The following is a 144,179-nucleotide window of genomic DNA, read 5'->3' as shown; positions in this document are numbered from 1 at the left end:
AGCATCTCCATGAGAACAGTTTAACTGATAGGCAACCCTTTGTAGTTGAGTGCCTCTCTCCTCCAGTCCTCCTGAAGGAATGGGGGGGAGGAAAACTTTAGGCCAGACATCCCGTCTATCTGCATTAGCACCTTTGTGCAGACAGATTAAATGATAAACAACACTTTGCAGCTGGAACAGCTCTCCTGAAGGAATGCAAGGGAGAAGGGTCAGTTAGAGGTCTTGTTCATCCTACATTCCTTTAATAGGAGACGGACTTTACTGTTCATCCAAGGTTTCTGGTTGGAGAAAGTTCTTATCTGTTTGTGGGTGGTGACGTTGTCAACACATGTGTTAATGTAATCCAGAAAGGAGGAGGCATATGAGTCCATGTCAATGGATCCTGACTCCAGCGTGGCCCAGGTGGTGAACAAACTCCAGTCTGTGTCTTGGAACTGGTGCTGGAGTGTGGCATCCACTCCCTCTGGCCATACTTTAGCAGTCCTCACTGATGACTTCACACATTTGATGATTGGTGTGTACTTGGGGAGTAGGAACAATGAGAGTTGATCAGACTGTCCTAGGTGGGGGGGTGGGGGGTGGCTTTGTAAGCCTCAGGAATGTTTGTATCGACATGGGCCAGGGTTTTGTCTCCTCTGGTGGGGCAGGAGACATTCTGGTGAAATTTGGGGAGAACAGTTCCCAGGCTGGAGTGGTTGAAGTCTCCAGCAACAATAAAGGCTCCATCAGGGTGTGCAGTTTGTTGTTTTTGGATAGCAGCATACAGTTCCTTCATTGCTAGTTTAGCATTAGCATCCGGGAGGATATAAGCTGCAGTTATCACATTGGGTGTGAACTCTCGAGGCAGATAAAAAGGCCTGCACTTGATCATCAGATATTCCAGATTATCAGAACAGTGGCTCCCATTGATAACAGAGTTTGTACACCAATTTCTGTTCATGCGGATCAACAGTCCTCCGCCCCTGGTCTTATGGAGTGCTCTGTCGTCCGTCCATTCTGAAGACACAGCGTCCGTGCAGCTCTATCAGGTTGTCTGGGATGCTGTTGTTAAGCCAAGTTTCAGTGAAAATCATGACCCTGCAGTCCATAAACTTTCTCTGTGAGGTGATCCAAAGTCATCGCTTGTGCATTTTGTTCACCAAAGATCTAACACTGGCGAGGAAGATAGTTGGCAGCGGTAGCTGGTGCAGTGTTGGCCGTAGCTTAGTCCGTAGACCTCCGTGCTTCCCTCTCCTTTGTTTATGGTCTCAACACCACCGACCATCGTTTCCAGTCGGCGTAGCTGAGTCGCTTGGTCTCGCTGTCCTGGTGATCTCTTGGGGGAGCTGAAGTTTGTCGAATACACTGCTTGTACATCGAAATCTTAAATCCAAAACTTGCTGTCTGGTGTAGGAAGTGTTTGCAAAGCTGTAATGAGCGAACAGGCTCGAAAGCCTGCAGGAAAATAACAACTATATTGCAAATTCTATTGAGCCTTGCATTGTGCATGCGCCGCCATCTTCAATTGTACATGAAAATAAAACTGTCCCAGTCAATCACCCTAGTTAAATTGAATTGAAAATCTATGGAACGAGCTGAAGATCAGAGTTCATAGAAAAGGCCCCAAGAACCTTCAACACTTGAAGAGAGTTTTTTGTGGAAGAATGGGACAAAATCACACCTGAGCAATGCATGCGCCTAGTTTCTTCATACAGGAGGCGTCTTGAAGCTGTCATTACCAAAAAAGGCTTTTCTACCAAGCATTAAATCATTTTCAGTTTGTGTGTTCAATACTTCTTGCCTGAGTCATTCCACTTTATTTCACATAACCTAATTTATGGACTAATTTGTTTGGATTTCTTTTTATTTGTGGATTACTTGGGTTGTTACTGACATCTGGTGAAAAATTCATTTCAATAGCCCCATAAGAAATATTTTTACTGCCAAAATGTTGACAGGTTCATTACTTTTTTCCCCGCTGTAAGTGTGGAAACTGTGGGAGATGATCAGAATTTCGTAAGACTTTACTTATGACTTATTTGACATGACCAATGACTTGACTTACTTGACTCAAAAGAGGGACTTGACTTGACTTTCTTCTCATTACAATAACTTGGAATTTGCTTGAGACTTGAGACTTGGACATGTAACTTGTTCCCGCCACTGGCCATCATGTCCTGCCATGAGCAGCATCAAGACACCATCTACAACCAGATGGTCAAGATGATTAATTTGCCATCCATCTGTCAGACATTGACCCAAGATAGAGACTGCATGAAAATCAAATTTTAAATCAACACTTTTCATCTCTAAGCTAGAATGAAATTATTTTGTCTACCCCCTGCGTCTTTCTCTTTCTATGTATACCCAATTGTACTTTCATACTTATATACTTTGATTGGTAAATTCCTCTGTTCTTCCCCTTCCTTATCAGAGCTTTGTGTGCGTATGTGTGTGATCTGATGAATTGATATGATTTCCCACCCCTTGTACTCACTGTGCTCTGCTCAGTTAGCTACCCACTGTACACCCCCCCACCCCCACCCCCCGTGCCTGCCATCTGCCACTTTTACCTTACTGCATCCCACCATGACAATTTTTTTGGATTGTCATCTCTAGCCCAGTGATGTTACTGTACCAGTTGTTGTGCTGAAGTTTTCACAGCCTCAGTCCTCCCGTTGTTCATATTTTGCCTTGATGCATGGATGTCTTTTTGTTGTATTTGTCATTGCTTTTGAACTTCACTCTCCATTTGTACTTCACTCAGCATTTGCCCTAAAATTGAATTTGCCTTCATTTAAATTAATCCACAGAGTTTTTGGTAGATTGTCCTTATGGTCAACCAAACCTTTGTGATGAGATTCATCATTTGTGCTATGCCAGTAGATTGTTGGCTCTGGTCCTCAATCCTAACACCTTAGTATACCCAAGCTGGGTCCCATTTCAGGTGTGCAGTCCTTCAGAGATAACATTTCAAGATAGACTATGTTCAGATTGGTCTCTCCAATACCAAAGGCTCTGCTAAATGTAATTAAGAAATGAAGGCTTGTTTTGCTTGAATTTGGAGGAGATGACCACTCACCTGTCACTTCTTTTTGCTACATTGGGTCAGTCTTCATCAACTTGCAAATCAGAAAATCATGTAACACCATTTTGTTGTTTTGATGGCTATTACTAGTAAATGCTCACAAAAAATGGACCAATTGCAATTTGCACCTGCAAATAATGGAAGTCAAGCATATATCATTGACTGTTCCTTGTAGTTTGGACATGCCTAATTTGTCACTGCCTTCCAAAAAAAAATCCACAGGCTTCAATAATCATTCATATGAGAGTGACCACTTTAATGGTTGCAGTTTGATGAAGTTGATCAGCCAACTAAAACTATATGAATGAACTTGTAATTGTGGTCATGGTGAAAAGAAACCAATGTTGACTGTTAGTAGCAGACTGGATGTGAACTGCAGTCATTGGTCTCAAAGGGAGATGCTCAGCTATCAACCACAACCTCCTAGCTCTGAGGGTTTTGTGGTGTTTTATCTATAAAAGACTACTTCTGCGTCTGAGAGTTAACAATCGTTATCTGCAACACCACACCAGGTCACTTCTCAGGAAAATCTAAGCAGGAAAACCAATGTCATTTGTCAGACTTTATTATACTAAGATGATTAATTATATGTTTAATCATTCTATTCATACTACATATATAAGTATCGCCATGGAGTGTAAGCAGAATTGTAACAGGGTGCATCAGAGCCAACAACCCACTGAAAATGCGTAGACGTTTTGTATCACTTTGCAACATTGACCAATAGGAAAATGTACCAGATATTTGATGTATCCCTCTAACATCCAGAATCAAATGTTTGTGATTTTTTTCAGCCTGTCAACATGGCTTCAATGCTGCAATTCTCCATTAAGCTCAGCATGCTGTGACTCCTGTGACCCTGGCCCTAAAAGGCTCCTGTTGTGCATGTCAAAGACCTAACATGTTTTCTGTACAGGTTGTGCTTTAGCCTGTACCTGACCTTGAAGATCTGTGTGTGTGGTTGATGTTGAGTCTTCATGTTGTGGTGATTAGTTTGTTGGCTTAGCCATATGGAGGGGTGTTGATTTTCACAGTCCAAATTGTTACTAATAATCTCCCCCTTCACTGTCCAGCATATCATTGGGACACATCAGACTGGATGCCGAGCACCAGGCTGTCAGACATTGAAGAGGTGGCAGGTTATGAAGCAGGTCCTGGGAGCGATGTAGCAGGCTCAGTCCCCCATCTTGGAGGAAGCACCCGTGCACTGGAGTCAGACTACTACCTGGGAGGCTATGACATCGACAGCGACTATGCCCCTCCCCACGAAGAAGAGTTCCTGAGTCAAGACCAACTGCCACCTCCACTGCCCACCAGTGAGGACTTTCCTGAGCCCTATACACCGATTCCCTCCAACTTGCCAGTCTCTAAGGAGAGCACCCTCAGCTCTGGCAGCACTGGGGATCAGCATGCCAGGCCACATTTCCACCCAAGCCAATACCTGCCCCCACACCAGCTGCCCCTCGGGGACTTCAGTACTGCTATGAGTGGGGTAACCCCAGGAAATGGGGACACTGATGACTCTCTGTCGCTAAATATGCGACTGTCTGTTGGTGCATCTTCAGCCTCTGACATGTCAGCCCCTTGTGGGCTCGATGACTCTGAACATAGCAGTGACTTTGACAGCATGGACGAGCTTCGTCGAGGGGTGACCATCATCACTGACTCACAGCAACAGACTGAGGTGTGACTGATTGATCAGTAGATCAGTACAGGGATGCTATGGAATGAAAACGGGCAGGAGGAGAATAACAGTAATGCAGATGACAGGAGATGCATAAGGGGATGTTATCACAAGGGAAGAAATACTGTCAGCAATAGGTATTGCGACAACCATAGACTATAACAGTGTCCTCAAAAACACAAATTTAAAACCCCATTTGTTCTAAGTACTATCCTTCCATGCGACAATGTCCAGAAATGGGAGGGTTAAGTTAATGAGTTAGTTCAGCTATGCTGAACAATTAGAAGTGGCCTTCCGGTTCCAAAAGGGAGTCATTTGTAATGTGAAAAGATTGGGTTAGAGAATGTGAATGAGAAAGACTAATTCAAAAGAAATTGAAATTTACAGGTGTGGTAAAGAAAATATGACAAAAGAGAAGGGACAATCATGTCAGTGAAAAGGTTGTTTGGTTCCCTGCTCCTTCACAAAAGCCCATCAGGCTACTTCTGTCGAAAAAAATAAATTCACATTTTCCTTTTTCCTCCTTGATTTGTAAACTCTGTAGTGCTCTGAGCTTGTAAAGATTTTGTAAAATAGTACGACCTTACTGATGGATAAGTATGAAACAGTGTTGTGGCCACATTAAAAAAAGCTCTTTTTTTTGTCTTAATGTGGAATGTGCTTTCCCCCCCTGCCCCCCCTCAAAATGAAGTCCCCCGATCAAACCATAACATTTCAGTCATCCTCTCTCATTTGCCCAAAGTGTTGAATGTGTCACTGATCTTCAAGCCTCACTTTTTGTATAAAGTTTGGTGTGGAGGCCGAGAGATGTTGTAGTTGCTAATGTATTAAAGGCCTATTATCACAAGATCACAAATTTATTATTGTATTTACTGATAAGACACAGTATTTACATTTACACACACACACACACACACACACACACAGACACACAGTTGAATGTGTGTCTGTGTACTTACATATACACTATTAGGAGAGCTAATGAATAAGCCAGTTACTGTTAAGCATGAATGTAGCAGCTGATAACAGTGACTACTAAAGCAAGTGTGACTTAAGTGCTCATCCTGAATTAATGCTATGCTCCATTTTGCTGGACTTTACGTTGGAATGGAGCATTTTTTAGTGTTATATTTTTACTGAAGTAAAGGATATGAATATTTGATCCACAAATGGATAATAATTTGTTATCTTGTAAAAAGGAATAATTAAGACATGTTTATGAGGAATAGTTTATCTTCAGGTAAAAAGATAGTAGGGTTCAGACAGATCTCCTAAAAATGTGTATTAGCAACCACATCCACTCTTGGCATCAGTCATTTTGTTTTGTGGAATTGTATTAGTGATTTGGTGTTGGCTTTCCATGATGTTGATGACTTTTTGTGTCATGTTCAGAAATATTACAGGCCTTGCTGGCAGTATGTCATTGCAATTGGTCAATCAAAGTCAAAAGTCATTTTAAAGGACAGAATGCTGGGACGCCCTGGTGGTACACCTGGTAGAGTGTGAGCCCCAAGTATCAAGGCTGCATCCTTAAGGTAGCGGACCCGGCTCAATTCCAACCTCTGGCTTCCCTGCTGCATGTCGTCCTCTCCCTCCACCCTGTCATTCTCCCCTCTGTAAATAAAGGTGGAACCCAAAAAACAAAAATTAAAATCTGCGTGAGAAATCATTGGCGAAAAGAACTGCATTTGATGATGTCCACATCTGGTTTTCCCTCACAGCATTGTTCTCAAAACACATTTTTAGCATTGCATTCCAGTTTTTTCTGTTACTTTGGACAGAAGTCAAACCCTTATCCAGGTCACTAATGGTTTAATTTCCATCTGGCCACCAGGACAGGTAGCACATCCAACTGCTTCCTATTGTCATTGTATTATAAGGTACTATAATCTGCCTGATCTACTCAGGCATACAGCTCCTTTTTTTCTTTATAAAAGGTGTATGTTTGTGTTTAAATCTCTGTACAGTGTACATAGCTAGGTTGTTAAAATGCAGATTTTGTAGATATGGAACTGCCTTTGTTTTTTTCTTTTCTTTTTTTTCTTTTTTTTTTGACTGTTTGATGTTAACAATGATTGGATAAGAGATTGGGATATCAATTATTTTTGCATAATTCCTCCTCTGCCACTGACTGAATGAATGCTATTTCAATATTGTAGATGAATTTTGCACAGTGTCAAATTCAGACATTAGAAATGTACAATTTTTTTGTTGCTGTTTTTTTTTGTTAAAAGATGTGTATGGTTATGGAGCAATGTTTTTGTACATTTATTTCATCTGAAATGTTTGATGAATTCCCATTGTTCAAGGACATTGGGCAAAGTCATCAATATGTCCCTTATCTACAGACATTGAGTGTACAAAGTAAATGAGTTAGCTTTTGTTAGCTTTTTTTTATTTCAGTGCAGAAAATAAAAAGGTTCTTGCGCATTATGAGACCTGTCCTCAGTTCTGAGATGAATCCACCCTGACAGATCATCACAGCATGTCATGTTAAATACCCTTTGATAATACTTTGCATTGTGCTGTGTCACACATCTGACATGCTGTTGTACTTAGTATAACTCACAGCTTATCCTTCACCCACTCCTGTCAGGATTTCCCAAATATCAATCAAGTAAATGTTTCCTTGTGCCCTCACTTGAAATGTCAAGCTGCAGAACTGCATAGAGAAGAGATTTGATATTTTACATAAATTTTGTTCATTGTGACAATGAACTGTTGGACAATGAACACGCGATTCAAAATGCAAAAGCCCTCACAGTTGAGTTGCTGCAGACTCACAGATGGTAGGTACATCTGTAAAATGATTTGACAAAGTGAAATGAACTTAACATTTTTCATTTAACTCACAGTGATCAGTGATGATAATGTTTTACAGTCAATTTATCAATCCACCACTTTGGTCCAGATTGTAAGATAAGATAAGATAAGATAAGATAATTGTAAACTACACACATAACAGGTGAGAAGAGATGTGACAAGGGGTTGAATGGACAAAGTTGACAGCAACATAAAAACAACAAAAAAAGTGAAGATTTAAACTGAATTGAAACTGATGTGAAGGTGCTGTAGTTCTTATGAGACGGGATGTGTGTATAAGAGAGGGTGCAAGGCAGCCTCAGATATCTCCAAGTCAAGAGTCAATTTAAAGTAATAGCTACAAGCAACACAACTAACACTTGTTATAATGGGGTTAGCAGTTTCACAAAAGACAGGTTAACATAAATAACTTACCCTGCCAAGCAATTGCAATGAACTCCAATGACTTCTCTGTCTTGTTTCATGACAATCCATGTCTTTAATGGCCTTTCGCTGGACCTTTGTGTGTGATTAACCTAGCAAACAACCATAATATAAATGCCAACACTCAGCACCAGGACACTGAATGTTTGTTACTAGTTTAATGAACAGGAAAATAAAAGCTACTCACCCTCGCAAAAACTAAATCCGAGTCATCCTGGGACACCTTGGTAACAAGGTCGTGGATCCAACCACTCACAAAAAAGTTGTACTTTTGTATGCTTTCATTTGATTTCTAGAGTAGAAGAACAAAGAGCTTAATATACAATGAATCTGTTAATGAAAATTATACAGTTATTCAGAGACATTCCCATGGCTGTTGTCTATGTGCACTGATTTCAGGGATTTTTTCAAACATGTACAGTACAGAGTCAGGTTGAGTGAGAACCGCCGCTAAGTTGATAGAAGTAAGATTTTAGTGTGCTAGTGTAAATGAAATTACATTGAAAGGTATGAGCAGAAAATCAGGACATTTGTGGGACGTGACCCTTATGTTATGGAGAGTAGCAATTTTTCAACTGAACCGAAAGATCTGCCTTGTGATGCAGTAGATATAACCAACTACCTGGTCATGTGCAGTACCAGTCAAAAGTTTGGACACACCTTCTGATTCAATTTCTTTATTTTACTTTTTTTTCTTCATTGTAGATAAATACTGAAGACATATATCCTCTTGTAGTTTTCTCTTCTGGCACTCAAGCTGAATTTAATGTGTAATTGGCATCATTTGACTGCAATCAACCTATTCCAGAAGGGGAAGAAATAGGAAGAGGAGTAATCTTTAGTAAAAGAGAAAAAAAATGATACAAAGAAAGATCCCCTCTTGCCTAAAAGAGAGAGTACAAAACGACTGTTGGAGAACAAGCTGTTTGTAAAAGCAGAGAAATGTGAATTTCATGCTTGATCTGTGTCCTTTTTGAGCAAGTGGACCCTGTCAAGGCCTCAGCAGTAACCAAGCACCCAGCATCCACTGACCTGAGGCAACTACAAGGTTTATTTGGGTTTGACAGTTTTTTACAGACATTCACAACTACAGCTGTCTGGCAGCATCCCTCACTGCTCTCACCTCCACTTTGTCCCCATTCCATTGGACCCTTTAAGCAGAGTCAGCATTTCTGAAGCTCAAGAGCACTTCAACTTCGTGGCAGTTCTAACTCAACCTGACTCAAGCTCCCCCTCATTGTAGAGGTGGATGCTTCTTATACAAAAAAAAGTGCGGTGCTTTCACAACATTCTCCCTCAGATCAAAAACTGCACTCCAATATACTACATCTATGTGCATTCTTTTCTCAAAAACTGTCATCTGTACACTGTACAACAGCATTATGACATTAGTATTAACTCCTGGCTGTTAAGTTGGCTACTTAGGCATGCCACCACTGGGTGGAAGGTGCTGCGCCTTTATTCATTGTGGGGACAGATCACAACAACCTCTCCCACATCGACACCACCAACTATCTAAACCAGGTGGGCCTTGTTTTTTTTGACTGATTGAATTTTACATTTACCTGTTGTCCAGGTCCTAGGAACATCAAGCCCGACACCCTTGCGATGTTTGTGAAGAACACATGGTGTAACCCAGGGCACATCAGAGCAGTGCTGCACCAGAGACTTTGAGCTGTTAGCCATTAGCTTTCAGCCATATTATCTTCCAAGGGAGTTCTTGCATGTCATCGCGATAACTGTACATCCCCCTGTTGGCTAATGCAGCAGCAGCATGGGAGCTCCTGCACTCTGTGGTTTCACAGCTGAGGACATCACACCACCAGGAGCTCCTCCTGATCTCTGCTGACTTCAATCACATTTCCCTGTCCTCCACTCTCCCCACCTTCACCCAATATGTTAAATGCCACACCAGAGACATCAGGTTCCACATAGGCTGAAGCCCAGTTACCAGGTGGACTCCTCATTAAACCTTCTGTCCTCCTCTGGCTACAGTCATTGGTGCAGGCCTGTTTGGTGCTCTCACAGCCTTGGAGGGAGAGCCTGCTAAAGCAGAGGTCTCCGGGGAATACTGAGTATAGGAAAGGAATTCCCTTTCTCGCTGGTAGCCATTTTTGGATTGGATGATGTAGGGCGAAGGTGGTAAAGGAGGCAACTCACTCACGCTCTGTGGCATCTCTTCATCAGAACCCCAGACATTCAGGTTGGAAAGAGCATATGGCAAGAGCAGGTCATCCTGCACATCTTCAACACGAGTCTCAGTTTGAAGAGAGTTCTAGCTCTTTGGAAAACTTCCTGTGTGGTTTCAGTCCCAAGGGAACCCAGCCACTTCAGGCCGGTAGTCTTAACTTCCCACCTGATGAAGACCTTGGAGAGGATCATGCGGAACCATCTCCATCACCAGCAGCGAGCTGGACCCCCTACAGTTTGAATATGGACCAGGCATTGGTGCAGAGGATGCCGTCATCTACCTGCTCCATCGATCTCTTTCTCATCTGGAGAATAGTGGAAGCAGGGTCACGTTTTTTGACTTCTCCAGTGCTTTCAACACAATCCAACCATCACTGCTCTGGGGGAAGGTAGAAGGAGCTGGAGTAGACTGCCGCCTGACTGCATGGACCATCAACTACCTCACCAAGAGACCACAGTGTGTGAGGCTTCACGACTGTGTGGTAGTTTGCAACATGGGGGCTCCGCAGGGGACAGTGCTCTCTCCTTTCTTTTTCACCCTCTACACATCAGACTTCAGACACAACACTAACAGTTGTCACATCCAGAAGTTATCCGATGATACAGCCATCATTGGACATGTAACATAGTGGAACGAACTGGAATAGAGGGAAGTCATAACCAACTTTGTAGACTGATGTGGACTGAACCATCTACACATAAATGCAAGCAGGACAAAGAAGATGATGAATGATTTCCAAAGGAAGGTACCACAGACATCTGGCCCTTGGACATTGAGATAGTGGGGGATTACAAATACCTGGGTGTTCAACTCAACAACAAACTGGACTGGACTAACAGCACAGATGTCCTGTACGAAAATCTGAGGCTAAATGCCTCTCCCGCCTCTTTCTCTGTACCTGATATCCCTATTAAGATGGTGCTCTCGAATGTGAGATCTCTCTCAAATAGGATATTTCTTTCAAATGATTTTATCTCCATTGCGCAGTTAGACTTCTTGCTTTTAACTAAGACCTGGTTGAAACATGGTAATCAGGCCCAGATAATGAGACTATGTCCTCCCTCTCTATGAATTTTTTTCCTCCTAGAATTGCTGGCTGTGGTAGACATTTTGCTGCCATTTTTAAAATCCGCTTTGGATGTTGACCAATTCCTTTAAATATTTATATTCATTTTAGACCTTTATGTTGAAAATTTGTTGTTCAGAGCCAATCCTATGTGTAGTTGTTTACCACCCACCTTATCCAAATCCTGAATTTTCTGTTTTTATATCCAACTCGTAAACATCACACCTTCCATTTAGTTTTTACTCTCTGCCTATATGTCATCTCTCTTATCCATGCGGATGCTGTAAAGTCTGATCAACCCGTTAACCCATGTGACCCATTCTTCCTGCCCTATCAACGCCTGACCCATCAAAAGATTTTCTAATCCTTATGCAGCTACACCCTGTATCTGCTCCTTAGAATCTCCTCTTTCTCACCACCAGAGTGCTGAGGAAATTGTATTATTATTTAATCCTCCTGTGCTAATATTCTTCATACTGTTGCTCCCCTTAAGACGAGATAAACTAAACGTAAACCTCAACCCAAGCTTGAGACAGTACCAGCACTCTTAAACAGAGCTTCAGGAAGGCTGAAAGAAAATGAAAAAGAGATATGCCACAAATCTCCTATGATATATTTCTAAACCACCTCATTCAATACCAGGACACTGTGAAAGCTGCAAGGGTGAAATACTTTGACTTAATGTCAACTGACTAGACCCTATGACTACATTCTGACACTTGTTAAAAATGAACTGCTTGATATCATTAGCCCCAGCATTATAAATTGTTGCCTTTCCACAGGTTGTTTTCTTTCTTGTTTAAACATGCAGTGGTTCAGCTGCTTACACACACACACACACACACACACACACACACATATATATATATATATATATATTTTATTTGTAGTGATTGTCACTAGCAGCATATGATAGGTACTGTGTTGCTTTAATAGTCCGTAGCATGGCATTTGATACAGTCCATCATAAGCTGCTTATCACCGGACTTGAGCATTGGGTTTGGATCCAAGAAACAGTCATGGCTGGAAAATCAAAGTTTTTCTGTCAGTGAGGAGAATGCTACTCCCTCCTTGGCCCTTTTTACCTGTGGGGTTCCTCGGGGCTGTTTTCTTGTGCTCCACTACTCTCTGTGTATGCTCTACTCACTGTGTATGTATGCTTACCCTAACCTCTCATTAAGAAGCATGGCATCTCTTTCCATTGTTATGCAGTTGAAACTCAGCTATATCTCTCTCTAAAATACTATAGCCCTCACAAATTTCAGTCTCTATTTGACTAAACACAATGAATAATATGGTAGCTGAAGTTATTTTCTGTTACCAGGCACTTTCAGAGATGTTAGTGTGATGGGGTGGCCACATGCATGGCGTGGTGCTTTGCTCAAGGGCACATTGGCAGTGCTCAGGAGGTGAAAAAATACCTGTTCTAGTACTCGTACTCATCTCGTCTAGTACTCGTCAGCAGATTCCTTGGTCACTGCTGGACTTAAACTGGTCATCATCATCCAGTTCCCAAGCCAAGTCCCCGAAGAGTGACCTACCGCTGCCCCACTGAGCTACTGCCTCTCCAAATTGTCAATTGCAATATTCACACAGTTAAACTCAACCTGAAACATCTGAACCATAAACGCATTTTGCAGAATGCAATGCAGAAAGTTGTAAATATGTAAAGGATAAACAATGGGACGATGTCCATGAAAAGCTTGTGTCTGATTGGCTGTTCCTCTCTCAGCAGTATGTAATCTTGCAGATTCTGAAAGTGTAGATTCTAAGCTTTCCAATGATGTCTAACACATGGAAATCTGAAAATATTTCAAGAAGGTGTGGCCATTTGAATGTAGACACTTCTCAAACTAGTTTAGTGAGAAATCCAGCCTGAAAGATTCTCACCTACCGGGGAGCCAGGTAACACAGTGCTGCTCATTGCATCTCATTTAGATAAGTCCAACCCCCTACTGGTCTAGCTATCAGTGACATCTGGTATCTGTTAGCCCGCAGGACAGAAACTATTGTAGTTTGAACAATGGTTGTCAAATGGAAATGGAAATTCTTCTGTTATAAAAAGTCCCTGAATAAAAATGAAAAACAAGAAAGGTAATATACTTAAGAATTAGAAGGAGCAAATGTAGATACTTATTTCTAATGTTAAATAAAATAAAATAAATTCTGTCACTCTGTGGTGCAGTGGGATGGATCAGTCTGTGTTAGATTATGTCAGTCAGAGTGTTTTTGCCAAATCTGAAAAAGGAAACAAACAAACAAACAAAGAAAACCCTTGTTTCAGATCATGGGTCATGCTAACAGGCACATTAGCATCACAGTCAATACTTTATTCATGCACCCAAAGGTGTGTTATTCACACGTGGATGTGTTATTCACACATTATTCAAGCAGGTTCATCAGGTTGGTGTGTTATTCAAATTAATAGCAGATGCTCACATTACCCTATCTAAACCTCCCATTACAGCTTATAATATGATCATCTGATCTCACATGAGTTTCGATGTGCATATCATTTGCATTTTAAAACAACAATACTGAGCTAGCTAAAAACAATGTAAGGTATAGCCATAGCATCTTGCATGAAAAAACAGTTTGTAATCTCTGTATGTGACTTTGAATGAACACTAACGTAACGTTCAACAGTGTATTAATCAACCAGTGAGCAATATACAGGCATATGTGTGTGGCAATAGTATTCAGTGCAATCCCTCAAAGTGACATTCCATTCCGGTTTTCCCCACAGTGCGTTCAACCCAGTGTTCTCCTTATCAACAAAAAGTACATTCAAAAATCCGCTCCATCTTCCCAACGAAAATCAAAACAGGAAATCAAAATGTTGCATACCAGGATAGCGTCTCTTAGCGCAGTACAACGAGTGAATAAGGCGAATATGTACAGTACTGACAATACTCGTCAGTCAGTCAGAGACGGTCAAGATTGGCGTCAGTTGGACCGCGTCGTTCTTCACTCCACAGACGCCGGCCACTCCGGGAAACTCTACGGAAGTATTTGATCCTCCTTGAGTCCGGCTGCTGACGTTCCTGACAAAGGAGATCCTTCTGCTACCGACGGACTTCAAGTCGCGGGTTTTATTTCACTATCGGTAATTTGCTGCAGTAAGGTGGCGTGCTCTCGCTCCACTCTCCCACTGGCGTCTCTCTGCTCTGCTCATATGTTTTTTCTATCAGCCTGGCAGTTTTGAAAAAGACCATGTGGAGAAAGGGGATTGGATTATTATGCGGCTGTATGAGTAGCCACATGGTTCCCTTTCGGGTGGCACGGTGGCACAGTGGCAACACTGTCGCCTCACAGCGGGTTCGAATCTCGCTGCGGGCACTGGGTGTGTCCTCCACCATGCTTCGGTGCCTGCTGCTCGAGGAGGGCCTTTCTGTGTGGAGTTTGCATGTTCTCCCCGTGTTCACCTGGGGTATCCTCCGTAAAAATATACCCCCACTAAAAACATGCAAGAAGATCACCACCTGACCAATGGTGACAGAAGAATGGGTCCCCGGGCGCCGGTCTGGCTGCCCACCGCTCCTGGTCTGCCACGGAGGAAGGACGACCAGGATGGGTCAAAAGCGGAAGACAAATTTCACCTCCGTGTGCTGTGCGCGTGTGTGTGACAATAAAGGGGAATGTCTCCCCCTGATTCTTCTTCTTCTTCTTTAACGTGTAGCTGATTGGCCGAAAAAAGAACAGAAGCGTGTGAATTGCCAAAGAAAGCCAGCATGCTAATTAAATCGCCACACCCCCAACTAGGACCAAGAACGTTCCAAATTTAAATACAAAGCTTTTGGTTTTAAGGCCCCAATACTGTTATTTGAAACATGGAGTGGCTTCATGATTTCAACTTACATATTCTGCAAAAAAAACAAAAATCACTAATTAAAAAAAAAAAAAAAAAAAAAAAAATCATTTTTCGTTGTTTACAGAACTTGTGCCGGGCCAACTTGCTGCTGGTTTTCTCGTGGTGGGTCACAAATGTATTGAAGAATATGTTCAGGTCATTTTTGGTCCCCTGCAGCTTGGGAGTCAGGTGCCTTGTGGCCAGAGATGGTTTTTAGGCCTCTCCAGACTGCACTGACATTTTTTGCTGCAGCTGATCCTCCATCTTCCTCCTGTAGGTGTTTTTCCCCTCTCTGATCTTCTTTCTCCGCTTCTTCTGCACAGCCTTCAGCTCATCCATATTTCCTGACTTAAAGACCCTCTTCTTCTCCTTAAGGACAGCCTTTGTTGTTGGAAAAACACCGTACAGTCATGGTGGGTACGGTGTTTTCCACACAGAAGTTAATATAGTCAGTTATGCAGTGTGTGAGACTATCGATGTCCTCTCCGTGAGAATCACAAAATTCCTCCCACACAGTTGTCTCGAAACAGTCCTTCAGAGCCTGTCAGCCTTGTTGGACCATCTCTTCACTGTGCGGGACACAGCTGGTTGTCTGTGCATGAGAGGTTTGTACACAGGCAGGAGATGAACCAGGTTGTGGTCAGATCTTCCCAGGGGAGGGAGGGGTGATGAAGTGTATGCCTCCTTGGTGTTGGCATAACACAAATCCAGTATCTTATTGTCTCTAGTGCAACATGTAACGTACTGGGTGAAAGTGGGCAGAGTGGAGGATGAAGAGGCATAATTAAAGTCCGCAGAAATAAGAAGAAGGGCCTCTGTCTGCAGCCTGCTTGTGATAGTGGAGAACATCACAGGCTGCATCAGCATTAGCAGAGGGGGGAATAAACGCAACTATCGCAATAACATGCGAGAATTCCCGCGGCAGGTAATATGGCCTCATGCTAACGGCTAACAGTTCATTGTCCTTGCAGCAGAGTTGTTCTTTAATAGTGGTGTGGACAGAGTTACACCACCTGTAATTCACAAACACTACCAGCCCTCCTCCTTTCCTCTTACCACTCCTCCTTGTCCTGTCTGCCCGCAGTAGCTTAAAGCTGTCCAGCGCTGCATCCGTGTCTGGAGTCAGTGCAGTCAGCCATGTTTCTGAAAACATCATGATGCTGCATGTCCGGTAGTCCCTCTGGTGCCGGGTCAGCGCCGCTAACTCTTCCATCTTATTGGGAAGAGATCTCACATTCCCCATGATGATGGACAGGAGGGCGGGTCTGTATCTCCTCCTTCTGGTGCGGCCATCAGCTCTGGCACGGCTCCCCCGTCTCCTCCTCTTCAGCTCCTGTGGAACATCGGGTCTCTCGTGGGGCAGCACTGCGGTGCTACAGAGCGCCAACAGCTGATCCCTACTGTAAACAATAGGGCCATGGCTGCATACGGGGTCCCCAGACATGGTTGAAAACAGTGAAAAAAACAAGAGAAAGACCAGAGCAAACACAGCAACTTTGGTCTCCATAGTGCACCGATCAGTAAAGAGCACAAACACTTGAGAATATATTAAAAAATAATAAAAAAGACAAAACTAAAACGGATAAAAAGCTCAGAGTGAGTGGGAGCTGCTGTAACAAGCTGCCACTAGTGTGGCGCCATCTTGAGTGCCATAAAGGTCCCATATTGTGAAAAATTCACCTTTTCTGGGATTTGCGGTGTTATTTTGGGTCTCGGTTCTGCCGCACGCATGTACGCAAGTGTGAAATTAGACCATCCATTCTTTTTTGAGTGAAATACGGATCTCTGAAAGCACCATACCTGCAGCTTCCAAATGAGCCGATTGAATTCGGCGCCTACTCTTACGTAAGAAGTGGGCCATTTGCATATTCCCCTCCTCATCTCCCCGGTGTCTCTCCACCCACCAGGTACAGCGCTGCCTTCTCACAGATCCACCATATCATTATCGAAAGCACTGTGTTAGGAATCAATATGGAGGCGCCACACGCAGTGTTCTGTTGTTGGTGGTAAAGACGAGCACAAATTGCTCCATCGACTCCCAGCTGCAGAGGACAGAAGAGCAGCGTGGATTGAATTCATTTTAGAAGGCAAGGTCCCCACTACAGTTGGCAAAAACCTGTTGGTGTGTGCTAACCACTTCAAGACTGACTGTTTCTCCAACCTCGGTCAGTATGAGGCAGGATTAGCTGGGAGGCTTTTTCTAAAGGAGGGCTCACTTCCAACCTTCTGTGGAATACCTGCAGACGATGGACATGTAAGTATACAAATAATTAGCTGTGTGTTTCTTTTGTAGATTAGCGTGAATTCTTGTGTGTTGTAGTGTGTGTTTTGCCATTGAGAATGATGTAAGGCTAACCGCTAGACTGGACTACAACTTCAGCTGTTAAAGGTTAGCTAGCTGCTACCTGCTACTTTTGGTACATAACACCATGTTTCTGAGCTTGCAAATTATTTAATGCATGTTTGAGGGAGATGCCAACATTTACAAATCTTTAGCTGTGTTCATTTTGCAGTTTTACACAAACTAACCAAGAAGTGTTTTGCAGTGCATCCGGCATAAAAATGTTTTCCAGCTTTTCTGCGACATAAACACGATGATGCTGACCGAAGAGTTCAAACTTGGACTCATCCGTCCAGAGTACCTTCTTCCAGTCATCAACAGTCCAGTGTTTGTGCTCCCTGGCAAATCTGAGGCTTTTCTGGATGTTTGTAGGCCTCAATAATGGTTTCTTACCAGCTATTCTTCCCTTTAAGCTTTGTTCCGTCAGTTGTCTGCTTATGGTCATTCTGGAGACTTTCTCAGACTCTGATCTAGAAGCATTCATCTCTGCCTGAAGATCAGCAGTGGTCTTCCTTCTGTCTCTAGTACATAAAATCTTGAGGTGTCTGACATCTGCTTCAGTTAACTTTCGTTTTCCTGCCTCCTCCTTGGCGCATTTTGTAAGTACCAATCTCTGCAATTGACTCCAAAGCATTCTTGACCACACAGTGAGAACACTTTATGTCTTTCCCTATTTGTCTCAGAGACCATCCAGCATCATGAAGTACTTTAATGCGGACTCTTTCATTTTCAGTGAGCTCTCAAGGTTTTACCATTTTGAACAGGAATGAGGAATTTCAAACTGAATTCACCTTTTTATACCCAAATTTGAGCTGGCTCACTGGGCTTCAGTCAGAAATTAATCAAGCATAGCATTCAACCACTAAAACTTTTTTTTTTTTTTTTTTAGGAATGCAAATAAATAACTGTAATTTCACATATTAATCAAGAAATAATAATGTGCTTTACTTTTTTTTTCATTTTTTTTGTAAATCAGTAAATTTGAAAATTCAACAATTTAACATTCAACAATAATAATTATATTTTAGCATTAAAAATATCATTTCGGTTAAAGAGCTTCTACATACTGGTGTATTAACCATTACAGAAACATAAAAAATGATTTTGGTAATTACCAATGGTGTTCATTTAGGGCAGCTGTGGCATAAACCTTACTTTGGGTGGTGGTCTAATAAATTTGTTAAGCACTGTATATTGTACATGACACAAAGTACTGTAACTCAATACTTTCAACACAATAAATAAACCAAAAAAATACAAACTTAAATACCTGAGAAACTCCAAAATTCAATGTGCAAAATGTCACTAAATTAACAGTTGTTGAATAATCTAATAAATGATATTAGTGATTCACTTTTGTGTGTGTGTGTGTGTGTGTGTGTGTGTGTGTGTGTGTGTGTGTCTGTGTCTGTGTCTGTGTATTGCACAGGGTATATTGGTGATTTGATGTACATGATCATGGAGAAGGTCTTTCTCGACTGATCACCGTACAGAGCTGAGATTCTGAAGATAAACATCCTGCCGGACGGGTCTTCACAATGTGAGCATCCAGACAAGGAGGAGGTCATCGCCAGCTACATGTCAAGATTCAATTGAAGCCTCTGTATCTTCCCTGGGAAACTCTCGATGTATCCAAAGTACAACACATGATGGGATGACTATACATATCTTCTGCTCAAGGAAGCCACAGCAACAGGTCACAAAACTCCTATAAACTAAATGCCTGTAACAACTGAGAAAATTGAATATTTTGTTAGTCAACAGGTTCTATAATGTCAACATCTGTATTCACATTTTTCTCGTTTGGATTCAGTGAATCCTTCGCTTGTACTGTATTTCCATCTACAAATATTAATGACTGTGCTCAATTAATTTTTATTGAATATCTGTAAAATGTTTTATGAGAATAAATGTGTAATATACAGTATTTGCTAAGGAAAACTTGGCTATATGTTCAAGAAAAAATATGTTCTGAATTTGTGGCATCGGCTGACTATATTAATTTATTATGGTGTAGGTTATTATAGATAAAACTCACTGCTCTAGCCTCTGTAGGTGTAAAGGATCGTAGTCAGCCCTGTAAGTGTTGTATGTGCTCTGCAGCCATCATGGTCAATCATGAATGGTGGCCTTTCATCCAGCTGCTGCAGCCATCTTGTAACCTATTATGCATAACATAAGGTGAGTATCTGCAGTGGCATGTTATCTGCAATCATACACTGTGATCATAAATGAAGGTAAATATAATGTGACCTGTGGCACCTCCTGGCAGCATATGTTCTCAGGCTCTAACTGCATTGTTGCACAATTTCCACATGTGCACTGAAGAAACCTTGCATACCAGCATTTTCAACCAATAATAGCACCCACGTTTTGGATTTGAATGTGCATGCTCTAGCTAGCTACTTTTTCTCAGCCTGGGGTGGTCAGCAGTGTCCTCTGTGTGTGCCCATTCATGTGTAAATGAGAAGGAGCGCTGATACTAACATCGCAGTTAGACAGTCAATGTCTCAGCAACCTAGTGGTCAAATTTGATGATCGACACCTCTATCGACCAGTCAAAAGAATCAAGGGACCCAAGTTCACCATAGAAACACCAATGACGACCCAGAAGTAGGTAACCCATCTATCTATCTATCTATCCCCAGATACAGTGTACTGCATGAAGATCCCTCCCTCCCACTCTAGAAAGGCCCTCCTGTTTATGTAAACAACCAGGACCTTCAGACTCGTTGCTTTCATATGATACCAGGTTTGTGTAGTTTGCGTGACGTGGTGAAATCAGCAGACGCACTAAAGTGGACATACACTATTTTTGTGTTTTTGTTACATGCCCATATAATTTCTTGGGGTATGAATTATGTTTCGTTTGGGTGGCAATGCTTGGTAGAGGCTTTTAGCTGAGTTTCTCCCCATCATTCTGGTATGCTACAAGTTAGGATTGGTGCTTCCTAATGTGAGCATAAACCGTCTGAACTGCGGGCATCTCATGCTGTCCTCTGTACAGGCTGAAGGCTGTAGAGTCTGAGTCTCCCCTCTCTTCAGAATCCGATTCAGGTTTGAACACGTACGGTTGAACTACTGAGGCACTCGGTCTGTTCATTGCCGCCATGTCCGCTACTTTCACACGGGTAGTGCTATGTGAGTCTACGCTCTCCCTGTTACCAGTAACATGGGTGGGGCAGCAACAGCTCATTTGCATTTAAAGCAGACAGACACCAGAAACAGCACATTCTGCAAGGGACTGAAATAGAGGGAAATAGAGGGGGGCGAGAATCTTTTCCTAAAAGCTATTTCCAGCATACAGCTTCAAAAACATGTTTTACGGAAATCATAGACCTATGGAACTTATTGAAAATGCTTCACAATATGGCACCTTTAAATTATTTCATTGAAAAATGGCCTTTGTTGAAGCTTCAGTTACTCCTGCTGGATCACTTCTACCTTCATCTGTGCCCTCACCCTTCACCACATTGTTATATCAAGTTTACCACTATCACCCGTCAGTTTGGTCAACATTGTATCCAATATTAATCTCACCAGTCCTTACTTGATACTCTTCTTTCAAAGTTACTCAAAGAGGTTTTTGGAGTCATCACTCCTTGGCTTCTTAGTATTGTGAATGAGTCTCTTCTATCTGGCCTGGTCCTAGAGTATATTAAACAGACCTGTATCCAGCCTCTTCTTAAGAAACCTGATTTAGAGCCAACTCGTCCACCTCATGTGTTGATCATGTACCTACAACATTTTTAAAGCGGTTGTTCAACAGTGTTTCAAGTCATGTCCTGAAGATCATGAATACATTTCTGCAAACAGGCATCTTCCCAGATGCCTTTAAAACAGCTGTTGTAAAACTCAAAAGAAACTCAACCCAGATGGAAATGCACTCATCAATATTAGGCCAATATCCAACCTTCCATTCAGGAGCAAGATACTGGAAGAGATAGTTTCAGTGCACATTAATTCCTTTCTTAAAGACAATATTATTCTGGAGGAATTTCAATCAGACTTTAGAACACACAACAGCACTGAAACATGAAACTAAGGTTTCAATTCTTGACTTGTTAGACTGCATTTGATGTGATGGGCTATAATATCTTAATTAGCCACCTTGAAAGGTTGGGCTTTCTGACTGTGTGTTAAACTGGTGTAAAACATTGATTAAGAGGGGAAGTTTTACATCAGTCTTGGAGATCATGTGTCTCAGAAACATGTCATCTTATTGCTACTGCAACAAAATAATTTCCCAAATTGGGATCAATGAAGAAGCAGTCTAAAGTCAGTCTGTTTTGAGGTTGCACAAGGGATTAGGGGCAGGAAGAGGCTGGACAAACTTATCAAGAAGGCCAGCTCTGTCCTGGGATGCCCTCTGGAACTGGTGGAGGAGGTGGGGGGGAGGAGGATGACTGCCAAGCTGTCCTCCATGACAGACAATGACTCCCACCCCCTCCAAAACACACTCACTGCACTGAGGAGCTCCATCAGTGACAGGATGCTACATCCAAAGTGTGTGAAAGAGCGGTATCGCAGGTCATTCCTCCCTGCAGCTGTCAGATTGTACAATAAAAACAACCCCAAGTAATCAGTGCAATAGTCTGGACAATAAGTTGTGCAATAATACATGTACATAACAATCTGTAAATACGATCTGCAATTTCTTACAATTTTTTTTACAATTTCTTTCTTTTTATTTTTATTTAAATCCTCACTCTTTTGTATATACTGTTTTGTTTCTAATCTGCATTGCACTTCTTATATTAATCTTAACTAATCTTTACTGATGCTGCTGTATTCTGAAATTTCCCCTCGCGGGACAAATAAAGGAATATTGATTGATTGATTAGCACATTACTATTCTAACAACACAGCTCCTCTCAGATGCTTAGACTATTTTAGAGAGGCGTGTAAATATCACTGTGAAAATAAACCAGTTAAGAAATCTCGTTTTTTTTTTTTCGTTTTTTTTTTTTTAAATTTCTTTTTTTTTGTTTTAAGCTTTGTGTTTCTAACACAGGTTGTCAGGCATCAGGCATCACTGATACTCAACTTAGATACACCAGAGGCAGTAATTTTATCATCTCTGTTAGAGAGGATTAAAGCTATTTGAGCTGATTCTGTATGACTTTTCAGATTTGGCCTTGTGGGATCAATGATTAATTTTGTTAAGTAATGGTTACTGCACACATCTTTCAGTTGGTTGGGCACAGTGACCAGTCAGTTTAACCCTTTAAGTCCATGATTAGCAGCTCTGATTTACAGAAATTAGAAATTAGTTGAGTAAATTTATCTGTGGTACAGCAGATAGGCATCTGTGCACACCCAAGACACGACTGAATCATTCAACCCTATATTGATTTTTAGAGCACAGATTTCAAAACAGTTTGAAAAACTAGCATGTATTACCTTGTCTGAGAACTGGGATTTTACATAAATCATTACCTCACCTCCCCTTCCGGATCTGTTCACCCTGTACAAATTGAAACGATTCAGAGATACGTCAGAGTCAATAATAGTCTTCTTTTCAGTTAACACTAGCATATCAGGGTCTGCCTGTTAAAAAAGCATATTCAAATGATCTAGTTCAAAAGCCTGGAATAAGCTTCTAATATTTAGATAAAGGAATACCAAACCATTCCTGAGTTTAAGCAAATCAGGGTTATTGAGTTAAGTATGGGTGATGTACTCCTAGTTGTTTGTCTTTTTTAACTGTGAAAATCATAATAATCATAACAAATCAGTGAATTCTTTGCACTGTTGTTGGATGGGTTTCAACTTCCTGCAAGTGAACACAGATAAAAATGAAATCCTTGTTTTTGGTCCTTACAATATTTCCACAAGTTTGTCCCCCCATCTCAGACCACTAAAAACAAATACAAAACACTGCTGGTTCTGATCAGTGCCCAAACCTCAATCAGGTCATTAAGAGTCTTCTTCAATCCTTAATTAATCGACCCACTAATTAATCAGTCCATCATAATTCTAAGGGCTGGATGGGAGGCTTTGGCAGGCCAGATGTGCCCATGGCTCTCCTCTTCTATTACACTGAATGCTTTGCATTACAAACTATAGTGAGTCTCACTTGGAAAATGCTTTTTTTTTTTTTATTTTTATTTTTATTTTTTTTAAAGGGACAGGAAACTTGTACTTAATTTATGAGCTTTTGATCACAACACAACTTATAGTCTAAGTGAAATGTTCTCTGCAATCAATTTTTTTCTCCATGCTTGATAAAAAAGATTTATCTTTTTTTGCACTGTTTGTAGATGTTGCCATTACTACTTATTTAAGATGATGTTGGAGTAAACTATAACTGTTCCCTGCAACACCTCACTTCCATACCGACCCACCAGAGACAAACCATGAGGATCAATTGTTCAACCATGTCATTTAAAGAGCAGTCATAGCTGTGTAACTCAAATGATCTTATAATATTATAGAGCGTTGCTTCAGCCTTGAAATCTAGGAATCTCTTTTCAACACAAATTCCCTTTTAGGTCCCTTTTAGTCTTTCTTAAGATTACGTTGGCATCAAAAAAATAAGGTGGTGAGAAATAGGTAATTCTAATACTGAAACATGGTCAATGTTTAACCCTGTTGTTATTACTATGTCCAGAATGTGGCCATGCGGGCTGTATTTGCATACATTTACATTATATTCATAATTTTTGGGGGTGATGCAAAGCACAGAGTCAGGTGAGGGTGGAGATATGGACTGTCTGCCTGTCTGTGCTGTCCTTTGTGCTTATCTCTGCATTCTTGATTTGATACAGCAGAAGAGTATGACGCAAACTGGTGCCGAACAGTCTGCAACCAGTGACGTTTGGATGTGTCCCACCAGGCTTACAGTGGCCTTTACAGTCCCAATAAATATTGAACTTGTCCAGCATGTATTCAGGGCAAGGAGTCTTTCAAGAGACATATACTCTAAACCCTCCCCAGACTAACAGATGAAGTTCATAGCATCTGGACCTGTGGTGTACGAGGGAAGTAGAAGACAACAGGTAAACTACTTTTTATGGTTTGGGGAAGTAAGTAAGCTGAGGTGTGGAGTTTCAGAGGCGTGTACATTTATCAGTCAAGAGGGTCTAATGAAAAATGTTCTTTACTAGCATTGAGCAAAGTGTGGTATCCAGTGTCTTCAGTCTTTCACAATTCCCCCTGATTTATGGAAATGCAAGAGTTCTGCTTTAAAGATACTAACATTCAAACTTTGGCCATTAAAATGTTCACCATAGAGGAAATATAAAGATTGTATAATGGCACTGTAGCAGTTATGTTTCGTAACACATGCCCCGCTCGCCTGCAAACCTCAGCCCTCAAGGAACCCAACCGAATGTTCTCAAAGATGAGACATAGATTTTGAGAAAATCAGACTGGAGCCATACTTTAATTTTCAGGGTATCTATAAAGGTTGTGTCTAGCATGTATATACATTACAGTATGTTTGGAAAACTGATATAAACAAACTTAAATTTAACTACACATATTTATGACTTGGAATTTTCATTCAGTTCACAATGTTAATTTGTACTCTACAGATCCATGTCATGACTTCTTGAGATTTGACACAATTTTGTCACAAACCTATCATGGCAGCCCTCATATGATAAAATGTTATTGCAGTGTTAACAAAGGATATCATTACTAAGTGAATTAACTATGTCAAAACATTTGTTAAATACGGTCTTGTGTCAGACCTTATTTAAAACCTTAAGATGAAGTCTTAAAATTTAAGTGGCCCCACAAAGAGTTTTTCTTAGTATGTAGAGACTAGGATTGTGTGATATGGTAGTATATAGTGTGTGACAGTAGGAATGTGTCCACCAGTAGAGATTTGGCTGTACCATTTCCACCGTGGGAGTTATCCCTTAATGTGTATTTCCCCTTGTTTACCCTGCTACACAGCAAACAAGTTAGTATGTTGATAACATTGCACAGAGTGTAGGTGCTTCATACTCTTTTCTGCTTGCTTGTATATTGTTTTCCAGTCTTTCATTAACATTGCAGACACATCTGAATATATCTAGTGTTGATATCAACACAAAACAGTCACCATTATGGGTTAGTCCTTCTCCTCCTAGAGTCTACCCAGACACCACCCCTCACATCAACCAAACAGTGTATTTCTAGTAAAAGAGAACACACCTGACACGGACAAATTGTAAGGTCTCATGATTTGGGCAGCACGATTGCTTACCATGTTCTCATGTGGCCTCAGAGCAACAGTTGGTGGCGATAATGCACCTCTATTGCATCTCTATTGTTCCTATTTGCAAGCTTACATTTTAAAATAACGTTAGTTTTACTGTTGAGTCTTTTTTCGTTTTTTTTCCTCATACAGAAGCTCAAGGGTACCTTGTGTGTCTGTATGAAATGCAGAGGGGTGTGACAAAACGTTGGTATTTGATGCTCTGGGAATGAGACCAGGCCAAGGAAATGGTAACCCATATGTCTGTTTAAAGATGGCCTCTTGTCATCTGCTGATTCCTGCTCAATGACCTTTGACCTCTTCCCAGTGGATGGTTTGTGTTTTGGTCTTGTTAGGCTGAGCCTTAAATTTAGTAGTACTTGGACTCAATGAACAGACCAGAGACAAGAGTTAAAGATAACTTTATTTTAATACAATACGGTGAGCAACAAACAATGCACTCATAAGGAGCAGAGAGAAAAAACAAAAGGCACACTCATAAAGAGTGGAATGACAAACTGAAGGCGCTCTCAAGCAAATGGAACAAACAATTCTCCACTTGGTGGGTTAAGGCTGAGCAAGGGCTGAATGTGGCAGGTAGGCAGTGGAGAAAGACAAGCATACGCGAGGGCAGAGGAAAAAACAACCACTAGAAAGCGTGCGTAACAAGACAGCAACTGACAAAGACTGGAAGTACTCACAAGGCATTGGCTCTGGAAACTCATGGGAGAGTGTTTCTCTAACATGGTGGTTGTAATAATGGATGTGCCCCTCCCTAGCCCACATATGAAATAACCAACCTTCTGTTCTTGATGATGCACTTCAACTGATGACAAGTAAACAACATTATAACAAATAAGCAAACTCTATTTGCTGATCTATCTAGTAAGAGGATCTTGAGTTGTGATTTCTTTTCTCTTTTTTTTGGTCAAAACTCTATACATCAGTTTATAAAAACACCCCCATCTGTGAATAATCTTATTTATCCTATTGAGTGATTTGTAAATCAGGTATGAATGATATTGCTCTGTGGTGCATGAAGTTGTTTTTCTCCCCAGATCACAAGTAAAACTCTCCTTTACACTGGATAAGATAGAAGTCACCTGTGTTACTTTTTTTGATTAGACCAGACCTTACAACATAATAAACTTCATTTATTTAGCACTCTCAAAGATTTAGTGCTCTGGCAATAATAAGAGTTACCATCAAACTTGTGGAATAGTTTATACCAAATAGAACAAATGCAAATCAGTGCAGGTGGAAATGAACAGCAACTGCTTGTGAATATTTGACAGCATATTGATCCCACAGTATTTAGTTGATATATGCACCTGTTTGTTTACGTAAAGGTGGTTGCTGCACGGAAATAAAGAAGCACTCTCTAAACCACATTAACACATTGCTTTTATATTCCAACCTTAAAATACCATTATTATGGTCATTTAACTGGACGAATGTACAGGTTTCAGCTGGCAGCTCACACACCAACGGTGTGATTAAATATTGTTTAGACTCCAAGATTGCCAACTCTCACACCTTTGCTGTGAGACCTCTTTATACTAGAGCTACTGTGACAATTATTACATCTATAATTGATATGAAACATCCTTACGATGAGACAAACAGATTATGCCAAGATCCACTGAATATAACTTAATGAATGTGTGTGTGTATATATATGTGTGTGTGTGTGTGTGTGTGTGTGTGTGTGTGTGTGTGTCTGTGTGTGTGTGTGTGTGTGTGTGGAGATATCCTTTATTTACCTGACCTTATTTATATTTAATTAGCAACAAAAGACCACTAAGTGGAACAAACTAGTGACGCTGACAACTAAAACACATTCTTTGTTTTTGTGACTAGTGAAACAGCTGGATGAAACGTTCAAATGGCCTGCAGCATCGCCACAGTGAACAAAAGCCATCTAGTGTTCATTACAGTACGGCACAGTCGCTGTAGAGACCGTAACGGAATGCTAGAGGAGGTTCGGAGAGTCGCCTCGTGTCCCGTAGACAACAGAGATCGAGGGCGGGGGATGAGGAGCATGAAGTCTGGAGAGATAGGGCAGGGGAAATAAAAGGAGGAGGAGGAGGAGGAGGAGGAGGAGTACTCATGTTGCGCATCTCTGCACTCAGCATCCAAAGTCTCGGCCACCGCCACCCGCTCCAGGTGGACTGGCAGCGGGCGGCGGAACGGCATCGGACTCTGGCGCAGGTTACGCGGCTGTACGCAGTGACAAGGCAGAGGAAACCCGCAGCCACTGACGGACACAACTGGCATTTTTGGCCGTCACAGTGAAGCAACATTTCACCGATCACTCACACCGAACACAGGGTGTGAGGGAGGGGAGAAAGGGGCAATGGACATTCCGCAGGATGAGTCGCTGTTGAAGAACCGGACGGAACACGGGCCAGAGCCGGGCCAAGGTGCAGCGCGCCCGGCATGGGCAATCACAGCGCTGGCCAGCGTGCTGATCTTCACCACTGTGGTAGATGTCCTGGGAAATCTGCTGGTCATCACGTCTGTACTTCGGAACCGTAAACTACGAAATGCGGGTAAGAAGCTGAAAGCTATTGTTATATAGCCTACCGGTGTGTGTACGTGTAAATACGAAAGAGAGATGCAGACAGAGAGCATGGAGCTCAGGGTATTTCATATGTGAGGTCTGCAGTTAAATGTCATTCAGAGGTGATCTGGGCTTTATTGTTATGGACAACAAATCAGGACGATCGAGTGAATCAGTGCGTTCATACTAAAGTGTCTTACAATATAAACAGGGTAACCTGAGTCACATGGTGTTTGATTAAAATATGATTGTTGCCATCAGCAGAGAATGGATGAATGAATGAAATTACACATTTGTATAGCTCCTGTAGACATGAATTAATTTTAATTCATTCATTCGTTCATTCACTGTTTTACTGAATTAGTTGTTTTCAGCAGCCTGTCTCATTCTTAATGGTTTACCTAAACTTGTCAGTCAGATTGTCAATTTCCATTCCATCCATTGCTTGAAGGTACAGCAGAACAAAGCCTCTTGCAGGTTGGAGGTTTTGCATGAATATGTCAAATCGATTCAGTTTTATATAAATAAAACGTTTGTTTAATTGACCTTTGTTGGTTAATTTCATTGTATATAAATAAAACCGAACTGACAAAAGTTGTCTCATTACACTTCTGTATGATATCATATAGTCATATAGGACCAAACCATTTACCAATGGCAATGAGGAAGAAATTCCTTTTAGCAGACAGAAACTTCAAACAGAGCCAGGCTGTGGGTCGGCAGCTATCTGCCTTGACCCATTGAGTTTAGAGCCGGCCGGCTCACACAGGGTGGCCAGCAATTGTATCGACCTGACGGGCGGCTGTGGCTCAGGAGCTAAAGGGGGTCATCCATCACTACTCAGAGGGTCGATGGTATATATATATATACATGTATATATATATATGTGTATGTATATATATATATATATATATATACACACACACACACACACACACACACACGCACACACACACACATTACAGTTCTTAAATTTATTAGACCACCTGTCATAAAAACGAGAAAACATAAATTTTAGAAATCTTTCAAAAACTTGTTTAAAACTAAAAATGTTATTGTTATTTATTTGACAAATAATGAAGTGAAACGACTAAATAGTCCTTTTTCACACATAATAACCAAAAAACCTAATACTTTGTATGGCCTCCTTTGGTCTTGATTACAGCTTGCATCCTTGCTGGCATTGTTTTTATGTACTTTTCAACAGTCTCCTTTGTTATGAGTTCCAAATAGTTTCTAGCTGTTCCCACAGACTTGCTTTAGATAAAACTTTTGTGCAATCAATCTTTGAATCTACTAAATCTCACATTTGTTCAATAGGATTCAAATCCGGACTTTGACTTGACCATTTCATCAGTTCCAGATTCCTTTTTCTTGGTCAAATAGTCTCTGCACAGCTTTGAAGTATGCTTGGGGTCATTGTCTTGTTGGTATATGAACCCCCGCCCAATCAGTTTCAGTCCAGAAGGGATTCCATGATGCACTAAGATGTTGTGGTAGATGGTCTTGTTCATGACATGGTCGATTTTCACTAATTTGCCCACGCCGTTTCCACAAATGGAACCCCATACAATAATGGAATCTCTACCGTGTTTTACTGTGGGTGCAGTGCATCTGGCATCAAATTGTTTTCCAGCTTTTCTGCGACATAAACACGATGATGCTGACCGAAGAGTTCAAGCTTGGACTCGTCCATCCAGAGTACCTTCTTCCAGTTATCAACAGTCCAGTGTTTGTGCTCCCTGGCAAATCTGAGGCCTTTCTGGATGTTTGCAGGCCTCAATAATGGCTTCTTAGCAACTATTCTTCCCTTTAAGCCTTGTTCTGTCAGTTGCCTGCTTATGGTCATTCTCGAGACTTTCTCAGACTCTGATCTAGAAGATCTAGATCTAGAAGCATTCATTCATTCAAAGCATACTTGACCACACGGTGAGAACACCTTATGTCTTTCCCTATTTGTCTCAGAGACCATCCAGCATCATGAAGTACTTTAATGCGGACTCTTTCATTTTCAGTGAGCTCTCGAAGTTTTACCATTTTGAACGGGAATGAGGAATTTCAAACTGAATTCACCTTTTTATACCCAAATTTGAGCTGGCTCACCGGGCTTCTCTGAGAAGTCAGAAATTAATCAATCATAACGTTCAACCACTAAAACTATTTTTTCTGTTCAGGAATGCAAGTAAATAACTATAATTTGACATATTAATCAAGAAATAATAATGTGCTTTACTATTTTTTCATTTTTTTTTGTAAATCAGTAAATTTGAAAATTCATGGATAACAATAATATATTTTAGCATTAAAAATATCATTTCAGTTAAAGAGCTTAACATATTGGTGTATTCACCATTACAGAAACATAAAAAATGATTTTGGTAATTACCAATGCTGTTAATTTAGGGCAGCTGTGGCATAAATCTTACTTTGGGTGGTGGTCTAATAAATTTGTTAGGCACCTTATATGTATATATACAGTACATGTACATACATGCATGCAGACCACACATGAGCCCAGCCAACACCTGAAGTCATGCTTCACTTTACTCCAATCATACCAGGGATCTCTGATCTGTCATCTGTATGTGACAGCAGGGTCAATTAGGGCTTGCAGGTAGGGCATAGGGAGACAAATAATTTTAGAGGCATTGTGTGTGATTTCATGGAGTTTGTTCCTGCTGGTGACAGTGAGCATAGTGAAGTAGCATATGGAGCAGTCCAAGAGGATGGGTTCTATAAGGCTCAGGTACAAATGTACAAGAGGAGCAGAAAGTGGGGTGTGTCTGAGTTCCATGAGTTTCCAAGTGAGGGAGGACCTCTGTTGTCAGCATTAACTGATGTTGGTAGTGTGATGATAAAAGCTGAATTTACTGTCAAGGGTGCAAGGTACTTGAGGCTCTCCACCATCTCACTGCTCACTGTTGATGGACAATGTGGCATACTAGGTTTGTTGCAGGTTTCAATGAGGAGTTCCTTGGTCTGGCAACATTCAGGGGTAGACGATTCTTTGTGCACCACTGAGTGAAATGGGACATAAAGTACTGACAGGCCATGGCTGAGTTAAGGTCTTTGAGAAGTGTAAGTATGATTGTGTCATCTGAATATTTGAAATACTGTGTAATTGCTTAGGAACTGTGATAGTTATCTGTTGGTGATGATGATGGGTGATGTTGTGGTATCCACCCTAATGTACTGGACTAGAGATGCAATGATTATTGATTTTGATTGTACAATTATAGTCTGAGGAATAATCACGGTTTCACGATTATCACGATTATCATACATTAATTAATTTCACAACACTACTAATGAACTAATGTATAAAATCACATGGACATTCTTTAGAGATTTTAATGTGCTATTTATTGCTGTCAGAAATAACATAGTAATCAAATAATACAGTACAAAAATAATAAATAAAGATAAACAAAAACTCCCTTTGGAATTAAATAAAGTGACCTCTGCTCTGTAAACATCCATGTCAGTATTTCCCTTTTGAAAAAAATAAACAAAAATCTGTGCCTGTTTGGAATTAAATAGAAGCTACATATTATTATAACTTTTATATATAACTTATATTATAACTTTATTGATAGTGTTTTACACCTGGTATATTAACCTACAAAGCCCAGAGTTTACTCAACACAAATGGGAAGAAGCAAACTGTGATGTTAAACGGTCACTGACAGAAGCCCTTGAGAGGAGCAATTTTGTCTTCCATAGGCAAACATGCCGCTTTGCTGCTGTTTGTTAACATTGAACTAAAAGCTCAACTCTCACCGCTATGCCACTGATTGTAAGTGACACGTTTATATTTAACTCCCTACAAACTCAATGTTTCATTAAATAACTTGCCGTAAACGTAATTTAACTCAGTTATTATGTGTTACCTTTACTTTGCCGTGTAAAGTTGGGTGGTGATCCTGCAAATGCTTCATTAAGTTCGATGTGTTTGACCCTTTAGCTGGAACTTTCTTTCGGCAGGTTTTGCAGACAGGTGATCCGTCGTCTCGAATGACTCCCTGGTCATTCTTATTGTATCCGAAATGCTCCCACACTGCCGACTTCACTCTTTTCTTCGGTGGAAACAAAGTTTCGCTGCCCGGTCCTTCTGCCATTGCTAAGCTACTGTAGCGTAGCCTCCATATCTCTTGATATGCACGGCACTATAGCAGGTGCACTGCTGTTGTAACTTTGTTTTCATTCCGTGCAGGTTGCGCCGAAAATAATGTACCAGCATAATGTCCATTTTTTGCGATTGAGAACAGAAACACTCGGTGTAGCGGAGCCTTTGGGATTAAATAACCGTGACGTTTTAAAGCGCGGTTAATAGTAAAATCGGTTAATCACTGCATCCCTAGTTTGGACTCTGTTACTGAGGAAACTGTGCAGTGGATGAGGGGAGGGAGGACATTGACAAAGGAGCTAAAATCAGTGAATGGAACCCAGGCATGCTAGCAAGGGGAGTCCAGGTGCTGAATGATGGTATGGAGAAGACATGCCACATCATTCTTCATCCCTTGGCTATATGCTATATGCTTGGCTGCATATGCAAACTGGTGGGGATCTAGTGTATAATGAAAGTAAAAACATTCAGAGAAAGTAGGAGAAAATTTTAAGAACAAAAGCAAAAAAAAAAAAGTGCATTTGCATCGGTTTCCTAATAATGTGACTAAAAACAAAAAGGAGAAATCACTCACTCACTCTGTAAATATAAGGATGTACGTTTTTCATTGACTGAAATATTTTGCTCTAGGCTAGGCATCATAAAAAACATCAAAAAAGTAAAAAAAAGAAAAAATCATGCAGATTCACAGCAGAGACAGAGAGAAAGAGATAAGATTTTTTTTTTTTGCCATTTATGTTCAACCTCCTTTATTCTCTTCTTTGATGTATGATGTCATTGTTGATCCAAGGGGTTGTATTAATAACTGGGATTGCATATCTGGAAGTGGCGCAGGAGCATCAAGGGCTGATGTACACAAATCATTAAACCAACTAACGTGGTCGTCAATGTTAGTGACATAAATTGGGCAGTTGGCCAGATTAGAAAAGTATGTACACGTAAATGTGGCTGCAGACAGCTCATTAAAGATGTGAGAGCGGATTTCACATTTCTGCGTTATTGCAGAAGGTAGTAAAGGTGCATCATAGATGATACATTTGTGGAGAGACAAAGTCAGTCTTGTTCAGGGAATTTAGAGACATGCCTAGAGTAAAAACTAAGTCAAGGATGTGTCCGCAGTTATGTGTGGGGCCAGAGACATGCTGCACAAGAATGAAGGGGTTCAGAAATGTTTAAAAATATGTGCAAATGAGTTAAAGGGGTTGTCAGTGAGAATGTTAAAGTCACTGGCTATAATGGCCTGATCAAATTTAAGCACGAGAGGATAGTAACTCAGAGAATTCATTGAGAAAACCCATATTTCAGTTGGGAGGTCAGTAAATGATTACACAATGAATTGAATTATATAGAATACTTTCATAGAATTTTAAAAGATAAAAGTTTAAAACTGATTAAAGAACCAAAACTAAAAGGAATACAAGTGAGATGATTCTTAAAAACAGTTACACCAACACCATGGCCAGTTAACCCAGGTGCATTCAGTGATGCACATGCTTGATGAACTGGCTGGCACTTCTGTTGCCAGGATAAGCTCATCCTTGTTTTTGAGATCCCGCTTCAGCCATCTGATGTCATCTTGTAACTGTAAGTATGCCAGCAGGCAGTATCCACAAACAGCCATGATGAAGTTCAGTTGTTTTAGAGACCAGCTGGCAATAGCACTAGCAACTAGGCTAAAAACAAACCTAGCACTAGCTGAGCTAGTGAAGGAGCAGTGACTCCCAGGCCAGGGAGTATAAGTGTAAAGGCAAAGGCAACAGTCCACAAGCAGCAATAAAAGTTGGTAAATCCAGTATAGAAGTCAAAAGCTAGGCAAGACAAACAGAAGAAGCAATTTTGAGCGGTTTCCTGGGTGTGACGTATGTCCACCTAATAGTTAGAGCTAACCAGGAAATGATCAGTTACTGTCAGACTCCATTTCTCCACTTGAAAAACAGGATGTCTGATGGAGCTTTTACACGAGAAGTACATTTATGGTCCTTTGAGAGAGTCACCCTGTGGGTAATTGTGTTCTAGCTGGCTAGCTGGTCTAATGTGTGTCTGTGGGGGAGTGTCACAGTACATAGCCATAGCCTTGCAGTTTGTCATGGTTAATGTCAGTGTTTGCCAGCCCAAAAAAAAAACTTTGTTAAACTCATATATGCAGCACAGTTTCAGTGGGCCATTAATGCCATTGAAGACAAATAAATTTTGTTCATGTAAAACGTGTCACATTTGTGTAAGCAGGGGCCCAGGGAAGCAAGGAGCTGAAACCAAATGTAGGACTCCAGACAGGCAGGTTGAAAAAACTAAACTGAGCCTTAGTAATGTACTGCTGACACAAACATTAAAAAAATAAAAAAAAATAAAAAAAATAGGCGGGTGAAAAATTGAGGAAACCGGCTAAAGCAGATCCAAGAAAAAAATGTAATACCAAAAAACTAAACTAATGAGAGCAAACCAAACATCTTGAAACTGTATCATGGAGGAACAGGAACATGAACCCGAATGCAGTCCAAACATGGCAGAGCTGGTGCTGGTGCAACCAGCAGCTATGTGTCAGAGGCAAGCTGGGGCTCCAATTAGCCAGTGTTCTGCTTCATGGGCTGACACCACCAGGGCCTGGAGCTTTGTTTGAGTGGAGTCTCATCAGCTGTCTTCTCACCTGGTCAACATTGAAGCACACTGTGGAGGTGACAGGTGGGGGAGGGTTGCCAATCTGATTTTGAGTGATCAGGCCTGATTTGCAGTCAGCCTCCTAGTTATTCCCAAAAGTGTTGGATAGGGTTGAGGTACAGCTCAATGTCAAGGTCTTCCATTCCAAACTGGGAAAACCATTTCTTTATGGAGCTGACTTGTGTACTGGGACATTGTCATGTTGAAACAGGAAAGGGCCAAACACACACTATTTCCACAAAGTTGTAAGCACACTGTTGAGCATACTGCCTCCACCAAACCAGGAAAAATAGAAACATACCGAAAGTTCACTTACACTAAGTGCGACAGGAGAGTCCACACATTTCTGGGCAGGTAGTGTACTGTATCTTTTAAGTCTGTTGAGAATGTTGTGCAAAAATATTCTGATGCTGATACCTAAAATTAGCAGTTTTGCAGGAGGTAAATGGCCAAAACTGGGGCTTTCAGCACAGTACTGCATTCAATATTTCTAGGGTGTTTTCCCCCCAGTTTAAAAAGAAATTGAGACTGTCTGCAGTTCACTGCTTCTAGCTACACAAAACCCAGGGGTCAGTAGTTTGAGGGGTTGTAAATTGGTGCAGTTGGCTTATAACTACTCCGGGATTTTTTTGTTCTCTTAATTTCACTGAGATGGTAGCAAAATCTAATGTCATTACTTACTTTACCTATTACTATTATATCATATTAAAATATTAAAATACAGTATGTCACTGTGAAGTCACTAAACTCTATGAAACACTTTAAATATTGGTATATTATGCAGGATTTAAAATGATAAAGTGACCCAGTATCCTACAAAAAGACAGTACACCCCCCAGTAAACTGCTTGTCTCTAACACACGCTGAACCAGTTGAATGTGATGTAAGTATAGTAGTACAGTATTTAAATTCTTAACTTATCTTAAAGTGAGGACTTCCGGTTGTGGCATGCAACTGAGTGGATGTGTGGGGCTAGGTTCTGACGAAATTAATATATTTCTACCATATCTTCGTATCCAAATCGAGCAACTTGTGACCCAAAATATTTGCCAATATAGGCTGCATTTCGGATGATGTCTAAAAATCGAGGGAGAAGTCGACCACCTCCTAATGATGAGAAAAAGACAGACGTTGAAACTCTACACGAGGGCGACACGGAAGACCAGACATCTAGCAAGATTTTAACCCAATTGGAGACTAACTTCATCTTCATCTTATTATAAGGTATGGTTAATAAGGTGGTTGCATAAGCTTAGCTTACTGACTTCATCATGAGTGGTCATACTAAAATAAATAGAATTTCATGGAATGTTAGGAGTCTTAGGAAGATAGTGAAATTGGAACAAGTGTCTAGGTTGAAGGAGCTTCAAAAACAGATAGCTTTTAATTCAAGAAACCCATTTACTTTCCAGTGAATACATCCCATTAAAAAGAAGGTGGCAAGGTCAAGTATCTATATCTGCCTCATTCTCCTCTCATGCCAGAGGGGTGGTGTTAAGTATTTTGATCTTACGTGGCCTCCGTCGGAGAAACCCAAAAGGGGTTATGGGTAATCCCCCAGACTTCTATGTTGGTTACTGTTGCTATGCACGCTGAGCCTGATCTGCGGTTGCAGAATAAAAAGTTAACGTGACGTCGTAGTCTGAGTCATATGTTTATGATAAGGTATTGTAACAGTTAAGACATAACAAAAGTGGCGACGAGGACATCTGAACCAGCACATGTTGTCCACGATGAACAAAGAAGTTTATTTGTTTTCATCTCTGCCTTCCCGCCGGTGCTTCGCTCAGACTCAGGTGATAGACAGAGCTGCTGCACGGAGTGTCCGCCATGTGTGCTCACGACGGCTATTCCGGCGCAGACAGCTAAGGGGTGTTCTGGCAATTTTGTACTAAAAAGCACAGAGTCGTTCGTTGTCTTTCTGTGAGTTTATTCTGACGCCTGCAGACGGACTCCCTTCTTGTTGTCTCGAGTGTGAGATGGCAAGAAAGAGCCCGGAGCAAAGAAGTTGATAGATTATATACAATATATTATCTTTGTAGACAGGATGACTCTGTTCTATCATCAGAACAATGTCAGCACAATAGGCACGTCATAATGTGTTGTACAATCAGGACACAAGGTTCACTTAATCAGTGCATAATAACATACTGTACGTGGTTACATGGTCAGCAGATTATGACATACGCACGCACCTAATCATATGATATGGTTGTTCATTTGGCTTTAAGACAGTGAATACTTATGATTAAGTACAGAGAAGATGAATAAGAAGAATTCCCATTACAGGGGAAAGGAGCAGAGGACAGCAGACAGTTTTTAGTAAGTAACGCTGTGAGTAGCGCTGTGAATTTTGAATCAAGAGTACTGAAAGGAGCCTGCTGTGAGGGGACACAGCGTCACATAACCAGGAGCTTAAAATCACTGGAGTTATCGGCTCAATCGGACCTTTTGACGAGAGCATAGAGCAATGTTTTGACTACTTTTTTTGACTACTTCGTCGTGGCTAATGGAATAAGTGATGACAAGATAGTGCCCACTTTTTTAAGTGTGATAGGCCCAAAGACTTTTAACTTGCTACGCAACCTGCGACAACCAGCAAAGCCAGGCAACAAAACATACAAGGATATTGTGGACACACTGACAGGACATTTGTCACACAAGCCTTGGTGATTGCAGAAAGATTCAGATTTGACGAACGCAACCAGGATGAGGCTGAGTCTGTCACAATGTTTTTTGCAGCACTACGCAAGTTAGCCGAGCATTGTGAATTCAAGGATGCTTTGAATGACACCTTGAGAGACAGGCTTGTGTGTGGATTAATCACAGAAAGTGACTTGACTCTTGAGAAAACCATTAATATTAGTGTAACAATGGAAATGGCATCAAGAGAAGCCCAGCAGCTAAATGCTACAGGAAGAGTGCATAAAATTAGCAGTGGAACAACCAGTGGTAAACAAAATGTAAAATGATCATGTCTTCGCTGTGGTAAATCTGGCCACCTGGCCTCAGCATGCTGGTGTAAGGACATGGATTGTCACCACTGTGGAAAGAAAGGACATGTAGAACGGGCATGCAGGAACAAAAAGAGCACTGACAAAAGCTCAAAGACTGAAAATAAAAAATACTTTCTGAAACACAAAAAGAAAACACATGTTCATACAGTTAAGCTTGACAGTGAGAGGAGAAGTGATTCTTCAGAGGAAGAACTGCCTGCATCAGTATGTACTGTATGGATAATGAGTGCGGATGAGAGCTCAGATGCTTACTGGGCCAAACCCAAGTTGGAGGGACATTCAGTGAAAATGCAGATAGACACTGGATCAAAGGCATCGCTAGTGTCACACAAAATCTATAGAAAATGCATGAGCCACCTTCCTCTACATCCCTCAGACACAGTTTTTAGGGCATATACTGGACATCCAGTACACATGAGGGGGATGTCTGATGTGACTGTTCAATGCAATGGCCAAACGGCAAGGCTTCCAGTGTAGATCACTACGGGGAATTATCTTGCCATAATGGGCCGGGCATGGCTAAAGGAAATGTGGCTCGATTGGCAAGCTGTAAGGAAATTGTCCCAAGGGACCAGTCATTTGCAGGCAATATTGGAAAAACACGAAGAGGTTTTCCGTGACAAATTAGGCAGCATGAAAAACATGACAGTGAAGCTTCATGTTAAACCTGATAGCAAACCTGTGTTCATGAAAGCCAGGCCAATGCCATACACTATCAGACCCAAAGTGGACGCTGACCTCGACACTCTGGTCAAGACTTGAGTCTTGGAGCCTGTGACGATCAGTGAGTGGGCCACACCCATCGTTCCGGTACCCAAGAAGGACGGGGGAATTCAGACCTGTGGAGACTTCAAGGTAACCCTGAACCCAGTGCTAGCAGCAGAGCAATATCCACTACCCCTGATCGACGACTTAATTGCTGGACTGAGTGGGGGACAGAAATTCAGCAAAATCGATCTCAGTCAGGCTTATCTACAAATGCATGTGGACGAAAAGTCAAGGGAGCTGCTGACGATCGACACACACAAGGGACTTTTCAGGTACTGCAGACTGCCTTTTGGCATCACTTCAGCCCCCACACTGTTTCAGCGAGCTATGGACCAAATCCTAAGCGGGCTACCTAGAGTGCAGTGCTATCTGGATGATATCCTATGTGCTGGAGCAAATGATGAAGAGCATCTGCGCAACTTGGATGCTACTCTCCAAAGACTGAAAGAATATGGCTTGAGAGTCCGTAAGGGAAAATGTGAGTTCTTCCAACCATCAGTGGAATATCTTGGACATGTGATTGATGCAAAAGGACTGCACATTGCACCATAGAGCTATTGTCAATGCTCCCCCCCCCCCCCCGTCAGCCAGTTACGATCCTTTTTTGGGTTGTTGAACTATTATTGACTTTTCATTCCCAACTTGGCATCGTTGCTACAACCGCTGCATGAACTGCTACGCCAAGATAAAACATGGAAGTGGACAACCAGCTGTCAGGATGCTTTTAAAAAGATAAAAGATGTGCTGACTACATCAGAGGTCCTGACGCACTTCAATCCTGCACTTCATCTTCAACTCGCCTGCGATGCCTCTCGCTATGGGGTGGGGGCAGTTATCTCCCACATACTGCCAAGTGGTGAGGAAAAGCCAATTGCTTTTGCATCAAGGACATTGAACAAGGCAGAGTCTAAGTATGCCCAACTTGAGCGAGAGGCATTGAGCATTGTTTTTGGAGTCAGAAAATTCCATCAGTACCTATATGGAAGGAAGTTTACGCTTCTATCCGACCACCGACCACTCATAACCATCCTCGGCCCACACACCGAAATAAACCATCCCTCACTGCATCCCGACTACAGAGGTGGGCTTTACTGTTGTCGCCGCATTCATATGACATTAAGTATCGCAAGTCTGATGCTCACTGCAATGCGGATGGTTTATCCAGACTGCCACTCCCAGCCTCAAAGCCAGAGTCAAACACAGTGGACATTGTCTACTTCAGGGAGGTGAGAAAAGCACCCGTTTCAGCTGCACAGGTCAAAAGGGAGACGCGCAATGACCCCGAGATGTCTACAGTCATGGACATCATCATCAAGGGTCAGCCTGCTGGTGATAACCCAAACCTGAAGCCCTACCTCGGGAGGAGATTGGAGCCGTCAGTCCAGTCTGGGTGTTTGCTGTGGGGTAGGAGAGTGGTTATTCCACAGTCACTTCGCACAAAAGTGTTGCAGCAACTTCATTCAGGACACAGTGGAATAGTACGGATGAAGGAATAGCAAGAAGCTACTTTTGGTGGCCAGGCATGGATAAACAGATTGAGAATATGACCAAAAGTTGTCCATCTTGCCACAAAGTCAGAAACAACCCGCCACCGGCTCCCTTCACCCCTGGGAGTACCCACAGGAGCCATGGTATTGTGTGCACATTGATTTTGCAGGACCACTTAAAGACAAGATGTTCCTTGTAGCTGTTGATGCACATAGTAAATGACCTGAGGTGGCGATCATGAGATCAACCACCACTGAAAAGACAATTGAGAAGCTAGGAGAAATGTTTAGTGCTTTGGATCTCCAGCACAGCTAGTCTCTGACAATGGACCCCAACTTGTCTCACAAGAGATGACTGCATTTCTACAAGCTAATGGAGTACGACACATTAAGTCAGCACCCTATCACCTTGCAACAAATGGCTTTGCTGAGACGTTTGTTCAGACCCTGAAACATGCACTTAAAACATCACAAGGGCAAGGAACACTATATCAGAGACTGCACAATTTCCTGCTAAACTACCGCAACAGTCCGCATGCCACCACAAAGACACCTCCTGCCAGCCTAATCCTAAAGAGAGACCTGTGCACCACCTTTGACCTCCTAAATCCCTCATCAGTAAAGGACATTGTTCATCATCAACAAGAGAAACAGATTATGTGCAGAGAACAGGCCAAAGACAGAGTTTTCACTTCAGGAGAATCTGTGCTGGCGAGAAACTGCCGTGGTAAAGTGGGTCCCTGCCACTGTTATTGCCCAAACTGGACCCATGTCCTACACAGTCCAAACTACTGATAGTGTCTGGAGAAGACACGTGGATCAACTCCTCCATATTCCCTCTGTGCCTGCGGAGCTGTCTCTGGGAGAATCTTCAAGTCCACCCACACCAGTTCACCTACCAGCACTAGTGCAGAACCCAGCCATGCCCGAGACCAAGGATCCAGCTGTAGATGTGCCTGTAGAAGGGACAGAGACATCCCCCTGTGCATCAGCACCTGTAACAAGTTCACCACTACAGGACACCAATGTTCCCTCAGACCGCAGATATCCTGCAAGAGAGCGGCGACCTCCCATCCGCCTGACTTTGTAGATGAAATACTACAGTCTCATGCCAGGGAATTCCTCATAGATTATTCATAGTTATTGTTCTTTTAAAAAAAAAAAAAAGAAAGAAAGAAAGAAAAAAAAGTTAAGCTTGATGTAATAAGAACAATTAGTTAATTGTTTAAAAACTGTTAGATAGTATGAAAGGAGGGAAAGCACCAGGACCGGACAGTATTCCTATTGAAATCTACAAAAAGACATGCTGTTGGTTCCTTTATTGAACATGTGTAAAGAATCATTTAAGAGGGGGAGCTGCCGCCATCATTACGGAATGCACTTATTACTTTAATATTAAAGCCAGGAAAGCTGTCCATGAAGTGTGAATCCTATCGTCCCATTTCTTTGATTAACAATGATATGAAAATAATAGCCAAAGTTCTTGCCAGAAGGTTAGAGAAACACCTACCAGCTGTTATTGCACTGGATCAAAATGGCTTTTATTAAAGGAAGACAAGGCTCTCACAATATTCGTAGGTTGCTGAATATTATACATGCCAAGAAAGAAAAACCTGATATGGCTGTGATAGGACTTGATGCAGAAAAAGCCTTTGATAGGGTCGAGCACAAATACCAATTTGAGGTGCTAAACCGTTTTGGAATAGGCAGCTATTTTCACAAGTGGATTAAAATGTTATATCATGACTCAACGGTTTCAATGACCAACTACAGTGTTTCCTCTACATTCATTTAGGAGTGGCGGGCCGCCATTCCTAAATCCTAGCCGCCGCTCCTTCAAATTTCTTTTTTTTTTCTTTGTCGCAAATACACCACTGCCACATGTCAGAGTCCGACGTTAATTACTCGCGAGCCTTGAAAGTGACATCACGTCAAGCACCCAGGCAACAGGTCAGAGAGTCAGAGGAGTGTCGTCTTGGAAAATAGGGCAGCGACTTACTGGAGAAAAAGTTGACTTATTAGCTTAAGATAACTCATAATAGATTTTACAAGTTAAATAGACATTCGCAAAATATTCATGGCCAGCTAACGTTACGTAACATATCGGTAGCTTAAGTTAATTTGGCCCGGTGGCAACTCAGTGTCGCTAACATGAGTAAACTAATTGATAGCACTAAGCTAGTATCTACACGCCATGATGTAACTGCTGACTGCATTTTCAGATGAGCTTGATGAAAATGACGCTAGTCAGGTATCGTTAGCCTTTTACTGACTCATAAATGATGATGGTTAGGTAAAAAATTGTGTCCACACTTGTAATCAGATGTGATGTTAGTGTAAATTATCTAACGTTAATGCTTTATGTAATCGTATAAGACAAGTAACATTAGACAGGGAGGAGCAGTGGAACAAAGTGAAGGAGAGCACATCACAGCAGGGGGAGAGCCGAGTGAAGGAGCAAGAAGGAAGGAGCAGGAGAGCAAAGTGATGGTGCAGCCTCTGAGCCTTAGAGCTCTTCTGTAAAAACCCAGAAAAATGAATTGTTCTGAGCCTGGGTGCAAACTTTGCATTATTTAAATTATTATTTATTGTTTTTATATTTATTTATTTAATTTTATTGTTTTATTTATTTTTTATTTTTACATTCAGCCTTTAAAAAGCAATTTTCAACTGGCCATTCAATAAATAGCTTGTAAAAGAAAAATCTGCAATCAAGTGTCATTTGTTTACACTGCCACGGCTCCCTGGAGAGCCTGCCCCCACTGCTGAAAAAAATCCTAGAGGAAACACTGAACTAGATGGTATCCAAACAGTTCTCTCTTTCCAGAGGCACAAAACAGGGATGTCCTCTGTCTCCCCTTATTTTTGTTATGGCCATTGAACCTTTAGCGATGGCAATTAGAAGCAACACTGAGATAGCTGGTATCAAAATTAATAATATTGAGAATAAAAAAGGATGGTTTGCTGATGATGTTGTTATATTTTTGACAGACTTGAAACAATCTATACCTACTTTATTAACTTTAATAGGAACATATGGCAGCATCTTAGGTCACAAGGTTAATGCATCTAAATCTACAATCCTCTTTTTGAAAAGATCTGAGAGATTGAATCCACCACTAAGTACTCCTTTTAGGAATATTATGGACAGCTTTACATACCTTGGAGGAAAAATCACACCTACAATAGAATCCATTATACCAACTAATTATAACCTGGTGATTGAGTCAGTAGCAGAATCTATTGACAGATGGAAATCTTTGCCACTCTCCATGATATTAATGTTCTGAAGATGAATATTTTTCCTAAGTTTCTTTACCTTTTTCAATCCACCCCACTTGCTCCCCCTTGAATTTCTTTGTTAAAATGAAAAAACTTTTTTGTAATTACATTTGGAACAGTAGACGCTCAAGTCTGCGCATGACCCAGTTGTACTGACCCTGTTGCAACTTCTGAAACCCCCTTATACCTCTACCTTTACTCGGCAAATTTAGCCACTCTGAAAAAGCACTTTGTTAGAAAGACACTGATAGTATGGCACAAGGTGTTATCTTTAGACAGGGGTATCAGTAAGATTTCAGATCTGTGTGAGAATGATCATCTTTTGAGTTTTACTGAGATCAAGCGAAAGTTTAGCATTGAGTCTTAACATTTTTTCAAGTATCTTCAGATAAGAAGCTTCATAACAAAGACACAGAGCTCTGTAAATCCTCCCTCATAAAATTCTTCGGAAAGGACAGTTCTGAACTGTGATGGAGCGGCTGGATTGATCTCAATGTTTTATCAGATTATCATAGATGCAGCAAAAGAATTTCCAGAGGATAAAAGATTAGCATGGTGTTCAGACCTTAATGAAGATATCACTGTAGAAGAGTGGCAGGATAAATGTTTCCAATGCCAAGTACAAACAATAAATACAAGGTTCAAACTCCTCCAGTACAAATGGTTGATGAGAACATACTTCACTCCAGAATTACTGCATCGTATTTAGTAGGGTTGAGCCGGATACTCAGATGAGTATGCGGTACGGATAAAGCATTTTTGACGAGTACGAGCATGATATGAGTAAAACTCGTCAATATCCGTGCTCGTGCTGAAGGAAAATCCTCACTGGGTTACTGACTGTCTTCACACTCTGTGACAGTGACTGATCTGTCTGTGCTTGGCTTGACTCTAGCTCACGTTGCTCTCTTCAGTACACCTTAGGTTTTCTTCAGCTCGCCTCTATTTCGGTTTGTATGATATTTAAACTTACTTGGTGAACTTGTTTCATAACTTACTCGGTGCATTTGACAAGACAGAGCTGCCTCCAGAATGTTTTTTTTTTTTTTTTTTTTTTTAACCGTCTGCTTGCTCTTAGTTTGGCTGGTGATATAAAGTCAGTTGGAAAACTTTGCTCGTACTGAACGCGGTGCTTTTGAGAAGAATACAGTGAACAAGGCTGACATTATTTCCCTGTTTGCCATCACTGGATGTTTGCATGAATCACCAAGTTCACACAGATCATTAAAAAATAAACAGTCTTACAGACCACTTACACACTTACACACATACAGCTGAACACACAAAGTAGCCCATATTAATATTTTTATTGTATATCAATTTCAGACTTAAAATAATGTACTGATTTAAGCCCCACCCATTTCCATTAGGCCCCGCCCACTACAAGTACAGATATGGTTACAGATAATTTAGATGGTTGAACAGATATAGATACAGATACAGATAGTGGTGTACTCGCTCATCCCTAGTATTTACCCTAATACACCAGATACTTGTGTCAAATGTGGTATACATAAAGGTAGTTTGTTGCACTGCCTCTGGGAATGCACTCTCATTCAAGATTTTTGGAAAGATGTTATTACAGTTGTATCTATCTTTGTTAAGGAGCAACTTCCACTCTGTCCCAAGCTTTGTATTTTTGGATGTTTCCCAGCAGGCTGTACACTTAGCAATAGCAGGAAGAAGATGGTCATATTTTCTCTTCTTGAAGCTAAACATAAAATTGTTTATTATCATTATTTATTGTCGTGGAAGTCTGTTCACAGACCAAGCAAGCAAATCTAGGGGCTACTGCAGTGCCTTGTCTTAGAAAAAATTACATATGTCATTAAAGGGAAATATGACACATTTGTAAAGATTTGGGGCTCATTTATGGAGTTTCTGGAGGGGGACAATTTCATGACAGCTTTGTAGTCTACTGTTTTTGTTTGTTGCTTGTTTTGTTGTTTTGTTGTTGTTTTTTTATTTTGTTTTTGTTATCATTTTTTTTTAATCAATCCTGCTGTCATGAAATTTAATTTACAAAAATATTTACATCAATAAGATGGATTTTATGTGAGCCACAGGTCTTAAAGATGGGTTTTTGCCACCAATTGTGTCTTTGTGTCAGAGGTTTATTTTCCTCATCAAAATCAGCTAGTAACTAATAGGATCAATGTAAATTTTGAGAAACAGAACATTACAGCATATAGTTATTTTTCACAACCCCACAGCAGCTCCTACCTTTATGCTGCATCGGCCTCAAAATTGTACTTAAGCACAGTACTTCACTAACTGTTTATTTCCACCACTGCCAGCAGTTCATTTTAGCCTCTTTATTTTGTTTGTCTCTGTATCCTGGTTCTATTATGTAATCCAAATAATAAGTCAAATAAATCCTGTGGTTAATAACACTGAGTGAAATTAAATTTTAGTGTATCCCAGAATGCATCTCCTAGCACATTTAAAAAGACAGTAAAAGAAAGCCAAAGGGCTGATAGCAGCTTCTCTCATCTACTGGAGTTCCTAGAAATCACGGCCCACCACTGAAGTGACTGGTTAAATCAGTAAATAAATAAGTGTAAGAAGAATATAATACAAACATATAAGCAACAGTTGCTTATAAAGAATTCACTGCTATGTACAGCATTGACACAAAGTGGAATTATGAGATAAAATGATGCCAAATAAACAATAACTTATTTAACAAAAAAGACAGAATTCAACAATAAATTCCAGTTATGTGCCTTACACGCGATATCAAGTACTTCAAACTTCAAACTTTATTTATTTATATGGCACTTCTCATACTTAAAAAGCAACACAAAGTGCCTTACAGAGGCTAAAAACAACAAAGAAGAAAACCCAGCCCTCCCGCCCCCATAAATACATACAGAAACACACACACAGACACGTACACACGCGCACACACACCCACACACACCCACACACACACCCGCACACACACCCATACAGACAAGATAAGGGGTAAGCCACCTTTGGGGGCCATCCACACTGAGAGGGCCCCCGGCTCATGACCAGGGGGCGCCGCTCGAGACCACCCCGACCCAGGCAGACAGGAGACCCCACACCAAGGTGCAGAGGCCTCCAGCCATCCAGGCCAGAGCCGTCCCCTCAGCAGCGCCCCCATCAGTAGGCCAGGAGCAGTTCCCAGTGAGGGGGGCCCCCATGAGGAAACGCTTGACCTAAAAACCAAGGACCCCCATGAGGAAACGCTGGAGCGTGAAGGGACTAAGACATAAACATAAAATGAAATAAAATGTGTAAATGAAATAAATAGCAATTAAACATGTTGTTAAGATATGCAACTAAAATAAGATACGAACAAAGATGAACATGCTAAGAAGCGTGAATAAGATAAATCAAACAAATCAATTGAAAGCCTGATTTAAAAAGGTGGGTTTTGAGCCTCTTTTTAAAAACATCAACAGTCTCTGCGGCGCTGAGGCTCTCCGGCAGGCTGTTCCACAATTGGGGTCCATAATAACTAAAGGCCGCCTCCCCGTGTGTTTTAGTTCTTACTTTTGGAATGGTTAAGAGGCCAGTACCGGAGGACCTCAGGGTCCGCGAGGGTTGGTAGGGTAAAAGTAGGTCAGATAAATAAGAAGGAGCAAGACCATTAAGACATTTAAAAACTAATAAAAGAACCTTAAAATCAATCCTGAAACGCACGGGGAGCCAATGCAGCGATCTTAAAACTGGCGTAATGTGCTCCCGCCCTCTGGTCCTCGTCAGCACTCGTGCGGTTGAATTCTGTAGTAATTGAAGGTTGGAGATACTCTTTTTGGGAAGACCAGAGAGCAGGGCATTACAGTAATCTAAGCGACAGGAGATAAAAGCATGCATCAGCACCTCCGTGCTGGCCTGAGAGAGAAACGGGCGGACTCTGGCTATGTTCTTGAGATGGTAAAAAACTATCTTTGTTATGTTTTTGATGTGTGGAATAAAAGTAAGCTCAGAGTCAAAAACCACGCCCAGATTTTTTACAGCATGTGTTGGTTTAAGATCTTGTAGTTTTGGTAAAAGTTTCTCTCTCTGGCCTTCAGGACCAATGACTAAGACCTCTGTTTTGTCCTGGTTGAGCTGAAGGAAATTTTCTGCCATCCATGACTTTATGTCTAAAATGCCCTTTTTAAGGGCATCAATTGGCCCTGTGTCATCAGGAGACGCGGCAATGTACAGTTGTGTATCGTCAGCATAACTATTGAAGCTGATGCCGTGCCTCCTGATGACGTCCCCGAGGGGTAGCATGTACAGATTAAAAAGAGTTGGACCTAAAATTGACCCCTGGGGAACCCCACACTTGATCTCATGGGTTCCTGAGGAACATGCATCCCAACTTACAAAGAAGTGTCGGTCAGTGAGGTATGAGATGAACCAGTTAAAAGCAGTACCTGAGAGGCCGACCAGGTGCCTCAGCCTGTCTAATAAAATGGGATGGTCTACTGTATCGAAGGCGGCGGTTAGATCCAGCAGTACCAAGACTGTGACCTTGTGGTTATCCAAGTTGGACCTGATATCATTTAAAATCTGACTGATGCCTTTCTAAAATGTTATTTTTGTTTAAAAAGTCATTTACTTGGTTAAAAACTAGTTTTTCTAAAATTTTACTTAAAAAAGGTAAGTTCGATACAGGTCGGTAGTTATTTAAAATGTTGGGGTCTAAATTGCTCTTCTTCAGAAGGGGCTTCACCACCGCCGTTTTAAAGGAGGCGGGGAAGACACCTGTCTGAAGAGAGCAATTCACCATGTATAACAGCTGTTCCTCAAAGAATCCGTAGAGTGTTTTAAAAAACGGTGTGGGAATTGGATCTAAAAGGCAGGTTGTAGGGTTTACCTGGGAGAAAACTCGACCAAGTGTCCTTGCATCAACCAGGGCAAAACTCTCCAGTGTTTCCTCAGGTAGAACCTGTGATCCAGACTTGTTGGTAGTTAAAACCTGTTGAGATAAAAGACTGGATCTGATGTTAGCAATTTTGTACCTGAAGTGGTCTGCAAAGTCTTCGCACAGGGTATTTGTTATTGTCATATGAGATCTGTTAAAATTACTGTTTGTTAAAAGATCAATGGTGGAGAAGAGAAATTTGGGATTATTTTTGTGGTCAGAGATTAGTTTTTTGAAGTGAGAAATTCTTGCCTGTTTAATAGTGCTATTGTAAGATTTGAGGTGTTGACGTAAAACTTCATAGTGGACTGTTTGTTTTGATTTTCTCCATTTCCTTTCGGCACTCCTGCAGTTTCTTTTCAGTTGCTTAATTTCCTCATTTCTCCACGGAGGTATAGGTTTTTTCTTAATTGTTTTTGTTAAAAGAGGAGCCACTGAGTCCAGCGTTGACTTCAAATTGCTGTTAAAACTGTCAACGATAAAATCACAGGGTGCTGGTAAAATCTCTGCAGGAGTGCTCTGTAAAATCTGGATAAAATTTGCAGCCACTTCAGGAGTTATGTAGCGTTTCCTCACTGTTCTCACTGGAGCCTCCCGCTGATTAAAACTGGTGATGTTAAAAAACACACAATAGTGGTCAGACACAGCCAGATCCACAACAGAGGACACATCCACGGACAGGCCATAAGTTATGACCAGGTCCAGGGTGTGTCCCCTGTTGTGGGTCGGCTGCGTAACGTGCTGTTTAAAATCCAGACAGTTTAAGAGGTTTAAAAATTCTCTGGATACTGGGTCCGAGCTGTTGTCTACGTGTATATTAAAATCACCAGTTATCAAAATCCTGTTGTAGGTGGTGTGAATGACTGATAAGAATTCAGAGAATTCGCTGATAAAAGAGGATGAATACTTGAGTGGTCTGTAGACGGTTATGCAAAGAATAGGAGGGCTGCTAAAAACAAAGGCATGGTGCTCCAATGATGTAAAACTGTTAAAAGAGACTGCATTTGCAGACGTTGTAATTCTTGTGATGGATGCAGTTCCGCCTCCTTTCTTGCCCCCCCTAGTAGAGAATAAAAAGTTAAAATTTGGTGGGGAGGCCTCAGTGAGAACAGGTGCATCGGTGCCAAGCCATGTCTCTGTAAGGAGAATGCCATCTAGCTTTTTGTCTAAAATCAAATCATTTATGATAAAGGATTTGTTTAAAAGAGAGCGCACATTCAGCACAGCTAATTTGATATCTGTGCTGAACGTGCGCTTAACATGGTGTTTTAAAGGAATGTTAAGAACAGTACTGGGTCTAAAAACATTCCTGGATTTTAACTGTCTGTGTGAAGTGATGGTTCTAATGGAGTGAATGTCCTGAGTTTTTGGTGGCTGAGAGGAGGTTACTGATGTAAAGGTGTGTATGGTGTGGGTGAAACATGTGGTGGACGAGGATGCGGGTGAGTGTGGGGCAGAGGGCCCGTGTGCGTGAGTCATACCATTTAGTCAGGAGGTGGCTGAAGTGCAGGACCGGACAGTGAGATCAATGTTGACTGATAAAAGCCGTGAACCCTCCTGGTTGGGGTGGGGACTGTCCCGTTTAAAAAGGCAAGGTCTGTTTAAAAACACTGTAAAATTGTCCACACACGGAATGCTTTTATTCAGGCAGTATCCCTTCAGCTACAGGTGCAGCTGGCGAAGCCGGCTGGTGATGACGTCACCGTAGCGTGGTGATAATTAGGCGCTTCCCCGTGTCCAACAGGCGGTTGATCAGCGACACGAAGTCCTTCTTCAGGACCTCAGACTGCTGGTTTTTCACGTCATTGATGCCGGCCTCCCTTGAATAAACTAGAAACTCACTCACTTGAACTATTTCTAGTTTATTCAACTCACTTGAATAAACTAGAAATACAGCCAGTGCAAACGGTGTGCAGTGTGCTTAGATGTGAACATATTACTACAACAAGCTTTCACATATGAAAAGACTAAAAAGAGCACACTGCATGTGTTGTGATTTGCTTATCACTGTAGTTGAGTAGGAAAGCGTAGAAATGAAGGGAGCTGTTTAAACACAAATGGTTTATTTACAAGAACAAACAAAATACTAATACAAAATGAAACAAGGGGAACAAGACTCTATTAATCTGTGACATAAAGTACTTACAGTTCAATGGACACAAACAAAGTAAAGACAAGGCAATAACACCCATATTATGGATGAACTAGTCACTGGGACTAAGTAAACAAAGAAGACATTCCTTTATTAGTCACAACACAACGTGCAGAGTTACAGGGGAAACTGCACACGCCATGCTTAAGTGAAATTCTTTTCTCCGCTTTCAACCCATCCCGGCAAGTCCTTCCTCCACAGCAGACCAGGAGCGGTGGGCTGCCAGCCGACAGCGGCGCCTGGGGACCCAGTTCCTTTATGTCACCATTGGTCAGGTGGTGATCTTCTTGCATGTTTTTAGTGTTTTTTTTTTTTTTTTATGGAGGATACCTCAGGTGAACACGGGGAGAAAATGCAAACTCCACACAGAAAGGCCCCTTTCCTCGAGCAGGAGTCACCAACAGCATGGTGGAGGACACGCCCCCGGCGCCCACAGTGGGAATCGAACCCGGGACCTTCTAGCTGTGAGGCAACAGTGTTACCACTGTCTACCATGCCACAAAACTCTGCTGAATAGGATGCCTATCTTCACGCACTACGTTGGGGAGATGGAACATACCATTCTGAGAGGGGTGGGGTGGAACAGTCCAAGTAGTACCTTATTTTTTATCGTCCAGCAGTTAGCTGTGGCACCATTGTCATTTATTGAAGAGTTCTGACTGGGTACACCACATGGGTAGAGAGACATCAGGCCACCCCATCAGCAGGATGTTGGGGGTGACAAGATCGAGGTCTGCCACATCAGAGGAAACATAGCCCAGTGACTTGGAATTAAGAAAGCCCTCAATTTGTACAAGCACAGTTTGAAGAACCTATTCACTGATAGACTGCCAATGGTGACTCGTAGTGCTTGCTTCAGTGACCTTATCTCTCTTTCCTTACAGCCACTGAGATGGGGACCACTTGGCAGGTTGAACTTGATTTGTTGGCAGATGAGCTGGGCTTGTAGGTCTGGTTGAAGTGCAGAGAATACCTCTTGTAGTTCCTGGTCTCCACCCTTGAAGTTTGTACCCTGGTCAGAGAGTATTTTAAAAGGCTTGCCACAACGGGCCACAAATCTTCTCAAAGCCATCAAGAAAGAGTCTGTCTCAATCATGGAGAGATCCAAGTGCACTGCCCGAGTGGTCATACACTTGAAGATGATCTACCACCTGTTCTCCGTTCTTCAATCTTTATGGCGTAGGGACCAAACAGTCAACATCTGTTGAATAAAAGGCAGGCTTATAGAGGCAGAGCCTGGCCAGGGTAAGATCCGCCATGCGTGGGATGTGCATGCCACTTCCTGCATTCAGGGCAATGATGCCAAAGACGTTGAACAGCTTCCCTTCCTCTAAGAATCCAGTATTTCTTCCTGATTTCGGCTGTCCTTGAGTTGATGATAGTCATTTGGCAAACACTCCTGTTGCACTCGCTGGGGCAGGATATTTTCTGCTTCTTTGTGTTTGTCAGCAGTGAGCATAGGGTTAGCCATCCCTTGCAGTGACTGGGAGTGGCAGCGACCAGCTGGCTCCAGGTCTGGAACTGATCAACATCTTGAATAACCAGAAGGGCCGATATAGCAGTAGCACTTAACTCCTGGAGGCATTTGCCATCAGCAGGGTTATTTGCAGAATCCACATATCGGCATGACTTTGTTCCTACACACTTTGAATCTGCAGGAGTCTGAGTGCAGCTAAGAAGGTACAGTAGTTGAATAAGTCGAGAAAGCGATTTGGTGGATAGGAAGAGTAAGCTCTTCCTTTAATACCTTAGCCATCTGTGCTCCTGTTAGTGCTGTGCACAGTTCAAGGCAAGGGACAGACTGTTGCCTCCTAGGGGCAACATGGTATCTGGCAGTGAGAAAAGCTGTTTCTACTCGACCTTCCGAAGGTATGACAGAACAATAAGCACATTCTGAAGCATCCCAAAATATGTGGACCTTTCTGTGGCTGCTGTCAGAATCCATCTCCTCACTGCTGTAGCACCTTGGTAGGACAATGTTTTGCAGAGCAGGGAGCTCACTCTCCCTCTCATGCCAGGCATGGAGTAAATCTTCTGTGGGTGATGGATCATCAGTCCCTCTTCTTATCCTATATTCGCTGCTCCACCTTGGCTCGAGTGGTATAAGGCACAATAAACTCCAGTCGTATTGATTGGTGAGAACTTGGTGGTATATAGTGCGGAGGGTAACAGCTGGGTACACAAGCAGGCGTTGCTTGTAAGACAGTGTGTCTGACGAGCAGTGCCAACTGAGTCCAAGTGCTGATTCGGGTGCATTTGGCTCACCTTATGTTATCCACAAATCTGCACTATCTGATCTGATCTCTGGTGAGAGGTGGGAAATAACAGAACGCCTCACCCACTGTCTCAGTTCGAAGCTCCCACTGGCCAGTGCATCCTGCAGCTTATCTATAAGGACTTTGGCTTCATTTTCTGATGTCAGACTTTTTAGACAGTTGTCAACATAGAATGACTTCAGCACAGCTTCTCTGATATCCTCACCCTTGCTGCTGTGATCGATATGTTTTTGCAGGGTGAAGGTGGCTTGTGGTGGAACTTGTGGTGCCAAATAGAAGCACCCTCCACTCATAAATGCTGGGTGGCTCCTCATGTTTCACATCTCTCCACAAGAACCTGAGAAGGGGCTGGTCATCTGGGAGCAGTCTGACTTGATAAAACATGCTGTGAATGTCACCACGGATGAAAAGAGTGCAACACTCTGAGTCAGGTGAGGTACTGGGACAGTGTAGAAAGAGACGGGGAACAGGCAAACCACGGTCAGATGGTTGGGAATTGGAAGCAAGACACAGGCAAATTGAAGTTAGCTGCAAATGGACATTTATTGATACTTCTCTTCTTTTCCAAGTTTCTTTTCTTGTACAGGAAATTCATTTGCAGGTATGTGTGTGTGTATGTGTGTGTGCTGTAACAACAAAGGAACCAAAACTTTCTATCAGAAATAATATACATATACATAATCCAGCACTTAACCTGCAGTTAATCACATCTCATTCACAAATAACCTCAATATTTTTTTCATTGATCAAACACCACAATACATCACTAACTACCATGGCAGCATTAACATAAATTAATTTACCAAGATGAAATCAATATAATGCAAATTAAGTATTTACATATTTACATATTAACCACTTCCGGTTACCGGCATAGATCCCACGGTATTGCTGTTTGCAACACAAACAATGCTTGTGGTAGCGCTGCACTCACGGCTACTTCAAACCGCATGCAGATGTCGGATATACAGCCTATTGATGATGTCAAAGGCAGGAGGAGAGGGAACCACACTCACGTTTTGAAGACGCACACAGGATTATTTCGCAGGGCCAGGAGATAGGAGAAGTGTTGGGGTCTCAGGCAAACAATCCGGATGCAAACGTTAGCACACTGCACCCAGGTATGTTGTATTGCATGTCTAATCAGCTGATCGTCATCAGGTGTGTGCGCTGCGCGGGTGGTGGTCTGGTTGCGTGAGTGTGTTTGGGGCAGGGAAGGTGAGAGCAGCGTGATGCCGTGGGCTGGTTAACCAGGAAGTGAGTGAGGATTTTGTACAACAGATGGGATGCCTTGAGTTGCTGTAGGAGTCAGAATCTTCTGTCTTGAGGTGGTCAACAAGTATTTGGTACTTAAATCTCTCGGAGGCACCGTGAGGAAGGAGGTTGTCTAGTGCAATCCTCGAACAATTGAACTCTCTAGGGTTCGGGTGACTCATGTCAGGAATTGTGGGCACTGGGGCCCGATAGAGCTGCTCCTCCTGGAATAACTTAGATGATTCTTCGCCTTTAGTTGTTAAGTGAGCAGCTCTGGTTCCAGGGTTGCAGAGGGAAGCTTGACCTGGTTATAGAGGGATGGTGTTTGCTGATCAGTAGTGACAACACTGGGTCACCTGGGCTGTGCAGGTAGGCTACTTGCATGAAGCTGCAGGACTAGAACAATTACAATTAGTCATTTGGCAGACACTTTCATCCAAAGCGACAAGCATATGAATTCACACACTGATGACACAGCATCGGGGGCAGTTTTGGGGGTTCAGTATGTTGCCCAAGGATACTTTGGCATGTCGACTTCTGAGGCCAGGGATCAAACTACCGACCTCCTGATTGGTGGATGACCAATCTACCTCCTGAGCCACAGCCGCCACCTACAGTTATGTCTGGAAATATTTCGACAGTGACACAATTTTCATAATTTTGGCCGTGTACTCTACCACAATGGATTTGAAATGAAATAATCAAGATGAAACTGAAGTGCAGACTTTCAGTTTTAATTTGAGGGTATTTACATCAAAATTGGAGGAAGAGTTTAGGAATTGCAAACATTTTCATACATAGTCCCCTCATTTCAAGGGACCTAAAGTAATTGGACATTTAAGTCAAAAGCTGTTTCATGAGCAGGTGTGGGCTATTCCCTCTGTATTTCATCATCAGTTAAGCAGGTTCAAAAGTCTGGAGTTGATTTCTCGTGTGGTATTAACATTTGGAAGCTGTTGCTGTGAATCAACAACATGCGGTCAAAGGAGCTCTCAATGAACATGAAACAGGCCATCCTTAGCCTGTGAAAGAAGAAAAAATCCACCGGAGAGATAGCAGAAATACTATTATTACTGCTAAAATGGAGGTACCAATGTGTACCTAAAAAGGTACAAATCCTTGTTGCTGGGGATTATGCATACTTTGACAACGCATATTTAGACAGAATACCTTGATGAAACAAACAGCCTGTCATCAACAAAATATGAGTCCAGAGCTTGATGGTCCAGCTCCTTCCCTGGATTGAACAGAACCCAGTCTCTGTCAACAGTCACATGGTAAGGATGTAAATGAGAATAAGAACAAGGAAACAAAAGTTTTCCACACAACACCCAACAAGTCTCAATGTTAAGAATATGCTTGATTTTACAAAATACTGGGATGGCTTCAATGTGAACATGACCTACAGTATTACAAAAACATCCTCAAGTGCATATTTCACACTATTGACAGACAGATGACACATGCTGAACCACTTTGTCCTCAAACTTGTAAAACAAACAAGTTTGTAAAACTTTGGTTTAACTTCAGAACATTCTGTAAATCACCTGGCAGAGATGAAAATGGCACAGAAATGCTTTTGCTGAGTGCATTTTCAAAGTCACCTAACCAATCAGAGGAAAACTCACAACATTGCTTCATTTGGTGACGGTTACTTAGCTTTGCAGTTATGTTTTCAAAGTTTCTGCATTTGCTGGCAATATTTTTGAAATATTGGTGCTTACTCTCATACCTCATGCACCACAAATGATGAAGAGGACCATACATCAACAGAAGTCTTGGGTAGTGTATCAGATAGTGACATTTTGGTGTTACAACATTTCCAAAAACTTCAGTAGTTTTGCCAAGGAATTCTTGAATGAGCAGTTTAAATGAGCAAGCTCATCTTTTCTCAGTTTTGTAGCCATTACAATATCCACTATTTCTGAGCATAGCAGGAAGACATGCCAGTACAGACATTCACGTGGGATACGATGAGCCATTAAAAAAGGTAACAGCCTGAACAGGCACCATTTCTGACTGGCTGATCCAACAATGTTAGAATTTCCTAGGATTTTTTCAGTCAGTGGTACTGGTTGGTTTGGTCTGTCATTCTTCCCGATGTTCAAATTTTTCAGCTCATTATTGATTTCACGTATGGTTATGTGCTTTTTATTATGAGCTTTACAGATGACCAACTTCATTACCAGAGGCAAAACTCCCTCAAGTAAATCATGCACTTTTGTGGTTGTGGCGCCGTACAAGCGGCAGCCTGTTACAACAGCTCTCTAGTTTTTCTTCTCTTTTATTATTTTCTTGTGCGTCTTTTTTATTCCATTCAGTTCTGCGTGTTTGTAAATCTGTGGTGCATCAGAGACATCAAGCACGGTAACTCTGGTGCTACTTTTTCATCACTTTTTACAACTCGTGTAACTTTGTCCGCGTCTGTGGGTCCGTGAGACAATGGCCCCCATTGTTTACAGTAGGGATCAGCTGCTGGCCCTGTGTAACACAGCTGTGCGGCCGGAGGAGCAACTGAATGAATGAAAGTAAGGCAGCGCATCAAATGTACAATTGCCATAGACACCATACAAAGCAGCATGTCCTTTGTCATTTTTCACTCACTCTATGTAATATTTATGTACTTCAGTTGTTCTAAGAACAAAACTGTCCTCACAAAACTTTTGCTTTATCTCTGAATGTGAGGCCATATTGAAGGACATAGCAAGTATTGAAGGACATAGAAAACCGCCCAATCATATGAGCAGAGAGGTTGTCACATTTGAAGAGTACCTTGAATTGTGTGCTCTTCTTCACTAAGACTGAAAGTGAAGCCCTCTGTGGCAAGTATCTTGAGGTCAGCTATGAGGGGCTGAAGTATAGTTTCAAGCCTGGACTCTTTCACATGTGAATGGCGAACCATTAAGGCCAAATGAATGTGACTCAACTTTGAGCGGTATTTTGCATTTGTGTTCCCAACTGTGTAATAAAAAGCTCAGACTTTGTGTTTATTTCTTTTAGCTCCCAATGGGTTCACAATTTCAAACTCATCTTCATAAAAATGAAGTCTTAGAGCTTGAGGATGATTTTTGAAAAATGAATGCTCTTTAAAGTGCATCCCATCAGTGCAGTTGGTCAGAACATCATCATCTCGCTTTCTATGGTTATCTTCAACAATGAAATGATTTTATAATAATTTTCTTGTTGCGTTCATGTTCTTCAAAATGTTCTTCAAAATGTTCTTCAGTTACCCGAGAGCAATTAGAAATGGTCTTTCTGTGTTTTCGATAAACATGCTGCCTAAAAGAAGATGATGTAGTCCAGGCATGTTCAGTAAAGAAGGTTAACCACGCGGGTTACAGTTACCGGGAGGGGTTTGTAAACCCCTCCCGGTAACTGCGTGTGTGTGTGTGTGTGTATACACACACACACACACACACATATATATATATACATGTTTTTCTCCTTGAAAACAGGATGATATTTGGTAAGAAATACTTACATAGTATAACGTGACAGCATTTCATACAGAATTCCAATTATTCTGTTGCGGTACTTTTGTTCCTTGTGGACTGGTTCTTTGGCATCTAAGCGTCTCTGAACATCTTGTGGGAATTGTGGAATGGAAATGACAGTGGGCAGTCTGTGGGAAGTAGGTTCCAAACTGCAATACAACTGGAGATGAACATTATCTCTGCCATTTTGTAACCACTTTTAAAAGGATTAAATAATAACATCTCAATGCATAAAAAACAGCACATTTAATACATAATACCTCCGGATTGCTGGGGACACAGGAGCTTCACATGTTTGTTGTTCTGGGTTGACTGGTTCTACAGTAAAGATGACCTCCGTGTAGCGGTATGTGAAGTCTCTGAATTTTAGCTGCTTTTTGAAAGACTTGTCAAAGAGAAATGCAATCATACTATCTGTGAGTCTGCAGTCTACTGTCTCTCCATCCACATTGTTGTCTGAAATGTAAATGAAAAGGGTATTAATGACATTTAAGTACTGAAACTCTGGACTTTCTCTAATCTTGCTGTACATCAGCAAGATTATTAGAGAATGTCTGACACAATTAATAAATAAGTTTCCATTCACAACCAAATGAAAATTATGTATTGTCACTTAAAAAGTATAAGTATTTGGACTCATGGACTCATTTTCTCTCCTTACTGAACAAAACATGTTTTTATCTAAGTCTCTAACTATATATTTGTATGAACTAGCAAAAATATCTTTACTTACTATCTTTACAAGCTTTAAATGCTACCATAATCTACGTCAGCCAGTAAAAGAAAAAATTAAAATTCTTGTTACTTCCCTATTCACAAGTGACCAGGTTTATTCATCTTCATTTAGAGCTGCAACAATTAATTGAATAATCCATTAATTGATCAATAGAAAAGTAATCGCCAAGTATTTTGATAGTCAATTAATCGTTTAAGTCATTTTAAGTTAAATAAAAAAAGTTAAGAATTCCTAGTTTAGCCCTTTTAGATGAGGATTTAACTCCCCCTTTCTCAAACAAACAGAAGCACATGGCTAATTATTATGCAAAATTACATGATCTAATCAGTTGGACCATGCTTGCTTGTAGGTGCATTTAACTAGACCGTTGAAATATAAAACTGTATGGGCTAACAGGAGACAAGCTAACAGTTGTGTTACAGTGCAATGTAAAATATGTTAGCTGTAACGCTAAATTATAGATTTTATGCTCTGCTGCTCTTATGTTCACATAACAAACATTTACACACCTTGTTTTCCTGGCTCAGCATGTTTGTGCCACTGCTTCACTTTATTTATCGGTTAAAAAAAAAAAAAAAAACACTCTTGGTATATCCATGACTGACTGACTGTATGAGCTCAGCTCAATTAGCTAGCCTTTGTTGTAGTAACCCATCAATTAAAGAACTGACAGACCAGTCAGCCAATGAGACACAAGTATTTCCACGTATTTTCCTGTAATCCCTCTTTGATTGGTCTTGTAATGCCTCCGTTCAGTTGCAAAATTACAACACTGCTGTCTTTACTGACAAATAACCACACAAAGTGGATAGGCCAGGCGACGTGGGGTACAGATTTGTTCCCTTCGTTTAAATTCACTTTGTGGTGGAAATTGTGTCTTTGCTAACTTAAACTTGGCAGCACTGACATGAATAAACGTTAAAAATATGAGCTAACTTTTACTAAATTATATATTTGATAACTAAATTTCTTTTTCAGACACACAGAGATTATGGGTATGGGTGCTGTATCACGATATAAGTGTTTATATCGGTCGATATCAATAATTATTGATATAAATATTTTTTTGACCTGTTTAAAATAAGGACCAGGAGATAAATATATTAAATTTAAACATTTTTATTTTAAATTTAACCTTCCTCTTATTATAATCCCCTCAGCTATCAAGGCAGAAAGGAAAGGGAATGTCAACACAACCATGGAAAACACTCACATACTAATAAAAGTCTAAAATCACAATGAACACTAAACAATAAACAAACAATATATTAACATTAAGGTGCAAAAATAAAGAATATGTAACAAATGCTTAATAAAGTGTAACAAAATAGTGCAAAGTATAAAAATGTAAACAGAGAGAAACCTGAGACCTTTTTTTCTGCAGGTTTAGTGCCAGGATGTTCACAAACTGATTAATCTTCTGGTGAATAAAGTGTTATAAAATATGTGCAGTATTTTATAGACATAGGAGAAATTAAAATAAACTGAGGTAGACTTTACATTTGTAACATAAAAAACAAATGGCAGTCTTAGAAACGTACTTTCAGCCAGGTATAACATAACGTGATTCAAGCACGTGTAAGAGATTTTTTATAACCTGGCTTCTCCACAGTGCTCAGCGGAAGCATGTCTTTAGCTATATGATGCCACTGCCTCCGTTATGTCTTTGTGCCTTTTAGATGATTTGTCATAAGGCACTGAAGCAGAGCACCTCTGCATGGTGGTTACAGACCCCATTGGTCTCACTACGGTCCGACTTACAAAATCCAAAAAACTGCCATACTGGCGAGCTGACTTTCCCTGTTTTATCGACAATTTCTTCACTTGCTGCAGCGCTCACTTTCTATTTCTCATTTCACTCCTTGCGAAGAATCAAACACATGACAACGAGATAGTGCAACCGAACTTGATACTGTTCATTGATGGCTGTTAGCGTGTCACTCCCACTGATCAGTGATTACTCCCTACGTTGCTCGGTTACCAGAGAGCGAATGCCTTTGTTCATGCAACCAACCTTGCTTCGCAACTTCTGGTTTCTTCCGACGAAGAAAAAAATTATCGAATGTTTTATCGAACGCATTTTTTATTGATATTGATTACGTGTCTATCGCGAGAAATATCATTATCGTTTTATCGCCCAGCCCTAATCCACATGCTGAAGTATCCTTGGGCGAGATACTAAACCCCAAAACTGCCCCCGATGTTGTGCCATTGGTGTGTGAGTGGATAACGCTCATAATGAGCGGGTGACCCAGCTGCTGTATGAATGCGTGCATGAAAGGGTGAATGCAGACTTGAGTAACAACACTTTGAGTGGTCTTCAGACTAGAGAAGAGCTATACAAATAAAGTCCATTTACCATTACTTGTCCATGTGTGTTGTGATCCAGCAGCCCACTTTGCTTGCTGAAATTAACATCCTGAGTTTCCTCCTAATTTGAGTCATAAGTAGAGTTGCCAACTGCTGCAGAGTCGGGACTAAAATTAATAAATTAGCTTAGGGTCATCACCAGTTCCTGTAATTCCTGTTCATCCTCTGTGACTCTTGCAGGCCTGTTTCTTGTGATCAGGAGGGTTAAGCAAAGTTCAATCAGTTTTCTGTGGATGAAGGAGAAATCCTTCTCATTACACTAGAACTGTAAGTCAAACTCAAAACATTCGCACAAGGAAAATCGAAATTAAACTAAGTTTGCCCCCATAGGTTTTACCCTCCTTGCCATCCTTGGACATGCAACTTGAAGAACTTAATTAAGATTGTGCACCAGCAACAAAGTACCCCTAAGTCTGTCACTCCTGCTCTCCTTCCCTCTGCCCTCACTCTGAGAGAACTAGCACAGTCTGTATCGAGCATCAGAAGGAATTGTTACAGCTGTAACAGGAGTGTCTTTCTTTTAACATCTGCGAGGCTGTTGGCAAGCATTTATAATTGATACTTCTGCTGGTGGTGCTTTTGAGAGTCTGCTGTGCTCAGATCAGTATTTTCTACAGGTCATACACTAGCACTGAAACAAGAAGGAAACACAAGTCTGTGAGCATTCAATCTGCTCTTCTTCAGATAAGATTTATCTGCCTTTACACTGGCCTCTGAGGATGTGTTTCTGTGAGAGAGAGCAAACCTCCTTTCAGTGTTGCTCCCTAGAAAGAGATCTGTCTCATTTGACCTGTGAATCTATCTCTCTCATTCTACCTCTTGTGCCATATATCCTGTCTCTGCTATTCCTTCCCTGCTCTTGGCTGTTTCTCCTTCTCTCCTGTCCCCCTGTCCACTTGTTTTTTTTATTTTCTTCGCAACTCTCCCTCCTCCTAAGTTATACTCTTTTCTCTCCATCCACATAGTATTATTCGGCTGATTGTAATATGTAGTTGTTTAATTGCTGTTTCCTGTTTCTGTGTTATACAGAGCTGCAGTCAGGAAGTTGTTAGTCCGTAAAGACTAGAAGGAGGGAGGAGAAACAGGTAACAAAATAACCCTACCAAAACCTCTAAAGCTCACTAATTAACATGCTGTGTCTCATTTTGGTTCTTTTTGTGCTTCATCCATTTGTTTTTTTGCCTTCCCTTCACTGACTATCATAAAACAAATCTACTTTTCATCCATTAGCTATACCCAGTTATCATTAAGTCCTCAACTACATTTGCCCAAGGGCCAGAATTAGTATTTAATATTTTCACTTCTGAACAGACTCCCATGAAGCAAACAAAAATACTCAGTTTGAGACTCAATACAACTGTTGGGTGATACGTCAAATAGAAACACTTCCTCCAACAACTGTGGAGTTACCACCAGTAGTCCAGCCACTGTACTGCTGGACCTCCAGGGAATGGCCAGTCTGGCAGCCAAGTGGTTTGATGGTGGGTCCAGAAATAGACATAATAGACATAATTTCAAAGACATAGCCTGCTCCAAAGTGGACAATATTCAAATTAAATGAGGGAAACAGCATCCCCAGTCTATTGTTTTACGTTTACATATAATCCCGTTCTAAAGTGGACAAAATTAAAATAAAAAGGCATTTTTCTAACAACCTGAAAATGAAGATGAAAACACATCATTATCAAACACATAATCTGCTGAATCTGGGTGTTCTGCAAAAAAGGTAATTTATAACATATTTATCTCCATAAATATCTATATTTATATTAATGAAATAAAGGTTTTGGCTATGTATATTCATATTTATGGTATCTATACCTGTATTTTGGCTATATATCTTTTATATTGAGGCCATTTACTGTATTTATCACTTTGAATTGTGTTTAATATCCCTATTATCAATGAAATCCTTGATCTGAGGTGTCCGGAGCTGTAAAGAACCCACTGAAGTTATATGCCATGCTCAAAATTTCATTGGCTATTCTAAGCATCAGTCATCTGCAAAATCAACTGTGATTGGCTCAGTCTTCACACAGAACAAAAGAAGGAGGACATTCTGTTCAACTCAGACTGTCATTGGGTTCTCTGTTTGCTAGGCTTCATATGGCAGATCGTGATTGGTCAAGTAAGGTGCCATTTGAAACCTGAGACTCCAGAGAGTGACAGGAGACAAAATAGTGCTAGTTTGTGTAGGTTTCCAGAAATTGTAGTGGGGAAAACACAGACATCAAGCTGAAGAAGAGCACATCACCTCCAAAACTGAAAGGATGAAACATCTTTCTGTTGATTATTATCATGTTTTGGAGAAAATATTTTTACTGCAGTGAACTGTCTGAATCTTTGTCTGGTGTCAAACACTTCAGTTCGCATTTATTATGCCTCCTGTTGTGATTGTAAACATGTATAATGTATAATATAAACCTGAATCTGTCAATAGATGGAAATGCTCTTTGGAACAGTAAGCTGTAAAGGGTTAATATTTATCCAAACCATGATGTTTTCTTCATCTTAACTAAGTATTTTGTTGCCTAACCATGACCAAACTGTAACAAAAAACTGAAAACAAAATTACTGAAAATGAGAAGTGAATTACTCCTAAAAATAACAAATCAACAATATATTATATATAGACATGGGACATAAACCCCAGTCTCCATGTAAAGGTCCTGTGTTTGATCCATTCATCCTCTGTGACCTGCTCCCTATATGGACTTGCTTTTTGGTCAGTTGCAATGAATGTCCTGGAACAACATTAATTATGATTATGTAGGAACAACACTAACTACACTGGTATTAGACAAACCTCAAATAGGCATTCATTCCTTCTGTCAACTTTTTTTTTTATTTAGAAACGTTAAAAGTATGGCAGATTTAATTGAAATATTTAAACAGGAAAACAGCTGTAGAGAAGGGAAAAATATGGGAGAATCCTCAGAAAAAAGGGAGGGTTGACAGATCTAGGTTTTATATTGGCTCTACCATGTCAGAAATTAGGAACACAGTTAACCAAACAGTATTAAACATAGTAACAAATCATAAAGCTGCTTTCTTGATATCAATGGCTACATGATGTCATCAGGACAAGTTTTTAGTGCCTCTTCTGCCAAGACTCAGATATTTAACTGTGCCACTATGAACAGAAAAACGGGAACTAACACACCAGGCACAAATTGCAGCAATATTTAAGCAAACTTGGCACTTAATCAATACAGACAGGTTAAAAATTAAAGTTAAAAACTTCAGTGAATAAGTGAGGAAATATATAAGGTGTACTGCATGATGAAACAACCCATCATGTTCTTCCACCATTGGAGATGGGCGACAGGAGCTTCAGTCACAGAGATAGCTCAATAGGTTGTTTGCAGTCACGTGATATTAAACTCAGACGGAGGGATGGAAGTGAAAACTGCAATAGATGGTGATGAAGGAAAGTTCTAACTGCACTAGTTTAGATGAAATTATGAGAGAAAGATACAAACAGACAATCAGAACATATGTTAGATGCGACCCTTACGTTATGAAGAGGAGCAATTTTTCAACTGTACTGAAAGATTTGCCTGCTATTGAGGCAGTAGATATAACCATATCACATATAACCTGGTCATTCAGACGCAGTTCTGATAAAAATTACAAAGAAAAGAAAAGAAAAGAAAAGAAAAAGCATACAAAAGTATAGAAGCATTCAACTTTTATGTGAGCAGTTGGGTCCACGACCTCAGTGCCAAAGTGCTCCAGGATGACGTGGTTTTGTTTTTGCTAGGGTGTGTAGATTTTATTTTCCTGTGGATTAACCGAGCAACAAATTTTCAGCATCGTAGTGCTGAATGTTGACATTTAGTTATGGTTATTTGCTAGGTTAACCACTCACAGAGGTCCACTGAAATGTCACTAAAGATGTGGATTGTCTCATAACAAGAAGGACGTATTTTTATTTTTTTTTTTTTATTTGCTGATGGACACTGTTATGACCCTGTGGGTCATTTGTGAGTGTGTATGTGTTTTTTTTTTCCTTTGCGGCAGTGTCTCCTCCCCCGGTGTGTCTCTTTCTCTCTCTCTCCAGCGTGAATGGAGCATGATGATGGCTGCTGCAGCGCGATTGGTAAGGGGGTGGATCCCCGGTCTATTTGAACACTGGCAGCCTACACTCTGGCCTCTCTCCAGCATTTCCACCACAAGGAAATGCCAGCATGATGTTTGGATTGTTTGAGCTAGCAGATTCTGAGTGTGTGAAAATCAAGTTTGAACTTTTGTAAATAGTGTAAATAGTTGTAAATAATTAGGGCAGTTAAGTAGGGGGGAGAAACCTTTTGTTTTGAACCCGTTTTCTCCTATGTTTTTATGTCAGGAGCTTTGGTTATAAAGTTGTCATTTATTTTCCTTTTGTTTATTAGGAAAGTGTAGGGTGATTTTAGTTTGTTCTGTTTGTTATGTTGGCCTGTTCTTCCCCTGAAGCTAAATAAAACTACACCTTGTTTGAATTTGGCTTATCTAGTTGCTGACCTTCTTTGGAGTGGGAAGACTGGAGGGAGCGCATCCGTTATGTCAAGGGTTCCCCTAGACCGGGGCATAACAACACGTATTAGTTGTGTAGCTTGTAGCTATTACATTAAATCTATCACAATAGATTTAAAACAATAGCTAATATTACATTTGTTTTTCAGTCACTTTCTTGAGTTTTTCACGCCGATGAACAACAGCATTTGGTACTCAATAAAGGCTGCTCGTGGTTTGTTGGTTTGATTGATCTGAAAACTGTAAACAATGCAAAACATAGGCATTTTGAGTATGTGTTCTAGTGCTTCTTTTGCAGAAAATCACTCCTGGCCCTCCATCTGCAGTTCGCGGCACAACAACAGAGCGACGTGATGTCATGTGCAAACAACCTATTGCCAAGAGTATCAATAGGGACAGTAACTAAAGTGACATCTGTATTTAGATGTAAAAAACATCTGTGTTTCCAAGATGTGTGAAAGCAGTGCGCTCCACTGCCATCGACAAAACATTAAATGATAGAACATCTTTTGGAAGAATGCTGCTCATTCCTCCAGCAGAGTTCCCCACACTTGGAGAATCTATGACAAGGAACACTGTAGCTCGCATGTTTCAAACTCAAGGTCTACGGGCCTAATCCAGCTCGCCACATCATTTTATGTGGCCTGCCGGAGCTTAAAGGGCATATGATTGTCTTAAAGCAGAAGTCTGTGCTGCTTTACAGCGTGCAGTGACCATAAACTACATTTTCCACCATGCATTAATTTTGTGACCCACGAAATGATGACATCCTGCCACTAGAGTGCAGTATTTCCATATAGGCATTTCACTTAAAGAGTTATTTAACAAGTGATGGAGTTGATTGAGATCTACAAATAATCCCAAAATATCCAGGAAGAGAATAATTGATGCAAAGGGAAGACTGTTTAATGAAAGAAGGGAAAGCGAATGCATGTTTGTGCTTCAAGGAGAAAAAATGGTTACGAGGCAGTTGGTGATGAAGGAATGCAGTTTATGTGGGTTTCTTAACATTATAAATTATAGGGATTTATGTCATAATAACCCAGAGCAATACGCTTACATATATTTTTACATAAATATAAATCCATGTACAATATATGTACACTTCAATAAATAATAATCAAATGCAGAGACAGTTATTTAACAATATGTTAAGGAGTAGTTACATTTATACTGTCTTACAGTTACAACTGGCTTTTTGAGGGCAACATAACGCTGATGTGGCCCGGGGTGAAAATGAGTTTGACACCGCTGCTGTAGCTGTTCTCGAGGCTCATTGCAGAACAACACTTCGCTAACACATTTTATGTTAGTTTTTGCTTTGTTTTGTCACCCATCTGTACTTTTTGAAAGGTGCTGAAGTGCTTTTTGATGTGACTTATATTTGCACTGACTTACTGGCTGAATTATCTGGCCACTACTCAAAATGGTGAAAAAGATCTGGTCCAGACATCACCTCCGTCAGAAGGAAGTGCTCTGTAACAGTGCATTCGAACACTTTTATTTTACCAACAAATACAGGCAAATGACCTACATTTGTCATAAACCACCTTAAGTTTTTCAATAGGTAAAACAAGTCATTAAGAATTATAGTGGACGCTGTCCAGTGTTACAAATGTGGGGGATTAGGTCATTAAACCTTTGGGTTTAATGTTTGCACTCATTAATATAGAAAGGGGCACCAACCTTCCCCAGCTCAGAAGTATTTAATTTATTCTCTTCTTTTAATGCTGATTTAATAATAATTAATGAATTAATGGTAGATCAGTCTCATCATCTGAAGCATAAGGTCTCATACAGTGATCGTCTATTTCCAGCTCAAAAGGACACTGACAACGACTTAAATGAAAAGTATTATTTATTCGGCACAATAATGAGAATGGATATGAATAATGAATGATATGACAAACAATATGGATTATAAGATAAGATAAGATAGACTTTATTTATCCCACAATGGGGGAAAAAAGAAGAAAAGAATATAAGAATATATTGCACAAGTGTTATATACCCTATGGTAATTTACAATATATACAATACGTACACACTTAGGTAATTTAAAAATGACGATTGCACATGAAAACAGCTGTGGGCAGGAAGGACCTGCAGTAGCACTCCTTCCTGCACTGGGGATGTGAAAGTCTTGTGCTGAAGGTGCTGCTCAGGGTCCTCACAGTGTGGTGCAGGGGGTGGGAGGAGTTGTCCATGATGGATGTCAGCTTGGCTAACATCCTTCTGTCCGCAAACTCCTCGATGGAGTCCAGTGGGCAGCCCAGGACAGAGCTGGCTCTCTTAACCAGTTTGTTCAGTTTCTTCCTGTCTCTGTCCGTGCTGCCCCCTCCCCAGCACAGTATGACATAAAACACTACAGAGGCCACCACAGTGTCATAGAAAGTCTGGAGTAGAGCCCTGCACACAACAAAGGACCTCAGTCTCCTCAGCAGGTGTAGGCGACTCTGGCCCTTCCTGTATGGGTGTTAGGATTGTCTGTCCAGTCCAGTTTATTGTTGAGGTGAACACCCAGGTACTTAAATGAGTCCACCATGTCAATGACCAAGCCCTTCGGAAATAAATAATCATCTCCTTGGTCTTGCTGGTGTTTAGGATCAGGTGGTTCTGCTGACACCAGTCCACGAAGTCCATGATGACCCCCCATACTCCTGCTCATTCTCCTCTGACACACAGCCAACAATGGCACTGTCATCAGAGAATTTCTGCAGATGACAAAGGCTGGACTTGTACATGAAGTCTGAGGTGTAGAGGGTGAAAAGGAACGGTGACAGCACCATTCCCTGGGGGGCCCCTGTGCTGCTGACTACCACATCAGACACACAGCTGTGTAGCCTCACATACTGTGGTCTGTCAGTGAGGTAGTCGATGGTCCATGCAGCCACCTGTTGGTCCACACCAGCCGCCTCCATTTTCCCCCGCAGCATCGAAGGCTGGATGGTGTTGAAAGCACTTGAGAGGTCAAAAAACATGACTCTCACAGTGCTCCCGGGGGACTCCAGGTGAGACAGGGCCCAGTGTAGCAGGTAGGTGACGGCATCATCCACCCCAGTGCCAGGTCGATATGCGAACTGCAGCGGGTCCATCACAGAGCTCACCTGGGCGTGGAGGTGGCTGAGGACGATCCTCTCCATGGTCTTCATGAGGTGGGAGGTCAGGGCTACCGATCTGTAGTGGCTTGGTTCCCTGGGATGGGCTGTTTTTGGAACCGGCACCACGCACGAGGTCTTCCACAGGGCTGGGACTCTCTCCAGACTGAGGCTCAGGTTGAACATGTACAGAACCACCTGACTGAGCTGGTCTGCATACTCCCTGAGCAACCTGGAGCTGATGGTGTCTGGGCCTGTGGCTTTCCTGGCCTTTGTCTTCCTGAGCTCCCTCCTCACCTGGTCCATAGTGATGGAGAGGGGGGAGGGGGGTGACTATGGAGGGTAGTCCAGAGCTGTAGGTGGTGGCAGTGGTGGTGGTGGTGGGACCTTGATGACAATGGGGGTTGGAGCAGAGTGGTCTGAGGGGAGCTGAGGTGTTAAGGACTGCAGCTGAAGGGAGACGACTGGCCTGGAGAGGTGTGAAGAAGTGGGGCCCCAATGAGAGGGGGCTGGAGTGGGGGCAGAGTCAAATCTATTAAAAAACAAGTTTAACTCATTTGCCCAGGCCTGATCTCCAGTGGTGGCTTGTCCAACCCCACATTTGCCATGGCCCAAGATATGTTTCAGACCTCTCCACACATCTCGGACATTGTTCTTCTCCAGGCGCTGCTCCAGTTTCTCTCTGTAGTTTTTCTTACACCTCCTGATGTTATACTTCAGCTCCCGCTGTACTCTCTGCAGCTCCTCCTTGTCCCCTGAGATAAAGGCCCTCTTTTTCTCATTTAGCAGAGCCTTCAGTTCAGGGGTCACCCAGGGCTTGTTGTTGGGAAAACACCTACTCTCTTGGATGGCACAGTGTTTTAGACACAGAAGTTGATATAGTCCATGATGCAGTGAGTCAGACTGTCAATGCCATCCCCATGAGAGATGCACAGTATGTCCCAGTCAGTGGTGTTAAAACAGTCCCTCAGTTGCTCACGTGCCTCCTCAGTCCAGGTCTTCACAGCTTTACTCTGTGGAGACTGTCTTTTCAGCACTGGTGTGTATTCTGGCTGCAGATGAATGAGGTTGTGATCAGAGTGACTGAGAGGGGGGATTGGGGTGGAGGTGCATGCGTCCCTGACATTAGCATACAGAAGGCCCAGAGTTTTATTGTCCCTTGTGTGGCAGTTTACATACTGTGTGAAATTGGGGAGAGTGGCCTGTGGGTGTCTTGTCTGCAGCGTAGAAAATGTGTTGTTTATGCGCTCACAGGCAGCAGCAGCATCAGCCGACAGGGGGATGTACACAGTTAGCACAATAACATGTGAGAACTAACGAGGAATGTAATACGGCCGAACGCTGACTGCAAGAAGCTTAATGTCCCTGCATCAGAGTTTCTCTTTAACAGTGATGAGGCCAGGGTTACACCATCTGTTGTTAAGAAACACACACAGTCCACCGCTTTTCTTCTTACCGCTCTCTGCCACTTTCCGGTCCTCACGGACTAGGGTAAATCCATCTAAGGAGAGAGAGAGAGTGGACATTTCCCATGATAATGGCCAGCAAACATGGTTTATATCTCTGTCTTCTCTCCCGGCGTTTGAGACCCCCTCTACAGCCTCTGCGTTTCCTCCTTATCTCCACTGGAATCTCTGGTTTCCCAGTGTGGAGCAGTCCAGTTTGTCTGAGGGCTAACAGCTGGTCCCGTGTGTAGACAATAGAGCCATGGCTGAAAGGGTCTCCCAAGGCAGACTCAAAAAGTCCAAAAAATAACAGAAAAAAGAGTGCAAAAATTACAAACGTGGAACCCCTACTTGCACATATTCACAGGGGTTTTAGAAAACAAGAAAGAACACAGGAAAAACACACAGAAATACAAACAGGGGTGAACCAGTTGTACCACGGTGTTGAGAGCCAATATTGGAGATGCTTCAGGGGCTGATCCTTGGCATCGGTAACAGACAAGAAGCAGCTCTTTTGCCGGTTATGTGACCCAGACAGATGGGTTTAGGCTGGCTGCAGGACTTCGGTCCAAAGAGGTTGACAGCCGTATGGCAACACTTTTCGGTTTATAAAAAAGTTGAGAATACTTTCGATGGCCAGTCGAAAATATCTACAAAAATATTATTACGTGATTACCTTAATGGTTAAAGAAAAGAGTTTGGCTTTAACATTGAAAAAGTTATGCGGTTTAATGTGGCGAGCAAAAGTAGACAAAAGATTACCATAACGCGCCAATAGGCGGGCAAAAGACAAGCAAAAATTGAAGTTACAGAAAGTAAAGAAGAAGAAGAAGTGAAGTGAGTAAAGAACAAGTAAAGGGAAGAGAAGAAGTAGTGAGTGTTTGCCGCGGCTGTGGGGAATATACCCTCCGGCGCTCCAGGGCGTGTCTGTGACAAACAGGCCTTCACTTGCTTTAGAATGATTTACAGGTGTGTTACAATTGGCTTTGTCTAGTGATTTTATGTGTTCTTATTCTGTACTTTCCTACTACACTTGTGTAACCTAATGAATGCCCTTGTACTATGCAGAGCTGTGAGATAGCATGACTGGTGAAAACCAGTTTGGATAACAAGAGGCAGATGATGCTTCTCTTTTCTGTCAGTAAGGTCTGTTGTATTAGATACACACCCAAACACACACAACACTCACACACAGGCTGCTTGTCACATTCCAAGGACAAGATGCGGACAGTGGTTGGGCTGTCCAGGTCTTGGTAACTGGCCAATTACATTCGGTGGCATAAGTCCAACTTCTATACAGAGCTGGCTCAGCCCAAGAAGGTATATGTGAACTTTTATCAGAGATCTGGGCTCACTCTGACAGAATTCCTGCAAGAGCTCTGTCATCCCGAGCCCAGCGCCTCTATACTTCACCTGTGACCTCAATAAATACTTTGGCTGTGAACTGAAGATTTCTCCGGTCTGTTCTTGGGTTTCCAATAAAAGAACAGGGCTAACAATTTGGTGCCATGACCCAGATTGGCTGACTCTGAGACCGTGTCTGATTGATGACCACCGGAGAACTTTTTTCAGACAATTTCAGGCGCCTAAATCAAAGGTAAGCAGAAACCTCTTTTCTATCAGGAATTTCTGCACATTCGACTCACTAAATTAAAACTGTCTGATTAGTGCCATCCTCTGATTGCTAAAATCTTAGTAGTTTGATATCAAAAAGTGAACTCATTAACTCATTAATTAACTCAATGAATTAACTCATTAGTTAATTCATTAACTGAATGTTCACATGTAAAGTATAAACACAGTCTCATGTCAGGGAAAGGAATTAAGTGTCCTACCTATGCTTAAAGAATATCCAGTTGAGCTGTTGAGATAAGAATCTCCAGTTGAGCTGCTGAGATAAGATTCTCCGGTTGAGCTGTTGAGAATAAAAAATAAAAAATACACCTCCAATTGAGCTGTTTAGAAGGAAAAAAAAAAAACTGATTATCTCCGGTTGAGCTGTGAGCTGTAGAGTTAAAGTGTTCATGAGGATTTTCATACAAATGTGAGGTGGTTTTGTTAGGCCGGTTCTTTGTTGGAAGCCCAAGAACAGTCTGAAGCAATCTTCAGTTCACAGTCAAAGTATTTATTGAGGTCACATATAAAGTAATGCAGCGCTGGTCTCAAAAAGTCAGAGTTCCCTGAGGATCTCAGCCAGAATGAGCCCAGTTGTCATACAAAAGTTCACATTTATCATGTTGGGTTTGACCAACCCAGTACAATAATCAGATATACGTTACAGAATATAATTGGTCAAGGCGTGACTGACGGATCTAAATGCAATAGACATCACAAAAAGAGAAGAGGAGACGAGACTGTCAACAACCAGTGTGCCACCTGCCTTTTTGTTATGAGAAGTGGCTCTCACCAGCCATGTTATCCTTACGGCTCTAGGCTATGAAGGACATCCACGTAGGCTAAAGATCAGAGCATGAGAACACATGAAATGACCAAAAAGGGCCTGATCATTACAGTTTCCTACATAATTGATATTTTTACTGTGTGAGTGACTGTATCGAACAGTTTAGACTGATTGAGAACTCCTGCACTGACACAGATCTCAAGTAGTTCTGTAAAAGGGGGGCATTGGAATAGTTTCTAGGGGATTTTCAGTTAAGATGTTATGGAGGTTGGTGAATTAAAACGAGTGAATAGACTGGGAGAACCCCCAGCGATCAAGCGCACAGAGTACTAGGCTCCGTGTAGGAGCGTCTTGATCAGGTCCTCACTCGGGCACTGCGCCATTCACCCTTTCTGAATAACACATGTAAAAACATTTAAAGAATGTCACAGAAAGTTATTGATAACTGGAAGGAATGTAAACCCGGCTCCTTGGGGTCAGTATTATTTGAAACAGTGGTTAGATGGCAGAAGAAAGTTACGAAAGAGGAAGAAGAGAAAGGAATGGATAGATTCGTAAATTGGAGTGGGGAAACGCAAATGAGGGGACTGTTTGGAGAATGTGAAAGCGCTCCACCAAAACTGAGCGCTTTCAGTATGTTTGTGAAGCAGGCAACAGGAAGTATGGACCAGGTGACAGCAAAGCTACAGGAGGCAGGAATGCTGCAGAAAGGCAAGGCAGAAAAAGAAGCAAAAAAGGCAGAAATATTTTTGACAAATTGTCAGTGTTTTGTGGGAGAAGTCAAATTCTCCATTCAGACACTGTCCTCTGCACAACCAAAACATCAAATGCCAGTTAAGACCTTGACTCCTCCAGAGACACAATGTACTGAGCCAAAAGATAACACACCCTCACCAAAACATCAAATGACAGTGTTTTTGTTGATTTTAAAACTGCTCTGTCCACAGCCTGCTCCCTCCAGAGCATTTTCATTTGGATGTTGATGAACAGAACGGTTTTGTAAATGCCGTTTTTTTTCAAAAGGGTGAAATAGGAGTATAACAGACAGGAAAGTGTTGATGTACCATAGCTCTAAGTTAGATAACGTGGAAATACATGTGTCAGACATGTAGCAGCTATAGGGAAAGCAGTACAAAAAACATCTCACATCACCATGAGTAATCAGACTATAGTGCACACACACACCTCACATTCATTTCACCAGTGCGGGAGCTAATATGGCCCTACAGATGAATACCAAACAAGATCATGACTGTGCAGCAGAAACTAATAAGGAAATGCAGCTACACTCCACTCTACACAAAGAACCAATCTAAAATGCTCAAATGATATTATATTGTGACGAACACAGTCATCATACACCGACTGGCACGTTAGTGACATCATATGTTGTTGTAGAGGAAACATCAGCTGGATTAGAGACAAGACAAGCACAGATAGTCCCTCAACCAACATCAGCTCAAATGGCAGAATTAGTTGCGATAACGGAAGCATGCAAATTAGCAAAAGGAAAGACTATAACCACCAAATGTCCAAGCTGTACACGTGGACATGTGTCACTGGAGAAGAAATGCAATGCTGGTCTCCCCTGGTTGATAAAGCAGGTGAAGAGAGGAACACTGGTGTTCAGGGTCTGGGTGGCAGAGGTGTGTTTGCCTAACCTAACAGACTGGGTCTGTTGGTCAGAAAGTCCAGGGTCCAGTTGCAGTTTGTTGTTTGTTGACCAGCTTGGAGGGGATGACTCTGTTGAATGCTGAGCTGAAGTCAATGAACGGCATTCTTGCGTAGGTGCTGTTGTTGTCCAAATGCATCAGGGTGGTGGTCGGTAGGCAAAGTGATGGGGGTCCAGTGTGGGGAGAAGACAGCATTTGAGGTGGACCAAGATCTGCCTCTCGAAGCACTTGGTAATGAGGGGGTGAGTGTGATGGGGTGCCAGCCAGCTGTTCTGCACAGGCAGACAAGAAATGCGCTCTATAAATACAGTCCATTTACCATTTACTGCAACTTTCTACAGTGGCTTAAAATACACAAAACTTTTGAATGTGTGTGCTCACATCATAACATGACACACAAAAATGAAGCTGATCTTGGCCAGCTCATGAGATCAGCTTCATTTTTGAACGAAATATGTAATATTTCAGCTTCATTTTTGAATGAAGCTGATCTCGTGAGCTGGCCAATTACAACTGTAATCTCTCAGTTGCTCAAAGAATGCAAAAATACATTAAAATGTGTGCAGTTTTAATTTGATTCATATTTTCCCCAGGGACCCAATTTCCTGCTGTAGGTTTACCAAGTTAAGAATTAAGAATGGTGACAATTTTGCTTCCCTCTGTCCACTCCTCACGGACCCACTCTTTATAGTTCTAGCATTACAACCACACTTCACTCTTTAATGAAAAACAGTCCTCCCCCCAAACATGGCATTTGGCATTCCAATTCTCACAGGTTACTGTTGTTTGCTTTGTCTTTTGGAGCTTGGAACTGCATGGTGCAACTTGATTTTCTTTCTCCTCTTCCAAGCCTTGTTTTTTGGTGTGTCTGTTAGCTGTTGTTCTCTTCCTTCCCTTGGTGGTGGCTTTTCTTGGTTCCAGCCTTCAGGTAAGGGTGAACAGCAATGGGGATGAACCTCCTGTACTTCCTGTTGCTGTGGCTCAGCTGCCCACTCTGAAATGCCAGAACCCTGAACCCCAAGAGAGACAGGAGAGCCAGTTGGACAAGCAGTACTTTGGCCATCATATCGTGGAGAGACAGCACTGACAGTGGTGGAGCAGCTGGCTCCAGTGAGTTGGAGGGATCAGGCTTCACTTCTCTGTGACAGTGAGTGTGTTGAAGGAATAAACTTTGTTACCACAGCAGCTGGGACATCAGCTGGGTGGCTGTGGCTCAGGAGGTACAACGTCCACTGAGCAGAAGGTCACAGGTTTGATCCTTGTCCCCTGAAGTCTCCATGTTGAAGTATCAATGGGCAAGATACTGAACCCCCAATTGTTCCCCATGGCTGTGCCATCCATGTGTGAGTGTGCATGAATAGCTTTCCTGTTGATGCCACCTTGCATGGAAGCCTGTGCCACCAGTGTATAAATGTGTGTATAAATGGATGAATGCTGGCTATATGTATAATGCATTATCTATGTGGGCATTGTCAGTGAGTTGCTAACAGTTAGAACGTATTATAATAGCTGACCTTATAAGTCACGATAAAATGCTTTATAATGTGTTATGATTATTGTTATAAAGCATTATGATCATTTATGAGTGTTTATAACTATAGTTATACAGTGCTATAACATCATTATAACTCATTATAGGTATAGGTATAATGCATTATGGAGATAGGCGTCAAAGTGTTATTGTAAGATCTTATATCTTGTTGCCATTTTGCAAAGACAGCACTTTATAATTTCAGATGAGAAAAGTCTGGATATTTGCAGCCATATTGGTTTGCCAGCTGGTATGCTAGTCTGTGGACATGAAAAGTTTATGTTGCAAATAGCATTTGTATTTATTGAGATATCCTTTTAAATTATCATTTAATTACAGACTACTGTTCTTTTTCCACACAACTTTGTGCAAACCATTTTTTAAATCAAATTTCTTCTTTTTTTTTAATTACTAATTTGAGACAGCAAATTTCTTATGTTACTTACCATACAAAAACAGTCTTAATTTCAATGTATGGTCATCAAGTTACTGGGCTCTTATACCCTGACTACCCTGAAAGCGTCTGACTTCCCTTCTCCTCCAGGTTCCTCCTTGTCTTATAATACCTGTATAGAGTGACATAGCATATATAATATGTTTTTGAAACACTTCGTATAGACAGACCCTGTCTGATACCTTCCTGTGACACTTTGTAGCACACTGCAAGGCAGAGTATTGAGTTGCAACTAACTCCTGCAAGGAATCAAGGATGCTCTCGCACTGCGCTCCGGCAGCCAGCATAGCTAGTGCAACTGGCAATTCAGAGCCAGCTATGTGAAGGGGTTTTATGAACAAATCAGTCCAGATATTAACAGAATAAATTTCACATTTTTATGCAAGTTGTGCAAATGGCAGCCTCATCTGCAGCGAATTTCATACAGCACATCAAGTTGAATCATGCAACCAGTCTTGGGAAATATCTGTGAGTGAAATGATCACGAGAAATGAACAAACGGTAAGATCACAAGCCAACAGCTGCAAAGTATCCTCCAAGTCAAATGACAAATAGACAGACCTGTCACTTACTAAAGTACACTGTAGGAGATCTGCAGCCTTTGTACCCCATTTAAAGAGAAACAGAAGAAACTTACATGAAATAGTATTTTTTTTGGGACTGAAATTAGTTTGAAATTCCAAATTGTGAGCTGAATGTGAAAGAGTGAAAGTTCAATATTCTCTCTGCTGTTAGTTCAGGTTTGCTAAATGCACTACAATGTTTACTAGCTACTTGTCAACTGTTTCCCTGTGTTCTTTAGTGCTAGACAGGTAGTATACACTGAGCAGAGGAGGGTAGCAAGTTTGGTGTATTTAAAAATGTTTTTTTGGGGAAAAAAAAATCATCCTTTGTTATATTTACATACATTTATTGCATTACTTTTAGTTATTATTTTATGCATTCATGCACATTCCATTATGAGATGATTATTTCTTATGTAACAAGGAAGTACTGTCCTGTAAATGAGCCAGTCATACACCAGGCAATTCAAAGTGCTTTACAGAAGCATAAAAATACATTAAAATCATACAATTCAAAGAAAGAGAGAAAGAGATTAGAGGAGAATAGAAAAATAAAAATAAAATACAATCAAAGGAAAATTAAAAACAGAAGCCAGTAAAAGACAATAATTTAGCATTTAGAATGATTAAAGTCATTGAGCAAATATATTTACTTTAAGTAAAAGCTGTAGCAAATAATAATGTTTTCAACCCTGATTTAAATGAGCTGACAGTTGGTGCAGACCTCAGGTGTGCAGGGGGAATGTTCCACAGGTGAGGAGCATAATTATTAAGAAGATACAGGTTGATGGTCTACCTGCTGGGCATTACTGCCTGATGCACCTCCACCGCTGCCTTTTATGCGAGTGTGTACACCTGAACACCTCTCTGGGCATGAACGGGTCATCAGCTGGGGACCACCAGTCATGAATGTTTCGCTTCTTTAACCCCAGTACACCTCCTGGTGGCGGAGTGATGGCAGGGATCACTCCCTGCCACCCCCGCTGATGCCCTGGGTGTTATTTGGCCCCCAACTTCTATGCTTCCTCCTTAGCCACAGCCGGAAGCTGCCCTTCTCTGCCTCCTCCGCCAGTTCTTTGATTGGTTTCCGACACCCTGATGCTGTGAATCCCATGTCACGGAGCAAGTGCACCATTGAGGACCCGACAAAGCCCCTGCATCCCACTTCGACGGGGCACGTGATGGCTTTCCAGCCAGCCTCCCTGCACTCATCTGCCAGGTCTGCATGTTTGGCACGCTTCCGCTCGTTGGCAGCCTCCATACCCTCCTCCCACGGGACAGTGAGCTCCACCAACAGGATGGTCTTACGTGGCTCTGACCACATGACCAGGTCTGGCCGGAGTGAAGTTTGAACGATCTCTCTGGGGAAATGGAGCTGTCTTCCCAGGTCGAACCTCATGGTCCACTCACTGCCGGGTGAGAGGAGTCTTGCAGTTTCTCTCTGGCGAGGGCGGCTGATATTCTCTCCGGCCCTTGCAAACAGGATGGAACGTCTCGCTGGAGCGGAAGGTCTGCTGTTGGCCTCCTGTCTGCATGATTCTGCCACCTCTGCCAGCTTCCTCATCACCAGATAATAACTGAAAGCTGCTTCACTTTGTTTGGTTCTCATTCTGGGAACACACAATAGACCTGTTCCTGATGACCTGAGAGGTCTGGATACTTCATATGGAGTTAACAAATCTAGAATATATTTTGGAACTAGACCATTTAATGCTTTGTAGACCAACAGTAAGATTTTAAAGTCTATTCTTTGACTCACAGGAAGCCAATGTAGTGATCTGAGGACTGGTGTGATATGGTCCATTTTTCTGGTGTTTGTAAGGACTTGTGCAGCAGCATTTTGAATCAGCTGTAGTTGCCTAATTGATTTTTTGTTTAGGCCAGTAAAGACTCCATTGCAATAGTCCAACCTACTGAAAATAAATGCATGAACCAGTTTTTCCATGTCTTCTTTGGACAGACATCCCTTAATTCTGGTTATATTTTTCAGGTGGTAGTAGGCTGATTTGGTATGAGCTTTGAACGGTTGTTAAAATTCAGGTCAGAATCAATAATTACACCAAGATTTCTGGCTTTATCTGTTGTTGTCAGTGACATGGAATTAAGGTGAGCACTGATCTTTGACCTTTCATTTTTGGGGCCAAATACAATCACTTCTGTCTTATCTGCATTAAGCTGAAGAAAATTCTGGCACATCCACTCATTGATTTGATGAATACACTCACTCAGTGAAAGTAAGGGACTGTAGTCATGTGATGACACAGAAATATAAAGTTGTGCATCATCTGCGTAAGTATGATAAGAAATATTATGATGGTCCATAATCTGAGCTAGGGGCAACATGTAGATATGGAAAAGAAGTGGTCCAAGAATTGACCCTTGGGGCACCCTACACATCATCTTTTTTCGTTCAGACACATGCTCACCAATTGACACAAAGTAGTCTCTATCTTGTAAATAAGATTTGAACCAGTGTAGTACAGTGCCAGTAAGTCCCACCCACTTTTCCAGTCTGTCAAGAAGTATGTCATCATCAACTGTATCAAAGGCAGCACTGAGATCTAATAATACTAAGACTGAGGTTTTGGAAGCATCATTATTCAGATGTATGTCATTTAAAACTTTGATAAGTACAGTCTCAGTGCTGTGGTGTGGACGAAATCCAGACTGAAATGCATTTAAAAGATTGTTCTGCATCATGAAGGCATGTGTTTGTTGAAAAACAACCCTTTCAATATTTTTTCCTAGAAAGGGAAGATTTGATATTGGCCTGTAGTTACTTATTACTGAAGCATCCAGATTAGTCTTTTTTAGGAGAGGTTTTATTACTGCAGTTTTCAAGGCCTGGGGAAAGTGACCAGACTGAAGAGAATTATTTATTATCTGCAACACATCTGGAGCTATGCAATTAAAGACTTTTTTTAAAAAAAAGTTTGTTGGCAGAGTATCAAGGCAGCATGTTGTGGATTTTAACTGTGACACAGTTTCTGTCAGCCTTGTATGATCTAGAAGGTTAAAATGTGCTAGATTAACTGGAGAACAAGAAGGCACAGATGGACTTATCATTTCGCCTGAGCTGGAGCTGCACACTGTTTGTCTTATCCTTGAAATTTTATCTGTAAAAAAGGCTGCAAAATCATTGCATGAGTTGTTGGATAGCAGCTCAGGAGGGACTGATGCTGTGGGGTTTGTCAGTCTATCCACAACAGAAAACAAAGTACGGGCATTATTACAGTTTCTGTTGATAATCTCTGAGAAATATGCTTACCTTGCCTTCTTTAGTTCATGGTTATAGGTGTGGAGACTGTTTTTATAAATCTCATAATGAACCTGGAGTTTAATTTTTCGCCACCTGCGCTCTGCCTGTCTGCAGACTCTTTTCTGGACTTTGACCAGTGTGGTGTTTCTCCAAGGTGCCTTTTTCCTTCCTGATAAAACTTTTGTCTTAACTGGGGCGATGGAGTCAATAATAGTCATAACTTTGGAACTGAAACTATTTACAAGGTCATCAGTTGAAGCTGAGGGCAGTGTTGGTGATGGTGTAAAAGACTGAGTGAAGACTTCACAGGTGTTACCATTAATATAACGCTTTTTGATTACCTCTGTTCCACTTTTGTTAAGAATGGCAGGTGTGGCCATTTTAAATGACACACAGTAATGATCAGAAAAAGCAACATCCGTCACCACAACCTCAGAGATATTAAGCCCTTTGGAAATAACCAAATCTAATATATGCCCTTTGTTATGTGTTGAATATGTTACATGCTGAGATTGGCCAAAATGATCCAGGATGTTTAAAAGTTCTTTAGCACATCCATCTTTAAGATTATCAACATGAATGTTGAAGTCACCCACTAACACAACACAGTCAAAATCAATACAAACAACAGGCAGTAGATTGGTTACGAAGACTGATCGACAGGGAGACTTTGATTGAATGGCAACATATTCAAAAGATTCAAAGTGACCATAAGAGACTCTATTGAATTGAATGCTATCATTAAACAAAATGGCGACTCCACCTCCTCTCTTATGCATTCTTACTTCACTTATGGAACTGAAATTCGGAGGGGCTGACTCATTGAGAACTGCTGCGCTGTTATCTTGTCCTAACCAAGTTTCAGTTAAAAACATAAAATCAAGCTTGTGCTTGATGATAGAGTCATTGATTAAGAATGATCTGCCTGCCAAAGACCTAACATTTAAAAGAGCTAACTTAAATGTGCTAAAAAGTCCAACATCCCCATGTTTTAGAACATACTGTGGCTGACATGGAATACATGTTAAATTCGATGATGTGATGTTTCTGGAGAGATGGGCCGATCTTCTCCTCCTACCTATTGAGACATGAATCAATGAAGCTTCCGGCACAATGGGCCCTGGCTTTTCCTTGGAAAAGTTAGGCATAACATTTGCCTTAAAAGCTGGACCCAGAACACATCAGTTACCAACACAAATAGGTGGCTGTGCTGGGCTCTTACTAGGGGACTGGAGTAGGTTCAGATCAAGCGGTGGAGGGGGTGGAGGTGGTGCCCGTCAGCACTGTGGTGGTGGAGGGGGACAGGGTGGTTGTAGGGGGCGGGGTGGAATTTGGGGGGACAGGATCCCAGATGGGCAAGGAGTAAAGCTTGGTTTACGCTTCTGCGTCGCGGCGACGCTGAACCTACGCCGTCGACGCAGACCCCTACGCGGACCCTACGCCGTAGCCTGACGCGCACCTCCAAAAAATCCTGACTACGCATCGCGTTGACGCGTAGTGACGTGAACGTCGAGGACTGTGATTGGTCCGTTCAGAACGTAATTTTCGGTTCAGTCGCAGCCCTATGGTCGCAGCACAACAACACCGCCATTTTCAAAGTTTCTGTGGTGAGAGCTACAAGAAAAACTGGACCAAGCCGAAGAAAGAATTATCGAGGAGGTACGCAAGTACGACCACCTCTACAACTCCTCTTCGCGGCAGCAAGAGCCCCCCGAAACCATACAAAGACACAGCCACACCCCCCTAGCGGCTTGGTGGTGAATTGCGGAGCAACGCGTTCCCTCGACACAGAACTATGAATGCTCAGTGACGGCGTAGGGTGTACGCCGTAGGTACGGCGTCGCCGCGACGCCGAAGTGTAAACCAAGCTTAAGTCTGATACCAGCGCTGACAAGTTTGTTCATGTGGTCAGTAAACTCCAGCTGGGGGGAGGAGGGTGATGGGATACCCAGTGAAGACGATGAGCTAGATGGAGCTTGGGCAGTTGGAGATGGTGACCTAGGTGGAGTTTTAGTGGTTAGAGATGGTGACCTAGGTGGAGTTTTAGATGTTGGAGTCGGTGAATCCTCACGAGCAGTGGCCCTGGTGGAGGACATGAGGCATCCCCTTTTTTGCTCTGGCATCCCTCATAGTTAGAGCATGCAGGCGGGGGTAGAGTTGGTTCTCCTTCATGTTTTGGCGTTTGCTGCTTTTGTTTGGATTCCTCTTGTCTCTTGTCCTTGGGAGTGGGAACAGTGTTACGCAGGAAGAAAGATAGGTTGGAAGCAAAAAGTTTTACTCCTGACTTGTTTAGGGAAAGTCCGTCTCCTTTGAAAAAATGTCTGCGGTCCCAGAAAAAGTTGAAATTGTCAATAAAATGCACTGAGTGGACATCACATGCAGTTGAAAGCCATCTGTTTGCTGCCAACAATCTGCTGAATCTATCTCCTCCTCCTCTGACTGGTGGTAAAGGCCCACTGAAGAAGACTTCAGCATTCAGAGAGCTCACTGCATTTAGCAGTTTACCTAAATCTCGTTTGAGCACTTCAGATTGTCGTTTCGCAATACCATTTGCTCCTGTATGCAGTACAAGGTATTTCAAAGTTGGAATTTCTGCAACAATACTGAGGATTCTGTCGGTCATGTTGGAGACTGTATCATCAGGAAAGCACAACACTTTTGTGTTTCTGCTGTACATGCTTCCCACATCTTTAATAGCACAATCACCAACAACCAGAGTCTCAGGAACAGTCAGTAGCTTTCCTTATAGCTTTCTAGCTTCTGACTTCCTGGAGGAGGAGGAGGAGACAAAGAAAAAGTAGAAAAGCAATCCATCAATTAAATGTTATTTATTTTTCTGGATATACACAGACAAGAAAAGCAGTTCATTATTTAAAATCAGTCCCATCTTTTCTGTCTCTTACTGCACACAACAGCCGTTTGTACTCCCAATAACATTTAACAGCACCACAAAGAACTGCAAGCCTTAATGTTTTAGGACACTTTTTATAACATTATAAGCAGTTATTAAATAAGGGTTTGCCACAGCCCCTCACACTTGCCAACAGTGTTTGTGACTCTGTGTGTATAGTGTGTGTGTGTGTGTGTGTGTGTGTGTGTGTGTGTGTGTGTGTAGCCATGTATTTTTCATCTTGTGGGGACATACATCTGTCACATTGTGGAGACTCGCTTTACTTGGGACAAAATGCAGGTCCCACAATGTAAACCATTCAGGTTTAGGTTGTAGACTTGGTTAGGTTAAGGTTAGGTTTGGGTGAAAGCAAGGTTAGGCAGGTAGTGGTTATGGTTATAGTTAGAGCAAATCTCCAGGAAATGAATGTAAGTCTATGTAATGTCCCCATAAATTGTGGAAACATGACTGTGTGTGCATGTGTGTGAAGAACTCTGTCTCTCACATGCCCCAACAGTGTTTTTGAGTGCATATTTACAGCGTGTGTGTGTGTGTTTGGATTCACTGAATGTGCACATTTTTATCAGTTTGAGTCAAGTCAGCAGCCCTGATGTCTCCTGTCCTCCCTTTGCTTCCCTCTGTCACTCTGTTTTTTTGCTTTGCTTTTCACTAATGTAACTTGATTTGGTGTGTTCCCTGACATTCTTATCTGAAAGTACAGACTGCCATCTTTTAACAGTCTTTTGCTTTGTCAGTTCAAACGGATAAATCAGGTTTCAAAACTAGTGTGGTTCAAAGAAAATGTATGCCCTTTCCTAGTTCCTCAGCAAACATTTTTTCCCTGCCCATTTACTATTTCCTGTCTATCTACCTGACACACCTGAACATAGACCCTCCCTTCCTCATGCAATTCTCAACACAAAGGCCAGGTGGGGTACTACATTGATAGCAGTGACGTGCGGTCAGGGGAGGCAGGGGAGGCAGTGCCTCACCTGTTAAAATCTAATTTAAAAAAAACTTGCTGTGGTTTATAAATTCGGTAAGAGGAGGAAATTTGGACTTAAGCTCATGACTGTTCTATAAATTTGTTTTCTGTATGATTTCAACATTTCTATGGTCAAAATTGCTAAATTTATGCATTTCCTGTTCAAATACGTGGGAGAAGGGCAAGGTGAGGCAGAGATGAGCTGTGCCTCACTTCTGATGGTGCTGTGCCACTGTTGAGTCAAAACTCAGAAAATATATTAAAAATAAAATATTGGCACTGTGAAAGAGGACAAGGCTGGCTAGAAGTTCCACTTTCAGTTTCTGGTGGGGATGGTTCATCAGAGCACTGCTGTGGGAGTGAAAACACTTCCTTCACAGACAGCCTTCTGCTCATCATCTCACCTGTTCTGCCTCTCAGCAAACAAAGGAAGACACTGGAGAAGGACTGTTCTGCTCTCGGTTCAACCAAAGACGCTACTGGTATGGAATCAAAATGTTTAAATTACTGAAAAAAACAGATTTTGAATTTGTGAGTTTGTGTTTCCTTTGAAAAATGTCTGACTTGATGTGCAAGAAGTGACAGTCATAATTATCTCTGAGTTAAGTTGAGAGTGTTTGTTGCTTAATATTATTTAAATATATTGATTGTTTATTTACATTTGGTATTTGCATATTTATGTTTTATACTGGTGACTCATAAACATAATTTGATGTTGGATTTGGTAGTAATTTAATGTTGATGGGCAGTATAAGGAACATTAAATTTTGAGAAAATAGGAATTGGTATCAGTATTGTTATGTCGCTGGTCCAGGGGAGGACCAGGCATAACATGGTGTGTGACCACCCCGCCTTCCCACTCCCAAGAAAGATCAGCGGCACAGAATAAGTCCAGAGTAAAGGCAGCTTTTATTGTATTCAGAGCTGAGCTATGCCCAAAATAACAAACAAAACCTCACTTTTGAGACCTGACCTTCCCTAATCAAATAAATAAACAACAAGAAAACTATCCTAGGCTCCTAACTCATAAACAAGAGAAAAAAGGGAATAAAACAAAAAGGGCTTCTCGCTCTTACTTGCTACTGCTTCATTGAGTCACAACAAATTTACAACAGGCCGGACTGCTGGTTCATTGTCTTTGGAGTGGGAAAGGAGAGAAGGGGCAATTGCTGTCAGCCGGAGTTTAAGTAGCTTCTGCTGATTGGCCGTCCAATCTGCTGGCTTCAGTCAGATTCGAACCCTCCAATCCCAGGACTCCACCTGCAACACACATTCACTGAAGGGGAAGAGAGAAAGGACCAAGATGAACACACACACACACACACACACACACACACACACACACACACACACAGACAGACAGACAGACAGACAGACAACAAACCACCTGACTCAGGGTCATAACAGTATGGCATGATTTGGTTTTATAGTTTTTACTGTGTCCTCATTTGTTAAAGCCCCTATGATATTGTTTAAGATGATATGGTACCATAGATGGGTTTTGGAAAATATTCTACTTTAAAGTGATGATGTTTAGCTTGTGAAATAATATATGTATTTTTCTTTGTTCCTTTAAAGGTTATCATCCTAATTACTCTTACTTAACTGGAATGTAATGAAGAAGTGAATGTGAATTGACACTGAATGTGGATTAAAATAAGAGAAAGGAAGAGTGAGTTGTCCCGTGCGTCCTTTAAAGTTGACCAGGCTGTTTCAAGTTTGGGCAGGAGCTGAACAATCCATACATAACTTGATAGCCACACACACTGACTGGCAGGCAGTTGGCGCATGCCAATTTCTGTCTCTCTTTATATCGGCCATAAATGTGCAGTGAAAATGCTCCGGGTGAGGCAGAAAGTACCGTGCCGCACTGATAGGTGGCAGTGCTGAGCTCCATCGGCGCAATGCACATTGCTGCATGCTCTACTACGCCGAGGGCGATAGTGAGTGTTCAATTTTAATTAAAAAAGAGAGATCAGACAAAAAATAAACCATTTAAAAAATCGAATTTGACCTTAATTAAATGTTCTTTTGTTTTTCTTGCTATCGTGTTGTTGAACAGTGTGGAATTGATTAAAGCATAATTAAAAGCTTTTAAAACAACTAAATGTTTCAATTAAGGTCAAAATTGAAACATAAGCTTCTATTTTGGGTTCATATATTTTTACATCTGACTCCAGAGGAGTCAGTGCCTCACCAGTCATGAACCTCACTGCACGTCACCGATAGATAGATAAATGAATACAAATGTAACATTAAACAATCCAAAGTAGCTATAGTAGAATAATAGAATAAGGAGAATAAAGTGAATATTCCGAGGGCATAATGACTGCAACATAATGGTTCCAACACTCTGTGCCATGATGCAGATCTAACCTAGTCAGGCTGTCTTTGCCTTCTGTAAACATAGCTTGTTACTTAAGAGGTATCCTATAAAATTAACCTTCAATATTATTACAAGATAAGGGGTGCTTTCACACCTGGTTCTGTTAACTGGGCCAGGGTTGGCCCGGTTAATCTCCCGGACAGGCTGGGGGTCCAAAATAAGGCGCTGAGGAACACAAGAATGAAACCTCCCAATCCACCAAATCAGTCCACCAATTACTGGAGCCCTCTGCCCCTCCGCTGGACATCCACCAGACGCCACACCCTGAAAGCCAGGTGGTCATTGATGATCCAGGCAGGAGAAGGGGGCTCTGATGGTGGGCACAACCGACTGGAGGCAACAGGCTTCAGCTGGGAGACATGGAAGGTGGGGTGGATTTTCGTAGAAACAGGGAGTTTCAAACAAACAGTGGAGGGTGAAATATGTCAATGGGGAATGGACCAATATAACAGGGAGCCAATTTTCTGGACTTTACCCTGGAGAGGGATATTCTTTGAGGAAAGCCAAACCTGTTGCCCAGCGTGGTACTCGGGCACCAGAGTGCGCCATCATCTGCTACCCTCTTGTTGAGGTCGGTGGTGCATAGCAAGGCCGCCCGTGTATCCCTCCAGACCTTGCGCCACAGGCGAACGTGCTCCTGGACCGAAGGCACTGCAATCTTCCCCTCCTGATCAGGAAACAGTGACAGCTGAAAACCTAACGAGGCCGCAAAGGGAGAGAGGTTGGTTGCTGATGTGATCAGGGCATTATGCACATTCTCAATCCACAGGAGGTGCTCCGCCCAGTTGAAGGGGTTTCACACATCGTAACGTGGCTTCCAGGTCCTGGTTGGCCCGCTCCATCTGTCCGTTCGTTAGTGGATGGTAGCCTGAGGTAAGACTAGTAGAGGCACCAAGAGCAGAGCAAAAAACTTTTCCACACTTGAGAAATAAATTGTGGGCTTCTGTCAGACATGATCAACAGGAATTCCATGTATGCGGAAAATCTGTTTGACTAAATGGCCAGCAGTTTCTCTAGCCGACAGTAACCCAGATAAAGCCACAAAATGGTTGTTACCTTTAGACCGCGGCAGCCAGTGACAAAGTCCACAGCGATATGAGACCACAGGCAGTGGGGAACCAGGAGGGGCTGAAGGAGACCGGAGGGAGCCCGATGCGATGGCTTGGCCCGGGCACAAACTGCGCACGCAGCAACGAATTCCCGGACATCCATCTCCATGGCAGGCCACCAAAAATTCCTCCTGAGGAAAGACAGTTTCCGGGCCGTGCCTGAATGGCAGGCTAGTCTTGATGAACGCCCCCAACTGCAGCACCTGGGAGCGTACTCCAACAGGGAAGAAGAGAGAGTGAGGAGGGCCACCACCGGGGTCCGGCTCCATGCACAGGACATCGCAAACTAAAGTCTCCACATCCCAGGAAACTGCGGCCAACACACAGGTCATGGGAAGGATGGTCTCAGACTCCTCATCTGCCTCGACCTGCGACTGTGTAAACTGCCAAGACAAGGCATCGGGTTTAGTGTTGCGTGAACTGGGTCTGAAAGTCACGGTGAAGTTGACCTCATTGAAAAACATGGACCATCTGACCTGGCAGGAATTCAGTTGTTTAGCAGTTTGAATGTATGCAAGGTTCTTGTGGTCGGTCCAAACCACAAAAGGTTGCTTGGCCCCCTCCAGCCATTGATGCCACTCCTCGAGCGCTATCTTGACCGCCGGCAGCTCCCGGTTCCCCACATTGTAGTTTCACTCCACGAGGCACAGTTTTTGGGAGAAGAATGCCCAGGGATGCAGACACTGATCTGGGTCTGAATGCTGGGACAGCACCGCACGGATTCCAGTGTCCGAGGCATCGACCTCCACAACGAACTGTTTGGTGGGATCTGGTTGGATGAGAACAGGGTCTTAAAGCTGCAGTATGTAAGATCAAGAAGAGAGCTGACTTTAAACCAACACAATTTCCGCGTCACTCCCCCTCCCTCTCTGCTGCACTCATGCCCTGCCTCCAAGCCCCTCCTCCCTTCGGCGTCTGCACAGCTGCCGTGACAACCAGTAACATTAGCTTTTGCATTGGAAACAAGCTAACTCTGCCCAGCCGCTACATCACAGTCACTAACATACCGTACGCGCTGTGGAGTGTTACTGTAACAATCACCATATTAGCTTTATGGTTATTTGTTGTCTTAGCTGTATATAGCTGTTGTTGGCAGCGGCGGTATGGGCAATTTCTCCTTTGCGGGTGGCTGTTGCTCCACCATACTTTTCACTAGCCTCCTGACGCCGCTCACAGAGCTGTTTGATTGGCAGGCAGGCGGCAGCATGAGCGGAGGGAGGGGGCGGTTTGCAGCATGTGTGAATAGTGATTGACAGATGTCAGACATTCCCTCAAACACTCCTCTGGCTCTGATTCGTTGTTTTGTGTCGGGCACAGTGGATTCTTGCAGATCGCAGTCAGAGCAGTAGGTGGGACCAATGGAGCCAGTTTTTTTTCATAGATTACATGTTTCATGTACTGCTGTCTGGACATAGGGACAGATTTAGCAAATATGACAAAAAATTACTTTTATACAAGTTACCTACTGCAGCTTTAATGAGTTGTAAGGCTTGCTCCACCCCCTCAGACCAGGTGAATTTTAGTTTAGTGGGGGTGAGACAGTTTCTAATAAATCATCTATAGAAATTTGCAAACCCCAAAAACCGCTGAAGCTGCTTGCGGTTGTTAGGAGTGGGCCACTTTCAAGCTCAGCTCATTTGGTCTATACGGAGAAAAATATAATTTTTTGGTGTGTAATTCTGGTCTGGTTCTTGTTCACTTTGACTTTTCAAACAAACCAAGAGGTGGAGGTATTAAGTCAAGAACAGACAGACTTGATGATGTCATCCTGCATTTGTAGTGTCACTGTCCTGTGAGAGCCTCTCGAAAAAGGTATTTTTTAATGAGCTTTGAAAAAGCCATTTTTAGTTTTGACAATGCATTTTCCAGCTAACCCGGGGGGGGGGGGGGGGGTGTTTGTTTATGAATAGTGGATTTATCTTAAGTAGTAGAAGAATTTCCTCAAACCGTAAAGGTTAATCCTTCCATTTATCAGAAACATTCAAAGTCAGAATCACCTAATTTGGAGATACATGGTTTTCACTGGACAGGAAATACAGGAAAAATTGTAATTTGAAAGTAACTTGTAACTATAGCTGTCATACAAATGTAGTTAAGTAAAAGTGCAATATTTGCCTTTGAGATCGTGTGGAGTAGAAATACAAACTTGCGTAAAATTATATACTTAAGTGCAAGCACCTATAATCTGTACTGAAGTAGAATACTTCAGAAAATTAACCACTGACATATTCTAAAGCGATATTAGAAAGGCTTATGTTGTGGCAATTTTGTACTAAAAAGCACAGAGTCATTCGTTGTCTTTCTGTGAGTTTATTCTGACGCCTGCAGATGGACTCCCTTCTTGCTGTCTCGAGTGTGAGATGACAAGAAAGAGCCTGGAGCAGGAGAAGTTGATAGATTATGTACAATATATTATCTCAGGATGACTTTGTTCTATCATCAGAACAATGTCAGCACAATAGGCACGTCATAATGTGTTGTACAATCAGGACAAAAGGTTCACTTAATGAGTGCATTATAACATATTGTACATGGTTACATGGTCAGCAGATTATGACACACGCACACACCTAATCATATGATATGGTTGTTCATTTGGCTTTAAGACAGTGAATACTTATGATTGAGTAAAGAGAAGATGAATAATAAGAATTCCATTACACTTACTACAATGTGATATTACAAATAGGAAGAGGAAGATGACAAGCTTCAATAAAGGCTTGTCTTATTTTATATTATATGGCTTAAAATGGTAAATTGCAAATTAGTCTTGTAATTTTTTATGGAATACTGTTGGAAGAGGGAACACAAAGCTCTGCCCCCTTTCCACCAGAAGGGCTTGACAGTTAATCATCAGTAAACGGATTCATAAAATTTCTTGTGCCGGGTTCCTCAACTTTGCAGCAGCAAAAACAATAAACAATAAAATAGCAATATAGTAGCACAGTGAAAGCCTACAGCAAAAAGGCATTTAGAGAGGAAACACAATGCAATAACATTACCAGTGTGGTAGTGTATTATGTGTAATGTGATGTGTGGGTATGGGCCTTAGCGTGCGTGTTTGTGTGCTCAGTTACAACTCTGTGTGGCAGCTTGATATTTCATGCCAAAGACAATAATCCTCAAAACAGGACACATAAATCCAAAGCAGTGATAGTGATTCAATTAATGAAGGGAAAAGATGTCCAAAATATGTGCCGCTCACCATTTCTCAGTGAGATTGGTACTCATGAAGTTCAGTGATACTGTAAGCAAACCAAAATATATTTTAGATTTATTAACTCCATATGAAGTATCCAGACCTCTCAGGTCATCAGGGACAGGTCTATTGTGTGTTCCCAGAATGAGAACCAAACAAAGTGAAGCAGCTTTTAGTTATTATGCTCCTCACCTGTGGAACATTCTCCCTGCACACCTGAGGTCTGCACCAACTGTCAGCTCCTTTAAATCAGGGTTGAAAACAATATTATTTGCTACAGCTTTTACTTAAAATAATCATTCTAAATGCTAAATTACTGTCTTTTACTGGCTTCTGTTTTTAATTTTCCTTTGAATGTATTTTATTTTATTTTTATATTTCTATCCTCTTCTAATTTCTTTCTTTCTTTCTCTCTTTCTTTGAAATGTATTTTGTATTTATGATTGTAATGTATTTTTATGCTTCTGTAAAGCACTTTGAATTGCCTGGTGTATGAATTGTGCTATACAAATAAATTTGCCTTGCCTTGCCTTACTGTCAAACTGGCTCATTTACAGTACAGTACTTACTTCCCCGTTACATAAGAAATAATCATCTCATAATGGAATGTGCATGAATGCATAAAATAATAACTAAAAGTAACGCAATAAATGTATGCAAATACAACAAAGGATGATTTTTTTTCCCAAAAAAACATTTTTAAATACACCAAACTTGCTACCCTCCTCTGCTCAGTGTATACTACCTGTCTAGCACTAAAGAACACAGCTCTGTTGGCATTGTTACCATGAGTCTATCATAGATCACTGCTGTTGTCACTGTCTAGCTAAGCCTGAGAGGCTAAAGGAAGCTGTCACTCACTCTAGGCGGAGCATCAAGCCAGCCTCACCTAAGACTCTGAAAGACTTCTGCATTCAGGTAGCGCTGCTATTCGGTCCTAATCTTACCTGTTACAGTCATGGCCCGTTGACTTGAAAATGAAAATGTAATTCCCCAATAGCATTAGAATTTTCCATTTATGTGTGTTTTGTTTTTGTAAAAATTCAACTCAAAATGCAGTAATCTAATATTAATTTTGATTTTCACATACACATATAGGTGTTCAATTACCAAATTAAAATGGAAATGGCAAAGCTGTTTGACATTTCAGTTTCAAAGACTGAAACTGCTCTAAATTGGACAATATCCAAATGCAATATCCGAACTGGTGCCCGCAGTCTATTGCATTTACATTTACATGTCAGCATTGCCCTTCATCTCTCCCAGCAAAATTCACACCTTTTAACAACATTGAACTGACTTTGTGTGACATCTTGATTGATGTTTGAAGGATTGTTTATGTTTGTCGTTTGGGTTATAGGGGACCCCACAAAGTATTTTTACTGCACTCAAAGAAAATTTTATTGTTTTCAACAAATATTACTTTTATGATAATGTAACTTGTTTCAGGAAATTTATGTTAAGAGTGACATTGTCTTGATTATTTCTTAAAATAATTTGTCAACAGGAGTTTGGTAATGCACTGCACAGTCTTCGTTACCAGGTGGTGCTCGTGAGTGTGTGGCAAACGCTGAGGACAAAAAGTTGTAGAAGATGAGTTTTCTTCTTCTTATCCAGTAATCAGGTGTGTTGTCAGCAGTAGACCAGCAGAGCAGGCAGACTACTGTAAAGAGAGAAACCTTATGTTGTAGATCAGTGTTGCTGTTAAGTAATCCATCACAGTAATAAAATCGTTGCACTGAAGTCCCCATGTCTGGCTGCTGCAACATTTGCAATCCTTTAATGCTTTTATCCTCTGACCTGCAATGACTCCACCTAGCTGTGCTTCCCTGGCTTTATACACTATTCCTTTCAGGATTATGCCTTGATCTAATTACCATTATCCTATACATTCTGTGTTTTCAACTGCAAGGTCACATAATCTGAAGATTGCAACTACCCAGCTAGTTACAATCTTCTGTGTGCAACTATCTTAATTGACTATGGAGGGGCAGCTGTAGCTCAGGAGGTAGAGCGGTCATCCAACTATTAGAGGGTTGGTGGTTCGATCCCTGGCCTTGGCAGTCCACATGCCGAAGTATCCTTTGGCAAGATGCAGAACCCCAGAACTGCCCCCGATGCTGTGCCATCGCTAGGTGTATGTGCGTTGCTTTGGATAAGTGTCTGCCAAATGATGTAATTGTAATGGTGGGGATATTGCAGTTGTTTTGAAATTTTAACTTGAAAAATTTTGTGCGATAGCCTAATATGCTATGTAATCATGTATCAACCTCAACTCAAATATGGGTTTTCTCAATGAATTCTGAGGTCCAATTTTCCACTGACTGTTTAACTATCTACACAGATGTGAGCAGCCCAACATGGCAAAGAAGGACTTAGAAAATTCTGCAATCAATACAAGAGGGCAGAGCAAAGGATGAATAACCACTTTCCAACTGGATTACAAATTGGAGTTTAAGTTCTTCTTCACTCTGCTAAAACGAAGATGGGACTTTAAAAGGATACAGGGACTTTGGATGGAGTCAAGAGTCTCCAAGTTTCCACCCTCAAGTGAGAAGAGACCAGATGACCAATCACTTTCCCTCTCTCAATTAGATGATTATTCATTTTGCATCATTTTATTATTCATATATACTATTCATATATATCAGAGGAGGCAGGGTCGGGCCCAGACATTGGCAGTTAGAAACTAGGCATGTCTCCTCTCCACCAGCTCAAGCAGGGTAAGATTCTATAGGTCTGAGAATCTGACCCTTTAAATGGAGAGCTGGTCCAATACTCCTTTACGGGGGTGACTTGGGATCTTAACAAGCCACTTTAGCCTCCATCCATGATTGCTTCACTTTCATTTTCTCCCACAATTATTGCAATTCCTTGTCTCAACCGTTTACATGTAAAATTCAGAATAAACTTAATAGCCTGCTAATTAGTTATAAGGCTTGCCCCCACTTACATGTCTGATCTGTTCATTGCATATTCCATTTTTCAACCATTCTGATCTTCTAATCTCAGCCTTTTATCTATCCCCTGCTCCATCTGCAAAACGAAAGGTGATTGTGCCTTTGCTGCTTTAGCCCCAGTCTTCTGGAATCATCTTGCCCCGTGTACCAGATCTGACGCATCAATGGACTGTTTCAAGCAGCTTCTAAAATGCAAGCCTTTGGCTTTGTTTTTCATTGTCTGGTCTGTCTCTCATTGTGCTGTCTCAACCTGCTCTAAAGTGGACAATATTCAAATGTTAATTCAAATTAAAAAAAAATAAAATGCAATATAAACAATGTAGTCTAATTTTCCTTTCCATTTACCACACATGAACATCAATGACGCATGTTCATCTGCACCCACCAGCAAATGGGAAAACAGTTTTAAGTTGTACAAATCAAGTTACAACCACAGTTGCGAGGGTGAGTATTAAGCCCATAATTTAGCCTAGCAACCTAGCTTGATGTCTGTAAACTTTTTACCAGTTAAGGCATAGAGTCTGGCTTGCACAAGCAAGCTAATTCCCAGAAACTGGCCTGGTTGTTTTTGGTTTTGCATGCACAATGTGTGGGCATATTATTGTGTGTTTTTTTTCCTGTTCTGTTGTTTATGAGTTTTTGTTTTTCATTCATATGAAAATACATTAATTCATAACTGTGTATAAGAAGTTGTACATATAATTAAATTTTTATAACAGATTTAGGTTCTACCTCTTTCCTTCTTAAAACAGCACAATATTATCAACAAAAATTTGACCTTGATAGAATTCATACAGAGCAAACTAACAGGTAGGGCTAAAGGACTCAATCTCTGTTGAGCTGGTGCATCATAGCTGCACATGAGTAGCTGGATCAGTGTTGTGCAACCACTGCATCGCTCTCCTGTCCCAGCACATTACTCCCAGCTTAAAATCCCAGTCAAGTCATTCAGTAATGAAACAGGGCCTTAAAATGGAAGCAGAAGCCATCCAGGAGTGCCAGATTAGGGTCAACTACTTCACTTGCAGGTTTGTAACCCTGAGGCTTCATGCCTTGGGTCATCTCCAGATGGGGTTATCTTCAACCACTCAAAGAATCCCCAGTCTGCCCTTGTTAGAATTAAATGATCTAGCATGAAGAACGGTGTTGACTATTCACACCTTAAAGTGCAAAATGGTAAACTAGAGATAAAGCAACAGCATGTGTACTGCTGGCTGGTGTAGGGTCAGCTACATTTCCAGGGTGTGTATGATGTGTGCAGAGCACGGGCAGAGTCAATGACAATGACAAGTAATAAAACAGAACAAAATCTCTTTTTTTTTTTTTTGACACGCTAGAATCAATGTCAGTAAACAATGATGATGGCAAGTATGTGTGGTGTTTCTTAAATCACTGTAATTTTTTTATGGCATAATGACATACAAATGAATAAAGCAGTGTTTATATTTGTAACATTAAAACCCTGATCAAGACAAATATATTTTTCATGTTCAATAACCGTTCATATTTTAACAAAATTCAGTACAGTTAAATGTACTGACTGTTTTACGTACTGTTGCTTTATTTTATCTTGTCAAAACAAATGCGTAATTCATAACAAACTACCCAATATTTAGTGTTAGAAGTGTTGAGATGATGAGTGTATGTGACTGTGTAACTGCAGCCTTTAAATTACAATTACACTGTCCACAGACTTGCCAAAGTTCTTGCTTAATGCCACTGATGCTGCCGAAAAACACACCACAAAGGAAGTGGCATTCAAAATGTGGACCCGCCTTGATGAGAGGACTGACAAATTACATTTTTATTTTGTCCATTTCAGAGCACGGTGTAAATGGAAATGAAATTGCAATAGACTGGGGTCGCTGTTTCCCTTATTGCTTTTGAATGTTGTCCACTTTGGAACAGGTTCAATCTTAAAATGTCAAATGCGCCTTTCATTCTCATTTTCATGTTGTTAGAACATTGCCTTTTTATTTTAATCGTGATACGATTTGATAATGTTCGCACAAATGGAAATTTAGGCTATATTGCTTATATTGCATTTTAATTTTCATATATGAATTAACTTAACTCAAGGCAGCTTAAGTCTGAAAATCAATCAGTTTCATTTTGCCACCAAAACAGCAATGTTGACACTGTAGAATGGGGGCATGGTTTCACTTTTGCATTAAAATATTTTCCACTTCAGAGCAGGTTAAGTCTCTAAAAATGAAATGCCAAACAGCTTTTACTTTTTCATTTTAATATAGTCATTGAACACCCATATGAGTATGAGAGAATGAAAATGCAAATTGGATTATTACATTTTCATTTTCGTTTTTACCCAAATAACGCATACAGAAGATTTTAATATACCTTGCTGTGGGCTTCCATACAAGTCATGTAAAATTAATTAAAAGGCCATGTAGATGATTATGAATTAAGAATTTTTTTGTGGCACCCTCTTGTAATTGATTGGAACCAAATTTTGCACAGAACCTCATTCCAATTTGACAAACATTATACTGAACCACCTCCGTCACCTGGTGGACAGCGACCTGGACTGCCTACAGTTTGCATATCATCCAAGCATCGGCATGGAGGACGCAGTCATCTACTGTACATGCTCCTTTGATCTCTTTACCATCTGGAGTATACTGGAAGCACGGTGAGGATCATGTTTTTTGACTTCCCCACTGCTTTCAACACAATCCAACCATCACTGCTCAGGGGCAAGCTGGAAGGAGCCGGCATAGACTGCCACCTGGCTGCGTGGACCATCGACTATCTCACCAACAGACCGCAGTATGTGAGGCTTCGTAACTGCATGTCTGATGTGGTAGTTTGTAGCACGGGAGCTCCACAGGGAACAGTGCTCTCCCCTTTCCTCTTCACTCTGTACACATTGGACTTCAGACACAACACTGACAGCTGCCACTTCCAGAAGTTCTCCGAAGATACAGCCGTTGTTGAACATGTATCACAGCGGAACGAATTGGAATACAGGGAGGTTGTAACAAATTTTGTCGACTGTAAAAAAAGGCACATTTTTCAAAATAAAAGCAACACAGTTGTATTGCGTGCACAGATAAATACTTTTTCATTTATGTTCTAATTTATGATTGACCTCACGGGGGCTGGACAGGGATGCCTAAAGGGCCAGATGTGGCCCACGGGCCGTAAAGTGCCCAGGTCTGACCTGGCCCTTAGCATCATAGCTGCCATTACAGATGAAGTCTGTGCAGCTTTTTTAAACTCCAGAGTAAGTATCCATAGAGTTAACTTTGTAAACTCATCTGTGAATTTAAATGTATGTTCCCTGCAGACACCTCAAACTAGAAAACCTGTAAAAGTAAAGCTCAACAAAGCCTCCACACCTCGACTACAGGCTTATAACCTTTCACACACACACACAAAAGTACACCACAAATCAAAGTTGTGGCTTGCCCAGACCAGTCACCTTTGAAACACACATTTGCATCTGCTGACATGCAGATATTCAACACCCAGGTAGGCTGTCACTCAATTTGTCAGGTCAATTTGTAATATGTTGTTAACAATTGCCATTCATAAAATAACAGCAAACGGCCATTCTAAAAAACAGGTTTAATATGTTTGTACAACATACAGTATGTGGTAATCTGAGAAGACATGGCCAAAGCACATATTAAATTTTTATGTTATATTGTGTAACATGTTATATAATAATCATGAATTCAAATCAGCAGTGACATCACTGGTTTGACGTTGCTGTAGTGTTGAATGGGTGGATCTTTGTAAAAGCATTCACAAAAGCCTAGATGATAAGTACTCTCCACAGCAGACAGAGGTTCTCATGTTAGGCTTTCGCCACTAAATAGTTTGGACCCAAGGATGCAGACCCGGACACAGGACTTATGCAAACCAAACAATGATTTATAAACAATAAGGAATGAAGTGAAAAACATTAAAAGCACATATTGCTTTTTGTATAAAGTTGATGATGATGCTGATCTTTAACATACTGCAAAACACATTTTCAGTATTTGTGAAGATTAACATGTTAAAAAAAATGAAACACTGATATAATAATTGTTTTTGCTTTTAATGTTCATTTCTTCTATAGGAGTATTTTCCTATTTGACCTACACCACAATTTCATATATTTATAGAAATATTTACAGAATATCCTTTTTCTTCTGATTACCAGTAGCAGCTAATCGAAATATATAATTTACTGCTTTTTATAATGGGAGAAAATTAATATTGAGCAGAATTAAGTTCAAGTTATTGTTGGTTCGGCCCTCCAACACAGCTCAGGTTTCTCATGTGGCCCCTTGTAAAAATTAATTGCCCACCCCCGGGCCAGGTTATGCTAGAAAGGACTAGTTCACAGGATGTGTTTTCCACGAATGTCATAAGACACAAGTATTTATAGTTGCTCCAAAAGGCCGCTCTGGAGGGTGGAGTGAAAAGCCAGCCATCGTAGAAAATGGCAGTTGCCAATAATTGTTTAAATATGAGGGTAGCTACAGACACTGTCAGACAGTCTCTGCTGGATAACATTCACAGTGTTGCACTGATTTGTACACATCAGACGTGACAGAGATAGTTGTGTAACATATAAAGTAAACTTGAAAAAAGACTTCAAAATCTTCATCCTTTCTCACCTGCACACAACTGACCAATCACTCTGTAAAGTGGATGTGAATATCGAAAAGTTACAGAAATTGTAAACGATACACACTCCAATTCTGACATTGGAAAGCTGGCCATCTGACAAGTGATTCTGATGAACATACTGGCAGCTCAATCCTCTGGACTGGGCTTAAAATTCTGCTTTTACTAGACCTCAACAATTAATGGCGAAAGTGTATTATTGGTCCATCCCCCCATTTAAATATCTTCTGATCAGATGCCATTATCAACCGGATGACACTGATCTTGCAATAAGTTTATAATTTTCTGATCTAACTCTGCATGGTAAAGGTTTTGTTAGGATTAGGCACAGAAACAGCTTGCTTTTAATAAACAGTTTGGTGACTGGTCTTTCCACAATATTAGACTTTGTCTTAAGACGAACAGACCATACAAACCCATGTTTTTCAGGAAAGGTTTCAATCACTCACCCGAACAACCAAGAGCCTCGAGAGGCAGTTGAATCCATGACTATGACAATGTCCCCATGCACAAGACTTTTTTCCTCTGTTCCATTGGTCAATCGATCCAAAATAATTGACACCAACACGTAAAAGGAGAGAGATCCCTAACCCTAACCCTAACCCTAACCCAGCATGGAGTCTGCACGTCCAGCAGTCGTTTATGACTTTCCTTACTGCTGAAGGAGCCTTTGTGATCCAGTACTTCCTCCTAAGTTTGGATAGCATGTGGTTTCTACCATTATGACCCAGTTGCTGGTGGACATGCCTAAGAGCACAACAGCATGCTGCTGTTGTGCAAAGAGAACAATTGTAATTTCTGCTTCCTCAAGATCTTTAGATGAAATGCTCTGACCCACAAATGCACTTCTTATCTTCCTCATTTCCACCTACATATGTGTGGGTTGTTTGTTTGCATCAGAGGTCTGCAGCTGCTTACTCTTTTGGCTTAACTTCAAGAGAGCCCCTTTTATCTTGAGAAACCAGACAACTGCAATCTTGAGCCTCATTAGGTGAGTCCTTTGCAATTACAGCATTCACAATGAAGTCTCTCTTAACTTCCGAATCATCCACTGGAATGCTATTCTCCACGGTACTTTCTGACCAATACCTTTCTGGTTTCCAAAGAAAGCTAGACCCTTCAATCCACCTGCTGCCAGTCAGTAGGTCATCAACTTTCCTGCCTCTGGATGCGTCAACCCCTGGATTATCTTTTGTGTTTCCATACCGCCATTGTGACACCTTTGTAGCATCTCTGATGGTTGTCACCCTGTTTGCCACGAAAGTATTAAAGTATCTATCCTCATTCCTTATGTACTTAAGCACTGAAGTGCTATCTGTCCAGAAGAACAAGTCTTTCAACTGCAGCTGCAGCTCTGCTCTCAACATTTTGTCCACATGAATGGCAAGAACAGCGGCAGTAAGCTCCAGATGTGGAATTGTAACAGGCTTTAGCGGTGTAACTCTTGCTTTGCCAAGCAGGAATGCTACGTGAGCATTGTGCCTGTTGTTCTCCAACCATATATAACGAACAGTCCCATATCCTCCTTCAATTGCATTTGAAAAGTGATGCAGCTGGGCCAGTGTGGGCTGTCCAAACTCCTTTGGCTTGATACTCTGACAGCCTGCTTAGTTCTTCAAGCCACTTTGTCCAATTTGTCCACTGCTGCAGTATGTCACAAAGTAAGCTGTTGTCCCATCCAGACTTTCTCCCGCAATGCTCCTGCAACAAGACTTTGCCAGGCAAAGTGACTGATGCAATAAACCCCAAAGAGTCATACACTGAACTAAGCATAGACAGCATGCCACATCCAGCGTAAGGACCTTGTTTCACCAGCATCCTGAACTGAAAGACATCACTCTCAATGCACCACCGGAGACCAAGGGCTTTTTCCAAGTGAAGGTTGACTATCCAAATCCAGTTTATTTAAGTCCTTGGCTCTGTGTTCCCCTGGGACTGTCCGCAGCACCGTCTGACTGTTACTGACCCACTTAGTCAGACTGAATCCTCCTCTTTCACAGATAGCTGTAAGATCTTTAACCAGCTGAATAGCTTCTTCTTCTGAGAATGTGCTCTTCAAACAGTCACCACCATAGAAGTTTTGCTTCACTGTTTGAATCACATCAGCAGGGAACAATGCCTGACTGTCCTCTGCAGTCTTCCTGAGTGCATAGCAAGCACAGCTCGGGGATGAAACAGCCCCAAACAGGTGGGCAGTCATCCAGTAGTCTGCAACTTCTTGACTCAGGTCACCCTAAGGCCACCATAAGAAACGAAGGAAGGTTTTGTCTGTTTCTGCAACATTGACCTGAGAGCACATCTGTTGTATGTCTCTCATCAAAGCTACAGGCTCCTGTCTGATCTTTGTGAGCACCCCAAGCAGACTACTTGTAAGGTTGGGAACCTGCAAGAGTTTGTTGTTCAATGATCTCCCCCTTTAAACGTTGCCCCACAGTCAAACACCACCCGCAAAGTATTCTTCCTGGGATGGTAGACACTATGATGGGGGATATACCAAACCTTTCCTCCTTCACCGTCAAACAGTGCTGAGGTATTTTCTCTGCATAGCCTTTACCAATAATGTCAATGAAGAAGCTACCTTCTCTTAAATCCCAAAAATCCAATGGTCAAGTGGCCAAGCAAAGGCCACTGATAGATTATTAGGGAGAGTGAGCTGCTCTTTCCTAAAAGGCATTTTCAGGCGGTAATGCCCGTCCACCAACTTCACAGAAGGACTAACAATTTCCATAAACCTCATGTCTTCTCTTGACATTTGTTCATCCTCCATTTTCCTGTCATTGAAGTCATAGTTGTACTGAGCAGTCAGCATTTCCTCCAATTTACGCACAGCAATTCTGTTAGCCATAATGGAGGGAAACTCTGTCTCTATGGTGCCACTGTTTCCATTCAGTGGACCATTTACAGACCATCCAAGAACAGTTCTAACAGCATACGGGCCATTCCCACAGCTGTTAACAACCTCCCATGGTTCCAATAACCTGGGAGCATTGGCTCCAATCAGCAGATCAACGTTTGCCTAAATGCTTGGGATGTGTACATTTGCCAAGCATGGCCACTTAGCCAGCTCTTCCTGTGTCACTATGTCATCAGCAGTCACTGGCATCCCCTCCTGTGTGAGAACATCAGGAAGCATGTAGAAATCACTGCTGTCAAGACCTGCAACCTCCAAACCAGTTAAGGAGTAAGCAGTTTCATCTGTTTCCCTGCCCATTGTGGATAGCAGGAAGCTGGTTCTTTTACCTGCAACATTCAGTTTCTTCATGAGATGTTCAGAACAGAAAATACCAGATCTGCCAGGATCCAAGAATGCATATGTTTTTACAATATGCTTTCCATTTGAAGCTTTCACCTTTACAGGAAGAATGAATAAAGCACACTGGTCCTTACCAACCCCTGTATGTCCACATTTTGTGACTGCAGTAGGCTGTTCATTGGATGTTGTCTTTTCCTGTTCCGAAGCTGCTTGTCTATTGATATGAAGCACAGTAGGGTGAGTTTGCCCACAGACTATGAATATCGAATGTCTCTTGCAGTCACGGCTCACATGACCCACACATTAACATGCAAAACAAACTCCCTTGAGTTTTTGATTGATTTTTCTCCTTATGCTTCTTTGCACTGAGCTCCTTACACTCGTACAATGTGTGTTCATGAGCACAACAGAGGCATCCAGCTTTCTTAATCTTCCTTGTATCTTCAAACCAGGGTCCTGTATGTTCCCAAACAGAAGTTCTGAAAAAATTCTGACATGACGTTCAATAAATGCTACTAAGTTTTTGATGTGTGCTCTTTCATTTGTTCTTTCCATTACTTCATGAGATTTAGCTTTCCATTGATCTCTCATCTTGAATTGTAACTTAGAGACAATGGCTCTCATGTTCACCAGCATGTCAAGCTGTTGCAAGTACTGGAGCTCCTCCATCGCATTGCAGCAGCCCTGAAAAAATAAGGAATAGGCTTGGAGTGCATTCACCTCCTCAGACCTTTTTCCACTGCATAGCCACTCCCGGGATCCATATGCTGCCAGCTACACACCAGCTGTTGTGGCTGGCCCTTAATGAATTGCTTCAGGTAATAAAGACAATTTGCTTTGCTTGCCTTTCCTTCTACACCATGCTCGAAAGCCTTGACAAATACTCCTTCAAAGATGGGAATATCTCTTGGTGGCAAAGATAGGGAATGCTGTTACTGCACCAGAGCAGCTGTTATTTCTTTTTGCCTGTGCGTGATGTTAAGAATGTCTCCAGAAGTATTTTGGCTGATTGTCTGTTGAATGTCAGTCGACTGCCTTGATCCATCATTTGGCTGAACTGCTGCAAGTTGGCATCGCACATGCTGTGATGTTGCCAATATGTTTGGGAGGCGATGAGGGCTTGTAGCAACTTGCAAAACTTGCACATTTTATTTTGGCACATCCATAGATTTTGGTTTGTCAGGCGGTAATGACAATTCTGTCAAGTAATTCTGTTGTGGAGGCCTCCATGCAGGCTTGTACTCCTTTGCCATGGGGTAATGGCATGGGGCAATGACACATTCTACTTTCCCTTTTTCCCTTTCATAGTAGGAATTCATGCCATTTGAGCCTTCAGAAGAACTGTTTGTATCAGTCTGTAAGTCTGTAATACTGCCAACTTAGCATTAAATGCAGCAAACTCAGTTTCCAAGTTAAGCTCCTCCTTGTGTGCCACTCTATCAGCCTCAGCTTTTATGTGTGCAGGAGAAGTTATGCTTGACTTCCCACTGTGGTGGCTCCTTTGACTTGAACGTTTGCTACCCATGTTAGAAATACTGTCATTAAGATGAATATCATCCTCCACATAACCATTACCATTTCTATGTGCAGTGAAACCATCATGGCACAAAACCCACTATTTTTGCATCAGCAATAGACTCATCATTACTTAACATTTTTCCTTTAAACCACGTCACCTTTTCATCACATGGCAATAAGACCAACACAGAATCATGACAGAATTTTTCTTCTTTACAAACCCTTAGCAACTCATCAAGAGCATTTTGTACCTCTGTTTATCATCGTTCAACATTAAACCTTGCATTGTTTTTCTTATGACACTTGCTTTATTTAGCATGGATTTTCTTTCATTTTGTAAATTCTCTAATTTACCAGCAAGCGCTTTTGCAGTAAGTTTAACCATCTGCTTTTCATTTTGTGTTTCACCATCGGCAGTGGTAAAAGCTGGCTTGATCTTGATTTTCAGTATGAATACAGACCGTGAAAGCAGGGCCTCATGATCCTTCTGACTTTTGGGGTTTTAAGGAGGAGGTGTCAGAAAAGTTACCACAGGGATAACTGGCTTGTGGTGGCCAAGCGTTCATAGCGAGAACACTTTTTGATCCTTAGATGTTGGCTCTTCCTATCATTGTGAAGCAGAATTCACCAAATGTTGGATTGTTCACTCACTAATAGGGAACGTGAGCTGGTATTAGACGGTCATGAGACAGGTTAGTTTTACCTTACTGATGATGTGTTGTTGCAATAGTAATCCTGCTCTTACAGGCTTTTTCTGGCTTTTATAGCAGTTAATGTAATGTTAGCGTTACCAGTCCCTTTGGCAATGTCCGATGCCGCGTTCTCCGACATGGTAAGTAGTCACAAAATCAGTTCAGTGCTTTATGCACAATAGTCAAGTCAACGCAAAGTCTACAGTCATTCCACTTGCCGAACCAATGCATTTAACCCAGTTCATGTGTGCACACATTTAAATGGCCAAAAACCATGTAGCGCTACACATACCTCTCTAAACGATGCATTGGCCGGCGTGCGGTCGGCCGTTTCCTTTAGCCTTAGCAGCGTAGCTCCTGTGTCAGGTCCAAGCATGACTACAGATGCAGCAGAAGTCCTGGCAGCTCTCATCGTCCTCCTGCAATTTGTAGACACCCTCCAGTGTAGTAGAAATCCTGGCAGCTTCCCACTCCTTCCACAGCCCACAAAAGTCCCCTACAACTTAGCTTTATCAATCAATCAATCAAACTTTATTTGTATAGCACCTTTCATACATAAAAAATGCAACACAAGGTGCTTGACAAAAGATAAAAACATGATAATAGAAAATAGAACACAACCACAAATACATACACCCACCCATGATAGTGCAAAATAGTACGCAACCACACAGCCACACACACACACACACACACACACCCCAACGTAGCTGTCGGTATAATGACATGGCAGGGCACTGAGGAATCAAGAGAGGAAAAAACCACCCATGGGGAGCTCATCCACACTGCAAGGGGTCACAGCCCACAGGGAGCGCTGCCGTAGGACTCCACACACAGGGCAGATCCCCCCAGTCCTCCGGGCCCAAGGAGTCCCCAGGACGACGCCCCAGCTGGCAGGCCAGACACACCTCCCAGTGTGGAGGCCCCCCATGAGGAGACACTGGAGCTAAAACATAAAAGACAATGGAATAAAAAGAACTGAAACCTAAAAGACAATGGAATAAGAGACATAAGACCTAAAGTAAAATCGCCTAAAGGCTAAAGACAATAGGCTAGGATAAAACAGGTCTGAATTAAAAGAGTAAAAGAAATCAATTGAAAGCCAAACTAAAAAGGTGAGTCTTGAGCCTCCTCTTAAAAACACCAACGGTCTCTGCAGTCTGATGCCCTCCGGCAGGCTGTTCCAAAGCCTCGGACCATAATGGCTGAATGCCGCCTCCCCATGGGTTTTGGTCCGGACCCTTGGAACAATTAAGAGGCCAGTGCCAGAGGACCTCAGGTTCCGCGAGGGCTGGTATGGTAAAAGCAGTTCAGACAAATAAGATGGCCCAAGACCGTTAAGACACTTAAAAACTAATAAAAGCACCTTAAAATCGATCCTGAAACACACGGGGAGCCAATGCAGCAATTCTAGAACTGGTGTAATGTGCTCCCGCCCTCTGGTCCTCGTCAGCACACGTGCGGCTGAGTTCTGGAGTAATTGCAAGTTATTGATAGTCTTTTTGGGAAGACCAGAGAGCAGGGCATTACAATAATCTAGACGGCAAGAGATAAAAGCATGCATCAGTACCTCCGTGTTAGCCTGAGAGAGAAACGGGCGGACTCTGGCTATATTTTTAAGGTGGTAAAAACCTATCTTTGTTACATTTTTAATATGAGGAATAAAACTGAGCTCAGAGTCGAAAATGACGCCCAGGTTCTTAACGGATTGTGAGGGTGTAAAACCTCGTAGTTTTGGTAAAAGTGTCTCTCTCTGGGCTTCAGGACCAATAACTAAAACCTCTGTTTTATCCTGGTTGAGCTGTAGGAAGTTCTCTGCCATCCATGACTTGATGTCTAAAATACAGTTTAAAAGGGTATCAATAGGCCCCGTGTCATCAGGAGACACGGCAATGTAAAGCTGTGTATCATCAGCATAACTGTGGAAGCTGATGCCGTGTCTCCTGATAACATCCCCAAGGGGAAGCATGTAAAGATTAAAAAGTACTGGGCCTAAAATTGCCCCTTCACGGGTTCCAGAGGAACATGCATCCAAACTTACATAGAAACAGCGGTCTGTGAGATACGAGTAAAACCAATTAAAAACAGTACCAGAGAGGCCTACCAGTTTTCTGAGTCTGTTTAATAAAATGTGGTGATCTACTGTATCAAAGGCAGCACTTAGATCCAGTAGCACCAGGACTGTGAGTTTTTGTGAGTCTGCGTTACGCCTGATATCATTTAAAATCTTTAAAAGGGCTGTCTCGGTACTGTGGTTCACTCTAAAACCAGACTGATATTTCTCTAAAATGTTATTAGTAGTTAAGAAATAACTTAGTTGGTTAAAGACCAGCTTTTCTAAAATCTTACTTAAAAAGGGTAAGTTGGATACAGGTCTGTAGTTATTAAGAATGCTGGGGTCTAAATTGCTCTTCTTCAGAAGGGGCCTCACCACTGCCGTTTTGAAGGCAGCAGGGAAGACACCCGTCTGAAGAGAGCAATTCACTATAAAATCTGTTCCTCGAAGAATCCATGAAATGTCTTTAAAAGTGATGTGGGAATTGGATCTAAAAGGCAGGTTGTTGGGTTTACCTGGGAGAAAACTCGACCAAGTGTCCTCGCATCGACCAGGGCAAAACTCTCCAGTGTTTCCTCGGATAAAATCGACTGTCCAGATGTGTTAAAAGTTACGTTCTGATGTGATACAAGGCTGGATCTGATGTCTTCGATTTTACTTCTGAAGTGGTCTGCAAAGTCCTCGCAGAGGGCGTCCGTTGGTGTCTCTGGGGATTTTTTAAAATTGGTGTTAGTTAAAAGATCGAAGGTGGAGAAAAGAAATTTTGGGTTTTTGTTATCTGAGATGAGATTTGAGAAATGGGATATTCTTGCCTGTTTGACTGTTTTATTTTAGGATTTGAGTTGTTCACGGAATATCTCATAGTGGACTGTGAGTTTATTTTTTCTCCACCTTCTCTCTGCAATCCTGCATAGTCTCTTTGATTTTTTAATTTCATCTTTACTTCTCCACGGGGGTAAAGATTTTGTTTTTACCGTTTTTGTTAAAAGTGGAGCCACAGAGTCTAAGGTTAATCGCAGTTTCCTGTTAAAATTGTCAACAATAAAATCACAGGGTGCAGGCAAAACTTCTGCAGGAGTGCTCTGTAAAATCTCGATAAAATTTGCAGCCACCTCAGAAGTTAGGTGGCGTTTCCTCACTGTTCTCACCGGGGCGTCCTGATGGTTAAGACTGGCGATGTTAAAATACACACAGTAATGGTCGGATACAGCCACGTCGACAACAGAGGACACACCCGTGGAGAGGCCATAGGTTATGACCAGGTCCAGGATGTGTCCCCTGTTGTGAGTTGGCTGTGTGACATGCTGGTTAAAATCCATGCAGTTTAAAAGGTTTAAGAATTCTCTGGATAGTGAGTCCGAGATGTTGTCCACGTACAGGTTAAAATCGGCAGTTATTAAAATTCTGTTGTAAGAGGTGTGTACGATTGATAAAAGCTCTGAAAATTCACTGATAAAAGCAGTGGAATGATGGGGTGGTCTATAAACAGTGATGCAGAGAACAGGAGGACTGCTAAAAACAAAGGCGTGATACTCAAAAGATGAGTAACTGTTAAAATAGACTTCCTTTGACATTAAGACGTTATTAAAAATTGATGCAGTCCCGCCTCCTCTCTTGCCACTCCTGGTGGAGAATAAAAAGTTAAAATTTGGTGGGGAAGCCTCGGTGAGAACAACTGGTGCCTCGGTGCCAAGCCATGTCTCTGTTAAAAGTAACCCATCTAACTTGTTGTCTAAAATCAGGTCATTTATGATAAAAGATTTGTTTAAAAGAGAGCGCACATTCAGCACAGCCAGATTAATGTTCATGCTGAACGTGCGCTCATGACCACAGGGAGATAAAATGTCTGGGTGTACGAGATTGTCTCTGTTAAAAGCGCTTTGCATGTGAGTCCGGGGAAAACGTCTGCCTGTAATGGTTTGTATGGGAAAGATGTCCGGTTTGGGTGGTAGTGACAACTGTAGACTGTAGAGGGGGCTAGTGAGTGCAATAGTGCTATGAACAGCTGGTACAGACGGAGACGAAGAATCTGGGGAGGGGGTGTGACAGATTCCAAAACAGGTTAAAATTGTCGATAAAACCAACATTAAAAGCTCTGCAGGCGGACTGTAGCCAAGTGTTCAGGTAGAGGAGCTTGCTGAAGCGCCATGCTCCATGATGAGACAGTGTGGGAAGAGGACTGCTGATAAAAATGGACTTACCACAGTTGTTTAAAAAGCTAAAAAGGTTGTTAAAATCCCTTTTAATCAGCTCAGACGGCTTCTGAGCGGTGTCAACGCAGCCCACGTGTACTAAGACACGGGTTATGGAGGATGGGAGTGACCGCAGCAGACCGGGAAGTTTCTCCAGGATAACCGGGACTGTGGCTCCTGGGAAGCAGTGAGTGGCTGCGTTGAAGAAGCGAATTCCGCGAGTTATTGAATCGCCCACTACCAAAGTGGTTGGAGGGAAGAGGGGACGAGGTGGTGGAGGTTGTGAGGTCCCGTGGCTGGATAATCCATGGTCTGCGCTGTGCGTCCGTGCAGACGGATGCGGTGAGGAGGATGCTTTTTCAAGGCTGGGGGAGGGATTCCCCGCTGGCTCCGGACGAGGAAGACCACCAGAGCGCCGGAGCACGGCATCCTTCAGGATCCGACGTCGGGCGGAAGATGTCGTGGACCGGGATGAGGACCGTTGAGGCTTCAAGGTGGCGTGCCCAGCGACCTGTGCACCACCGGCCGCCAGTGGCGGATGATGCGGGTGTGCACTCGTTGTGGGATCGGGTGGCGAAGGACGGACAGAGGAAGAGCCCCGCGGAGCCGGAGTGAAATTGTGTTGTGCTCGGTGAGAAATGGGGCGAGTTGTCCGCCCAGATGCATTCACCGGGACAGGCGGGAGCGGTGGGGATCCGCTGAAGTCATTTAAAATCCTGGGAGGTGGAGAAGAAGGCCCCCAGTTCCTAGCCAGTGGTGGAAATTCGTGTGAGTCCAGGATGTCATAGCGATTATGTAGCTGGATGTCACAGGTTGTGGGAGTATGATGTTAGCCAAACTGTGTTTTGCTACCAGTAGCTCTCCATGTCCGTATAGCTTTACGTTAGCCAAACTGCGTTTTGCTACCAGTAGCTCTTCATGTCCGTGTGTCACCTCAGTAAGAGGAAAATACACCAGGTGACCCGTAATAATTTTTGACCCTAAATGGCTCTTACAGAGGTCATGTTAAAAGAAACCAACATGGACTGCTGAAAGGAAATGGGAAACAAACAATGGCCTCCCATGTTATTGTCTGATATTTTGTATAGCATTCAACTATCCCTAGGTCCTCTCCCTACGGATTTTCTGTCTCCACAATAGCATCACATTTCTTCCTCTTTTGCCTCTTGTAGACAAGAGTCATGATTACTCTGGCCACTAGAGGGCTTTGTCATTTGAACATTTAAGATCAGAATCCATACGATATTAGATATTGGTAGAGCGATTTTAATGACGACCAGGATGGCACTGTGGGGAAAGGTAGTCTACTTAAGTGTAGTACTGATTGTAACAGGTGGCGCAAAATGAGGGTCAATGGTTTTTGACCGTGAGATGGTGAAGTTGTATTTATTTTGAGAGATGTTCTTTGGTTTGGAAAATGTGACAATAAATGGATGGACATATCCAAATATAGTTTTAGCTGCTTGTCAAACAGACGATACAAAGAGCCAGGAAGCACGCCATCTACATTGTAGCCACACGTACATTACTGACCAAGAGAACAATTGCACCAACAATTAAGTCAAAAACCCTCCTCTGTATGAGTTACTTACATTCAATAGTAATCAGATTTGCTGTTCATTGTCTGCAAAACGGAACGGGCTGGGCCGATGAGGGAGATGAGGCCCAAGGAGGATGGAGCATGGGCTGTGAGACCATGCACTGCAAAATGTGGTCAGCTGGACGCGGTGCGGACGGAGATTGGACACTCCAGTCGGCTACAGCCACACAGCGCCGGACAGCAGAGGAAAGTGCCTTTTGGACCAAAGCCAAGGAAAAGGAGGTAAATGGTAACGCTACCAGAAAAGGTACATTAAAAATGTGTGCATACAAAAGAACTAACAAGGAAATCCCAATGCATTGGTGTTTTAGTTCAAAGTAAGAGACAATTTACATTAAAACGTTTGCACAAAGAAAGTAAAGTTTATCTTAAATGCTTTATTTCTGTTGGAAATGTTGGAATGAAAATGAGTTTGTTTGTGGTTGAAAACAAGGGTAAAATGGATGACAATCAAGTTGATGAGGTTGATTTGCGTGAAAAAGCACCAACTAACACTGATGTGGTAAGAGTGTCTGCTGACGCTCAAACTGACAAGGGAGAGACCTTTGTCAGAAAGCGATCAGTGAAACTCACAGCAAAGGCATGACTTTCTAAAATAGGTAAAATAGGTAAACTAAATAGATCTGCCAACTTAAAAGAGACAGTTCAAGGGTTGATGTGCGAGCCTGGTTATGAAGCTGAAATAAAAAGCAACTTCAGCATATATCAAATGTTGATTAATGACGCAAAGGCTGCACATAATACTCTGCTTAAGTTATTACCAAAAAATATGAAACATGGTTCAAGGCAAAACTGCTGAAGCCAAGAGAGCCGCACTCCTGTCGTGTGCAGCATCGCTGAAAAGGAAACATGCACTGGAGAAAGAGGCGGAATCATTACAGAAACAAATGGAGCAAATGGAATTTATGCTGAGTTTGAAGCTGCAGGTGCAGAATTCACAGTTTTGCAAGAATTTTCAGATCAAGATGGAATGGAATCCTATTTTCAGAAGCAAAGGCCAAAGGAAGTAATTGTAGTGATTCCTGATGCAAAGCTCAAAAGAGTCCATAACATCGATGGAAAATAAAAACTTACCTGCCACAAAAACAGAAAGGACTGAAGATGCTACACTGGCAATTTATGCTAATTCCACACTACAAATTCTACGAAGGCAAAATGAAATATCTGAATTGCTGATACAACAACAAAGGGCAAGCCAACTTCCACGAAGAGATATACCTGTTTTTGAGGGTGACCCTTTAAAATTCAAAGTTTTCATGCAAGCCTTTAAACACTGTGTGGAGGATAAAGTACAACTAAAGAGGACTGCACGTATTTTCTGGAAAGATACACCAGAGGGTGTCCACGAGCCATTGTACAAAGTTGATTACACATGAGTCCTGAGAAAGGCTTTGAAACAGCTAAAACCCTCCTACAAGAGCATTTTGGCAATGAAACAAAGATCACAGCAGCTTATATGGAAAAAGTTCTCAACTATCCTGCTGTTAAGGCTGAAAATGTTTCCTTGCTCCAGGATTACGCTTTATTCCTATGTGGATGCAACAACACAATGTCTGATTTGGAGGACATGAGAGAGCTTGACATGTCTGCTAATCTCAAAGTTGTCATTTCAAAACTTCCTTTTAAACTGAGGGAATGATTCAGAAGCATCGCATGTGATACTCGTGAAAAACAAAAGCTCAAACCAAACTTCAATGACGTTGTGCACTTTGTGGAACATCAAGTCATGCTCTTGTCTCATCCAATTTTTGGGGATATTCAAACCACTGAAAGAGGAATGCATATCAAAAGGGATGTGTACCAAAAGCCAAAAATGAAGTGAGAAAACTTTGCAACAATATCTGTGTTATTAACAAACAGCACAAGGAGACAAAGGAAACCAAACGGAGTGACACAAGGAGTAACATCAATTGTTTATTCTGTTTACATAGTCACTCTCTGGATGAATGTCAACAATTTGCCAAAACAAAACATCATGAAAAAATCAACTTCTTAAAGGAAAAAGGAGTTTGCTTTGGGTGTTTCAACATTGAGCATTTGAGCAAAAATTGTGATAGGCACATAACCTGTGAAAAAGCCATCCAGCAGCTTTACACATCAATGTCAAGAAAAAAATGGACAAGGCAGTAAACACCAATGGCATATACTCCAGTGAACCTGAGCCAGCTGTAAACAAGACACTTGAGTCAGCACAAGCCTTTGGAAGCCAAACAGAGGCCAGTAGTAATGGAACACTCCCAATTCTTCCAGTTCACGTGAAAGCAAGAAAAGGTAACAAAGAAATTCAGACCTATGCATTTTTAGACAATGGATCAACATCTACATTCTGCTCTGAAGCTCTGATGCGAAGGCTGAACCTGACTGGGAAAAGATCAAAGATATGTTTGTAACAATGAGCCCTAAGACATCGGTGTCAACATACATTGTACATGAACAAAAAATATGGAGGCTTAATGGGAAAAGATACTAGAGTCTTCCAAATGTTTACACACAGAAAATGATGCCGGTGAGTACAGCAAACATTATCAAAAGGGACAACCTCATTAAGTGGCCCTACCTTGATCACATTGACATCAATGAAATCTATGCAGAAGTGGAGCTGTTAATTGGTACAAATGCTTCAAGATTGCTGGAACAGTGGGTGGTTGTTAACAGCCAAGGCAAGGGACCCTTTGCTATTGAAACCCTACTGGGGTGGGTTGTTAATGGCTCATGTGAGGATGGGAAAGGCAACCTTGATGATGACGGCTGTCATTTTGCCACTGTAAATAGAGTAACTGTCTGCTATTGGAGAAGCAGTACAAACATGATTTCAATGAGAGAGTTGATGAGGACTAAGAAGAAATGTCAAGATTCACTGAAATTATGAAGCAATCTGTGAAGTTGCAAGATGGACATTACAGTTTGAAACTGCCATTCAGAAACAAAGAGATAACAATGGCATTTAACTGTTGTGTTGCTCAACAGCGCCTCATCAGAATAAGAAAGAAAATGGAAAGGAATGAGAAATTCCATCAAGAATACACAGCATTTCTTGAGGATGTCATCAGCAATGGTTACACTGAAAAGGTCCCACAGGATGAGATGCGTTGTAATGAAGACAATGTGTTTTACATTCCTCATCATGGGGTTTACCACCCACGCAAAGGCAAGTAGCGGGTTGTTTTTGACTATGGAGCTGAGTTCAAGGGAATCTCCCTGAATAATCAACTTCTGCAGGGCCCTAACCTTACAAGTTCCTTCATAGGAGTGCTCCTGAGATTCAGACAAGAACCCATTGCCTTTATGTCTGATATAAAATCCATGTTTTACCAAGTCAAAGTGGTGGAAGAAGACAAGGACTTACTTCAATTCTTATGGTGGCTCCATACAAATTACACCTATTGTACACTTAGCTGTGCATGCTACGCTTTGAAGAAGACTGCGGATGACCACCAGGGCATCTTTCCGGATGAAGTGATTGACACTGTGCATAGAAATTTCTATTTGGATGACTGCCTGAAAAGTTCACCATCTTTGCAGAAAGCAGTTCAGATTGTTAGTGACCTTGGTGACCTTTGCCAGAAAGGAGGATTTCATCTTACACAGTGGATCAGCAACAGTTGTGAAGTCCTGCAAGCAATTCCTGAGGAGGACCACTCTGAAATATGTGAGTAAGCTCAGTTTGGACAGAGACCAACTCCCAATGGAAAAAGCCTTGGGGCTCCAACGGTGTATGGAAAGCAACACCTTCAACTTCCGTATGGACTGCAAAGAAATGATGCAAACTCGACAGGGGATTTCATCATTTGTCAGCTCAGTGTATGATCCCTGAGGGTACCTTGCATCAATTACTCTTCCAGCCAAGCACATTTTAAGTTTTAATAAGTATGGCTGGGATGAAGAAATTCCGCAAGTCCTAAAACAACAATGGATCAGTTGATTGACTGACCTGAAAGGACTTTCAATGTTCCAATTGAAGTGAACAGGTGCTTGTAACCACATGACTTTGGAACACCTGTTCACGCCCACTTGCACCACTTTGCTGATGCCAGTACATGGATGTACTGCAAGGTAGAGTCCACCATTGATGAAGGTGATCCAGAGGTCAAAAAGGAGATCTCAGCAAATGCAACAAGTGTACAGAACAGTAGTGCAACCAAACAGCTCATCATGTATCACTCTAATTGAAAGAGACTGAAAACTGCAGTTGCATGGATGCTGAAAGTAAAAAATTCTCTACTAGATTTGAGTAAAAAAAGAAATCACCCTCTTTTGGACGCCCCTGTGGATCTTAATCACATTGACCAGGAGATGTTGAAAGCCAGAGGCTCAGTGAGAAAAGGTATGTCAGCTGATGACCTTTCAATGACAGAAAACACTATTATCCACTTCTTCCAAAAGGAAAGATTTAACAGTGAGATTTATGCCCTATTGTCTGGAATACTTGTGAAAAAAGTACTCCCATCTACAAACTGAACCCTATTCTAGAAGATGGACTGCTAAGAGTAGGTGGAAGGCTGTCCAGGGCTGCTATGCCAGAAGAAAGCAAACACCCAATCATTCTGTCAAAAGATTAGCACATCTCCATGTTAATTCTCAAACACATTCATTAACAGATAAGGCATGGTGGGAGAAAATACATCCTCTCTAGGTTGAGTTATTGGATCACTCACACCAATGCAGCTGCAAGAAAAATCTTGTCATGTTGAGAGCAAAAATGTGTGAGCAAAAGATGGCTGACCTCCCCAAAGAAAGAACAACTCCAGACTTGCCTCCATTCATTAACATGGGAGTGGATTACTTTGGGCCCATTGAGGTAAAGCAAGGACGTTCCTATGTGAAACGTTATGGAGTCATCTTTATGTGTATGACAAGCAGAACAGTTCATTTAGAAGTGGCACATTCACTGGACACAGACTCTTGCATCAGTGCTATTCGTCGATTCAGTTTGGTACATTCTGAGAAAAAAGAGAAAAAAGGAACATATTGGTGAACTCAGCAATACAAAAAGGTCCAGATGTCCACGGAAAACAACAGCAGTTGATAATCGCAGGATCCTTTCCATGGTAAAGAAGAATCCCTTTACAACATCCAATGGAGTGAAGAAGACTCTCCAGGAAGTTTGTGTATCATTGTCCAAGTCTACCATAAAGAGATCTTCAGAGAAGACTTCATGAGAGCAAATACAGAGAGTTCACCTCAAGATGCAAACCATTCATAAGCCTCAGGAATAAAAGGCCAGGTTTAGGTTTGCCGAAACACAGCAAAAATAGCCAGCCCAGTTCTGGAACAGCATTTTTTGGACAGATGAAACTAAGATCAACCTGTACCAGAATGATGGGAAGAGAAAACTATGGAGAAGGCTTGGAACGGCTCATCATCTGAAGCACACCACATCATCTGTATGTTTTACAGATGATGTGGTCACTGAATTCTAAAGTCTATAAGAAGATTCTGTCTGCTCACATTAAGCTAAATTCAGCAAAGTTGATTGGATGGCACTCTGTAAAGCATTTTTCAACAGTTACTGTTTTTAAATGTGCTCTATAAAATAAATGATTTGACTTTTCAGCATTCCATCCTTTGGGTCAATATTTTTTCTATTTCAGTGTTTTCCATTATCCACAATCAGAGCTCTCATGAATTATTTTTGCTGCAGTTTCCAGTGATCTCAATCTTGATGAAAATTCCCATAACCTCCTAATGAAATACCAGGAAAAACATGTAGTTCAATGGCAAAATAAAAAAAAGAAGAAGAAAAAGAGAAAATCCCCAATCTTTGTAAGGTAATTAGAATACTGAAAACATTTATTTATTTATTTTTGTTAAGGATTTTTTTAGGACGCTTTTTAAAACTTAAATACTATGCTACTATGCTACAGTTAAAATAATTCAGACAATGTTTTGTGTTGTGACTTATCTAAAATATGCCAACAACATTTCGAACCAAAATTTGTTAAAAAAAAAAAAAAAAAAAAGTCTTCTGCATTTACTTTTCCTCTTCCCATAAAATGAGATGATTGATGATTTCCTTAATGAGAAAGAGAAAGGTACCAAAGCCCCACCCCTTCACATTTGGTATCACTGAAAAGCCCTAAATGTTCTCTGTAGATACTGTAGCAAAAGGAGTTCATTCAGTAGTATGCAGTGGGTGGGAGATACTCAGGTTTACTAATGTCCTTCACAGAGGACAAATTTGAACTACTGGTAGTCAGGAGGATAAGATGGGAGATTCTGGGCAATTGTACTTATTACTCTCAAAGCACTCCATTCCCCTCCAACATTTTAGAACTTTTGTATTCATCTTCAACACACAAGTTAACTTTGAAAAAAAATCTTGAAATCTTTGAATTCAGGGTAGAGCAGCAAAACAAAGAAGCAGTACTCAGCAGCAACACAATAGACACAAACTAACACACACACACATATATATATATGTATATATATATATATATATATATATATATATATATATAGCTTTCATAAATCATTCATGGTCAATAAAATTTGGCTTTTTTAACACAAAAATGTATTGGAAAAAAATCTTTAATGTCAAAGTGGAAACAGATTTCTACAAAGTAATGTTAATGAAAGAAAATTATATAAATGAAAATAATTGTTTGCATAATTATATATATATATACACACACACACACACACACACGTAAGTAGTGCAAGTGGCATGAGGTATAACCAGTATAAACAGTATGAGGTAGGTGCAGGTAGTGCAAGTAATTTCTATGAAACATAAAAACATGTGCAACATGGTTTCATAGAAATAACCAGGTGACATGTGCAACAGGTAGTAAGTGGCAGTGCAGTAAAAGTAAAAAGTATAATCGAACAGATGAGGTACACGCTGTATATAAAATATGAAATGTAAAGTAATATGTGCAGTTTGTATAGCATGGCATGGGTTGAGTTGTGATGTTCATCTTGGTGTAGTCTCTTGGGGTGGGAGAGGGGGGTGACAATGTCAATGGGAAGGTGGTGGGGGTTGTGTGGCTTATGGTGGACAGAGTTCAGCCGGGTAACAGCTCTGGGGAAGAAGCTTTCCTGTGCCTGCTGGTGCGGAAATGGAGGATCCTGAACTTCCCATCAGATGGTAGGGGGCAAACAGTCCATGGCTGGGGGGGGACGCTGTCACTGCTGATGCTGCGTGCCCTTCTTAGACACAGCTTGCACTGGAGGTCCTTGATGGCAGTTAGCTGGACACCAGTGATGTACTGGGCGGTTTTCACCACCCGTTGCAGGGTCTTCCACTCGGAGACTGTGCAGCTGCCGTACCAAACTGAGATGCAATTGGTCAGGAATGGTGCAGCGGTAGAAGTTGACTAGGACCTGACGAGCCGGGTTAACTTTCCTCAGTCTCCTCAGGAAATAGAGGCGCTGTTGAGCTTTCTTTAGTCAATGAACAGCATCCTCATGTAGATGTTGTTGTTGTCCAGGTGTGTCATGGTGGAGTGCAGTGCCATTGGGATGGCATCCTTTGTTTGGTAAACTGGCAAACTGATGGGGGTCCAGTGTGGGGGGAAGACAGCATTTGAGGTGGGCCAAGACCAGCCTCTTGAAGAACTTGGTGATGATGGGGGTGGGGCAGAAGTCATTTAGGCTCACTGCAGCTGACTGCTTCAGTGGTGGTGCACGATGGTGGTGGTCTTGAGGCACGTGGGGACTGCTGCCTCGGCCAGTGACAGGTTGAAGATGTCAGTGAAGACCCCAGCCAGCTGCTCTGCACAGGCCTTGAGCACACAGCCGGTTATGCCATCAGGGCCAGCAGCCTTACAGACATTCACCCTGCTGAGTGCAGAACGCACATTGTAAGTGGGGAGCATGAGGGGCTGTTCATCTGGGTGGGGAGCAGTTTTGATGGCTGTTTGTGTGTTGTCCCTGTCGAAGCGAGCATAGAAATTGTCGAGCTCGTCAGGGAGGGAGGCATTGCTGGTTGGTGGGGCTGTCATTTTTTGGCTGTCTGTGATGGCCTGGATACCCTGCCACATGCGGTGGGGGTCAGCGTTGTTGTGGGGGTGCTCCTCAATCTGTAGCTTGTGAGCGTGTTTAGCTTCCCTGATGCCCTGTATCAGATGAGCTGTAGGCCACTGCATTGCCAGTCCTCAGGTTGGAGTGGTTGAAGTCTCCAGCAACAATAAAGGCTCTATCAGGGTGTGCAGTTTGTTGTTTGTGGATAGCAGCATACAGTTCTTTCATTGCTAGTTTAGCATTAGCGTCCGGTGGGGGATATAAGCTCCAGTTATCACAGTGGATGTGAACTCTCTAGGCAGATAAAAAAGCTTGCACTTGATCATCAGATTTTCCAGATTAGAGGAACAGTGGCTCCCAGTGATAACAGAGTCTGTACACCAAGTTTTGTTCACATAGATACACAGTCCTCTGCCCCTGGTCTTACCAGAGTGCTCTGCCACATTTTTTTTTTTTTTTCTCCACATACATTCTTCTATAATATGGATTATGGAAGGAATTGTTAGCCCGGTTCTTTTGTTGGAAGCCCAAGAACGGTCCGAAGCAACCTTCAGGTAACAGTCAAAGTATTTATTAAGGTCACATATAAAGCAATGCAGCGCTGGTCTGACTGACAGAGCTCCCGCAGGATCTCTGCCAGAGTGAGCACAGTTGTCAGACAAAAGTTCACACTTATCATGTTGGGTTTGACCAAACCCCGTACAATAATCAGATATACGTTACAGAATAATAGACTTCCATAGAGCTCCCTCCACCATCCCCACTCTGACTGTCAACAATCAGGCTATAGAGAGGGTTGAGACATACAATAATCGACCACAAACTCAACTTCAAAGCAAACATTGATACCATCCACTCCAAGTGCCAGCAGCGTCTCTTTTTCCTCTGTAAACTCTGCAAACTCCAGGTCCACCAATCCGTTCTGACTGCATTCTACAGGTGTTTTATTGAATCCGTAATCACCTTCAACATCACTTCCTGGTTTGGAGCACTGTTCAACATCCACAGGAATCCACTTAACAGAATCATAAAACTGAGCAGCAAAATAATTGGACAACAGCAGGAATCACTCATCAGCATATACAACAAAAGGTCTAAACAAACAGCAACACAAATAACCTTGGATATCACGCTCACTCTACACAGCCAGTATTGCCTCTTACCCTCAGGCCACAGATACAGAGCCCCTACATTCAGGACAAATAGAGCTCTGTCAAGCTTTGTCCCAGCATCCATAAGACTTTTGAATGGTTGAACCCCTCTTGGACTGTCTTTTTAACACTTGAACTTATTTTAACCATTATTTATTGCTCCTCCATAACAGAGGTACTATTTATTTATTAACAGGCTTAGCTGACCTTTATCTGCCACATGTCTGATGTGGTGCTGATGGTTTGTGTGTGTGTGTGTGTGTGTGTGTGTTGTATTTGTGTGTGTGTGTTTACTCATTGTATGTACTGTTGGGTGTGGAAACACCCTGCTGCTCCTCCACATGTGAAGTTCCTAACGGATAAATAAAGTTCTTTGAATTGAATTTGAATTGAATTGAATATAATTGGCCAGTTCCCAAGGCCTGGGCATACCATATGGACATGCGATAAACAACCTGTATGTGTGCGTTGTGTGAGGCACGAATCTAAATGCAATAGACATCACAGAGAAGAGGAGACAAGACTGTCAACGACAAGTGTCATCTGAGTTTTGTTATGAGAAGTGGCTCTCACCGGTCATGTTATCCTTACGACTCTAGGCTATGAAGGACATTCATGTAGGTTAAAGATCATGGGATGAGAACACAGATGACCTTAAAGGGCCTGATCATTACAGAATCACATTTTCCAGTCTGTGAGCTAGTGTTGACTCTGTGTTAAGTGACACGGTAGTAGTGTGGGGTTTCAGTGGAAGTGAGTTTATGGTGGTTTTTTGCTAGTTCTGAAATTCTTTGAGTTCAATTATCAGTTTTTGAGAAAGTGGTGTTTGGATGGTCATATAGTCCATCCATCCATCCATCTATCCATCCATCCATCCACCTTCTCCCGCTTATCTGGCACTGGGTCGCGGGGGCAGCAGTCTGAGCAAGGATGCCCAACACTTCCTGTAGCTCTTCCGGGGGGATCCTGAGGCGTTCCCCGGTCAGCTGAGCGACATAGTCACGCCAGCGTGTCCTGGGTCTTCCTCGGGGCCTCCTCCCGGTGGGACATGCCTGGAACATCTTCCTAGGGAGGCGTCCAGGCATCCGATAGAGTCCAAGCCACCTCACCTGACTCCTCTTGATGTGGAGGAGCAGCTACTCTACTCTGAACTCTTCCCGGGTGACAGAACTCCCCACCCAATCTCTAAGGGAGCACCCTGCCACCCTGCGGAGGAAACTCATTTCAGCCGCTTGTATCCGGGACCTCGTTCTTTCGGTCATGACCCAAAGTTCATGACCATAGGTGAGGGTAGGAACGTAGATTGACCAGTACATCAAGAGCTTCGCCTTTCAGCTCAGCTCCTTCTTCACCACGACAGACCGATACAGCGACCGCATTACTGTTGCCGCTGCACCGATCCGCCTGTCAATCTCACACTCCATCCTTCCCTCACTCATGAACAAGATCCCAAGATACTTAAACTCCTCCACTTTTTTTAACAGAAGGGACATATCTGTTTGAAAAATATCCATAAACTTGTATGCTGATTTGTGTATAATAACTGTCATTGCAGATCTGTTCAAACCCTCCTGCCCTTCAATTACCATGCCCATCTCCTCACCTGCATCTCATTCCCTTATTAATCTCTAAATACATATATTGGCTCATTTCCACCCACTCACTTCCAGGTCAGATCAGTATGTTTTGCTATGTTTTCTCCTAATCTGTTACTGTATTCCATCCTTCCTGTTTTTGACCATGTTGCCACTTGGACCTTGGATTCTCCTGATCAAATTAGTTTTGCCTTGTAGACTTGACTTTGTTTCTAGGTGCTTGTCTGTCTGCAGTCATTACAATATCTATCTCCCTCCGTCTCTCTGCTCAACTGAACTGCATATCAAAAAACGAATAGTTGAGGATTATATATGCGCATGGTGGTAATTGTATAGGAAGAGTAGTGTAAGCAGTACTGGAGCAGTACTGTATGGCACCATATTGCTGCCAACCTGACAATTATTTTTCCTTTTCTCATTTGCACAATATCCTTTCCAGCTTATGACAAGATAAGAAGATCCCTGCCCACATATCTCTGGTGAAAAAACAACCACCAACCATAAGGTATGTGAGGAGATGGTCAGAGTAGTCCAGTATTATTGGAATGCTTTGACACCACTGACTGGGAAGTGTTGTGCAGTCCACACGTGGAAGATATCAACATTTTAATGACCTGCATCACAGACATTACATTAACTTCTGTGGGGACAACACTTTGCCGACCAGGAAGGTACAGTGTTTCCCAAATAACAAACCTTGGGTGTCTACACAACTTTAAGCCCTATTCAATGAGAAGAAGAGGGTTTTTAGATCTGGGTACAAAACTGGGCTGAGGAAGGTGCAGAGGGAGCTGAAAAGGGAGATAGCCCAACCACTTCAGACCAGTAGCCTCGATGCTTCCTACCTGCTGAAGATGATGGAGAGTATTATACTGAACCACCTCTGTCACCTGGTGAGCATTGAGCTGTTCCCCTTTCAGTTTGCATATCGACCAGGCATTGGTGTGGAAGATGCAGTCATCTACCTGCTGCACAGATCCCTATCCCACCTGGAGAACACTGGGAGCAATGGGAGGGTTATGTTTTGACTTCCCCACTGCGTTCAGCACAATCCAACTATCACTGCTCAGGGGAAAGCTGGAAGGAGCTGGAGTAGACTGCCACGAGGCTGTGTGGACCATCAACTACCTTACAAACAGACCACAGTATGTGAGATTTTGTGACTGTGTATCTGATATGGTAGTTTGCAGTATGGGGGCTCTGCAGGATACAGTGCTCTCTCCTTTCCTCTTCATCCACTACACATCAGACTTGAGACACAACACTGGCAACTGTCACCTCCAGAAGTTCTCCGATGACAGAGACATCACACGTATCACAGGGGAACGACCTGGAATACAGAGAAGTCATCACCAAACAACATAGCTGTCCTGAAGAAGGGCCACCGTTTCTATCTGCTAAGAAGACTGAGCTCCTTTGTTTTTTTATGCTTCATCTACAATTATTTACACAGTGGTCTGGTTGGGCTGAGGGCTGTGCAGTCCCTGTACAACCGGAGCAGGAGCTTGGTCCGCATTGCCGGCAGTAAGTCGGACCTGTTCCCGGTGCATGTTGGACTCCGCCAGGGCTGCCCTTTGTCACCGGTTCTGTTCATTATTTTTATGGGCAGAATTTCTAGGCGCAGCCAGGGACCGGAGGGGGTTCGGTTCGGGAGCCGGCAGATTTCGTCTCTGCTTTTTGCGGATGATGTTGTCTTGTTGGCTCCATCAAGCCAGGACCTTCAGCGTGCACTGGGACGGTTCGCAGCCGAGTGTGAAGCAGCTGGGATGAGAGTCAGCACCTCCAAGTCCGAGGCCATGGTTCTCGACCGGAAAAAGGTGGCTTGCTCCCTCCGGGTTGGGGGAGAGATCCTGCCTCAAGTGGAGGAGTTTAAGTATTTTGGGATCTTGTTCACGAGTGAGGGAAGAATGGAGCATGAGATTGACAGGCGGATCGGTGCAGCGGCAGCAGTAATGCGGTTGCTGTATCGGTCCGTCGTGGTGAAGAAGGAGCTGAGCCGAAAGGCGAAGCTCTCGATTTACTGGTCAATCTACGTTCCTACCCTCACCTATGGTCATGAACTTTGGGTCATGACCGAAAGAACGAGGTCCCGGATACAAGCGGCTGAAATGAGTTTCCTCCGCAGGGTGGCGGGGCACTCCCTTAGAGATAGGGTGAGAAGCTCTGTCACCCGGGAGAAGCTCAGAGTAGAGTCGCTGCTCCTCCACATCGAGAGGAGTCAGCTGAGGTGGCTCGGGCATCTGTACCGGATGCCCCCTGGACGCCTCCCTAGGGAGGTGTTCCAGGCATGCCCCACCGGGAGGAGGCCCCGGGAAAGACCCAGGACACGCTGGAGTGACTATGTCGCTCGGCTGGCCTGGGAACGCCTCGGGGTCCCCCCGGATGAGCTGGAGGAAGTGTCCGGGGAGAGGGAAGTTTGGGCGTCCCTGCTCAGACTGCTGCCCCCGCGACCCGGCCCCGGATAAGCGGGTGGAAATGGATGGATGGATGGATGGTCTGGTTGGGCTGTGGGAGCTCTGAGAGGGATAGAAAAAGACTAAACAAGCTGGTCAGGAGAGCTGGCTCTGTCCTGGACTGCCCTCTGGACACCATCTAGGAGGTGGGTGAGAGGAGGATGCCAAGCTGACATCAATCATGGACAACCACTCTCACCCCCTGCTTGAGACAGTGGGGGCCTTAAGCCTATTGCTGAAGGAGCTGCTGTATGAGAAGGAACACTGCCGCAGGTCCTTCCTTCCAACTGCTGTCAGATTATTTCACTCCAGCATTATATAACATAGCACTGTGTTGATGTTGTTTCCCATTACAGTATCACAAACCAACTTTTGCACTACTGTTATTTATGCTAACATACACTCCATCCATTACACTTTGTGCAATATTATTGGACAAGATGCAATATATTATTATATTGTATATTTGTTTTCTACAGTGCAATAATACAAACATTGTATTTAATGTCCATATCTGACTCATGACTTAACAGTTATCATACTCTTATGTATAATATACAAATATGTAGTTGATTTCTATTTTTTTATTCTGTATCCTTGTTATTGTCTTTTTGATCTCTCTATGTCTCTCTTTTATTCTTTGCTGACTGTAACAATTTAATTTCCCCAACGTGGGATTAATAAAGATTTATTTTATCTTATCTTATTTTATCTTTTTATGACATAAGCTCATAAACTAGCATATTGTTATTACAAGAAACTTCCATATGGCGTTAAAACAAGCAAGTAAAATTGACTGAATAGACACTGTAGCCTGAAGCTACAGCATGATGATCTTGACCAGCGCTTCTCAACCTTTTTCACATCAAGGAACCCTAAACTGACACTAATTAGACCACGGACCCCCCATTGGATAAGATTTACACATACCTGTGCTTGAGATTTGATATACATCACTATATGCAACTCACTAAGAAGCAACCTAACTGTTAAGATTGTTCTGATTTTTGGGACTGAGTATGTTTTGGATTTTGTGGATTTTAAGTATCTGTTCAATGATATTTTTACTCTTGCACTATTATTCATATTTTAGATTTTGCTCTTTATTTTGCACGCTTATCATGTTAAAAGTAAGATAGTTTGTTTTTGTGAAATATATTAATAAAGATGAAAGATTAAATAAGAAGAGTTTAGTGTAAAAACTGACTAGTTTGGTACCTATTAATAACAACAAAATATGTCATAACAACATATACAATGTTATTAAACAATACGAATGATCTTGTAGAAACTGAGCAACCTTTTGTTGCTCTGTTAGGAAGCATGCCGTGGGTGAGGCGTGGCCATGCAAAATATTGGACATAGACCACCTACTGCTTCAAAGTTGTTGCAGTTTCAATTTAATTCAATTCAGTTTCACAGTCTCACATGACTCTTTGTTTCCTCTCCTTCTGTCCTTTACAGGAAATGTCTTTGTGGTGAGCCTGGCCTTCGCTGACTTGGTGGTTGCATTCTACCCCTACCCTCTGGTGTTGTATGCCATCTTCCATGATGGTTGGTCACTGGGTGACACCCAGTGCAAGGTGAGCCCTGACTGTACATGTAATGATAACTTGGTTTGAAAGACTTTTTCCAACAACCTTGATCTTATTTCTGCAATCCAAGTTATCTTTATCTATACAGTCCACAGTCACAAAAGATTAACACTAACACTAAAGAGAATTACAATCTGTGCAGCACATCACACCTTCATTCCTTAGAACTCTAAAGAAGGAAAAATCCTGGTAAAAAAAAAAAAAAAAAACATTTAACAGAGAAACGGGAAGAAACCTCTTCAGGAGCAACAGAGGGATCCTTCTTCCATTACAGACATGCCATGCATGTTGTTTGTACAGGGTAAATAGTGTCAGCATTAATATTAGGTATTAGGTTCCAAAGGTTCCAAAAAAAAAAATGGAATTTCTCCTCGCGGGACTAATAAAGAAATACTGAATTGCAAACATATATGAAGAATATGAATCAGGGGACATGCTGTGCAACTTCCAGGTGGCCCCAAAACATGACCTCCAAGATATCGTTCAGTGGGATAAGAGACAAGACATGAAGCTGAACTAGTTGACTCCCTTCATCTATTGTCCCCTCTATTGTCTGTCCTAGTATCACCACTTTCCTGTTCTCTATTGTCCGTAATAATGCTTAATCAGTTCTTCAGTTTCACTTCTGTTGCAACATCTTTTTTGCAAGACAAACTTTTTTGAGCGTTTTTAAGGTAATTTCAGCCTAAAGAACCCTTTTTACTCAACAAAGCCTGACAGAGATGTTTGTGATGGAAACATAGCTTCATCAAATTAAGCTTCACAGGAGCTATCAGTGTGCAGATCTTTTGCATTATTTCTGTGTAGCGTGAGTCAACACCAATGCTGATGAACACTCTGGTATTTTTTGATAAAAGAAGTTTTTGTCCACGTGGGTCAAGTATCAGGCCTGCAACTGATATATACATGAAACCAATAACATGTACCCACTATCAGCACATTCTCAAACTTTGCATGCACAAACACACAAACTCAGGTACATTGCAATCTGGATGTTCTATTCAGTTGTGTTATGGCAGAGGGAACAAACTCCTGCTGAACTTAACTTTCTTCCATGCCAGTGACCTGTAACGGTGACCAGGTGGGAGGGGTACAAAGTGTGGGTTTAGAGGATAACCGGGATCAAGTGCTATGGCGTGTGCTCTGGCTGCAGTGACTATGCTTTTGAGGTCTGTGGAGGTTGAGGGTTTGGAGGCCAAAGATCTTGGCAGCTTTTTGTGTAATTTGTGTAAATACAGCCATCATTGGCCATTGTGTATCACAGGGGAACAAACTGGAATACAGAGATGTCACTGACTTTGTCAAATGGTGTGAACTGAACCACCTGCACATAAACGCCAGCAAGACAAAGAAGATGGTGATTGACTTCCACAGGAAGGTGCCACAGACTGCACCGGTGAACATCCAGGGTTGGGACATTGAGATCGTGGGCAAGTACAGATACCTGGGTGTTCACCTCAACAACAAACTGGACTGAACTAACCACACAGATGACCTGAACAAGAAGGGCCAAAACGACTTCATCTGCTCTGAAGATGAGTGTGCAGGAGACTGTTAAGAACACTTTATGATACTGTGGTGGCATCTGCAGTTTTCTACACAGTGGTCTGCTGAGGTTGTAGGAGCTCTGAGAGAGACAGAAAAAGACTAAACTGCCCTCTGGACACCATCAAGGAAGTGGGTGAGAGGAGGATGTTTGCCAAGCTGACATCAACCATGGGCAACCCCTCTCACCCCTTGCAGGAGACAGTGGGGGCCTAAAGCAGCTCCTTCAGCAACAGACTGCTGCATTCACTGTGTAACAAGGAACACTACCGCAGGTCCTTCATTCCAGCAGCTGCCAGACTTTTTAACTTCAGTACCATTTAACATTTAACTGTCAACATCATTTAACATTGTACTGTTTCAGAAACCTACTGTTTTTGCAGTACTGCGTTATTTATGTTTAATATTTTGCTAAAATCCATTGCTGTTACTGTGATTGCATCATTTCAGTCTGTCTCTCTTTCTGTCACACTCTCTCTCTCTCTCTCTCTCTCTCTCTCTCTCTCTCTCTCTCTCTCTCTCTCTCTGAGCATATGCATGAGCGTGGAAGTGAGTGGAAGAAGTCGTGAGTGAGTTTTTCCATCTTTGCTATTTTTCTTTCTGTTTTGGGTTTTTGAATGTGTTGATTTCTTGCTTTAGTTGTCATTATGAGTTGGTTTTAGGTTAGTTTGAGTCTTTTTTGGCTCAGTTTGGTGGTGGGGCTGGCATTCAGGTATCATGCCCGTTGTCAATTATCAGGTGGAGCTGGAGAAGCTAACACGCTGACATGCGGTGAAGTTATCACCGACTGTCAGCTGTTCAGTGGAGGAGGACAGCTGTGCTGCTGGAGGGGTCGCGGGCTATGAAAGCATTACATCTGCCTCTCGGATGAATAGCGCCATCGTCATCTTTCTGGACAAAGGGTCCAAAGTGGAAAGACTGGTTGGGCATGGGATTGTGATCCGTGACACGTTCACCCCCGTCCTCCCCCCGTCCTCATGCTACAGACAGCTGGTGTCCCCAATTAAGATGGTCCTGCTGGGCTGCAAGTCTCCCAAGCTGAAGCATGTTGTTTGTCACAGGAGACAAGTTTTTATGATCCTGAAAAACAGCATGAAGGAGCTGAACCTGACCTTCAGCTTTAAGGTGGAAGGCTTTAATTACATCGTGTTTGCTACCTCTGAAAATATGAAATGTTTTGGTTGTGGTGCTGAGGGATATTTGGTGCAGTCTTGCCCTGAGGCTGGGAAGTGCGCCACTTTGGCTGGGATGCAGAGCGGGCTGCGGGTCAGCCGCCGGTCCAGCAGCTGACCGGGCTGGGTGAACAGAGTTCTGGTGAGAAAACAAAGGACACACAAGCAGACATGCAGGACAGGGAGCAGAATGTGGACCAGTGTGAAACTGAGACTGGAAACACAGTAGAAAACAAGAAATGTCTAGACCAGTGACAAACCACAGAAAAAGAAAGGGAACAGAAACAAAGGAAGCTGCAGTCAAATTGTTGACAGTGTGATCGGTGAGGTGCTGATGGAGGAAAACATGTCTAATGAAATAAGTCTGTCTAATAATCCTGGTAAAAGAAAGAACAGCAGTGACAAAGAACAGAGTGGAGCTAAAAATAAGAGAGCGATGGAGGAGCTCTGTGACAATGAGGACGAATGTGCGTGGATATCTGTCTATCTGTCTAAAAAGATTCCCGGTAGAAACTAAAGGCAGTTAAACCAGACACCTTTTCCCAGATCTAAGAGGTGTTGTCAATCTGTGTCTCAGCTGAGGAAAGAAAGTGATGCCTTCAGTGACCAAGAGGTTTACCAGCTGAAGAAAATGGTTACCAGAGTCAGAGCTCAGATCATAGACAATGATAAATAAACCAAAGACGTCTGACCACATACAGCTGGTATGTGTGCTAGTTGCAGTGACAGTTTATTCCGTCCTCACGTGTTACCTAAATCTTGGTTCTTTAAACATCAATGGAGCCAGCAGTGTCATGAAAAGAGCTTCTCTGTTTAAACTGATTGAAATTAAGAAATTAGATTTGGTTTTTCTGCGGGAGACCCACAGCGACACTGGGAATGAAAGGGAGTGGAGGAATGAGATCCCCAGTATATGGAAATCTGCCTGTGTTCTCCCCTTGTTGAAAGGAGGGATCCCTCAGTTATTAATAACTACAGACCAATTTCTAAATTATGTGTTTTAGCTAAGATCCTCGAAAAATGTGTTAAAGAACAACTCAAAGACTTTTTGGAAACAAATGGTCTTCTGTCTCCTCATCAGTCAGGCTTCAGAAAATGTCACAGTACTATAACTGCAGCTATGAATGTAGTAAATGATGTCATTGAGGCACTAGACTGTAAAAAAATACTGTGCAGCTCTTTTCATCAATTTATCAAAGGCATTTGACACAGTCGACCATGCCATTTTGGCAACTAAACTGCAAAATATTGGTTTGTCTGGCTCTGCTCTAAAGTGGTTCTCGAACTATTTGTTAGGCAGATCACAGTGTGTGCAGTTTGCTGGGTCCTCTTCTTCCCTCCTTCCTATTTCAAAGGGTGTACCACAGGGCTCTATACTAGGACCACTGTTTTTTTCAAGTTATGTAAAAAACCTCTGTGATAACCTTGAGAATGAAACCTGCGAGCTGAAAGATGTTTGGAGAGGTTTTAACAGGACGGACCGGCAGTACACCTGGAGTCACTCCAACTCCAACTCCTATTATTGGCCAGACTTTTAAACAACATTTATACATTTATAAATTGTGTCAAATCGTTCCTGTTGGCTTCTCTGACCATTGTCTTGTTCAGTGCTCCTTTTATATGCAGAACGTGAAGGTACACAGTGCATATTGGCATTTTAACACTGGGCTTTTACATGATAAATCTTTTAGAGAGGCTTTTGTGTATTTATGGGTTTTACACAGAAAAAAATAAATCCTCCTTTCAAACAGTGCAGCAGTGGTGGGATGTCGGAAAGCATCGGATAAAACAGTTTTATCAGCAGTATACTCGCAATGTCACCAAGCACATTACCAGATCTCTTCAGGATCTGGAGACTGAGGTAGTATAGTTACAGAGTCTAGTGGATTCTACGGGACATCAAGGGCATGTTGAAGCCCTTAAATCCAAAAGGGCTGCCTTAGCCAACCTGTTGGGCCTTACAGCACAGGGCGCTCTGGTCCGGTCACGGTTCATGAGTGCCTCTGAAATGGATGCCCCTTCTCATTTTTTCGGGGGGGTCTGGAGTGGACGAACGGTAAGAGAAAAGTCATCCACTCTCTGATGACGGATCCCCAGTCACAGAAACTCCGGAGCTACGCAGATATGCCAACAATTTCTACAAAGAACTTTTTTTAAAAAAGAATTTGTAGAGGACATGGAGCTGGCTGGAGAATTTTATGCTGAACTGCCTCAGGTGGAGACCGACAGCAATGTAGTGTTGGACGCAGAGCTGTCCCTGAATGAACTGTACACTGCTCTCATGGGCCTGGCAAACGGCAAAGCACCTGGCATTGACGGACTACCGGCAGAATTTTATAAGTCTTTCTGGTCAGTGATTGGTGAGGATCTGTTGGAGGTTTTTAGGGACAGTTTGAATGAAGGAGGGCAGTGATTACCTTACTGCCAAAGAAAGGTGATCTACAAGAGCTGAGGAACTGGAGACCTGTCTCTCTGCTGTGTGGAGATTATAAAATCCTCTCCAAGGCCCTGGCCTCCAGACTCAGAGAGGCGATGAGTGTGCTCATTCATGTTAACCAAACTTGCTGTGTGCCCAGCAGGTTAATAAGTAATAATATCATGCTCATTCGGCATACTTTGGACGTCACTGGCTCATTGGTTATCGATGTTGGTCTTATTTCCGTAGACCAAGAAAAGGCTTTTGACCGGGTTAAACATGAGTGTCTGTGGCAGACGCTGAGTGCTTTTGGGTTCAACTCAGGATTTATAGCCAAGATCCAGGTACTGTACCATGATATTGCGAATATACTAAAACCTCTTAGTGCACCTTTTAGTGTGCAGAGGGGGGTACGCCAGCGCTGCTCTCTTTCCAGCATGTTGTACACAGTCGCTGTTGAACCTGTTCTTCATAAGCTCAGAAAGGAGCTCACTGGTGTTTGCTTTCCAGGTTGTGCCTCAGTTGTTATATTTTCAGCCTACGCTAAATGCCATTTTGATTAGCAATAATCAGAAAGACATTGATGTTCTGGAGAATAATGTGGCGCTTTTTAACAAAATCTCCTCTGCAAAGGTGAACTGGGGAAAAAGCGAAGCAGTGATGGGTGGAAAGAAGCAGCTGGACAGTTTAGTTCTACCAGGAGGGCTGACTTGGAAAAAGGAGGGATAAAGTACTTGGGAGTGTTTTTAGGTGAAGAATCGTTTTTAGAAAAGAACTGGGAGAATGATTTAGAGAAAATTAAGGGTCTTCTAAAAAGGTGGGAATGGCTCTTGCCGAGCAAATCCTATAGAGGGAGGATGCTTGTGATAAATAATCTGGTGTCCTCCTCTTGGTGGCACAGATTGGCTTGTGTGGATCCCCCTTCAAACCTGCTGTCTAAAATTCAATCTGTTTTAGTTGATTTCTTTCGGGACAAACTGCATTGGGTTCCACAGGCTGTTCTGTTTTTCCAAAAGAAGAAGGAGGACATGGACTGCTAAACCTGGCCAGCTGAGGAGCTGCTTTCCTCCAGCACATCCAAAGACTCCTGTTTGGAACGAAAGACTTGGTGTGGCAACCACTGGCATGGGTGCTGCTCAGGCGGTTCGGCGATCTGGGACTGCATGATTCTCTTTTCCTAATGGATTTTAAGACTGTGAAGGTCCAGACCTTGCCTCCTTTCTACCATGGAGTCTTTACAGTGAGGAGGATGTTGGAAATAGTCAGAACCACTGAGAATGACTCACTGGCTGCTGCAGGAGCCGATGATACACAGTGACGCTTAGACACTCCCTCCTGGGCAGGACCAGCTGTCACGGACCTGTTCTGCAGAGCAGGGATTCTGACTCTTCGATCGATGGTGACCACAGCTGGACCTGTACTGAACAATGCAGCTGCCCTTGCAGCTGGCCTGGGGGTGAGATCTGTGCCTCTGTTTGTATTGTTGGAGAGTCTGTTCAGAAAGTTGGGAGAAGGTTTCTCCAAGCAGAGTTTTATTCTGGGTTTTAAATACAAAAAGTCTGAGAAACACAAACGTCAGCTGTTGAATTTCATCTTGGGACAGTCAAAGATGTCCATTTAAGTCAGCAGGAAGAGGAAGACTGACGACTCAGTAGACGTTGATGTGAAGCTGTTGTTTACCAGGATGGTGAAAACCAGAAAAATTACTGATTTTAACTATTACAGAGAAATGAAAGATGTGGATCAGTTCAGCGTGAAATGGACTCATGGTGATTTTTTTGTGTTCACTGAAAGAAAACCAACTGATCTTCTCAGAGGAGATGATGTGACTTATTTTTCTTTTGGAGTTTTTATAATTTATTTGGTTATTTGTTTATTTTTCATTTATTTTTATTTGTTTTGCTTATTTAATTATTTCTGTGTGTGTGTGTGTGTGTGTGTGTGTGTGTGTGTGTGTGTGTGTTTGAGGATTGTTGCATTTTTGCAAATGGTTTGTTGGTGAAAACTGATGAAATAACATCAGTTTCAAAAATCAAAATCTCTCTCTCTCGCGCTATATAAATAAAATTGAATTAAATTGAATAAATCCATGCAAATATCCTGTGCAATATTGCAGATATTTTTACTGTGCCTATATTATCATTTCTACTATGTTATATCTGTATATTCTCTGCTGTGCAATAGTTTAAAATACTGAATTCATATTGTCCATATCCTGCCATGTGTAATTCAAAATTTTCCATTGAGAAACTGAGCCATCCCTCTAAAGGTAACTTTATTTTCATGCCCTTTTTTTGTATAGAATGTACACGCATACACACACACACACACACACACACACACACACACACACACTTGTATTTATTTCTTATTGATTTTTATTTTTATTCTTTTATAAGCCTCCTTCTTTATCCTTTATTCTTGCTATTACTGCTGTCTGTAACAACATAATTTCCCTGGCATGGAATCAATAAATAAATAAATCATATTTTATCATCATCATAAGTAACAGATGAAACAGTGCTTCTCTTGTGATGTTTGGTTGATGCTATAGACTAAAAGGAAAACTTCAGAAGCATTTGATCAAAAATTATTATCAATATAGTTATGAGGTCTAATTACTTCAGATAATTTGTTACCGCTTCCCATTTCTCTCAGCTGTTAAGACTTGTTTTAGTGTTTAGTCCAAAAGATTTCATCCATTTCATTTGTGTTTCCACTAATTAATGCATTTGATTAAGATGTCATGCTCAGCCTGGTCTAATTGTCTTCATTCACAAATTTTGTATATTTCCGCATTCAATCATTTATCCAGTCACCCAGTCATTTAATCACTAATTGTTCATTGATATAGTTTTTGCATTTATTAGCCTATTAATGGTCACATTTAATTGTTCCTTTATTTGGTTATTTAGTTATTATTTGTGTGTATCAATTGTAATAAAGCTTTCATTTATTTAAAAAAAAAGAACTTAGTTATGTGAGCTGTGCATATGAAATATTACAGTCACTGTACCACCAAGAACTCCGTAGCAATCTTCAGATTTAGCCTAAATTAATTAATGAAAATGTTTTTTCCCTTTTGATGGGTGAATTCAGTCAAGTTAAATTCTCTTATGTAATATAAATGCTGACCATTTCTGATAGCCAGAAGTGATCAATCTACAACTTCCTCTTAGCCAAAACAGTTATTGGCTATAGTAATTCAATATCCTTTAATGTAGAGTATGAAGCAATTTCTCATCAAGGAGTATCTACTGGTAATTTGTAGAACAAACAACTGCATTAATTTTATTTATTTATTTATTTATTTTGGTGCAACACTGCAATACTGAGCTGTCTTCCCTCTCTCTCCCTCTCTCTCTCTGTGTCTGGCAGGTGAGTGGCTTCCTGATGGGCTTGAGCGTCATTGGCTCTATCTTCAACATAACAGGCATTGCCATCAACCGGTACTGTTACATCTGCCACAGCTTCAACTACGACAAGCTGTATAGTTACCGCAACACGCTGCTCCTGGTCGCCCTCATCTGGCTGCTGACAGTCATAGCCATTGTGCCCAACTTTTTTGTCGGTTCACTACAGTACGACCCACGCATCTACTCATGCACATTTTCACAGACAGTCAGCACATCATACACCATCACGGTGGTGGTCATCCATTTCTTTGTTCCCATTGCTGTGGTCACCTTCTGCTACCTACGCATCTGGATCCTGGTCATCCAGGTGAGGCAGAGGGTAAAGTCAGAGGTCCGCCCTCGCATCAAGCCCAGTGACCTCAGGAACTTTATCACCATGTTTGTGGTGTTCGTGTTGTTTGCAATTTGCTGGGCACCACTCAACTTGATTGGGCTCGCTGTTGCTATTAATCCTGAAGCAGTCGCACCTCACATCCCTGAGTGGCTATTTGTGGTCAGCTACTTCATGGCTTATTTCAACAGTTGCCTTAATGCCATCATTTATGGTCTGCTGAACCAGAACTTCCGTAGGGAATACAAGCGGATTGTCATGTCAATGTGGATGCCACACCTCTTCTTCCAGGAGACATCGCGGGGGGGAACTGAGGGCATGAAGAGTAAACCCTCACCAGGATTTAATAACAATGAGCAAGTGAAAGGAGAAACTCTGTAACACTGTTTTTCTCATCTTTCATCTCCTTGTCCCTCTTCTGTGTTTGCATGTGCAGTGCCATTGATCAGATTTTACTCTGTGCCAAAGCAATGAACTCTAGAAATACAGATGTAGTGCTCAACAGTGAGCATGACTCAGATTAAAATGAAAAATGAGGAGAGGTATATTGTCTACAATTGCTCTCTTATCTATTCTTTTAAGAGTTCCCGTCATAAAAAAAAAAGATTTTATGTGAAGAAGACTATTATTATTATTATTATTATTATTATTATTATTATTATTATTATTATTAGAAGAAGAAGAAGAAGACAACCGTAAATTGATTTTCACCTTGACTTTATGTTTTCCTTTCTTAAAAATTACTGAGCTTTGTTTACACAAGATCATGATCACATGATCACAAGTACAGTGTGCATTACAAAAATACAAAACACAAACTAGTGATAGTATCCTGCAGAAAAAAATTCTGTTGTAGGTGTATCAACTGAGTTGTCCCCTTGCAAAATTTTGCCCCATAAGTCATAAAATTTTGACAATTACTAGTATATGAAATCTGACATGGATATTTATGAATCCAAGGTGATGAACCCTACTGAATGAGCAGAAAGCCATGGAATTTACTGAGCATATTCCCATAACCCAGAGGACACTCTCTAGTCTCCCTATGAATTAAATTCCTGGTAATATTCCAGTTGTTACATGTCATTCTGCAGCACACAATTTACGTTCAATGCCATCCTTGAGTACCAATGGAAGAAGCAGTGAAACCTTGTGTAGAAAGGGTGAGGATGTGAAGGTTGAACTAGTGGAAGGAGGTGAAACATGTCTGATGCAGGTTAAAGTTTTATGCTTGTATTATTCAAAATACATTAATTAAAAGCATTCACCTTATCTATGAATTTTCAAAAATGCTGTCACTGAACGTAATCTGGTGTGTAGGAAAATTATCCAGAATAAATACTCTTCTGGCAATAGGGTTGGGACACTCTTCAGCCTTTCCTCTAGCATTGTTTTCAGGATGAACTTACATTTTTAGTTGCACTAGTGTTCAGATTGTTAAAAGTAGCAAAATTATCTGTTTTACCCCATCTCAACCAAAGACCTCCAGCAGGTGCTGCCTAAGGTACATTAGTTGTACCTTAGGCAGCACCTGCAAACATTAACTATGAAGAAGCTTATTATGCATATGGGATGGGGGGAGGAGGTGACAAGTGGGCCCCCCTGGTCCCCACTTGACTGCCCCTTTGGCCTTGCTAAATTATTGAACATATGTTTCACACAACTTCTGCAATTGCTGAAGCTGACTTCTCTTCGGTGAGGCAGCTGATGTCAGATGGTACTGATGATGACGCTATTCACGTCTGCTTTTCCAGGTTTCGGTCAGTCAGTCCTGAGCAGAACTGAGTCTGTTGAAAAGTCAGTTTTGAAAAGAGGGAAAATGCACAAATATACCCCTTTTCAGCTGCACTTACCACAGCTTTGTTTTTATTATTTATTTATTTATTTATTTATTTATTTATTTATTTATTTTTTCCCAAATGATTTCACATTTGAAAGCAGAGAACTGAGAAGCTAGCTGGAACTTGAGGTTCAGCTCTGACAAGTACTAGGTAAATTCCACCATGAATTCAAATCACACACTTGTTATCATCAAGTTTCCAAGTCACCCTTTATCTCAATGAATTATTCCAGACAAACTGACACTTAGTGAATAGTTTCATTTTGTCTGGTGCTAGCAGCTCTACAGCAGCAGAACACTGCTTCACAAATTCTCCCGAATGAGGTTTGAGCTTTTCAGCACCACAACTGCATAATACTGTCTCTGTCAGAACATGTACTTATTTTATGTTATTTCCTTAATTGCTGAAAACAAAAAAATAGCTTTCTTGTATTATGACTTGCCTTGCGGGCCAGATCAAACAGTATGTGGCTGTATATGGCCCAGAGGCCAGAGGTTCCAAACCCTTTTTGAAAGGACTCCTGACTTTCACTTCTTAACTTGATTTCCATGTTTTTTTTTGAAATGCCGAAATGAAAAAAAAAAAAAAAAAAAAAAAAAACAGACCAAAAGAAACTAAACTGATGATCTCTAACTATGTTTTTTACACCTCAGGGTGCCTGCCTCCTCTGCTGTTGGGATAATATGTATTTGAAAGTGGAGGCACCGAGAGATAAGCAATTTAGGACATCATGACATCCATGGTGGTTGTATGAAAGTCTGCACAGCTGCTTCATTATCCCTCTGGATTTCTGTACTGTAATAATGTACTAGTAAGTAATGTACTAATGTAAAGTATTTTGGCACACCAAATGTTTTTTAAAGGTATATTATATTGTATAGTGTTAATTATTGCATATTTAATTTCTACCAGAAAAAAAGATTCAATTATTTTCTATCTTTTTTTATGATAACCATTGGTAAATGCAATCCAGCATGATGAATCTCTAAAAGATGTCTTTAAGTCTTTGACTTTGTTACTGGTGAATGCCTCAAATTTCTAATGTGCATTTCCATGGTCTGTCAAAGGTGCCTGATTTACTGTTCATCAAAATGAAGATTTTACAAAAAAAAAAAAAAATGCTAAAGGATATGTTGGGGTTAAAGGTATATTCTTCAGTACTTTTACCAATGTCACTCAGCCGTGTTGAGGTGTGTTCATACCAAACTGGAAGCCAATTAATGAGGTGGCACAGGCAGTCAAAGCAAAAGACATGGCTGAAAAAACTGAACACTGAAAACAAGCACTAAACATTTTCATGTTTGAATTATCAGATTAACAGAGAGCTGAAAGTGTTTCTAGGCTTTATGAGCCAACTGCAAATTGTATAAAGACAAAGAAAAGAGAGACTGGAGGAAAATACCAAAAAGAACTGCAATGTTTTGAGATCTGTTAAAATCTTTTACACAAACAGAAGCACACACATGAACATGCACACACACACACACACACACACACACACACACACACACACACACACACACACGCACACACATGCACACACACACACACACACACACACACACACACATTGTCAATGTATGTCACAAGCCAGGTCGCCAAAATCATGTCATTTAGGATGTATCTTCTTTTTTATGTCTGTATTTTATTTAGTTTTAGTAGAACAGAAGGGAATTGCATTATTCATAGATTAAACAATATTAACTTGTGCATAATATTAAAGTCCACCACCAAGTTTATCATAAAGTTTCTCAGCTGGAAACCTGGACAGAGCCATGTAAAAGGGTCACATGGCCAAATATGTCATTACCAGTCAGTTCCTAAATTCATATGTGATAATGTGCAAAATTTCAAAATATAAACATGCTTACAATGTCATTATTAATCAATAATAAATTACTAATATTACTATTTTCAATAAAGATGCCCAATTTTGACCAGTTATAAAGCAGTAACTTTGCATGCGAAGAAATTCCTACATGATAACACACAAGAAAGATAGTGTTGGCCACCTGGCTTGCAACTATGCACACGTCACTAGCAGCTTACAGCTAGTATCTTCACAGTCATCATAGTCACACTGGGGAAATAAAAAGGAACTGCAAAACCAGTCCTGTTGTCATTGTTATGCATTTACACAACACAAAATTGTTCCCCTGAATTTGGTTTGAGCACACCTCTACTCATCAGACAAATGCAGTGCTATAATATTCTGGTTTGTATTTATTAGAATATTTAGTAAGTGAACTTTAAACCATCATGTCGTGAAACAAAAACTCCGAGGGTATATAAAAGCACAATTATCTATGAATACCGGGTGACAGTGTACTTATGCAGTTTACAGGTTTAAATCTTAGTAAAGTTTCAATCTTAGTAATGATGAGAATCATCACTTTCTCTATGCATTTCATGATAGCAAAAGACGCTTACTCAGTAGTTGTGAATAATGCTACTGTTTTTATTCAGTTTATCTTAGTAAAAACCAAGAGAATCAGTTGGTGCAGGCAGATCTCAAGGCTTGTCATGTTGTATTCCATGGTGTTAATGAATGTGCATGTGAGTTTTTTTATAGATTTTTTTTAATTAATCTACTATGTTTGAATTATCTTTCATTACTTTTGATTTAGCTTTGGGTTGGATGATTCTGTATTGTGGTTTAATGATAACTGTAAAGTTGTGACTGATTAAAATAGTCATGATGAAACAATGATTATGATGAAAATAAATTGGTAGGAACTGATGGTGCATGTTAAATATGCCTCCTGTAAATACAGTGGTTAAAGGAAAAAGAAAAGATATTATTTTGTTTCAAAAGGAGCACGAAGCAATTTTCTCATGGACTTTCCTTAAAGATTCTTATTCATACATTTGACTGTGCTGGCACTTACCAACATAATCACCCCAAATATTTCAACAAGGCCTAAAAGAGTGCAGTATAGCCCATAAGTGACTGGTCAAGTTCAAGGATTTAACGTAAATGTCAAATAAATAGCTTGGACATTTATTGCTTGACCTGCAGAACCAGGTCTTTATAAACAGAGACGAACCTTCATTTCTAATCTCTGTTTTTTTTTTATCAGTATAGTCAATATTTCAGTGAGACTTTGTTTTCTGATTTGCAGTTTCTTATTATTTGGTTATTGCTGATGTAAACTCAGCATTTCATCAAAGTCAATGTGCTGTCTCAATATATTCAGTATAATGTTCATACAGCATAATGTGAGTCCACTTTAATAGAGGCAGACTGAAAGGACCCTTAGTCACTTGTTGACCGCTAAATTACAAGCCACATAATCAGAACCACAAATGAAGTACTGAGGTGAGCTAAAATGGTCAGATGATCATACCAGTGGAAAAAAAAAATAGTTACAATTAAAATTAAAACAATTAAAAGTGATATTCAACAAAGTGAAATGTAAACAATATAATAACAACAAGAACAACAACAATGACCGAGAAGTAAAATTTCAAAATAACAAAATTAAGGCTAAGGCTCAAAATAACTGTGGAAAGTCTAGGCTACAGTATTGCTTTAATATAAGTCAATTTCCTAATTTCTGATTTCTGGGTGCAGTTAAAAAAAAAAAAAATGCTCTGGGTCTTGGACAAAAGCAGTTAATGTTGCGAAATGAGATATTATATTATAATGAGTTATGGACAGAAAGGAGAATAGAGTCATATTTGTCTTCACAATGAGCCAAAATGTGGCATTCGACTCTGTTTCACCCTGATCACCTGTTTTACTCATACACACACTCACGCACACACCCACACTCAGTTAACACCCAGCTCTGGAGCTTTTCAGTAACTCATTATTATTGTTTTGGTGTTACCACCAGGATGTTTCCAGTGTGAACAATTTTGACTCCATAGGGAGCTGTTTCCTGCACAAAAGCACACTCTCAAGATCCAAACATCAGAGAGAGTTATACAGTAACTGCTGGACAGATAGATACAGATATGGACAGTAATAATGGATAAACATAGCTTTAAATTCGTTATTTTACAAATACATTGTCTAGTGGTTCAAATGTATATTCACATTTAAAATCAGAATGAAATACCTCATCGTGAAATTGTATAGGCTGCAGCTTATGTTTCTATCCGCAATGACAAGCAATGGTTGTGTGAGCTGAACGTCTTGTACAGACCATAACAAAGGTGACTACTGTTACGGGAAAGGATTACCTTCCATCACCAATAAAATAAGCTTATTCTAAACTTGCAAAACACTTTCAGCCTTGATCTACTGGCAGTGTTCTTTATGTAAAACACAAGAACTAAATTGTATTTTTCATTATATTGACCTAATTGATTGCTTATTGGTCCTTTCAGTTGGAAAAATGAAGATTTATTACATGGAGTGACTTGAGTATATGATGATAAGTTTGCCAATGTAAAGACGTTTGCCACTGTAAAAAGTTAAAATGTCAATAAAAATATTATTTATAAGGTTCTTGTGTCTTTTACTGATGACATGTAAAGTGGTGATAAATCCACTCATGTCTGTTAAAATCTGCTGTGCTGTGGATAATTATTCATATTATTATATTGACAGGCATGTCTCATTGTACTTTACATTAGGTGCCTTGATCATCACTGCATTCTCCTTTACGCTCTGTTTTTGTTGATAAGATTTTTACGATTCGGATTCCATTTTCGATTCTGCTTAACAATTTGGTTCTTTATCGATTCTCTTATCGATTCTCATTTGGAAAAAAGGAGAACAAACAGGTCGATTAGCATCAACTTTGTTTAGTTTAGAAGTAACATGACCTTACAAAGCCAACAGTGAGGTCTTAAGAGGGCCACAGTCTAGGGCTCCTCGATGGGATGCCAGGGGGTCCCCAGAAAAATTTATTTGTTTTGAAAATAAATATAAAATAAAAATAATAATAAATATTCTGCTGTAGAAATTAACAAAATACAACATAAATTATTCTGTGGCAATTACACTTTTCTGATAGAAATGAAAATTCTCCTTTTTAAAAGGATGTATGAGCTGAGCAAAAATAAAACTACATCAGCCAGTGACAAATACAATCAAGTCAAGTCCAATGGAACTGTGCATTGTGCAATTCTGCAAACATTAACTATGAAGAATTAACAATTCTTTTGCAGAAAAGTAAGCATATCTGCTTTTTCAGGAAGGATACGCAATCTTTCTGGATTTATGGTGTCTCCAGCAGAGTCTCTCTCTTGTTCCACCACCATAGGGTGGCATTATCCTTGCACAGGATGGGGGGCAGGCTTCCGTACAGCTGGATTTCCTGATCCACTCGGAAGCTAGAGGTAGACGTGAACTGGAGCGAGTACTGCCAGCCTCTGAGCCACTCAGACTCTGTCTCTCATCATGGTCATCTAAATGTAATGCATGAGAAGGCGTTCATTTAACATTAACAGTTAGTAATAGCAGGTTTTACGATGAGGCAAATGGCGTTAACATAATAGGCAGTGTTAGTTACTTAGTTACCTGCAGTATTAACAGCAGAGGATGTGCTAACGTTACCACTGCTGCTGGGTTGAGATTCACTCCGGAGCTGACCAAAAGCACGACATTCATTCAAAGTTATCGCGTGCTGTGTCTGCAAATGTTTCTGCATATTGGTAGTATTTCCTCCCTTTGATGAAATATCCACTTTGCAAGTATTGCAAGTTGCCTTGTTGTCATCCTTTCTTGTGAAATGTAACCAAACTTTCGAGCATTTGTTTTCGAGCAACACACGTTGCGTAAGCTACGTAACGTGTAACGCACAACGTCATTTGCTCCCACTGGAATTGATAAGGGAATCGTTTGCAAAATTGGCAAATGATTCCGAGGTGTTGAAACACTGGGAACCGGTTCTCAACAAGAACCGGTTTTCGATTCTCATCATAGATTGTGAAGGATGTTGTTAGGCTTTTTGCCTGAGTAAATTTTTTGGACCCAAGGATGCAGACCAGAGAGCAATTTTAGAAAACAAACAAAATTTATTTTAGAACAGTAATGTGCAACAATAAACACACTGATAAGGAGTGGACAAAATAAACACAAAACACACTCAAAAGGAGTGGAAAAGAACAAAAAAACACTCAAAAAGAGAGTGGAGGGAAACTATGGAAGCTGCGATGAATCAGGTTTGAGGCAAGGCACATGCTGATGAGGCAGGCAGACAACTGAAACACATAAGCACACTATAAGTGGCGGTCCAACGCCAGGGATTCAAGTCAATCTGGCAACAGGTAGGAAAGAGCTCTCCCCTTTCATCCTGTTCCTTAATCAGGATCATGAGCATCAGGTGTGCACCTGTGGAGGCGGAGCTGGCCAGGTGTAGAGACACACCCAGCTAGACAGACAGGGGAAAACAGACAGACAACAATAACACTGGGAAATGGAAAAAAGAAACACTAGGAACAGACAGGTCTGCAGGATCGTAACAGATGTTTTATCAATCAAATCAAATCAAATCAAACTTTATTTATATAGCACTTTTCATACATAATAAAATGCAACACAAAGTGCTTTACAACAGTTGACAACATTATAGAGGAAAACAGAAAAACAGAGAAAACCCATCCCACCCTCCATATGTACATATACAAACCCACAACTACACACATACACACACATACACATATGCATACACACACACACATAGACACACATTCTCACCGCTGACAGTAGCGAGACAGTAGTGAAACATGGTAAGGCACTGATGGTCAAGGAAAACGCCACCTTTGGAGCCATCCACACTGAGAGGAGTCATCGGAGACTATGACCACAGGCTCTCCGGCAGGCTGTTCCACAGGTGTGGGGCATAGTTGCTAAATGCCACCTCACTGTGGGTTTTAGTTCTGGCTTTTGGTATCAATGAAAGACCGGTGCCGGAGGACCTCAGGGTCCGCGAGGGTTGATACGGTAAAAGCAGGTCAGATAAGTAAAAGGGCACAAGGCCATTAAGACATTTAAAAACAAGTAAAAGAACCTTAAAATCGATCCTGAAGCGGACAGGGAGCCAATGCAGGGACTCTAAAACCCGTGTAATGTGGGCCCGCCCTCTGGTCTTCATCAGCATGCGTGCAGCTCAGTTTTGCAGTAATTGGAGGTTTGAAATACTCTTTTTGGGAAGACCAGAGAGCAGGGCATTACAGTAATCTAAACGAAAGGAAATAAAAGCATGCATCAGCACCTCTGTGCTGGCCTGAGAGAGAATCGGGTGGACTCTGGCTATGTTCTTAAGATGATAAAAACCTATTTGTGTTATATTTTTGATATGTGGGATAAAAGTCAGCTCGGAGTCAAAAATCACGCCCAGGTTTTTTACAGAATGTGATGGTTTAAAATCTTGTAGTTTTGGTAAAAGTTTCTGTCTGGCCTTCAGGAGCTATAACCAAGTGAGCAACAACTGATAATGGAAACTTATGAGGAGGTAAAACATATTATAAGTAAAAAGGCGATACAGCCGCTGTAATTACACAGAGAGAAAAAGCCTGGCAAACAATAGCAGACCGACTGAATGCGTAAGTAGTTCAATAATATACACTTATTAACCAATAGAGCTGGCAGATGTGAAAATAAAAGCCCACAAGAAGAAACTGCAGGAGACGGACCTTGACATGGAATTCAAATGAAAGACACTGAGGAAACTGGACCTGGAAATCATGAAACTAAGTGACTGTAAGCATGACTGTAACACAATGTATTAATCATTGTTGTTCTCTCTCCCTCAAGCTCCAAGCTGGCAAACACTATATAGTTATCGGTCCAGTGAAGCGAGACTATAATTTGGGAAGATTATACAATCATGATGACAGTGAACCTCAGATGTGGGAGTCCTATCAGCTTGTCACTCCTGTAAGAACAGAAACTAACAACCAGAAACTGTGCTACTATTGCCAAATAAAATACATGTACACAGGGAAGAGTGACAATACACTATCCTTTATTGGTAAGGGATGGTTTCAACAAAAAGAAAAATCAACTGAAATAATTAACAATGTATTGGTCTCTGACCAGTCTGCCATTAACGTTGTCTGGAAATACTGCAGCATTGTCCCAGTCAATCTCTAGGGCCACTCTAGGAGCCCTTTCTTTCCTGAGACAGGCAATATTATGTAGGATTGTACAGGCAACAGTGACGTCGCAGGCCCTGTCTGGGGTGACCCTCAGGTGGTGAAGACACTGAAAACGTGACTTTAGAAGATCGAATGGAATCTCAATTTGGGCCCTTGTTCTGGCATGGGCAAGATTATATGCTTGCTGTGCTGCTGTTTGAGGGTCTGCAAGGGGAGTGTGCAGGAATGGCATACAGGCATAACACTTATCTCCCAGCAACACACCAGAGAATTCACATGAGAATACAAAATGCACATAAATGGAGTAAAACTTTTGACACACTCATTATGTTCAAGGTGCGTATAGATAAAATTTGCGTGGCTCACCTTGTGATAGTTGCTGGTACACTGTAGTGGCCCGAAAGACTCAGGGGTCATGGACGAGCCAGGCCACTGCATCCAAATTACTGACTACACAGTCAGCATCACAGATCATCTGAAACAATAAGATGTAGTCTATTAAGATAATTTAATACACAGAATTAATATATGTAGTTGACCATAACCATAAGTCATTCTTACCTGAACATTGATACTGTGGAAGGATTTTCTGTTTAAAAAATCGCCTTCATGTGGCCCTGACGGATGTTTAATGTGGATCTGAGTACAGTCCAGCACACCAATGACATTAGGGAAAGCTGTAACATAAAATAATGAGTATCCTACAGTGACTATTCTAATGTTAACACTTCTTGTAATCTGTAATTGATGTTACTTATCTTGTAGAATTCCTCCTTGATGTAGCACATTCTTCTGTGGCCAGGGAAGGTGATGAAGATGTGTGCCAATGATTTCAGTGCCAAATACACATTTCTGATGTAGCGGCAAATGGTGCCCTTATTCAGGCTTTCAGCATCTCCCACCGAATATAAGAACATTCCACTCGCGAAGAAACGTAGTGCAACACAGACCATCTGTGGGATGGTGAGGGCATGACTCCACGCTGTGCGGTGCTGAAGTTTGGGAACCAGCAGTCTGCACAACGGCCCCAGAAAATCGGTACCTCTCATGCAGGTAGTTGTCAGGAAATGCCAACGGGTCTGACCTGTCTCGAAACACTCTCTCACATCGGAAAGCCCTTCTCAGTATAAGTGCTTCTTCATCCAACACATCATCCAAAACAGGGAACGCCATCGTGAAGGAAGAAACACATGTGAATGGAACTTTATATATTGCCCTTGTCATCAACTTCATTGAAACCACCTCTGCAACTTCATCAGCCATTTCTAATCATCTCAAGGTGTGCAGTAATATGCATGTTCATCAAACCTCGAACAGCAATATGAACAGTAGGCCTAACAGTAATAATGGCTATCACATAAATAATTATAAAAATGATAATGGTTACAATTAAAATAACAGTGGACCTACTTAACTGAATGGCAATGTATCTGTGGTATTTTAAAGCAGGCTAATAAAAATTATATATATAGAAGAACACTGAATAACTGTAAAACACATTTATCTTCAATCAGAGATAGCAACAGGAT

The 144,179-nt window shown here is 41.6% G+C and overlaps 2 protein-coding genes across 12 annotated transcripts in view; both read left to right on the top strand.

The window, feature by feature from the left end:
* Positions 1-7,184, top strand: part of LOC143323080 (protocadherin Fat 3-like) — a 244,803-nt gene extending 237,619 nt beyond the window's left edge. For all 11 annotated transcript variants that reach the window (XM_076734696.1, XM_076734694.1, XM_076734693.1 and 8 more), the window contains one exon: positions 4,141-7,184. In XM_076734696.1, coding sequence (XP_076590811.1) covers positions 4,141-4,757 — 617 coding nt within the window. In that variant the 3' untranslated portion in view covers positions 4,758-7,184. The remainder of the gene's footprint in view (positions 1-4,140) is intronic.
* Positions 7,185-27,646: 20,462 nt separating this feature from the next.
* On the top strand, positions 27,647-134,334 carry LOC143323081 (melatonin receptor type 1B-B-like). Its single transcript, XM_076734699.1, has 3 exons — positions 27,647-28,185; positions 123,744-123,862; positions 132,386-134,334. Exons 1-3 carry the CDS (start codon positions 27,990-27,992, stop codon positions 133,133-133,135), a joined length of 1,065 nt encoding a protein of 354 aa, XP_076590814.1. The 5' UTR covers positions 27,647-27,989; the 3' UTR covers positions 133,136-134,334.
* The last annotated feature ends 9,845 nt before the right edge of the window (positions 134,335-144,179 follow it).

Source organism: Chaetodon auriga, chromosome 7 (assembly GCF_051107435.1).
Source record: "Chaetodon auriga isolate fChaAug3 chromosome 7, fChaAug3.hap1, whole genome shotgun sequence".
NCBI lineage: Eukaryota > Metazoa > Chordata > Actinopteri > Chaetodontiformes > Chaetodontidae > Chaetodon > Chaetodon auriga.
Note: the sequence above shows the minus strand (reverse complement) of the source record. Positions and strands in the feature narration are given on the sequence as shown.

Bases quoted from the DNA above. Each gene is read 5' to 3' on its own strand.
- LOC143323081 (XM_076734699.1), top strand. From the start codon at position 27,990: ATGGACATTCCGCAGGATGAGTCGCTGTTGAAGAACCGGACGGAACAC. The intron at 28,186-123,743 runs GTAAGAAGCTGA...TGTCCTTTACAG, and splicing joins CCGTAAACTACGAAATGCGG to GAAATGTCTTTGTGGTGAGC. The intron at 123,863-132,385 runs GTGAGCCCTGAC...TGTGTCTGGCAG, and splicing joins TGGGTGACACCCAGTGCAAG to GTGAGTGGCTTCCTGATGGG.